Raw genomic sequence first — 144179 nt, 5'->3', positions numbered from 1 at the left:
TGTCCAAAATTACCCAACCTACAAATTCAGTTACCGACTTGATTCCCCAGGCACTGAGACAACCTCTACCAGCTACCCCAAGCCCGTTGGGCTTCAGTGCTGGTTGTTTTGGGTTTGTATGAACAGCAGGAACACTCTGGATGGGGTTGGAGATCACAGTCTTTACTGACATACTGTCTCAGGGCCCACACCATCAGTTTTCTGGTTATAAAAGCACACAGCTCACACTGGTGTGGTGGTGCAGGCCTAGAATAGCAGCACTCAGGCCATGGAGGAGAAGTTGTCCTGGGACAGGAAGATTTCAAATGCTATAGGCTAGCCTGGATTACACAGTGAGATCCTGTCCCAAGACAGCAAAAATGAACATCAAAACCCCTGGATGTGTTGGCTAGTTTTATATCAACTTGACACAAACTAGTCAACTGGGAAGAGAGAACCTCACTGGAAAAAAATGCCTCTGGGCCTAGACTGGCCTGTGGGCAAGCTTGTGGGACATTTTCTTGTTTGAGATTGATGTGAGGGGCCCCAGCCCACTGTGGGCAGTACCATCCTCTAGGCTGGTAGTCATGGGTTCTATAAGAAGGCAGGCTGAACAAACCATGAGGAGCAAGCCAGTAAGCAGCATTCTCCCACGGCCTCTGCATCAGCTCCTGCCTCCAGGATCCTGCCCTGATTCCACCCCCACCCCCACCCCACTGATGGACTGTGAGGTAGAACTATAAGTTTTCCCACCAAGTTGCTTTTGGTAATGGTATTTTATGACAGCAACAGAAACACCAGGACACCCACTCTGTACCAGTTCTCCAGAACTAGGTACCATCCGTTCAGACTGGTCTTCAGAGGGTGCCCTGAGGGCTACTCATGGGAAATCAGTTAGGACACTTCTTAGTCCCTGTCCCAGCCGAGCAGGGCTCACAGATATCCAGTTCTTGGATCCCCAAAGCTTGAGATTCCTCAAGGTGGGTATCGGTAGGTCTGATAACAGAGCCATTCATTAAACTCTAGTTGACACCCGTGGGTACCCAAAGGTGACTGCACAGACCGCTGAAACCCATTGGCTCCCAGCACCTTAAAGTTACGTTCCCACTCCTCTGCTATTCCAAGGGACTTCCTTCTGCATTTGTGCTGGCAATCCAGGCAAGCAGAGTGAGGGCTGCCCCTGACTTTGCCATTCTGAAACTGGGGCTTTCCATCCTGACCCTAGAATCCCAGTCTCAGCAAGATCCTGCCAGAGTGGCTCCCGTGCCAGCAGGAGGGAGCCGTCTCACCCAGCGGCCCTTACCTGCTGTCTGTTTTTATTCTGACTCACAGAGGACCCAAGCCTTGCCCCACCCCCAGGTCCTCACCCATCTATTCCCCTGTATGTATGACACCACCTATGTTTGACCATGTCTGAGTCCCCAGGCCTATGGGACATTGGTTAGAGCAAGGAAGACGGCGATGTCTCTAGTGTCTTCATTCAATATTTGAAGTGTAGATTTTGGAAAGAAAATGTCCCTGACTCCACTCACACTGAAATCCAGGCACTTCTTTCCTGCCCCAGGGTTGTTTTTGTTTTGTGGCTAAAGACTGACATCTGTGAGGCAGCCAGGACTACACTGGTCCTGTGTCACAGACACCTGTTGAAAGGATACATTCAGGATAGAAAATCTGGACACAGCCCATCAGGGACAGCTGGTATTTATCTGCTATCAGATTCAACCAACGAGAAAACAGGAAAAGGGTTGGCAGCCCAGGACCATGGGGGCTGGAACAGAAAAGGTAGCCTGCGAGGTTGCAAGTGCAGTTGGAGGACTGTAGAGAACCTACTTGTGCTCTACTGAGAGAGTATTGGCCACCACGGTGCCCATCCCCACTGGGCTGACTCTTCCCAAGCACTTCCATAATGACGATGTTAGACAATCTGCCAGTGCAGTGTGGGATCCTGAAAGAAAGGGCATGAGCTACTGTTTTATAATCAACATGTGGCAGGGAGGGAACTCAGAGCAGGCCTGGCTGCAGCCCATACCCACATCAGAGGCAACTTGCAGACCCTGCTGCGTCATGGCTGCTGCGTCACGGATTCCTACGTCCTGGGCCCATGAGCAGGCACCTGCCCCAGGACAGAAAGGATCCTGAGCCTTCGGTAATGTGAGTTTGGCCTGGATGCTGCTTCCAGAGGAGAGAGGGGAGGAGCCACATTGCCACACCGGAAGCCTGCCATGTCCCATTGAGACCACAGACCAGTCTGTAAAATGGAGTACTAAGAAAATCACCCAAAAGCTTTCCTAGGTGGGCTCGTAAGCAAGACCTCATTGTCTTATGTGACGTACTTTACAAATTGGTTGTTCCCAGCTCTCGAGATTGAGAATTCCAAGAGAAGTTTCCAGTGGACTCCGTGTGTGGCAAAAGCCACCCCTCCCTTGTAGATACTGTCTTCCTAGTGCTGGCTCCCCACAAGCGGGAAGGCAGAAAGGACTCCCAGGCCTCTTTCATTAGGACACTAATCCTATCTTGAGGACTCTGCCCTTCCAGTGTTATCCACCCCTGAAGCCTCAGCTGCTAACAGGAGCCTGGTTTAGGTTTCTCTATGAATTTGGAAGAACAGGAGCATTGGGACCACAGAGCTCGTGTCACACACGTAGCATGACATTCGGAAATGCTGAGAGCTCGGTGTCACTGTAGAAGACACTGTTCCACTAAGTTGATTTGACAGAAGCCAAGCCGGAGGCACCAGCATGCCAGCTGTTTGTGACCAGGGTGGCCCGGAGGGGCAAGGAAGGAGCAGGGTCAGCATTTCTGGAATCCAGAGGCACACCTAAGAACAGGCCTAGGCACTTCCAAGCTGAGTGAGCCTTGACAACCTCCCTGCACTCTGTCTTAGCTGTCTGTGGGTGTACCCGATGCTGGGTCAACCTAAAGGTGATAAGGCCTCAGTGTGGGAGAGTGTGCTCAGCCCCAGACCATCCTTGGAAATGAATCCCAACAAGACCTCCATACATGGACTCATTTGCATGTTATCAGACACCTATTGTGTGCCACATGGTAAAGCACAGTCCCTATGCAGAGGGCATACTTCAGGGCTTGCCAAACCCTGCTGCCTGGCCAGCCCAGGGAGGTTGTCCTTCTCTTCCTGAGAGCTGCGTCTCAAACCTTCATTTATTTACATGGCTCAGCTTTTTCAGAATAAATTATGAACATCATCAATCACAAGCCTAACTTAACTCCATCTCTTCCCTGATCACACACCGTCCTTACACCTAAGAGAGGCAACAACTCCTGCATTCCAACTGAAGCCTGGTCTCCCAAGCTTGAATAGAAAGGCATCTTTTAGCAGACCTGTTATGTCTGCAGGAGGACCATGCGTCCCATTTGGCTCTGTGTTCATTTGAATCTAACCTGTTCTCCATTCCTACTCACTGATTGCTTTAAGACACCAGTCAGTGCCATTTGCACCAGGGAGCCAGGCCTGCACACAGGCAGCTCCACAGCCTTCTGTGCACAGACCCTGCCAGAAGAGAGTTGGTCTCCCAGAAGCACAGACACAAGCTTACAGACCCACAGGAGGGACAAGCTCCAGCCAGAGACAGCAAGACCAACTGCCGCAGACCAATCTCAGCTGCTGGATAACCAGGATTCTTTGGTCCAGGAAGGCACAGGTCCAGCGGAAAATGACACACAGACACTGAAGTGGTTTTTGGATCTGAATGTGTTATTTTGGGTATCCCCTGGTCCAGTCAAGTTAACATCTCAAATTAAGCATCACATTCATCTGTCAAAGCTTCAGTTTTCTTGGGCAATAAAGGGTGTTTGCCCATCATCTGGTTGGCCAATTGGTGCATGTGGTTAAACTGCTTCTTCATCGTGGCCCCGCTGTCGCTAGCCCGGAAGTTGGGGAAGGACGGCTCCTGAGTCTAACCAACCAGGCGAAGATGGCGGCATTGCAGAACTTGGGAAGCTGCCTAGCCCTGGCTGTCCTCCCAAGAGCACCTCCGCCTAGTCTGCCTGCCACATTCTTCTCTGTGCCATGCCCAGGGCTGCCCTAGGCCCCCTGGCGATTTAGCTCCGGCTGCAGCCCCTAACCCCAGCCTGGTGAACCAACCCAGGAGCCTCTGTGTGTGAAAAGTATAAACTGTATCCTAAATCACACCTGGATAAATTAAGAATGTTGTTTTGGTCAAAGACTCCCTAGGTGGGGTCTGCAAGACAAAAGCAGTTCCTCACAAGCTTCCATTGAGGCAGCTCTGAGCTCTGCACCAACTCAAATGTAAATTCTTTCTAGCTTGCCCAACACTCACTTGTTCAGCAAGGGCATTGTATAAGGTTCTTCAGATGTAAGTATCTTCTAGTCTGGGCCTATTGTTTCAAATACACCTGTCCTGCAAGGGTGACTAAAAAACAAAAGGAACCTGTATTTTTAGAATTCCTGGAAAATTCTACTGTCTGCTATTAATGCTTTTTATACCATATTTGGAGCCATACTTCATATATATCCTGTTGAGAGGTAAATGTAATTACATAAACAATTAGAGCAAAGCGTTGCAGAATTGTTTGGCTACAAGATGGATTCTTTCACTTCCTAATTTACTTGGTTTTTCTAGGTCCCGGCTACTAGGAAGGAGGAGAGTTTTAGAAGTATAGTAAATTGCCAAGTGAGATTTTCGGCTTCTAAATAGAGAGAGGTGTTCTGCAAAGCCCCAAGAAACATTTCTTGCCTCAGTCTGTAAAATTTTGTTTTACAGATCTCACTGGGGCCACTGCAGCAACCAACTAACACTAGTGATAACCAGATGGTGAAAGGCAAGCACAAGAACCCTACCAACAGAAACCAAGGCTACTTGGCAACATCAGAACCCAGTTCTCCCACCACAGCAAGTCTCAGATATCCCCAACACACCGGAAAAGCAAGAGTTGGATTTAAAATCATATCTCATGATGCTGATAGAGGGCTTCAAGAAGGACTTAAATAACTCCCTTAAAGAAACACAGGAGAACATGGGTCAAATAGGTAAAAGCCCTTAAAAAGGAAACACAAAAATCCCTTAAAGAATTACAGGAAAACACAAACAAGGGAAGGAACTGAACAAAACCATCCAGGATCTAAAAATGGAAGTAGAAACAATGAAGAAACCACAAAGGGAGACAACTCTGGAGATAGAAAACCTTGGAAAGAAATCAGGACTCACAGATGCCTAGTCTCGTGCTGACTTGACACAAGCTAGAGTCTTCTTGGAAGAAGAAACTTCAACTGAGAACCTGATCCCACTAGACTGACTAATGGGCAAGCCTACGGTACATTTTCTTGATTCATGGTTGCTGTGGGAGGACCTAGACCACTGTGGGTGGTGCTACCCCCTACGTAGGAAGTCCGCATGACAAGAGAAAGCAGGCTGAGCGAACTGAGGAGCAAGCCGGTACACAGCAGCCCTCCGCGGCCTCCGCGTCAGCCCTGGCTCCAGGTTCCTGCTTTGAATTTATGTCTGACTTCCCGGGATGCCACATTACAAACAGTAAGTGGAAACTAACTCTTTCCTCCCCAAATTGCTTTGGTCATGGTGTTTCATCGCAGCAACAGAAACTGTTAAGATACTAGCTAGCCCAGACACTGAGCTCCAGGTTCAGCAGGAGGCTTTGTCTCTAAGGTAGAGAAACGATTGGGGAAGATACTTGACATCCACTTTGGTCCTCCACGTGCACACACCCAGATGAGCAGATAGATATGCATGTGGCACGCACACAGACAATAAATAAATAAATAAATAAATAAATAAATAAATAAATAAATAAATAAATAAATGCAATGGGAGAGAGACAATAGGAATCTGCCTTAGGCAGCTTGCTCAGAAGCCCATAGCAGACCTACTCAAACCAAGACCCACGCCGTCCACACGCTATGGGCTCCCTTGAGCCTGAGCACTGCGTTATTGAATTATTGTACAAGAGATAGGTTATGTTCCCAGAGATAAAGAAGGAGACCTAGACCTCAAGGCTAGGACCCACTCTTATTCCCTGCTCTGCACCCAAGTTCTGGGGTCTCCCCAGAAAAGCATTCTGTGGGCAGAGCATCAGGGCACCACCCCAAGCTCCTCGTGGGGTCTTACCCTGATTTCACGGAGTAGAGACCTGCAGTAATGGTCTCTCCCATGGGCAAAGGAGATCCTCACAGTGCCAGGATGCAAGTCCCAAGGAGAGCAAACTCACTGGTAGCTACAGACGGCTATGCTCACTTGAGCAGCCCTCAGGAAGCTGTCACTGAAGTGTCCCCCAGAGCCACATTCTAAGAGGTGCCGCCTCAGAGTTAATGGCAAAGATGGCCTCCTGCCCTCCCACACAAAAGCTGCAACATGCGACCATCACCATGCCTTCGAATAGTTCTGAAGAGCTCAAATTCCAACTGACCAGCAATTCAGAGAGGCTGCCCGGCTGCTACCCGCCCCAGCTGTGGCCTGCATGTCTTGGTGGACTAATTGTATACATCCCAGCATGCTTGCGAGGGAATGGCATTTGTAGAACCATTACCAAGAAGCAGAGACTTAGGGCTACCTGAGGTGTTCTGCAGGCTCTGCTCATCTGGCCCCCACTTTAAGGAAACCTTTCTTCCTGGTATCCATCAGATTGCCAGCCTACCTCCACTTCCGAGAGGCAGAGACCCTATTGGTAGAGACCCTTTAGGGTGGGGGAAACGTGTGTGAGTCAAGCCATAGGCACTGCAGACTGGTCCAGAAGTGGGGTTTGGCCCAGGCTCCTCCAATCACAGGAAGCTGATGTCAAGGTTGATGGGTGAAAAGGAGAGCCTGAAGCATGGCTAAAGACTCTCTTGTCTAGATTTAAGACAGAGAGCAGCAAAGCCTTTACGTCACCCTTGCGGGCGGCCGGGCAACAGTCCCATTGTCCTCAGGGCCCATTGCATGCTTGCCCTGGGTACTGGGAGTTTAACCACTACCTAGAGTCTTTGAGTAAATGAATGTATGCATGGGGTATATAGGTTCTTGGTGGAGCACTTGCAGCCAGATTTTCTGGAGTGATGCATGAAACCACCTGCATATTTTATGAGAGCTTCCTTTGACACGGAGTGGGTAGGGCGGGCTGGGAACATGTTGGCCTATGGGTTAAATGAGTTAGAAGCTGTTGTCTAGCTCACAAATTAAAACACAGCCACAGGACACCGAATTCAAGCTGAAAACAGCATCATTGGCCCAATCTGAGAAACATACCTGCATGTTCCCAAAGCTAAAAGGTCCCAGACTCTGTACTCAGAAGCCTGAAGCCCAGTGGCCGTCAGCAGCCTTAGGTCCAGCAGGGAACGGTGACACAGTGACCCACCCAAGTAAACCTTCAGCTTACATCTGTCTGCGGCCCAGCGGGATTTTCCAGCCAAGCATGTGCAGTCCTCCCTGTTCCTTCGTCCTCTGCCAACCCACACTGAGAGTGAGGGATTCCTAAGGTGTCTGCTGTATCAGCTCTTGGGGCTCGACCAGCTGCAGTTGGGGGGTGGCTGGCAAGGTGTCCACTGTGCTCTGTCCCTGCCCCCCCTCCCCGCCCCCAGTTTTCCTTTTTCCTAGCCCTGCATAGCCTCAGTCTAGCTTTGAACCTGGCTCTCCTCCCTGGCCCAGACTGGTGCCACCCTGTTACTTACATAAGGACATGTAAGGAGGAGAAACTAAAAACAGACGTGTGCAGTGGAAGCTTCAAGGCAGGCTTGTTGGAGTTGGGAGGGGTCTCAGAAACCTCTCCCATTTAAGCCCTACTGTTCCGTGGGGACCACCTCACTAGAGACGCAAAGGGGTAGCTGAAGGCCACCCACCTCTGGGGACTTCACTGGAACAGAATCCTCCTTGGTGGCTGGGCTGAGAGTTTAGCAGAAGAGGGACCATTCGGAATCTTTATCTCCAGAGGGCAAGAGCCATCCTGTTCCCTGTCACTAGAGCTGCGAGGAGGAGGCGGGGTTGAGAGGGAGGAACAGGACAGCCTCTCAAGAAGGCAGTGAGGCCCCTCCCCCTGCCTTTCTCTCCGCTCTCGGTGCTCTGCACAGTGAACTTTCCTGGAAGTTGGAGAAGTGCTGCCGCCTTGGGTGCGGAATCAATGCACAGTCTCCCAGACATCCTGCCCCGCTCTGCCCCCGCCTCACGTATTTTTCTCCGTATGTTAAGTGGGATGAGTGGCGAGGGTCCCCTCCTAGGCCGGGGACTCCACCTGAGTGTTTTTGGCCTTCAACCACGTCCAGGCTGTCGCTCTGGTCTGCAGCGCTCTAAGAGTAGTTTTGGGACCAGCAGCAGCCTCATCCTGGGACTCCAGGATCAGTCTCTTGGGCTTCTGATGGCCCCTGGTCACCCTCTGCTCTTCCCTTGCAGCTGTTTGAGAGTGTAAACTGGGCCCCTGAGGTAAACAGCAGGGCTTCCTGCTGATTACTGATTATTGACTGGTAAACCTGTTCCTACAGGCAGCGCCCGGCTTAATAGAAATGGTCTTTCTTGGACCCTGACTGCTAATGATACAGAAACTGAGCCAAATGTCCTCAAAGGAGCAGGTTAGATTACATCCTGAGCTGTTCACAGTGGAGAGGTAAAGTCACTGGCTCTGGTGGCCAGGCCGTCTGAGGGGTAGGACAGAGCTGGCCATGGCCTTCAGATGTCCCCCACAGGCCGAGTAAACACTTGGCCAATGTGTTGCTACTCATTGAAGATAGTCACTCCACAGGGGGAAGCTACTAGAAATGTTGATTTTAAGACAGGCAGTCTGTGACTTTTTCCTCCAGAATAGCCTGTGGTTTGTGTGCTGTGTGCTTGGCTTCGGTTTCATTAGCACATGGTTATCATACAGAGGAAGGGGATTTCGTCAGGACGTGGAGATACATAACATACCTTCATCACGCCCCCTCCCACCTTTCCCCTTCCCCCTGCCACACCCTAGACATTATATGTACATATAAATTAGGGAGCTGGGGCTCAGCAGTTAAATACACATGCTGCTTTGCGGGGTGGGGGTGTTGGTTCCAAGCACCCCACCGAGACTCACAACCCACTGTAACCCCAGTTGCAGGCACTCACACTCTCTTCTGGCCTCCAGACACAAGCATGTAGGCGGTGCACAAACATTCATGCACACCAGCTCACTGGTGTGATTATAAAAATCTTTTATAAATAATACTTTCTTGGCTTCTATCTTAGTTAGGGTTTCTATTACTGCAACAAAACACCATGGCCAACAGCAAGTCTGGGAGGAAAGGGCTTATTAGGGTTACACTTCCACACTGTCTTTAAACTATTGAAGAAAGTCAGGACAGGAACTCAAACAGGGCAGACCGGGAGGCAGGAGCTGATGCAGAGGCCATGGAGGGATGCTGCTTACTGGCTCGCTCCTCATGGCTTGCTCAGCCTAACTTCTTATAGAACCCAGGACCACCAGCCCTGGGATGGCTCCACCCACAATGGGCTGGGCCCTCCCTCACTGATCACTAATTGAGAAAATGCATTACAGCCCAGATCTCACAGGCATTTCCTCAAATGAGGATTTCTCCTCTCTGATGACTCTAGATTGTGTCAAATTGACACAAAACCAGTCAGTACAGCCTCTTTCCTTTCTTCCTTTCCCTCTCTCCCCTCATCTCTCTCTCTCTCTCTCTTTCTCTTTCTCTCTCTCTCTCTCTCTCTCTCTCTCTCTCTCTCTCTCAACTGGAGACAGACCAGGCTGGTTTAAGACTCCAGATTGGACCCCCTTCCTTGGCTTCTTAAGTACTGTGATCCTAAACTCCTACAACCACACCCAACTCAAAATATAAAATATTCTTTAAATAATAGTGTTTGCAGGAAAACTTTATTTTATGTATTTATGTATTTATTTAATATATTTGAGACAGGGTTTCTCTGTATAGACCTGGCTGTCTTGGAACTCACTCTGTAGACCAGACTGGCCTGGAACTCACAAGATCCACCTCTCTCTGCCTCCCAAGTACTGGGATTAAAGGCATGCACTCCCATACCTCCCACCAACAGGAAGACTTAATACATGTCTGTCTCTATAATGTGTACTCTACACCACTGATAACCTAGTAACAAAGACCCAGTGCCAACATTTAGCTTGGGTCCATGCTGTTCCTACCTTGGCTGTCTATTTTGTAGACCACAACCTTGGAGCCATGCTGTTCCTACCCCAGGTTCAGAGATGGTGGAGTTCAGATCAGACAGAGAAGACATCTGGGCCAGCTATCGCTCCTCGGTGTCTTTCCCCAGGACCTCCCACCTGCTTATGAGCCAAGGTAAGCAGGGGCTAGAGACTGGGGGGGAGGGGGGAGGCTTCCTGGCGTTGGGGGAGGGGACTGACTCATTGTGAGGAAGGGTATTGGGGGTATGTGAGGAAGAGTATGGGGGGGCGCAGTGTGGAGAGGGTGGGAGAGGGTTTAACAGAACAAGTGTTTGTGGCTATGGCTGTGTTGTCTGTTGAGACTTGCAAAAAACTTCATCTCTATCCAAACAGCTCCACCTAGGAGTGAGTCCTGGGGGAGAATCAGAAGGGCTGTCGTGAGCTGAGCAGAGGGCGGTCTGAAGCCATCACTCCCCATCCGGGTCTTGCTGCGCCTCCCAGACAGCATGCTTCTAACACACACAGACACTACAATCATAAGAGGGAACCGGACGCAGGGGTGGGGTGGGGTGGGGTGGGGGGAAGGCTGGGGAGACAGCTGGGGGGAGAGGGGCGGGGTCTGGAGAGGCTGCTCCCTCCCGAGCTAGGTGAGCTCCTGCTCTTCAGCCCCCAGCCCCCCGGCAGCTCACGACCATCTTTAACTCCAGTTCCAGGGGAGCCAGTGCCCTCGTTTGGCCTCTGCGATCGATCGATGGCCAGGCAGTACACAGACAGAAATGCAGGTAGAACAATAAGTAAATAAGTCTTTAAAATTTTTAAAGAGAAGTTACAATCTCAGAACTTCTGGAATGGGAGACTGGATGTGAACAGCAGCTGAAACATGGCCATGCGCAATGCCTGAGGTGCCCACGTGTGGAAAATCAATATCATCTGTCTGAGGAAGATGTGATTCCAAAAAATAGGAGTGGATCATGGAGCTGTGAGGAGCCGAGTTGGGGGCCACCTGAGACACAGGGCTGGGGCAACATCTGGAGTCCAAGCCAGCTCAAAACCAAAACCAAATAAATAAAGAAATCCCAAGATGTGTCTTCTGGTCCCTCCGCACTCTCCACCCACAGGCAGGGAATAAGAAAGTATGACTGAGGCACTTTGGGGCAGATGGAGTTCAACCTGGAGAAGCAGCACAAGGAAGGAACCTAGGAGACCAGTCCTGCCATCCAAACCCTGGGGCGGGCACAGAGATGGAGAGCTGATGGGGTAGCTTTCTTCACCCGAGAAACAGGCAGGCAGCATAGACTGGGAACACGGCTCAGCTGGTAGACCTGGCCCTACCGTGTGCTCAGTCCTCGGCCCACATAAAACTGAGCACAGGTCATCTCCGAACTCAGGAAGGGGAGAAGGCAGAAAGAAGCATGGGTTTGGGGTCAGGGGCTGGAGACCTGCTCAGGCAAGGTCAGATCCCCAGTGCCCACATTAAAAACAAACAAACAAAAAAACCTCAAAAACAGGCACACCCCCAGTGCACCTGTAATTCCACACCCAGGGACAGAATCGCTGCTGAGCGCCAGACTTAGGGAGAGACACTGATTCACAAACTAAGGTGGAAAGGGACAGGAGAAAATACTAAAGTCCATCTCTAGCCTACACACACATACATACACACACATACATACACACACATACACACATTACACACACACATACACACATACATACACATATATACATACATAAACATACATACATACTTACATATACATACATTCACATGCATACTTTCATACACACACACACACGCACACATACATATATACTCACATATATACATTCACACACTCATGACAACTCACATACAAACACACACAACAGACAGACAGACAGACGCACACACACACACACACAGAGGGAGAGAGACAGGGAGAGACAGAGGGAGATTAACTCAAGGTCATCTTCAGCTATATAGCAAGTTCCAAACCAGCCTGGTATACTGAGATCTATGAGACCTTTTTTCAAAGATATAAGATAAAATAAATAAAAATGAAGACTCATGAACAGGGCTGGAGAGATGGCTCAGTGGTTAAGACTGCTCTTCCAGTGGTCCTGAGTTCAATTCCCAGCAACCACAGGGTGGCTCACGACCATCTGTAATGGGATATGATGCCCTCTTCTGGTGTGTCTGTCTGAAGACAGTCACTGGGTACTCACATACATAAAATAAATAAATAAATCTTAACAAAAAAGATTCATGAGCAATTAATAAATCAAGGAGACAAATGCTCCCTGGTATAAAGTACTCAATAAATAAAGTCAAGTCGCCTAAGCAGGAAAGCACGGGGCTGCAGAGACTGGTCCGAAGGCCTGGGGCTTGTACTGAGCAGGCGGGAGATGGGGCAGGGAAGAGAAGGAACCGGCAGAAGACATTGCTTCTCAGGAGGAGGGGAGGAGGCTTTAGGCGGAGGTACAAATTAGTGAGGCATTCATTCATGGGAAATCAAAAAAGCTCTGGATCCAGGTTTGATGGCACATGCCTGTCATCCCAGTATGGACGGGCCTACACAGAGCAGGCCTGGCACATTATGGGATCTATAATGTGCCACCTGCTGCCTTTGCAGTCCCTTTGTCAACCTCAAGTACATGCAATACTGTCACCATTTTTTAAGAGATTTATCTATTTATTTATGTAAGTACACTGTAGCTGTCTTCAGACAGACCAGAAAAGGGTGTCTCATTACAGATGGTTGTGAGCCACCGTGTGGTTGCTGGGATTTGAACTCAGAACCTTCGGAAGAGCAGTTGGTGATCTTAACCACTGAGTCATCTCTCCAGCCCTACTGTCTCCATTTTACAAATGGAAGATCTGAGGCACGAGAGAGGCAGACTCAGGCTATAAGCTGCATCCACCCCAGGACTTACAGTTGCCATCCTCTGTCTTGAAGGCCTCAATCGAGGTCCATGCTGGAAGAGCGCCGAGCCAGCCTGGTTCCCAGGACCTCAGGGTCCTGTGCACAAGTGGAGTCGGAGAGTAGAGGAGACTGTGACAGGAAGAGGAGCAGATTCTTTGAGTTTGAGTGAAATGAGATTGTCACAGGCCATTCAGGAGAACCGGAAGCCTTGCATCTAAGGGGGTGTGGTTCATAGGGGTGGCCCTGCCCTGAGTGTGTTTATGTGTGAGTATATGTGTGTGAGTATATTGTGTATTGTGTGTGAAAGTGTGGATGCTATGTTTGTGTGTGTGCATATGTGTGTAAATGTGTATGTGCACGTAAGTGTATTGTGTGAGTGTCATGTGTGCAAGGGTGTATGAGAATGAGTGTGTAAATGTGCGTTTGTGTGTGAGTGTATTATGGGCATGTGTGTAAGTATAGATGTGTGTATATGTGTGTGTATGTGTGTGAGAGTGTATGTGAGAGAGAGTGTGTAGATGTGTGCGTGTGTGTGTGTGAGAGAGAGAGAGAGAGAGAGAGAGTGTGTGTGAGTATATGTGTGCATATATGTGAGAGAGAGAGAGAGAAAGAGAGCGAGAACTCTATGCTTAGGAGGACACAGCCTGGATGAGGTGCTAATCCTGAGTCTAGCTGCTGCAGTGTGAGCACAGTTGCTGTACCAGCCAGTGTGTGTCACCAAGAGGCAAGCACTCCTAAAACCCCCTTCTCCATTCCAGAGAGAGTGCCAGTGTCTGTACAGCCACCTGTGGCCTGAACAAAGCCAGTCCATCCGCCGTTCCTGAAAGCCTGCCTGCTCTCTGGAATCCAGGCATTTGGGTGCTGCATCTGCATCTGCTGCTCCTGTGTGCCTTTGCAAGTCTGCTGCACTTTTTAAACAATAGTAAACAAGGTGTCCAAGAATGCAAAAGAAATTCTGCAATAGCAGTGCTGGGATCAGACAGTGGGAGAACTCAAATCTGTAAGAGTAACTTGCACACCAGGCCGCCAATTAAAAGCTTAGAAACACAACTGGGCAGTGGTGGCACATGCCTTTAATCCCAGCACTCTGGGAGGCAGAAGCAGAGGGATCTCTGAGTTCGATGCCAGCCTGGTCTACAGAGAGAGTTCCAGGACAGCCAGGGCTACACAGAGAAACCCCGTTTCACTTTTCTCCTGCCACCACGGAGGCAGAGGCTCTGGCTCCAGGCTCAGGTGCGGTCAAGACTTGGCATCCATGGGCTCATCACAGTTGGATTCGAGCACACAGAGGTGGGCTTGGCGCTTGCTGTGGGCATCAAGCTCAGGGAGGCACTTTGTGCCGAGCACAGATCAACCTGATTAAGACTGATGACAACAAGAAGTCAGGGGGGTGGGTAGGCCTCTGCAAAACTGACTGAGAAGGGGAGCCTGGAAAAGTGGCTGTGTAGTGATTAAGGACTGTGACAAAGAACCTCAAGCCAAGGCGGCGGTCATCGAGGAGTACTTCGAATGCAAGAAATGAATAAATAAAATTTTGGCTCATTAAAAAAAAAAAAAAAGAAAAAGAAAAAGAAATCCTGTTTCAAAAAAAAAAGGAAAAAAGGAAAAAAGAAAAGGAAAAAGCAGAGAGAGAGAGAGAGAGAGAGAGAGAGAGAGAGAGAGCAGAAGAACCTTCAGGAGCTATAGTGCCTCCGCCCTCCAGGGATAACCCTGGGAATGAAACCCTCTCCTTCTTCCTTGACTTTTAACAGTCAACCACATGGTTATCCTATGCTAGGCCTGAGCGCTACCCATCTAAAGTTAGACATTAAAAGCAACACCCAAGAAAACGGACACAGGTATGAATGCCAGTCACAAAGCCAGAATAAAACAGGCTAATGGGCACATGGGAACCCATTGACCCCAATGAATAATTAAAGGACACTAAATAAAACAATAATGAGCTAGCATTCCGTGTATCAAATTGTCAAACCTTTCCCCCCTAGTGAAAGATGATTCTCGGGAATCTAGGGATCACAAAGGCGTTTTTTAGGCAGTTGGGGTTTTTTGTTTGTTTTAAGTGGAGGGCTTAGTTCTGAATACTATTTATGAGAATGAATGTCCACTGTTTTCAGGGGCCAGTCTGGCACACACTTTTGACAAGTCACAAAGACCAGAGCACAAGGAAAGGAGCAAAAGTTGTCATTGCTGCAGAAACAGAGCTGTCTGCCCCTAACGTCTGCTGTTAGATCAGTTCATGGGGCATGGTTGGCTCGACAGACCAGAACAGCAGTCACAGAGTAACATGTGGTTAGCAGACAGTATGCAAACACATGCTCGCACTCGAGCACAAGCTTGAAAGACTTATGCCAACTTTTAGCCATCCACACCTCCGACTACAACAAATACAGTTGCATTCTTATTTTTATTTCTGTTTTCTAGTACATTCCTACCAAAGACATATTTAGATTTGTCAAAAGGGATAAGTAATTTTTTAATTACATAATTTTTTTGGGGGGGACAAAGTTGAATAATTTTTTTTTCTGGGAGGGATGATCTACATATTGGAGTAATGAAACCAGATTACCCCTGACTAGATCTTCCACCTCATTTTTGACTAACGGATGGAATTTTCTTCATTTTCTTCATTTCATACTGCTGAGCTGAGAAGGGGTGGGTGTGGAGCTAGGGAAGAAGAAGGTCCAGAGGTCAAAGGAATGCTCCGACTCTGAAGTCTAGTTCCACTTAGCCAGTGACTTGGGACCACATCGCTACCACAGGCCTGTGTGCACTACTCTAAAGAGAGAGAGAGAGAGAGAGAGAGAGAGAGAGAGAGAGAGAGAGAGAGAGAGGAATCCTGGTACTGACCCCAGGGTGGCTGCGAGGTTTAATGAAAGACTGCCAAGGGGGGCAGACTGCAGTGTCTGAACAGCAATGGCTTCCATGGGCCCATCTGACCCAGCCTGGGAGGGAGGCTGGGGACAGAAGCTGACTCCAGAGCTGTGCCTCCTTCAGGGCCTTCCTGGACTCTCAGCTGATTGGAAGCCAGTTGATTGTGGCTTCTGACCCCCATGCCTTCTTCATCTCTCAACCCTTCTTCTGACAGAACTGCTTGTGGCCTGAGGCCCATCTCAAGGCAGCTCACTGCCCCCCTACACTGAGGTGGGCCTTATCACAGGGCAGCTCCTCTCACTGACACCCTAAACCCCATGTCTACCCCATGCCTCCATGGCTCTTGAAGAAGCCCAAGGGGAAACTGCTTACCAAGATGGCCCAGCTCTAGAATATAGAGAGAGACCTAGGGAACAGGGAATTCCCCCAAAGACAAAACCTTTCTTCCAAGAACCTCAATACAGAAGCCCTTAGACAAAATTGGGATGGAAAATGGCAAAAGTCAAATGTGGAAGTTGGAAGTGTTGGCCCTGTTGGGCTGCCTGGAGCTAGGATCTCCCGAGCCCGGCTCCCAGCTGCTGTCCCAGGCTACAGCACACCAGGTCCCTGCAATTCCCCAACTCCTTTCCCTGAACTAAGTAAGGGCGTGGCAGAACACATGGGCCAGCTTTGACTTTCAAATCTCCTGACTAAGGGGTAAATGACTGACTCCAGGAATCTCTTTTTTTATAATTAGTTAAGGTAGAGAAAAAAACACCCAGGAAGGTGTTAATGTCAACTAGAAAACAGGTGAAGTCCAGCAACTTCAGTGAGCACCCTTGTGTCAGCCAGGGATGACATGGGCTTTGCACGGGCCACCCTCAGCTAACCCAACAAAAGAGTTACATGCAGCTCAGCTAACTGTGAACAAATCAATAAAGGACACTGGTGTTCTTCTTCGAACAGGGGTGGGGCGGGGCAGGGCGGGGCAGGGCAGCAGCAACCCTGAAGGTTGTGTTGCCCACAGAGAGTTAGAATCGCTTGTACTTGGTGTGATTTGACAACTCTGTGGGCTGTGCACCTGCAGATGGGAAGCACATTTTACAAATGAAATTAACCAAGTGTGGACACTGGCAGAGCGGGGTGTCCGGTTCACACCCCAGGCCATTCTAGCAATCTGGCAACTAGATCAGGGCTTCTCCTCAGTCAGCTAATGAACTAACACCTGCCAGGTTGCAGGTCTTCCCCTCCAGCTGCTTGCCCTACACACACACACACACACACACACACACACACACATGCATGCACAGATACACACAGATGACATACACAGATACACACATGCACACACAGATACACACATGCACACACAGATACATATATATATATACACATAGATATACACAGATATGTATGTGTGTGTATCTGTTCTGAGCTATGCTTAGTGCTTAAGACAATTAGAATTTGTAGACAATAGAACTAAAGAGAGACCCCAGGGATGAAGAGATGGTTCAGCAATTAAGAGCACTTACTGCTCTTGCAGAAGACGTAAGTTCAACTCCCAGCACAAACACTGAGAAGCTCTCAAATGCCTGTAATTCCATCTCCTGGGTTATCAGAAGACTCAGGACTCCATGGGCTCTTGCAATCTATGCACATGCGTACATGCTCTCTGTCTCTGTCTCTGTCTCTGTCTCTGTCTCTCTCTCTCTCTGTCTCTGTCTCATACACACACACACACACACACACACACAAGAATAGATCGTATTTATCTGGACATTGAGCTTCTGCCTGCAACCATGGGCCCGGGGAATCCTGAGGCCAGTGCAGCCCGTGTATTATCTTAGTGGGAGCTACTGGCGGCTTTGATATCCTGTGTGGGCTCTGGGATTCGACCTGGTTCCACCTGCTTCTGTCTCCCGCCACAGCCTCCCTGTGCAATGTGCTCCCAGTGTGAGCAGGGCAGTGCCCAGGCAGGCAGGCTTCCAGTTCACCCCCAAGCTCACTCAAGGAGGTGCACCTCTGCCAGGCCAGCTGAACTGGTGTTCTTAGCTCCCCCACGCCCCTCAGTTCCCCTCAGCGGACTCCTTTTGTCCTTGCTAAATCCCATCCAATCTCCCTTCCAAGAGCTGGCGGATCCAAGTGGAATTCAACACCCAAGCACTCACACAAAGGCTAGGATTAACAGCCGGCTTTGTCTGGGCACAGATGTGCAGCAGCTTGGGAAGGAGCACAGGTCTCCTGTCACTTGAGCCAACAGGCCAGCTGGCTCCGCACTTAGGGGCAGGGATGACAGAGATTCGCCTTCAGGGTACCACGCCCCACTCCTCTGGTAGTTTGGAGGGTCACTTAGCTTGTGACGCTGAAGGTCTGTTCTGCTGAGAAGTCCCTTAGTCTACCTTCCTAGCACTTCCAACAGGTGTTCTGGACGCAACTCCAGGTCTTCCAAAGTCTGGACGGGAGACAGGCCGCAGCAATCCTCTAAGCTACCCAAGAGCCAGGCAAGCCCCTGGGTTCTTAGGACACCTGTGTTTTAGGTGGTGTAGGATGTTCCTAGAGAGGCGGGGCTAAGGCTGTCTGGGGAGGGCCCGGCTAGATTCAGAAAGAGTAGCCTCCTTCAGGGGAGTTCAGAGGGAGTCAAGTGGATTGAGAGGGCACTGGGGAGCCACTCTGGCTGAATCCCAGGGCAAGACTCAAGGAGCATGGGCTACACAAGAAGAAGGGCTTTGTGGTTGCCAAGGGAACCACAAGGTGTTGCAGAGCCAGTTCCTACCCTGCCCTCTCACCTCCTGAACCACCAATCCATGCTACCGTCCAGCCACGTGATCTTGGAGACTATGCATGTAGTCCTCAGGCTGCAGGACACAGAGATCACATCCCTTATTCAATGTGAGGCAAACCAGCTCCATTCCTAAGCAAAGAGCTGGTCAGAAATACGAGTCAGTTTTGGGGTGCTTGTAGGTATCTGTTCTTCGCTAGGGTGATGCAGATATCTGCTCTCTGAGAGGCTTGCTGGCCTGGACAAGATGTCTCTTGTCAGGGGCACACTCCTATGTGCCAGAGAAAAATAGGAACGAGAACAGGACACAAAGCAGGGATGGGAATCCTTCTGGTGAGGTGAAATACTCCAGTAGGGGTGTGGCGAGAGTGTCGGGAGTGCAGGGGTGAGGGGTGTAAGGAAGGGAGTGATATGCTTGTCAGAAACATCCCAGGGTCTGAGATGGTCACAGGGACCTTGTCCTTGAGGATGTTCTGCAGACTGTGGGAGAAGGGTTACTTGGCAGCTCCCTACTTGGAAGAAGGCGAACACAAAGAAAGAATGACCTGAGAGGACACACACTAGGATTTAGTCAATACCGCCCACAGCACAAGGACCCAGGTTCTCTTTCTCCTGCCCTCACACAGGACTGCTCATCAGCGCGGACACAGGGCGGACGACCCTTGCTTCCAGCCAAGAGATGCTTCCCTTGAGGCCTCTGGTGTTTGGAGACCATACCCTGAGGCTTTGGGGCCTTGGGTTTGGATAGCGGGGAATGAGGTGGACAGAAGTAGCGTTTGCGCTGAGGCCTGAAGGTGGGGAGGGGCGAAACATTGGGCGGATCCCTATACTCCTCATGGTCTGATATACACGAGCTCCTGATATACACGAGCAGTCATTTCTGGATCTGCGCTGGGAATCTTCACAGCTCTATGGTCAAATTCCCAGAGAAATAACATCTCTTGGTCGGGGAAGGTTCGGGACCATGATGGTGGGAAAGGCAGAGTGGAGGTGTGGCATGTGACAGAGGGTCCTCAGGTAACTCAGAAAAGCACTGAGCACGGAAGGGAGGAAGTGACACTGAGACACAGCTGCCAGAAGTCACCCCTAGCGGCCACAATGAGTTCCTGTCTCTCCAGCAAGCAAACAACAGTAACAGACAAGTTGAAGTTGCTTTCCTGCCTGCTTCAGTCCTTCTCTGTGCAGAAAAGCGGCCTTTTCTATCTCCTGGAATGACTATTGCCTAATTCTAAGGTTAGATTCAGTTCCTGAATCTAATTAAGCTCTTTAAAACTAGATTTTCACCGGGAGGTGGTGGCACACACCTTCAATCCCAGCACTCTGGGAGGCAGAGGCAGGCAGATTTCTGAGTTCAAGGCCAGCCTGGTCTACAGAGTGAGACAGCCAGGACAGCCAGGATGACACAGAGTAACCCTGTCTCGGGGGTGAGGGTGGAGGGTGGGGGGGGAGGGGGACTAGATTTTTCAGGCTGAGAAGGGGGCTCCGATGGCAAGTACTCGTGAAAGGATAGAAAATAATAAATACAGCCTAACTCTAATGACCCCAAGAAATCAGTAGTTTAAAATGCTATCTCGCTTTGTTAGAAACTAGGTAAAAGGTCACATTCCAGAGCCCGCCCTTTGTTTAGACCTAGCAGAAAGGCCTTGAATAGGTGATCCTGGCCCCATAGGGTAACTGGAAATGGGCTAAGCTTATCTTCTGTAAACTTACGCCATTACCCCTAAGCAGGAGTTCACGCAGCTGTAGACATTATAGGAAACTAATTTGTCCACTGAGCGCGGGCTCCGATAATTTAAACTGATTGGCCTACAAACTATGGAGTGGTACAAATCAATTGGCTCCCATTTCGCGGGTTCTCCATGCTAAGAAATGATTGGTTTGTGAGTCGCGGGCTCTGTCGTAAACTTATAAAAGCTGTCTCAATTCGGCACTCGGGGTCCATAGTCCTCTGACCCTGCATGGTGCACGGCTATGGAACCCAGAATTCTGGAATAAAGAAATCCTCATGCTATTGCATCGAGATCATTTCTCTTGAGTTATTTGGGTGTTGCCTTCTGGGGTGTGGGGTGCTGGGGCACCCTCGGTTTTTCGGGTCTTACACTCACTCGCCATGCAAGGGTAAGGAACTGAGTTTCATTCCCAGAACCTACAGAACAAAAGTCAGTATTTCAATCCTTTACCTGATGTCTTTGGGCCCCTTCCCTCTGGGTGGCTCTCCTCACACGGTTCTGCTTTCTCATCTCATTCCTCCCCCATCCCAGTCCTCATAGTGTGTCCCCAACCTAGGTTCCAGACCTGCCCTAGTCCCTTGCCCGTAGCATAGTGTCCAGACCTCTCAGGCTCCCACACTCCTCGAGAGAGATATAAGCGTCAACTAAGCTGTGGGAGCTGTTATGAGGACGTGACATGATTGTGAGGAGAAAAGGAGCTACCGAGCAGGCAGCCTTTGGCAGGTCCTGGGGTGAAGGACTGAGGCTACTCATGCTGTTGTTGAGCAGGAAGAACTGCAGGAGGGCGGCGAGTGGCGGCAAGGCCAGGCGAAGGATTGAACAAAGTCGCACGGTTCACAAAGGCCATGGCAAGAACTCGGGCCTGGGCTCCAGAGAAGCCAGCGGGATTTTTAGAGTACAGGACAATCACATTCTAACATTTGGTTTTCAGGCCCTGGGGCTGGACCAACATGGCCTAGTAAGTTTTCAGACAGATCCTCAACCACCCAAAGGAGGAGCTGCATTGACACGAATCCTTCTGGCCAACCCCCCTTCACTGCCCCTCCCCCCTCACTGCCCCCCTCACTGCCCCTCCTCCTTCACTGCCCCTCCCCCTTCACTGGCTCTTCCCCCATCTCCCCTCTTTTACTACCCCTCCCCCTTCACCACCCCCTCCCTTTCTCTCCCTTTCTTTGGGGCCTGGAGAAATCTCAAGCCCTTAGGCATGCTAGGCAAGCCTCTATCACTGGGCTACACCGCCACCCCCCAAACTTCACCTGTGCCCAAATAAGGGTTGGAACTAGGACTGCATCTGGGAGGTGGAACTCCTGCTGAGAGCTGACAGGTAAAGATGACCCAAGAGATATGGCTTTAAGGGAATAGCGGTGCCACCTCATACGACCTCCTACCCCTGGGAGCACACGGGACTGAGCTTAGGGTTAGCTGAATCATCATCATCATCATCATCATCAGCTAGGCATGAGTGACATACACCTGAAATCCTGGCTCTTGGTGGGCAGAGATTGGAGGACTGCGGTAAACTCCAGGCTAGCTCGAGATTCAGAGTAAGCTCCAGGTTAGGTTAGCCTGGGCTACCATGTGTCTCAAGAAAATAAAAAAGTATAGAAGGAAGAGAGAGATGGCTGCTTGCCTTAGTAGAGGACCTGGGTTGCACTGTTGCTCTTGCAGAGGACCTGGGTTCAGTTCCCAGAACCCATATGACAGCTCACAGCCGTCTGCAACTCTAGTTCTAGGGGATTCGGCGCTCCTCACATACGGCACACACGGCACACTTGCATACACATGAGCCAAACACTCACACGCATAACCTAAAGAAAGGTCCAAAACACAGCAACCAGCATGGCAACCCTAGCACTTGGAAGGCAGAAGTAGGCAAACTGTGTTTGGGAGATCTAGGCCAAATGTGACCCATCTGACAGAGAAGAGGGTCGGGTAGGAGGAAGAGACGAAGAGAAAGTACAAAGGAAGAAAAACAGGGGGGCAGAAGAAAGCCATTGAGGCACAGTGAGGCTGCAGTGGCCCAGACAGGGCTGAGCTCAGAGGCTGGGTCCTCCTGCCCCACCTCTTCTTCCCTGCGCCCGGCTGAGGCTGTCAGGCCAGGGGTGCAGACACCAGGGTGTGGAGGTTAGAACCTGTTGTCCTTTGCTTCCCTGTTGCTATGGGAAAGAAAAACAAAAACAAAAACAGACCAAGAGCAATTTTAGGGGGAAAGGATTTCTTGGGCTTATTACTTCCAGATCACGGTCCATCCCGGAAGGAAGCCGAGTCAGAGCTGAAGGCGGAAACGGAAGTGGCCGCCACCGGAGGACCTTGCTTCCCCTGGCCTGCTCGGTGGCCTTTCTTACCCAGCCCAGGCCCACCTACCCAAAGACAGGACAACCCACAGTGCTCTGGGCCCTCCCACATCAGTCAGCAATAAAAATAAAATGTCCCACAGACACGCTCCCAGGCCTGTCTGATGCAGGCAATTCCTCAAATGGACTCCCCTCTTCCTGGATATGTCGAGCTTTATGTCAAAAAGACTTCAGGCTGCAAAGGGCTTGGACAACCCCACTTCTCTGCCACCCCTGCCATACACGGCTTGGATAGCAGGCTCAGACTGGCTCCACTTGGCACCGGTAGCTATACTTGATGGTCATCCCCTGGTCCTTGGATCTCCCATATGCTGGGGTCTGCACTGCACCCGAGGCTACACATTTACTGGTCTCTCCTCAGGGACTCCAAGCATGCCACGTGAGGTCAAGCCTTGGCTTCCTTCCAGGGCCCCTTCAATCCTTGGGGATTCCATTATACCCAAGGCTACACCTTCTCCCACGGCTGCTTGCTCCTGGCTTCTCACAGCTGCCCGTTATAACCCCTTGAATCTGAAGCTTTATGCAGCCAGAACCAGTTAACACTTGGGGAATTCTTGCACACTACCAAGTGTGGCCGCCAGGTTGAGCCACGGCCCTGGCGTCCTCTGAAGCTTGGCTTCTGTGTGCTGCTGGCTCTGAGGAAATATTCCCAGATTGTTACACCTCAAATCGTGCTGGTCTCTCCTTAGTTGCAACTGATTCTTCCAGCCCAGCTTACCAGAAACTACAAATCCTGAGTTCAAATATATCATATTCTCCTGAGAGTCTTTAAGTGACTCTCAAACTTGCCTCAGAAACATCCCAAGCCAGACCCCCACTGTTTCACTCAGCATCCTTATCTTCCAAGCTCCTATAAAACATCCCATTAAATTCTGAGCATTCGATGATTTTTCCTGCCCAAAGTTCCAAATGCCACCACAATCTCCTCAAAACAGCAGGGGAAAAAATCTGTCAATGCAACATCTCACCCCTGGTACTCATTTCTGCCCTGCTTTGCTCTGTTGCTGAGATAAAATACTAACCAAAGCAGCCAGGGAGGAAAAGGCTTGTGCTTCCAGATCATGTCCCATGGTCTAGGGAAGCCAGTGGAAGAAGGCAAGGCAGGAACCTGGTGGCAGGAGCTGAGGCAGCGGCCACTGGGAAACCAGAAGGCCACTTACTGGGCTGCTTCCCCTGGTTTGCCCACAACCGGTGGGCTCTCCCACCTCGACCGAGCGAGCACTCAGGGAAATGTCCCACAGACGTGGCCACGGGCCAATTTGACAGAAACAATTCATCTACATTTGTGTCGAGATGACAAGCCAGCGCAGAGACTACTCCCTCTGTCTCTTCTGAGCCAGGCTGAAGCCAGCCAGGGATTTCTGCTTGGTCCACAGTACCGCCTTATGTGACCTGTGGACCCTGGAGTGTGTCCCCAAGTGAGAGAAAGGAGCCTCACAGCACACTCAGATGTCTGCTTCTGAGCCAGCTGCGCCACCTCACCTAAACCTTTCTGGACCTGGGGTTAAACCTCAGTAAGAGGGTGATCTGAGACTGAGGTAGCTTTGCCCACCCTTGTGGTTCTGCGTTTCTGGGTAGCCGCTGGGTTATCGGGGTGCCTCTTGGGGAGGCAGTTTTCAGAGGTCCTGGTCTGCATTTCTTCCTCACCACTGGGGTGCCCACTGCGGTGGCGGACTGGTGGGATGCCAAGGCGCTGCTCAGAGCAGACACACCCCCTGCCTCCCAGGGACGCTAGTCCCAGCTGCTGAGTGATCAGGGCCCCCACCCCCAATTTTTTTTCAAATCATGAGATGCTCACAAAACCTTCCCTCTCTGCTAGTGTCCTGGCCTCTACCCTCTTGCCAGCAGGTGCATCTCTACAGACCCCAGCACCTGTGTCTCAGAGCCTAGAGCGGAAGCCCAGGCGACCAGACCCCCAGACAAAGGCCTCATGATGCAGAGGACAGACAAGCCAGAGTCCGCGTTAACCAAACTCAACTTCAAGTGGACATGCGGGATGGAGGGGGCTGACTGAGAGAGCAAAGAGGTGAGAGAAAGATGGGAGGAGGAGGTTTCCCCTCCATCAGGACGAGTCTGGCAAGACCAAGGGTTTGCCTCACAGTGGCTGCTGACTGGCTGGCTACAACAGCTATCTCGTAGCTGGGACACATACCCTCAACCTCTCAAAGTCCCCGAAGCCTTCAGCAGGAGTGGGGGTGACTGAGAGGCTGAAGCACCCCCTAGTGCTGCAGGGCACACACGCGGCAAACCATTGTCACACTAACCTGACTGAAAAACACTTGGTGGGGGGAGGTTGTGTACACGTCAGACACTGTCCTCATCTCTGGGCCTTCTCCAGACCCAACAGGCACACTGCACAGGGAAGCACGGAGCGGGCTGACCTCCCTCAGCCTGCCAAAGTGCGGGCCACATGGTCTTCAGCCCCTCAGCTGAATCCTGAGGCAGCCTACTAGGCTAGGGTGCAGAAACTGGGCCACACACTTCCCACATCTGAAAGAGAAGCCTGAGGGGTGGAAGGAGGGAGGGGCCTGGCGCCCGAGGGTTGGGTTCCTCTCAGACGTCTCCCAGGAACACAGGCTTGTGCTAGGGGCACCGAGAGCTTCCTCAGCCTGCCACCCCTCCCCCACTTTGCCTCCAGCCTTTCTCCTGCCTGTACTCTGCAGCCATTTCTTGTCACTGCTGAACAATAGGCCTTGCTGGCAGCTGGCAGCTTGGCCCTGCCTGGGCGGTGGGGGAGTCTGTAACACTGGGGCTGAGACAGCCAGCCTGCTGCAGAAAGGGTTCCCAGCTCCAGGGACAGTGTCACCACGTGCTGTCTGATCCTGTCGCGCACAAGACAAGCCATCCCAGACGCCTTGAAGACTGGCACCTTAGGGCATTTAAGAGCTTTTGCAAACCCTTGTGGTCTGTAGTCCAAGGCCAGCCCTCCCAGGGTGATAAGAAAACAGGGAGAGGCTGAGCAGCCAGTGCCCTCTTGCCCCAAAGAAGTTGTGAACCTGAAGTCACACAGCCAAGGCAAGGGAGCCTGTGAACACCAGGAGAGTGTGGCCAAGAAAGTTCTCCCTACTGGCTAACTGCTGGTCCTACTGGCTGCTCCTCTGTCAACCTTAAGGTAGTGATGTAGGTATGTCAGGAGGGAGACACCCCCTGACCCCCATCCCAGATCTGGGGAAGAGTTTCCAGGTCTCCAGGCTAAAGTCAAAGTATGCTATTCTAGAAAGATTGGAGAGAAACTCAATCAATCTGCCTCAGCAACTCAGGTGGCCAAGACAGAAACACTTACATGCAGGTGTTTCAGTCCAGCTGGGATAACAACCCGTTTACACACACACACACACACACACACACACACACACACACACACACGAGCAGGTTTGGGCTTGGTGACAAAGGGTCTGCTAATGAACCAAGCTGAATGCCAAAGATCAAGCTCCTTAGAGCAGAAGAGCCACGCCCCTTACAGACCTTGAGCTTTCCGAAGATGTCCCCTCCCGTGTGGCTTGATGCTGTCCCCCTCCCCCCTCCTCCCCAGCACCCAGTGCACTGGGCTCCCTGGGCACCTGAGCTAATTCATCTTCCTAGGGGTACACACCCTTACCGAAAGCCTGCCCATCTTGTTTGCGCCAACACCATCTTAAGGCCAGTGTGGGTTGCAGTATCAGTTTGGCAATGTGTCTGTGAAGGGCCAAATGGCAACTCTTTTGAACTAAGAGAGTCAGTACAACAACTGTACCTGGCTCAGCTGTGCTCCGGACGCAGACATCAGCCCTAGGATGCACACCTACGAAAGCATGACGATGGTCTAGGGCCTACTCCTTATTAAAACTGGCCGTGTGTAGATGGTGGGAATGTGATGTGCCAACATCTGGAGAAGATGAACATCCCAGAGCTCCTGTTCCTCAGAACTGCAGTGTTGCAGAGAAAACCTGTGTGGAGCTCAGGCCAAGCCAGGGCAGGGTTTGTTTCGGGCAAAGTCTGGAGCCCTGCAAGGGTTGAGAACAGGATGGGCTCCTAGGAGGAGGATGCAGAGATGGATTCACGGACAGGTATTTGAAGTTGGCCTTGAAATGAGGCTGTTCTGCACCAGAGCGTGGGGGCGTGGGGGCGTGGGCAGAGGCAGGGTGCTGGCGTGTGCCAGAGACGGGTGATGAACAGGAGCCCTGGAGCAGGCAGAGCCGACGCCCGGTGCTGCCTTTCTCATTCTGCACTGTGTGTGAACTGCCAACCCTGCCTCGCAGACTTCCCTACCCTGCTTTTCTACTTTTAAAGATAGGGCCTCAGGTGTCCAAGGTACAGCTCAAACCTCTTGAACTCCCCACCATTCCCTGAAGCCTGCCACTTCTTGGTGAAGACATTGCTATGGTCCTGCCGATCCTGTCCTTGTAAACCTGGAGGCCGAAAGGCTTTTCAAAGTTCCAACACTAATCACTAGGCAAATGCTCATTGTGTTGGATTTGAGTGGGAGACCCTGGTTTGCAGCTGCCATGAGTGGTCCCCACTGGACCTCCTGATCATCTGCCCTGTGGCACTTTGCCAGGACTTCCATGGCAAAGGACCCAACTCGGGAAGCCTCAACCAGAGAAGCTAGAGATGCAAGGTCAGCACAGTAGCAGGTTGTTCCATTGAAGGCTTCAAAAGGCAGGCTTCCTTGCTTGTGTCACAGCTAGTGGCTTGCTGGCCATCTATGTCCGTTGTACCTTGACTTGTAGAAACACTGTCCTCACCTCTGCACCTGTCTCCACGTGGCATCTCCACGTCTGTACGGCTGATCTCACTCAGCTGCAGTGTAACTGAAGGAGCCACATGCTGGGCTCTAGAACCCTCCGCGTTAGTGGAGCACTTATTTCCACTCTCACAGGTATTACCCACCCGTTGCTTCACGGGCTAGCTGTCATGGAGCGCCTGGACATCCCCACCCCAATCAGTCCCAGAAGGTGGCAGGGTGGTCCAGACTGGCACTAACACATGGTACCGAAGCCTCGAGGGCAAGATCGGTGGCACACTGACACCTGCGGCAGCTGAGGACGAGAGGGTCTAAGTCAGAGATGTGGAGACAGGAAGGTGTCGGAGGATAAAGAGGCTGAACTGAGGGATGCGCTCACTGCGTGGCAGCTGAACTAAACCTAAGCGGGCCAGGTAGCCGACTGGAGGAAGCAGCCAGGTCCCAGGGAGAGCGCCCAGCGGAGAGGCACACCGCTATTGGACAACAAATTCTGGTAGTCACAGAGTTTCAGCTAAAGCCCAACAGAGGCAGGGGCTACCGCAGTTGTGTGCGGTGTCATCTCAGGTTCATTAGGGGTAAAAGCTCTGGGAAAATCCTGGTAAAAAACAAGGTCTGAAGAGAGCTGGGTCAGAGAAGGAAAAGGAAGCCAAGAAGGGGTGGAGGGGGCCTGGAGCAGCGAAGGGGAGGCTGGTTCAGAGACTGAGAAGGTTCTGGAGACCCAAGGACTAGCAGGGCAGAGCCCACCGCACCCACCTTAATGGACCAGTCATGACGCGAGCTGGCCGCGCTCTAGCTGGAAGAAAACTGAACAGGTTTCATCTTTTAACTGTTTATTGTATAATATAAAACTACAAAAGACTGCTCATTCCCATGTACATTGAATCTGTCCCATTGTTTAGAATACAGCCTGAATGAATCTACATTGAACACAGCCCTCTGGGTTCTGATGTGACGTCTGTAATATTGCATAGAAAAGGCACAGCTCTCGGGTCTGTGGGGAAAGGTCACACCTCCTTCCTCAAAATCCACGTGCCAACACGTCCCTGTGTACATTTGCAACACTTTAGCTGTATATATGGACTACTCTTCTCTTCCAAATTCCCCAAAGTTCACAATCTATCCTGGCTTTGTCTGCAAGAGCGTTTGATCCTGGCCAAGAGCCGTGTAGAGTCATCCTTGGAAGCACTGGAGACAGCCGCAGGAGGGCGGGCGGACGGACAGACGGACGGACGGACGGACACACACCCTGCTGGCACCCAGGTGCTGGCCAGCCGGGTGGCAACAAGAACCAACCACTTACAGATAGGACAAGTCAAATATGCTCTTTCTGCTATTTTCAGAAATGTAAAAAGGTTCAATTTGTAAGAGCAAGGTTTCACAATTAAGACAATTCACAGAGCAGAGGAGCGGGCACTGCACAGGCAGTCTTTGTGTCTCGTGTAAGAAGGCTGCCCTTGCAGTGCTCAGAATTCATTGTTTACTGCAAAGGTGGTAGGAAATTTAGGCTTTAAAAATGATCCGGAAGTTGATACTTTGGCTCTTTGGAGCTTACGTCGTTAAGAAATTTTCCTTGATTGGCCTCAGGATGGTTGGGCTATGGCGAGAGGAGGCTCGGTTGCTAAAGACACTGGAGCGGTATAGGAGGCTGTGGCCATTTCTCACCCTTTGCTATGAAGGTGGGTGCCTGTGTGTTGCCCTTCCGCAATCAAGAGAAAGTGCTACTAAGAAAACTTTAAAAAATTATCAATTCCTTTATGCTTGATTTTCTTAAAAATTTGGAGGTATTAAAACATTCCTCATCCACACCTTTTTGCATATTTTAAATAGACCCATATTGGAGATGAGAGTTAAAAATGAATGTGGACTGTGTATCTGATGAAGAGACAGGTGGGGGCTGGCTTGGCGCTCCCTTTTAATACACAGAGACCTACGTTCCTACAAGAAATACATTCCTACAGTACATTCTGCACCATACCACCAGGATGTTATTAGAGCGCCACGGTAAAATAAATATATTTACACAGGAAAAAAAAAGAAAGAATAAATAACTTACGGGGAAAACCATCCCTTTAACTCTCTCAGGATTCTGCTCGCACCTTGTCACGTCATTGCACGTCATTGTCACCAAGCTCTTCAGGCCCAGGCACCCGGGCTGAATGCCTGGCTCGCATGCCACAGGACTGCTTTAGTGAAGGTGAGCCACTGCTCCAGGAAACCTCTGGAAGCCACTCCGCCACTCAGCCTGGGGCTGGGAGACCTCGCTCTGGCTCCAAGTCTTCCCTGTCGGGACATCCTTACTATAAACAGGACACAAAGGCAGTCCTAACTCAGGGTGGGCTTGCTCTTCCTGAAACGGGCCGTTAGCTTCCCATGGCTGCTTCAGGACTTAGCATTTTGAGGACTTAGCACTTTGCCTGCTGGAGCTGGGGTGGGTGTTTTGATTTTGAAGCCCAGCCTTCAAATGCACTGGAGTTAAGAGAACCAAGTTTGGGCAATGCTTCTCTGTGCTTATTTGAACTGTCGCCCAACATATGGGATTGTTTAAACACACGATTTGCTAATCCAACAAAAGTACAGTTGTTCTAAGTTACTGTAAATCAGTTTTTGACAATGGCAATCAACTGCTTTGTGCCACTTTTGCTGGGAATAATCAACACTACTGTATATGCACATGTATGCGGATGTGTGTAGCATGTGGCCAGTTCACAGGACCCTCCAGTTCTAAAACACACAGAGCATGGGCAGACCTGCGCTCTACAAAAAAGAAAAGTTCTTAAAATGGACAGGCACACTGACCCTCGGAAGCGTGTACGACAACCCAACCGTCACCTTACATATGGTCCCTGGTCCTATATGAAAGGAAACAGGTCTATGGCGGTCGGTGGGAGGCCCGTGGAGGGTGCCTGTGGGAGCACAGCTGCATCAGCCTCTCACTGCTCCAGAGCTGACCTGTCAGACACACCTGGGTGACGGCAAGGTGACTCAAGAGTGGAAGAAGACAGGAATCCCACCATGCACAAATCTCCTGCTTGGATGAGCAGTTCCTTCACCACAAGCACATCTGCTTGCCACGTGCATTATAAAAATAAAACTATCTATGGCTTGTTTAAAGTGCCATTTATAAAATTTATCTTTTTAATTGGCCAGAAAGACCCATTTTATCCATGGCAAGAAGTGAGCAGAATTGGTTGGTGACTGTATATTGACAAATGACCAACAAAGACAACAAAAACAAAAACAAAAATCCCATAATTTAAGTTTTTTTAAATAAATATAAAAGTTATTTCTAAAGAAGCCATCTATCTGCATAACGATATAGGTTGTAACCTGCACTCAACAGCTCAAGTACCACTGCAAGAAAGAGCCGTGAAGCAGAAAGGCGGTTTCAGCAACAGGCATGATACACTAAAACAAACGATTGCATGTCACGGTGCACGCGTGTGTGGGATCGCTAAATAAAGAGCTGCTTAAGGGACCAGCACACAGGGGTGGGGTGGGGCAGAAACATGCATAGAAATTCCTGTCTATGTATTTGGGAATAACAGCTTTGTAAAGTGTAGTTAAATTAGCAGTTAATTAAGGAAAGCAACCAGATTGGACACCATGACATAAGGCAGTGGACTACGGCTCTAGTCACAGATGTCAGGAGGGCGCGTCCTGGCTGGGCTGGCAGAGGTGCGCAGAGCTAGCTCACTGTGCTGATCAGAAAGATGCCATTTGCAGCTCTTAGCAACAGAGGGAACAAAAGCCCCAGGGAAAGGACACTAGGAGAGGCAGCTCAGCATGATGGATGCCTTCTGGGAAGACTTTCTTCTTCATGAGCCCTAAGTACTCAAGTAGAGTTCACCTCCATCAAGAGGTCAGTTGCTTGTTGTAAAATTTTGTTGTGTAAAACTGTGGTCTCATCATAAAAGCTATGCCAAAGGGGAAAGACCGGGGTTTTTGTTTTAAAAAATTAAAATAAAAGCAATTAAAACAGCAACTTGGCATAAATGCAGTTTTGTTTGTTTGTTTTTGTTTTTAATCCCCCTGCTCTGCCCCCCACCCCCTTGAGACAGGGTTCTCACTGTATAGTTAGTTCTGGCTGGACTGGAACTCATAAAAAATCCACCTGCCCCTGCCTCCCAACTGCTGGAATTACAGGGGTGTGCCACCACACCCTGCTGAGTCCACTCTTAAATAAGATGATGCAGCCTCTGCTCAAGAGAGTCATATCAACCAACCCCCCTGCACCCCAACTGCTTAATGCAAGTTTGCTGAGCAGACAGGCTCTGGCTTTGGAAGTCACAGTGCTGGCGGGTGACCATGCCAGGAGCTGGTGCTTGTGAAATTTGGGTGTCAGATCACCTGGCCCTTTATTAAGCGCTGTGTGTATTTGCACTGGGGACATCAACTGCAGATTGACGTGATCCGATTCTCTCTTGCACCATACACATATAAAACATTACAAGTCCTATAAAAGTACAAGTGCAACTTGTACATCTCACGGTTGCAGGAACTATGTGAGCAAATCCTATCAAAATAGCTATTTCATATGTATAAACAGCATTTGTTTTTAGAAAAACAATATCATAAACTGCAGAATCTGTACAAAAATATAAAATAAATTTGGGCAGCAGTTTTCTAAACAGCCATGTAAATGCAACACTTACGAGTAGTTAATGCCTCTAAAAAGGCTGAATTGCCAAGTCAACTTACACAGGGCAAACGCCAGAAAAGGTACTGAGATTATCCAAATAATATAGATATATATTCTTTTTTTTACCTCTTGCAATAAAACTTATAGAAAAAATAGACAAATATGCACATGCAATTTACAGCTTTTCCAACTTAATCCTTGTGCTTCACTTGAACTGTTCATGTTCACCTTTCAACATTAGCAACACAGTCTTCAAATGTCTTCTCTCCTACGCCAGGGCAGCAGGGCTCTGAGGAACCCACTCAGAAGAGTGTGTTAAAAGTGGTCATACTTGAATGAAGGCACTCCAACTCTGCTTGAAGAAAATACTAGTGTGATCCTTTTGTAAAATTTTCTTTTTCTCTGAAAAAGGCAAGCAAGGGTCCATGCACAGTGCGGAGAAACTGTTGGGGCTGCAAAGGTGCAGGGCCTGGCTGGGCGCAGTCACAGGGCCCCAGCTGCAGAGCCTGGCCAGGTGCAGTCACAGGGCCCAGCTGCAGGGCCTGGCTGGGCACAGTCACAGGGCCCCAGCTGCAGGGCCTGGCCGGGCACAGTCACAGGGCCCAGGTCTCAGGAGCCAACAAGCACCTCCATGATGTGATCCAGCTCCGTGAGATCCATTTTGAAAGGCTGACTTGGGGCAACAGGTTGATTGCTGTACGGAGCCAGGGTCTTGAGGAGGTCATCAGCTGACACAGGGGCCATCTTTGAGGCTGTCCCCGATGCAGAAGTGCAGGGGTCAAAATCGTACATGGATGTATCAATGTCAGCAAACAAGATGTCATCCAGGGTCAAATCTGTCAGGAAACCCGTGGATGTTGTTATTTCAAAATTCCCAGGCAGAGAGTCCATGAGTCTTGAGTCATCTGTGCGGCCTTCCTGGGGCCCCTCAGATTTCTGGACACTGGACTCACTGGAGGTTCCTTTTGAGGCCTCAGGAGCTGCTGCATCGGCAGCCTCTGTGGAGGTAGATGTGGGACAGAGCTCCTCAATCTCCTCCAAGGCGGAGGAGAAGCTGTCCCTCTCTGCTGGGAGGGCTGGAGAAGGGAGTCTGGTGGGAGCTGCAGGGTGCACGGCTTGCAAAGTGCAAAAAGTGTCATCGTCGTCCTCGAGCAGGGAGGCAGGGGTGAGGCAGGCCTCCAAGGGTGTAGTGCTTCCTAGGTCACAGGGGTGAGCAGGAGGCGAGGCTAGGTGGGTGAAGGCAGGCGGGGCCTCCCGGTAGCTGTCGCTCAGTGAGTCGCTGGGCTGGGAAGAGGGGGTGAATGCAGGCCTCAGGCTGCCTTCCTGCTTGAGTTCCTCCTGGATCCGCCTCAACATGTTGTTAATTAAGACAGTCTTCTGCAAGCTGGGCTCTGTGAGAGGCCTGTGGTTATACAGTTTCATAAGGGAAATGTTGAAGATAGTCTGGCGCTGTAAGGTGTAAGACACCCTGGATGGACCGTCGGAGGGGGACACGATTTTGCCTTCCAGCCCATCTTCATGTTCATCAAACTTCCGTTTTCCTCCTTTACCCAACATATATCTACAAAGGAGAAAGACAGAAAGTAGCATCAATTACATGAAGGCGAATTCCACCATGAAGATGCTGACTTAGGTTAGGTCTCATCTGTGTAGTCAGTCTCCTGCCCAGAGGAGCAGATGGGGTTAGTCAGGAAGACCCTGTCCACAGAGAAGTAGGGTGTCCATGCTTGCATGCCTGTAGAGCAATTTTTAACACTAGGTAATCCTGGCCAATGTACTGTGTGAGTAATGTGTACGACACAACTTGGAGAAGTTAGGAGTTACCATGGAAACCATGATTTTTACTTTCTCAGCTCATGTGCTTGCGTTTGCATGCCTAACATTATCACACAGGTTCAATTTCCCTCCCCCAAATGGGTTTATTTTTAAAGCTTAAGAACACACAATGCATGACCTCAACAAACAGAGGTGTTATAAATTACAGCTTGAACACAACTCAAGTGGCGAGGGCATCAAGGTAGAGAAGAACACACAATTCTGCTAGGACCGTGTGTCTCAAATGTTTCTTCCTTCCTCTTGTGCACAAAGCCTTCCTGACAGTCAGCTGCCCTCAGAGACTGAGCTGCCACTGCCTTTCCCTCTAGGCCAAGTGGAAGGAGGCTGTTCCCGGCCTGGGGCTCTGATTGGCTTCATTTCCCAGCCTGGGCTGCGATTGGATAAACTGCTTCAGGATTAAAAGAACCTGCTCTGACTGTAAGCCCTGCGAATGGGGCACTGGACACATGTTATAACACACACCCACTGTGACCTTAGAGACACCTGGGTATTGAAAGATATAAGGGACTCTATTGCAGACCCTGAGAAATCTGATGAGGTCCCTTTGTGAGAACCGCTGTCTGTCTGGAGGTCTTCTCCAGAACGCAAGCCTTCCTAGTCTCCACAGTCACTGTCACCCTGTCTCAGACTTCTGCTATGAAAAGCTCCCAGGACCAGCCTTTGTCTCATGATTTCTTGTCTTTGTTTTTGTTATTTTTTACATTTCCAGGCAGGCTTTCAGTAGGAATCTTTGGGTTGAGTTTGTCAATAGAACCTGCCATTTGTAAACCTGGTTTCCAGCCACTCAGCACCACACCCAAGCAGGTTAGCCTGCTGCCTGACCACAGTCAGGAAAGCATCCCCACTGCCCTCCCCGCCTCCATGTGAGCCCTCTCCAAAGGCGCTGGGCAGCCTTGTTCCTCACAGCACCTCTGCAGCCCCTCACTAATGCTCACTCCACATCTACAGAGGCTCAGGTACTTTGCCAGAGCACATAAACTCCCTCCTGGGTCTCACAAGCCTTTTGAATTTCAAATCTGATCCTAAAGGCAGGCTAACACAACAAATACACCTCACAGAAGTTTTTTATCAATACCCTGTGTAAAGGAGGGCCTCGGTGTCCCCCCATAAAGCAGACATAGAGGAGGCCAGTGTGGCACACAATCCCATAAAGGATGTCTGACTTCTGGTGGGAGAGAGGAAGACAGCTGCAGCCTGTCCACGCCACGCCAGCATCAGTTTGAGAGCTGTTAATGCTTATAAAGAATGTGGAATTACTTGTATGAAACCATTTCCCTTCATTTCGTAAGCATCAACAAGATGGCTATCATTGTTAGGACCAAAGATCAGTCCCATAATCAATACAACTGTTGTGTGAGACATGGAGGGTCTAATGACAACGGGCTTCTCTTTCTCCTCTCAGAGTTCCTACTGCTTAGTGGGTCCGCTTTATGTCTACTTAGCACCGGACATTTCCTGTTTGCAGTACCTGTACTCCTTTAAACTTGACAAACCAGACAAGAGGTAGTTTTATTTCACTCTGCAAAACAATATATCACAAGCATTACCAGACAACTGGATTTTGAAGCAAGTAATTGTATTCACAATTTTATGTCTATTTGCTTACAATTTGAGCATTGAGCATTTATACTCTCAGGGAAAATTTTTACTTTGCCTGAAGAACTTATAAATGCATTTAATTTACATACAGTGTTATCTGATCTCTGTTATTTCATCTATGATCAGGCCACTTAAGTGTGTAATTACACGCATGCATACACGCATGCATACATGCACACCCTAGGCCAGCACGTGATCTGGTGCCTGTTCGGGTGAGACGAGCATTCTGTATTACTTAGGGAGCTTTATAGCAAAACTGCTAAGTGCCTGTCAGGTTGTCACAACCCCGTCGGGTCCACCCCTCCCTGTCTGAGCCCCGGCCTCCAACCCTGTCAGGTCTTCGATCTAACCCACAGCACCAGCCTTTACTGTCCTCCCACCCCGACCCCATTTTCCTTTTAGTTCATTTTCCAAATAATCATTTTACTGGAATTCACAAAGGACTGGGTAAGGAGGTGAGGATATCAAGAGGGCTCATCCACAGAATTTTGAGAAACACTGAAATACAGCTAAAATCAAACCAGAAACTTATTGTCACTTGGTATTTCTAGTGATTTTCTATAGTAAATTAACTTTGGCACCAGAGTGTAGACTTCCAATCATTAAAGACTCGTTACCAGAATAAAACAGTCCTTTCTGCACTTTCTGTTGCTCCCATCCATGTTTTTTTTTTTCCAAATGAGATCTCTGATGATGGACTGGTCCAAACTTCTGAGCAGTCCGCCCTTCCTCGACTCCTAAGGAGCTGTGTTACAGACATGTACTACCATAGGACTTTTTTCAATAATACACTTCTTTTGAAAATTCTTTTATTAACTTGTTAAGCTGGACAAAGTGGCACATGCCTTTGATCGCAGCACTCAGTGAGTCAGAAGGTGGCAGACACGCGTGTTCCAGGCCAAGCTGGGCTTCTTGGAGAGACCCTGAGCTGGCTTTGTGCGTGCATGTGCACATGTGCATACGGAGGCGGGGGTGGGGGTTGGGTGGGGACTTGAAGGCATTAGTTCTACCCTTCCACCGTGGGTCAGTGAGCCATTAAGGCTCTCCCAGCAAGCCCTCCTGAGCCATCTTGGTGGCCTAATAACGTATTTCTTTAGAAATAACTGCTACTTTCATAGCAGTCACACCTAGGGGCTGGAGAGATGACTCAAGATTCAGAGCACTTGCTATTGTTGAGACCCAGGGCTCAGTCCCTAGGACTTCCATGGTGACCCGCATGTATCTGGCATTCAGCAGAATTCCAAGAGCTGACGGCATCTGTGGAGAGAATTTCAGACTTCAACATGAGCAGCACCTAACTTCCATCAGAATGGTCTGGTCAGAGCTGCCTGCTCAACCGGTGTTTAGGAAAACCTGTGGAGACATCAGTACTGCTGCGTTGAACAGGAGGTAAAGGCCCCTGTGAGTAAGTTCTGTGAACAGGACAAGGACTAAGTTGAATACTGGGTGTTTTTCAAGTGTATAAATAAGGACCTCTAGTGGAGTATGTCTCAAAACAGGCTTACTTTCATTTTTTTCCTGTTTTGTATTGAAGCAAACAAAATTGGCTCCATGTATCCAATGAAATTGCAAAATGCACACAATCTAGCTAAATCATATAGAAAAATAAAAATGCAACAAAACTAAGGCAAAGAATGCCAAAGGTAGCAGCATTGCCCCCTGCCTGCTCAGAGGACCTTTAGCTCCACAGAGAGACGGTAGCACCTCTCACATAGAGGGAGGGCTCTGTATAACCTGAGCTCCATAAGCAAGACATAATGCAAAGACAAGGCATGCCTTCAAGAAGCCAACAGCAAACAGCCAAGCGTGTGTCCCATTCTGGCGGCTTTGAGCCTGTCTCAGGCCCGACTGGGTCAGGGTGGCCAGCTCCTCAGAAGCCGCTTTCCTTAGACACTCTGAAAAGATAACAATGCTCTTTAAGGGCTGTCAGAGGCACGTGACCTTTCCAACGGCCTCAAAGGACGGCAGACTGCAGAAGCAGTACCAGGAGCTCGTTAAGGATTCCTGGGAAGGCTACCCTTTGGAGTGGAAGGGCTCCAGAGTCAGGGCCCTCTAAATAAACACTGGATACTAGCTTGCTTCCTGGGATACCTGGACTTTCCTGTTCCCTTACACCCCTCCACAGCTTTCAAAGAACCAAATCTATCCGGACAAAAACCAAAAGATCTTCCCAGGGCTCAGGGCTGGGCTGGAGACACCACACACAAGGAAATCAGGTGGGCAACTCCTTTCTTTCCTCTCCTGGTACCCAAGCCTAAAAACTACTAACAACTGCTTTTCTACTGAACATCCACTGGCTCTTACTGAAAGGTCTGAGATCTAATATGGCCTCTTACAAATTGTCAGGAACAAAATCCTGACATTCTGGACAAATTGAGGCCTGGGTTCATATGCGCAGACACTGAGCTAGGATGCCTCAGCCTAGTCAGTACTCTGCGAAACTGATGCAGTCAATACCAACTGCAGCAAACTAAAATCTAAAAGAAAAGAACACAAAAATGAGCCCTGTATGTGCCAGACACGGCCTCCAGTTTGCAGCTTGTCATCAGGAAAGGATTCTATAGCCCCAAAGCTACACTGTTTAATCCCAGCACTAGGAAGGCAGAAGCAGGTGGCTCTAGACCACCGCTGCCGCTGCCGCCGCCGCTGCCGCCGCCACCACCGCCACCGCTACCGCCACACCACACCACCACTACACCACCATCACCACCACCACACCACCACTATAACAGAAAAAGGACTATACTTTGTTTAGGCTGATGCCCCAAAGTAACATGTGTCAGTACAACTTTCCTCAGACAAAGGTCTAGACTGCAAAGGGTCAGAAAACCTTTACCTGCTGCCAATGGTTCCGCCATTCCAGGTCCTGAGTAACTCACACCTCAGGAAATGTGAGAGGACCAGGGCTTGAGTGATCTGCAGAGACCAGGCTTGGCAGCCCCATTTGCATATCTGTCAACTACCTCCAGACTGGAAGGCCCCAAAGGCACAAAACTGTCTTGTTCACCTCAGTACTCTTCGTTTAGGGACCCTCCCCGACACCAAAATGGTCCTCAAAAAATGAACAGGAAGTGGAACAAATGAAGAGAGCCAGAGGGCCAGTATGGAAGTGTGAGGCAGAAGCAGACAGCTCTGTGCATGGATGTGGTGGGGACCGGAGGGCATGAGAGGGAGAGCGCTCTTTCCTGAAGACACCGCTGTGAGCCCTCACACTGACCACGCTCTCCCACTCAGCTGTGGGCCTGGTCGATCACAGATGCCCAGCTCTAGGAATCTGTCTTTCTGAAGTTTCCGGGGGATGCTGGACTGAGATCTCAGAATCATCATCTCCTCTGGGCCTTGTCAGGCCATCTTCCTCCGAGCCTGAGCACACTGCTACTCACTGTCCTGACAATGAAGGCACTCCTACTTTTTGTTTCTAAGCAAGGAGGGCAAAAAACAAACAAACAAACACCCAATGAGTAGCACTTTGACTACAATTCTACCACCTCGGCTGTCAAAATTAAACACCTATAATCTTCATGGGACAAACAGAAAAATATTCTTTTACAAACAACCATTTCTGTTATCCCACCACTACCAAAACCACTGCTTTTACTGCATGCTTAGCACAGCCCAGGAACTGCACGATGGACGTCTCCTGCCCATGAAGACTGGCTCTGTGCCCGGCAAGAAGAGATGTAAAGTCTGTTTTAACTCAATTCATCCCCCAAACAATGGTCATTATACCTGACAGAAAAAACACACTAAAATTCCTTTACTTCTTACTCGGATGGGGGTCAAAATTGACAGCTGAGCACCAATTTCAAGGAAAGGAGCCGATACCTTGTACAGGTATCCTCTTTGGACAAGAGGTAACAAATCTCATATCCAATTAAAGCATCAAAAAAGATATCTGAGAGTGAGCAGAGGTAATCAGACGGAGGAGGGCGGGCTGAGCGGAACAGATGTGTGTATGCTTAGCACTCAGGATGGGGTGCAGGCAGTCATCAGTCACCTCAGACACCTCAAGGCTTCACTGATGGGTGTCTGGTACACGTTTCCTCTTGGACTTAATAACTCAATTTGCATTTTCCAGGGGTATATCATAATTAAGTGACATGTTTTCTCTTCTTTTTCAAAAAGATTTAATTTTAATTTATGTGTATGGGTATTTTGCCCATATATATATATATATATATATATATATATATATATATATATATATATATATATATATATATGTCTGTGAACCACTTGCTTGCCTGGTGACACCAAAACCAGGTGTCAGATCTGGAATCGGAGAGTTAACCGACAGCTGTGAGCTGCATGTGGATGCACTAAGAACCAAAGCCAGGTCCCTTGGAAGAAAACGAGAACTTTTAACCATCTCTCCAGCCCCAATACATTTTTTTTCAAAAGTCAATTACAGTGCCAAACCAACCTATGAGATCTTCAGGTGGACCGAAGAAGTTATAGGAGGGGCGGGGCATGTCACTCTTGAGGGATAACCACGTACTATGACACACACCTTGCTTTCCTGTACAGGTCCAGTGTGGCAACTGGTGTGAGCACAGGCTTCTGAGAGACCACTGGCAATGCCGACCCCACCACCCCAGGCCTCCACACCAATTTACTGCTTTTTATTATTTTATAGATCTTTCGCCTGCATGTATGTCTGTGCACCATATGCCTGCCCGGTGCCCAGGGACACCCACAAGAGGACTTCAGATGCCTTGGCACTAAAATTATGGATGGCTGTAAGTCATCAGGTGGGTGCTGGGAACTGAACCCAGGGAGAGTAGCCAATGTTCTTAACCTCTGAGCCATCTCTCTAACCATGCCCATCCCAATTTACTACTTTTGAAGAAAAAAGGAGCCAAGAGGGAAGAGAAGGCTCCCAAGAGAACACCAGAGATTTCTCATCTGCATCTGGTGCCGCCAGAGTCTAGGCTCCTGACTGGAGCAGCTTCCCCAGAGTGAGTGTCAGGAAAGCATGCTCCTAACTAAACCAACTGCGTGGGAGAAGTCAGGAGCGGCAGGAAAAGCCCAATAAAGGAAAATTCCTTCTGGCAAAATAACCTCTAGCTGAAGAGAGACCTATTATCCCAGTGTGCCTAGCCAATCACCTGGTCCTGGGACTACCCCTAGGAAAGTCAGCTCACACCTTTAATCCTAGCACTGGGTGGGCAGATCTCTAGGAGTTCAAGGCCAGCCTGGTCTACATAGGGAGCTCCTAGCTGGCCAGGGCTAACTACATGGTGAGATCCTGTCTCAAACAAACAGCCAAAAAAAAGATAGGTAGAATACTGTTTTTCCTTTTAATGAGATACTGTATTTTTCTTTGTCACTCTTGCCCTCAGCCTAGTCCGTCCTGGCCACCGTGAGGTCACTGGGTCTGTCACCATTTCTGAGGCCCAAGTCACAGTCACAAAGGCACTCTTACTCTCTTCTCTTCTCTCCTCTGCCCCCTCCCATCTCTCTTCCTTCTCTCTCTCTCTCTCTCTCTCTCTCTCTCTCTCTCTCTCTCTCTCTCTGATGCTGGTCATTCTTTCTAAAGCCCCTGTCCCTGCTCACGGCTCCTTCCTCTCAGTGTGTCTGACCTCTGTGAGGCTTCGGCCCATTTGCCTTCTCTCCTTGTGGGTAGCTGCCCATGTTTACAGCTTTCCCACCCTGGGGGCTTTCTTTTAAACTCTAGCTGAACTCATTCTCACATTCTTTTATTAATGAGAATGAGACCCCTCCCAGGGGCACCCCCAGTTCCACTTGATCAACAGTGGCTAAAGTGGGGCTGGCAAGAAATTGTGCAGAAGCAATTTCTGAAATGTACTTTTCTCAATTCCTTATCTTCACTCACCTGTGGTCTCTCTCCTGCTTTTGAGGTGAGTTTCTGTCCTCGACAGAACACTCCTTTCTCAGCTTGCAGTATGGCAGTGGGGTGAGGAAAAACCCCATCCGGCGTCAATGGGAAACCATGCTGGCTTAGATAGCTTTCCACACTTAACATACCACACCCAGAACAACACATCACACTAAGAAACCTGCTTAGAGCTAACTTATAACGCCCAGCTTCCCCTCAAGGCACAAGAAAGAGCCAGACCAGAAAGAGTGCACTGCTAGGGAAGTGGTGGTCAGGGATGCTGGCACAATCATCAGGGAAGCTACAAGAAACTGCAGCCTTTCTGTCCTGGGCTGCGGCCAGGAGGGTACATGATGGGGGGGCGGGGGGGGGGGGGTGGCATCAGGCAATCTTCAGACAACAGTGGCAGCTCCTGGCCTGGGGGGAGCAACAGTCCAACAGGGTGAGAGGCTCTGCTACTTACAGACAGGGAAAGACAACAGCACTCCACCCCTTTCCACCCATGCTAGTGACAAAATGTGAAGCCGTCAGGATCGGAAGGTCTTATTTTTAAACTAAAGCCTACCCAGGGTTTCAGAGGTCTCTGCAGTAACATCCATGCTAATTGGTAAGTAAGACAAAGCCTCCCTAACAAATCAGCACAGTAATTATAAAGCCACTCGCTAGACCAGGCAGTCCCCGGTGCTCACTCAGGCTGCTGTAACCTGACACCCACCGTGGCTCTGCTCAGCCAGGCCCGGTCCCGCAGGCCAACCCTGCCCACCCAGCCAGCTGCAAACTCCCAGGCCTCCAGAGGGCCACCATAGGCCAGTTGAAGTGGCCAGGATATCAGGCTCCATGCAAATTTACAGAACTTTACCAAGTGGGGTTGTTTTCTAATGTCTACATTTTAACAAATTTTTATCATTCCTCAGGATTTTCACTATCAGCTAAATTGGATACAATTTCTAATGCCGGCTTATCAAACATCGTTTCACGTGAAAATACATGGGATTTTAACAGGTGACAGACCAATTACACTGAGTAAACAAGAGTCAAATTTTAGAAGTGAATGTTTAAAATAATGAAAAGCGAGATAGGGAAGAATAAAGTATGATTTTATGGTAAAAATCTGAAAAGCAAAAAAGAGCTTTTAAAACATGTCAGCAGTGGGATGTGCTTCTAATACCATCTCGCTGGTTTTCTGTCCCCGGGACACTTTAGGTCGCAATGCCAACCCTAATGAATTGAGGATACCAGCCATCTTGTAAGTCTGACGATGGAACTGCTAACAAGTCCTCTATTTCACCCCAGAATTCTGGCTAAAGGCAATGTCTGAACTTAACAGTTTCACAGATACATGATTTGAGGCCTCAGTTTGGCTAGAAAATACAGAATGGTCAAGTAGATGAAACAAAACCAACAGACGCTGGGCTGGTGCCTTCACAGCTGGGTAATGAGCACTGCACTCTGACATCTGAGTCTGTCGGGAATTTTCCATAAAAGTTAATCAATACATCACTATATATTTAAAAAAACAAAAATAAAACTCTACAAGTCAAAAAAAAACAAACAAGAGCACAGCACATTTCTTACATGAGAATTATACTAACGTTATAAGCATGTTTACACATGTCAACAAGCATGCCCAATGCAAATTGGAATCCTAGAACCTTGAAGCCAGCACCACATCTACCACAAGGGGGCGCCACAGAGCAGCAAGGTATCTTCCAACTTCATGTCAGTTCCTACCTAGAGATTTCTCAAAGCATTTATATTTCCAAACTCCATCTCCTATTCAGGGGTTCATATGGCAATGCTGAATGCTAGACGCCTTACCAAGTCGACTAAACTATATTATGTCATGAAACAACCTTTTATTGCTGGTATGTTAGTAACACCATGGTTAGGATCCCTGGAAGATTATTCAAGAGAAAACACACACAAAACCAAGCTCGAATCCAAGTCATGAGATGTGGACTCAGAGGAGGCAACGGTTCAGATCTCCAGTGGGGTTCTGAGATTGACTTCTAACAACACAGCCAACCTTCCACATTCACAACTAAGAATTCTACTAGGATAGTCACTTTCAATAATCCTATTACATCTTAATAACAGTAAATTACTACCACACTAAACAATGCTTCCGGCAGTTATTGGAGAAAATCCTTCATCAGGAACATGGAGAAGAAGCCATTTAATTGTAAAATGTAATGCAGTTTTAACCTCAGGGATACATTGAAGCAAGTTACTTTCTAACAGTTGAGATTCTCTCAGGTCAGATTATTAGCTCAGGTTATATGATGTCTGTTCAGTAATAATGCTTCTAACACATGAACTAGTTGCCTTTTCTCCGTTTGAAAACCAGTAATTAGAAGCATATATATTATAGTTCTTTGCATTACAATACTGCTTTATAATCATTTGGTGTCTGTCCAGGGTCCATCTTCAGCATCCTGAGTTTTAAGTCTCATTAGCACTAAGGACGGCTCTCCAGGGGAATCCACGCCAGGGAAGCTCACCCAACTTTGCACCTCCCCATTCCCAGGCACAATGAAAATATGTTTTCTCCTGTATTTATAATTGCTTAGATGGGATTCTAGTTTCAATCCTCTTGTAGCATCTTTTCCCCAAAGATACCTTGTTTTTCCCTCACATAAGTGATCCTTAATAAACAATGTCAAGGGAAAATAAAAGACTTCAGTAGAAACCAAATGATTTTCCAAAAAGCATGTGAGAGTTTTCTTTTTGCTTAAAAAAGTGATCAGGTATATAAAACAGTCACACCAACACTTTAAGGTCAACTTAGTGAAAATTAAAACTCCATTTTAGTTCAAACATTTAGTTAAAGGTTGCTTTATCCATGTCAGTTAACTAGTTTATCACTAAATAAAACTGAAGAATAGAACCTAAGGATGCAACTTCAGGAGATATTTTTATGGATGGTAAATCTGAGGCCCATGTAAGTAACTTATATATAATCAGAATATTTATTGTAATTGCCTTTATAAACAGGTAGATGGGGGGCTAGAGAGATGGCTCCGTGGTTAAGAACACTGGTTGCTTTTCCAAAGGACCTGGGTTTATTCTCAGCACCCACATAGTGGCTCACAACAATCTATAACTCCAGTTTCAGGGGATCTAACATCATCTTCTGGCCTCTTTGGGTACCAGGTACACAAGTGGTGTGCATGAACAGAGCTCAAATACCCATACACATAAAATAACAAAATCACTTAAAAATCAAAGAACTAGGCTGGTAAGGTTTTACAAAGTCACTTTAAATTTTGTATCATGTACTTGAATAGTTCACTCATTCAAAAAAGGTAATGAAAATACAAAATAAGCTGGGTGGTAGTGTACACCTTTAATCCCAGCACTCTGGAGGGAGGCAGGAGGATCTCTGTGAGTTTGAGGCCAGCCTGGTCTACAAAAGGAGACAGCCAGGATTATTCAACACAGAGAGACCCTGTCTTAAAAAATAAAGGGCAGGGGTTGGGGGTGGGGAAGAAAATATAAACTAAAGGGTAGTGACTACTTTGTAAATGTAGTAGGCATTTTTCTAGGCTGTTTTGAGATTTTTAAATTTCCCCCAAGGACCTTGGATATTCATAACTTATTGAATTTTAAGGAAAACCATTTAGCTAAACACAATAAAAATAATTAATTTTAAAGAAATTATTTTATTAATAAATAAATACTTAAAAGCTCTCCTTTCGCTTTGAAGGACCCCGTGGAGAGCTTTCCTCAAGCCCGGCCAGCCATCCCTAACCTATTGTCCCTCCTGCCTCTGGGAAATCTCATTTTGGATTTGTAAATCAACTACTGCCACATAGCTAAGAATCACTCCCAGGCGAAATACACTTCATGTTATATTTCTGATCATAGTAATATAATTTTTTAAATCAGTATTTCAAAATTTGTTTTGTGCTTACCTAGCTTATGCAAGACCCGGGCTTCATCTCCAGTATCACAAAAATCACAGAAGGATTTGTCCTGGGCTGAGCGGGAGAGCATCCCAGCACTGAGGAAGAGGGCCACACACAACTTCAAAAAAGCTTACCTCACCAGAAGAGAGAGCAAACAAATCTGCTGAAGCCACAGTACCCAAATTTTGCTAGATAGATTTCTAGGAAAGCAAAGACCTAAAGATAAAAGGCATGCGTGAGCACAAGATGCTGAGAATGTTGCCTTCAAAGAGAAGAGAAATCCGAAGGGCTGGTGTCAAACAGCCATCACCTCAGCGTGTTGCTCCTGTGGCTACAACTGTATGTAAAACCTGTTCTGGTACAGAGATGACCTTGGGACTTTCGGATTCTCAGAGTGTATCTTGGGCAATGCTTCTCAGCACAGGGTGGGGTGCTCCAGCGGTCTACTCCAAGCTCAGGAGCGGCCTGGGCTGGAATGATAAGCAGTTAGGCAGTGGAGAGCAAAGGGCTGGAAGGTGGCTCTGCAGTGAGGGCCTTTCATGTGGCCACCATGTTTACAGAGCCCACTGTAATCACACGACTATGTCCTAGAGTCAGAAGCCCTTCCCCTTCACTATTCAAAGTAAAACTCCTTAGAAGAAAAAAAAAAGTATGATTTAGTGGCTTCTCTTCAGTGAGTTAATGAAGGGTTTTAAAGGTAAGAGAGAAAAGCTTAGATCAGTTAGGAGACCTGCAGAGAGACAATGGTAGTACTGCAGATGTGGATGAGTTTAAGAACTTAAGTTTGCTGCTACTTAGAGTCACTGGAGAAACAAAGCTGCCTTTGGGCACCTTAAACTAGTCAGACTGGCTCTAGCAGTTGTACCGCCTGCTGCTGCTCTGTCCTCACGCTCTCCCTCCAGCCCCCACCCCCACGTACCCACAGCTTAGTCCACAAGACTGCCTTGGGTGTGAGAGGCCAGGCAGCTCCACTCTCAACTGAAAATTGCAGTGGGGCAAATGCAGCGTAGGTGACTTAGCGTTCTACAACAGATCTATAAAGCCACGGTGCTTCCTTGAATAATAACAAGTATTTTCAGTTGAGTTCAGACAGAGAACAGCCCTATCAGAAATCATGTATTTTAAAAGATATTATGCTGTTTTTATCTTGAAATGTAATTTATACATTTTCCAAAGAAAATTTTTAGACAGCCAAACATGTTTTTGTCTCATGATCTTTGGGGGCGGGGCAGTACCAACAACAAAGAGTCTATTTACTACCCAGAATAGGAATGCCGTCTTCTTAGGCTGACATATGCCATTCACAGAGTCATACAAAGAATGAACTGCTAGGCAGTGCTAATGGAGAAAGACACAGCCCCACACAATGACTGATGGACACTCTGGGACTGCTCTGTTCATAAGGGTTTCCCAGTTATTTGTACAGAAGTTTGCCTTTAATACTAACTACACTGGTACTTAAGACAACATTTTTTTTTCTTTAAAAAAACAGTCTAACTTTGGTCAGCTGTTTCTTTCTAAAATATTAAAGTAAAATTAAATAATCAGAAACTTTTTAAACAGAAGTCACGGTCTATAAATTTCTACCAAATGTTTAATTAGTACTTGTTAGTGGAGGTAGAAAATGTGTTACTGTGCACACACAATGGCCACAGCACCTGCAAACTTTCATGTGTGTTTCCAGTCAGAAAGGGGCCTGAGAGAGCTCAGCCGGCAACAGTGCTTGCTACTCAAGCATGGAGAACCAAGTTAAATCTCCAGAACCCATAGAAAAGCTGGAAGGAAAACTGATTCCACAAAGTCGTCTTCTGATGCCACATGAATCCCTCCCCCTGAAATATAATAAACTTTAAAAGAAGAATCTATAAAAGGAAGGTGTATGAAGGCTGCACTGCTCTCAGTACCAAGCCAGTCTCACTCAAACTGGAGCTGGGCCTCTGGTATCTTCACAGGTCTGACCTTTGGACTCAACAATCAGAATCCCCCCACCCCCCACTAGTGCTTTCACTCTGCATAATGTGCAAAGACAATAAATAAAAACACCCACAGCAGCTGAGCAGTGGGGGCACGCCTGTAACCCTAGCACTCTGGGAGGCAAAGGCAGGCGGATTTCTGAGTTCGAGGCCAGCCTGGTCTACAGAGTGTGTTCCAGGACAGCCAGGGCTACACAGAGAAACCCTGTCTCAAAAAAACCAAATCCAAAAAGCCAAAAAAACAAAAATAAAATAACACACACACACACACAACACCCACAGCTGCTAAGTGTAGGCCACACTCTCAGTACACTCAAGCTCACCCTTCTGAGTACCAGGCTTATCTATATTTTGTAAATATTTTGGCTAAGTCGTCTTCATTTTGAAAACATGAATAAAATTAAAACTCATACTTTGGCTGGACAATGGTGGTACACATGGGTGGCAGAAGCAGGCCAATCTCTGAGTTTGAGGCCAGCTTGGTCTAGAGTGAGTTATAGGACAGGCAGAGCTACACAGAGAAACCCTGTCTCAAAAAATCCAAACAAACCCCCTCACACTTTTACTATTGTTCTTTAATAAGAAACCACAGCAAAAGAAACCTGTAAAAATGTTGTGGCTTTTACAGTTTTTAGTTTCTAGACTGTAATATATTTTAAGTAAGGACACTCTTGAACTATGTAACTTTTACTTTTACCATGGCACACTGTTTAAAATGCCCCCCACCTCACCCCACCCCCACCCTACTTAAGGGCCAGCTATCACAGGTAAGCTTAAGTGACTTAAAAAACGGGAAAAAACAAACCTCTGCTTGTCCACTGTTAATGACTAAGTTGCAGTAACTGGGGTAAACTTCTATTTCTGCTCCTTAAGTCAATGTAAAAAGCTGTCTGTAGGGTAACTCAACAATGGGAGCAGAAAGTTTCTAGATCTGAGCCCAACTCTTTCTCAGTTCTTTTATCAGAAGCCTGTCTGAGCAGCTGTTACCTACCAGTCTGTGACACTTGCATGACAATAAAACTATTCCTAGGACACCTCCTGCCACACAGTGGGTTGTAATAAAATGTAAGTCCCATCCCTACCGGTAGAAATAAAGTAAGGAAAGACCTGGGTGGGGAGGGAGGGAGGGAGGGGAGGAGGAGAGGGAGGGTAAGCTACCAAGTTCATGAACACACATGACAGTTGAATGTGTTTGAACTAGGAGAGAAAAGATATTATTTTAAGCAGACCTAGCCTGACATAATCACTGGATGGCCCTGAACTCACTGTGTCGACTCGCTGTAGTTTTGAACTTTTACAGATCCACTACTGCTAGGATTGTAGTGTATGCCAGCACAACCCAAGATAGCCCTGTGTATTTTTAAATAAAAAAAATAAAATATATGTGTGTGTGTGTGTGTGTGTATGTATACACACACACACACACACATAATTATCAGGAAAGTAAAGATGCACAATTACTGTTGCTCATGCCAGAGTTGGGGTCTTAGTATTGTCAGCCTCAAATCAGATACAATGATATTAAAGGGCTGGGGTGAAGCTGCCACTGGGTGAGGTAACAACTCACCCAGCAGCAGAACCCAGGGCTCTCTGGTGTGGAGCCTTCCAGGGGTTAAGTGGAGTCCCAGCCCACCTCATTCCTGTCAGTAACAAAAATTACAAAAAGCAATTTTGAACAGTTAGGGCCTGGGCAATCCCACTGGTGACTACAACCTCCAGGCCCTTTTCCACGGGCTCTGAACACTTCTTAACAAATATTAGGAAGTCAAAAGCACGTTTCAAGAACAAAGCTTGAAAACACCCACTGTCCCTGAAAGCCAGCTAGGGTTTGACCGATTCTACTCAAGGAAAAACTGCTGTTTCTGAGTCTATTCCTGTTCACTGCCTTTCTCCATTCAGTGCCTGCAAAACCAACTTTCTACTCCTGAAACTACCTAGATGCAAGCAAAAAGTTAATTCTAGAACAGTCTCATCGCTATGCGAAACTTAAAATTCAATTTTCAACTCTATTGATTTGCTACTATCCCCGCTAAAGCTAAGACAATTTATAGTTAAGAAAAAATATGAACAATTCAGTACTTTCTCTCGACGCAACAGTCCTCTGAAGGGTGCCCAGTGTCAATGGTACAAAGTCTACGCGTCGGGACAGCTGGCTCCCCTCAGCGCCGCCCCCCCCCGCCCCGTCATAGGCGGTTACCACCAAGATGACTTGTAGATTTCTAATTTAAAAACCAGGAAGGCGTTAAGTTTAATATACATTTGGGTCCAAAATCAATTCGCTTGGGCACGTAAGAAAAGAGGGTGAGGAGAACTGTTTTAACGCAAAACCACCGGGAAACTCTCGAAACACAATATAGCCAAGTTGGATGCAAACCCAGACACGGAACTCAAAAGTGAAGCAGCCTCCCTGCCAGCAACCCGAATCTTAAAAAAAAAAAAAAAAGAAAAGAAAAGAAAAGAAAAGAAAAGAAAGAAAAGAAAGAAAGTCTCGCACGTTCTCAGCGCCACAACCACTACAGCAAGCACACACACCCCAGCTGTGACGGCAACAGCTCCCGTCCCCCGCCGCCCGGCTCCCGCCCCAGGTCGTGACAGTCGGGGTCTCCAGGCGGCCGGCTGGTGCTCCCCAACCTGCACGGCCCGGCCTCCGCTGCCTTGGGCTCCCGCCTGGCCCAGCCCAGCACCGCCCCCCGCCCTCCGGAGCCCAACCCCGGGGAGCCTCCAGCTCGGCCGGGAACTCACCAAAGGCAGGTCCGCCCGGAGCTAACGCATCGGAGGGGTTTCCGCCCACCCCTCAAGCTATGCCCGCTCCATGGGGCGCCCCCGCCGCGGGGCCGACGGTAGCAGGGAGCTCGGCGAGGCCGGAGCTACGACTCCGGCGTCCTCCGCTTGCGCGTCGAGAACATTATACAATGGTGGAGGAGGCGGCGGGCAGCCGTGAGGAAGCAGAAGGCGGGCGGAGGGTACGCCCCGGCCGAGAGAGGTACGGCTCGTGCTCCAGCACTCGCCGTGCGGGAGTGACGTCCGCCTGCGAGCCTCCGGCGAGCTCTAGCCAGGCCCCGTAGGCCCCACCCCCTGCCTGGCAGGGCCCCGCCCTGACGGCCCCGCCCCGGCAGTATAGGCCCCGCCCTGACGGCCCCGCCCCGGCAGTATAGGCCCCACCCTGCCCCTCCCACCCCAACCGCAGGCCCCGCCTACCCCTGCTCCTCAGGTCCAGGTCCCCACAGGCCCCGCCCCAAGCCGGTCCGGACCCGCCTCAGCTTCGCAGGGCCCGCCCTGGACCCGCCCAGGTGCCATAAATGCAGATTCCCTCAGGGTGAACGCTCAAGAAGCTGCGGGCTGGCACCAAGCTTCTGCGGCCTCTACTGTGGACTGAAGGCTAAATAGGAGAGGTAGAAATGGGGGCGCCCAAGCTGTACGGTCACTACCACCACTACTAACCCCCACACACTGAAAAACAGGCAGAGGACAGAGCGGGTGATGACAAAGGCGGCAGCGCAGGCACAGTCCGCGGAGGAGCGCGACCACAAATATGACAGGCATCCGAGCTATTTGGCCACTTGGGCCGGTTGGTGGGAGGGTAGGGTCCACCAATGGCCCTGGGAGATATCGGAATGGGGGGAGGGGTCAAGGACTCCATCTGGAGCTTGTGACAGAAGTTGAAATGGGTCACCAAGTAATACCTTTGGAGCCGGACATACCAGAGCTGCAGCCTACTGTATGGAGACCTAGCAGCCAAACCAGAGGGAGACCAGGCTTGGAGAACACTGGGAACCAGTGGCCCGCTGCCCACAAGTTTCAAGATAGCCTTATCTTTCCCATTAAAAAAAACCAACAGCAACAACAAAAACCCTAATATTTTTAAACTACTCAAACTTAGCAGGGGGCTTTATATTGTCCTTAGTTATTGCACAAATGCATGTATCTAAGTGGTTCGAATTTAAGAGAACTAAAGGCAAAGGACAGCTCAACTGATATGTTTATGACGACTTTTAAAATGACATGTACATTCTACATAAAGATATTACAAAAGAAATTCAGGCACCTTAAATTTTTGGCTGCCACTCCAATCAATAATTTCTCTTCAGACCACTTTGCTGTTTAATGGTCCATGACACTAGTTGTATTTAAGGGTAATAAAGCTTTAGGACGTAACATAAAGGTCTTAAATATCAAGACATTTAGTCCAACTCTGTTCTGTAATGATTTGTTATCAATCGAGTTGATGATGTTCCTATCAAAATTAAACATGAGCCAGCACCAGTTGTAGGACCCCCCTACACTAGGTAGGCAGAGACAGGCAGATCTCTCAGTTCAAGGTCAGCCTGGTCTACATAGGCAGTTGTAGGCCAGCTAGGACTAAATAGTGAGAATGTGTCTCTAATAAATATAATTATTATTATATATGTGCTAAATGGTAAGAGTCAATGTCAAGTTTTATTAATTAGGGAAGTAAAAAGGGTTGGTCTGGTTTTTTTTTTCTGTTTTTAGCAAATCCTTGACATTATCAAAATCTCATACAGATGTTTCATGAGGTATAACCAATATCAACTAATTGTATATCTCGTTGGCAAGTTATTATAATAGCATTTAAATGGCATCGCATACTACACTTATGGCCCTATGAGGTCTTGCTCAGTAGTATAAACTTTCAAACATTTTGCTGGTGAGCCATGGCATTTTTCATCGCTAGAGTTCTGCATTTGGAGACAACACTGAGTCCTCCTGGCTCTAACTACCCACCCACTCACTTAGACTTTGAGTGTGCACTTTAAGAAACCGCCATTGAAATAGAAGCTGCAATAATCTTCCTGTGATGTCTTTGTGGGAGACCAGAGGCATTTAGCTCTGTTGAATTTAAAATGAATCAAAACTGTTATTCATGAACTGAAGTTAGCAAAAAGACACGGAATTTTATGACACTTGGATATTTCTTAACAAATGGCTTCCCAAATACAGTGTTCCTGCACAAAAAGAAAAGCCAAAATGAAAGGGACATCTTAGTGTGTCCAGAGAATGAACACATGTTCTCTCAAATCTGTGTTCTGTGTGTGCTTACCTAAAAGTCTGAGCAGCCCAAGGGTGAGATGGCATGTACAGTTTTATTTTTGAAGGCTTGGTAGTTTATCAGTGCAGGAGTTACAATCTCACCTAACCAACTTCTAGAATCTGGTATATCTGCCCAATCAATCGAAGTGTGAAGTGGCAGTTTCAACAGCTGCCAGTGTGGTTCAACATCAGGTACTTTTGTTCCCCTGGTCCTTCTCGCCAGGCTGGGTTCAGTATAGGTCAGCACAGCAATCTAGCTAATCCTGCCTAATCTGAGCTGGTTAAAGATAAAGGAAGATCTCCCTGTACTTAAAAACAAAACCAAAAGAACTTACAAGTAAGGGTGTATCTGTGAACCACGTGCATTCTCTGGTTCTACGGAGGCCAGAAAAGGGTCCTAGATCCTCTGAAACAGGAGTTACAGAATTTGTGAGCGGCTCTGGTGGTGGGAACCAATCTGGGGTCCTCGACAAGAGCAACAGGTATTCTTAACTTACCATCTCTTCAAGCCACTTTCCCTGAACTTTTGAAGTATACTCAATGGCCAAAGGCTTTTTTTGACTTTGAGACAGGTTCTCTTTACATAGCTTCATCTGTCCTGGAACTATGTAGACCAGGTTGGCCTCAACCTCAAAGAGATCTGCCTGCCCCTGCCCCTGCCCCTGCTGGGAGTAAAGGTATATATAACCATGCTGGGCCTGAATTTTTTTTTCTTTATAGAGAAAAATATTAGTTACTTTTACAGAATGATCAAGAAATATTAAATGAACCTATATAGTTGTTTTATACATTTTAAACATCCATTTAAAATAATCTTAATCTTAGGGCTTTATCAAGAATTCAGAACTTCTCCATCACAAGTTACTAGGTTTCATTTAACCATCAGGAACACATCAGTTTAGGGAGAGGAGAAGCATTCCTTTTCTTCTGCAAAGAACTGTGACAGAAAATTCTGAAAATTCTGAAATCATGAGCTTATCCAGAGAGGTCTCCTCACATGGCTGAGTCCTGGGTACCAGTTTACAGTCCCCGTTTCTCCTTTGAAATACTATGCATGACCTTATGTCCTAGTATAGTAATGCACTAACTGAAGGGTGCTTTTAGCATTTAATTAACATGGCCAGAGAGAAACACAAGTCAAATATATGAACCATGAAACAAAGATTACTTATTTATTTGTATCTATATCTGATGTTTTGTGTGTAGAGAGGATGGGACCCAGGGGGTGGGGCTCAACAACTGAGCTAGACCCACAGTCTGAAAGCAAAGACAGGCTTCAAAAACTTCAATTTGTCTTTTCAATTAATTCTAGTCTAGATTCGAAGCTAAAATACTAACAATCATCTATCTATCAACATTCTTAGTCTTGGTTTTTAAAGTTAAAAAAGGACAAATGTTTCAGTTATGAAGCCACTGGACAGAAAAACCTGGGTTAGATAGTATTTTCATGGGAAACACGAGATAGCAGCTGTAGACTTACCATAATACCAGAAAACTTGAGATAGATTTTTTTTAAATCAAATTCTGGAATTCACACCCCTTCTGGGACCAGCAGTGATTCCTACAGATGTGAAGGCCAGCAGACAGCTAACACAGTACTAGAGATGAAAGTCTTCCTTGTGCCCAATGACCAAATAACCTAATGTACTCCTGCAGACTGTGTTCTGCCGTCTACACTGCCAGGCCATTCTCCTCCTCTCTCCTTCAAGTCTCAATTCACCCAAGCAGAGCTGTAGCCCTAAGGCAGAGAGGGAACGTTGGCTGAGAGGCACCACACTGTTATAAACTGAGGTGTAATGCCTACCAGTTATGTTTCACAAGCACTTCTTTGTATTATTATTAGATATTAGGCCTTTGCCTTTTGTAAAATCTGACAGCGTATAAATCTTAGCACAGAACACAATCTTTAAAACAACATTTAAGTTTAAAAAAAACCCCAAGCTTTCCCATTTCTCAATATAGCACTACCTGCCAGTTTCCACACACTAGTTCTACGTCACAGGGAGGAGTCTAAAAAAACCACCTAATTCTTAGCAGGAACACTTTTCTCACACACTCAGAACATCTGGATGCCACGGACTGCCAACTAATGTCAGAAGGGGGCCAGCCTCCAGGACTTCTTGTCCTAGCAACCAATTAAGTGAGATGAAGGTTCTTTACAAAGAATTCAAAGATTTACAACTCTATTACTGAGCTTTGATTAATTCATGACTTAAAAGTTCTCTCTGTGTGTGTGTGTGTGTGTGTGTGTGTGGTGTGTGTGTGTGTCATGGCCCACATGTGGAGGTCAGAGAATAACTTCTAGCAATCTGTTTTCTTCTTTCATTATGGGATCCAGGGATCAAACTGAGATATCCCAGGCTTACCCAACAAATACACCTATCCTCTAAGCCATCTGGCTAGCCCAATCTGTGATTTTTGAGTCTTAATCTGCTGTTTCACAGATCTCAGATCAGCACGGGTTCTACTGAAACAAGCACTGGGTTATTCTGTCAGATGGCTCTGAGCCTGGCTCCTCAGCCCCAAGCACTGGGAGGCAGTATTAGACCCTTGGTATGACTGAGCCTCCTCTGTACCTGGCAGAAACAGTACTTTGGACGCTGGTTTCTGGAGTCCTTTCTAGGAGTCTAGGAGTCTCTGAAAGGGGACTTTCAGGCTCGTTATGCTTGTGGAGAAATTTTAGGACTGAAAATAAGACACAAAAGCTTTGTAAGTTGCTCAGCTCATCTAGAAGAATATAAAACAAGTCCACCTTCACACAATTCTAAATGAAGTAGAAACTGAAATGGTAATGATGTGTTTGTTCCCTTTGATAAGGCAAGCTCCTCAGATCTTTCCATGTCCAGATAATCACTCAAGCCATGGTCTGGTTTCAAAGTCTAGAGAAAAGCAGGGCATTTCTCAAGGCTCCTCACATGGGTCCTCTTGCCTGACTCCACAGTGCACTGCTGGGCCACACACAGGGCAGGGGCAGTTCTCCATGTCTCCACAAGAAGGAAAAGACCCCAGGAGGGCCTGATACCAAACACTTCAACAAGCTGACACCCAGGGACAAAGATGGACTCACAACTGCATGGCCTACCCTTCACTGAAGATCTCTGGAAGCCAGAAGACACCTTGAGAAAAGGTGTTTTTTCCTCAGGAAGAAGGAAAGCCAGAGTTAGGGTGTGGGGATAGACAGGAGAACGATGTGTGCCAGAACTGGGTGTCACCGAGACCCAAACATATAGATTAGGATATATCTTTCTTTTACCAAAACCTCTAACCCTGTCTTTCTGTCTGTCACCCTACCACTGGCCTCTAGGACAGCATGTGATATAGGAAGTCATCATTAAGTGTGTACTTCATGAGTACTGGAGCAAGGAGTGGAGAAATCACAGGGTTAATCCTTTACAAATATGTTTATTAACAAATAAGTTGTAATATTTAACACAGCTTAATTTCAAACTTATGGACTCATGTATTCCTGTTACCTCTGCCTCCCAAATAAGAAACTACAGACCATTTCTTATTATATTATGTTCCCACTGTGTGTGTGAATATGTATGTGTGTGTGCGCATGTGGATGTATTTGTATGTGCATGCATGTGTGTGTGTGTATAAGCTTAAATAGTCAAGCAGTGTTTCTAAACTATCATAACTACAGATCACTATTGTAATATTGTATTTATGACTACTTTTTAGCATCTCCGTATTATATAATTCAAATTGAACCTTGTTAAAAAAAACTAACTGGCAGCCCAGAACTGGCCCTGTGCCACAGCTCTCCATACCCAAATATAGCCAGGTGAGACCTGGTCTCCCAGAAGTGCCGACATGCCTATAATCACAGGTAGGACCACCACTGCTGGCCCAAATTTCTGACCCAAGAGGGACCTGCACACAGTCATCAGGCACAGGAACCAAGGAACAGCAGGGGAAAGGATCCTTCCTATTTTCATCTGACCCTGTGCCACAGCTCTCTATACACAAATCCCTCCTAGAGAGAACAGGTCTCCCAGGAGTACTGACACACAGGCTTGCAGGAGGGATAAGCCAGAGTCACAGCAAGACCAGCTAACACCAGAAATAACCAGATGGCAAGAAGCAAGGGCAAGAACCTAAGCAACAGAAACCAAGGCTACTTGACATCATCAGAACCCAGTTCTCCCACCATAGCAGGCCCTGGATACCTCAACACACCAGAAAAGCAAGACTCTGATTTAAAATCATATTTCATGATGATGATAGGACTTTAAGAAGGATATAAATAACTCCCTTAAAAAAATACAGGAGAACACAGGTAAACAGGTAGAAGCCCTTAAAGAGGAAACACAAAATCCCTTAAAGAATTACAGGAAAATACAACCAAACAGGTGAAGGAATTGAACAAAATCATCCAGGATCTAAAAATGGAAATAGAAACAATAAAGAAACCACAAAATGAGACAACCGTGGATCTAGAAAACCTATGAAAGAGATCAGGAGTCATAGATCACCAACAGAATATAAGAGATAGAAGAGAGAATCTCAGGTGTAGAAGATACCATAGAAAACATTGCCACTACAGTCAAAGAAAATGCAAAATGGAAAAATCTAATCCAAAACATCCAGGAAATGCAGGACACAATCAGAAGACCAAACCTAAGGATAATAGGTATAGAAGAGAGTGAAGAATCCCAACTTAAAGGGCCAGTAAATATCTTCAACAAAATTGTAGAAGAAAACTTCCCTAACCTAAAGAAAGAGATGCCCACGAACATATAAGAAGTCTATAGAACTCCAAACAGATTGGACCAGAAAAGAAATTCCTCCTGTCATATAATAGTCAAAACACCAAATGCACAAAGCAAAGAAAGAATATTAAAAGCAGTAAGGGGAAAAGGTCAAGTAACATATAAAGGCAGACCTATCACAGAGACTAAGAAAGCTAGAGAATCCTGGGCAGATGTCTTACAGACCCTAAAAGAACACAAATACCAGCCCAGGCTACTACACCCAGCAAAACTCTCAATTACCATAGACAGAGAAACCAAGATATTACACACACACACGCACACAAACAAATTTATATAGTATCTCTCCACAAATCCAGCGCTACAAAGGATAATAGATGGAAAATTCCAACACAAGGAGGGAAACTACACCCTAGAAAAAGCAAGAACTTCCAACAAACCCAAAAGAAGATAACAAACATACTTCTACCTCTAACAACAAAAATAACAGGAAGCAACAATCACTATTTCTTAATATCTCTTAGCATCAATTGACTTAATTCCCCAATAAAAAAGACATAGAATAACAGATTGGATATTCCAGAAAACCAAATAACACTATCAAAAAATGGGGAACAGAGCTATAGAGAGTATTCTCAACTGAGGAAACTTGAATGGCAGAGAAGCACCTAAAGAAATGTTCAACATCCTTAGTTATCTGGGAAATGCAAATTAAAATGACCCTGAGATTCCACCTCACACCAGTCAGAATGGCTAAGATCAAAAACTCAGGTGACAGCAGATGCTGGTGAGGCTGGTGAGGATGTGAAGAAAGAAGAACACTCCTCCATTGCTGGTGGGATTGCAAGCTGGTATAACCACTCTGGAAATCAGTCTGGAGGTTCCTCAGAAAATTGGACATATAGCTGAGGACCCAGCTATATCACTCCTGGGCATATACCCAGAAGATGTCCCAACATGCAATAAGGACATATGCTCTACTATGTTCATAGCAGCCATATTTATAATAGCCAGAATCTAGGGACAACCCAGATGTCCAGCAACAGAGGAATAGATACAGAAAATGTGGTACATTTACTACTCAGCTATTAAAAACAATGACCATGAAATTCACAGGCAAATGAATAGATGTAGAAAATATCATTGTAAGTGAGGTAACTCAGTCACAAAAGAACACGCATGGTATATACTCACTGATAAATGGATATTAGGCAAAGAGCATGGAACACCCATGACACAATTCACAGACTACATGAAGTTCAAGAGGAAGGAAGACCAAAGAGTGGATGCTTTAGTCCTACTTAGAAGGGGGAGCAATATAATCAACAGAAGTAGAGGGTAAGAGGGACTTGGGAGAAATGGAGGGGGAAGGGAAAAAGAGGGACAGAATCAGGTATGAGAGGAGATGAAGAGATGTTCAAAGGGTCAGAAAATTGAAGAGGTGTATAGCAATGAGGGCTGGGGAACTGGGGGTAGCAACCAGAAAGTCCCAGATGCCAGAAAGCTGAGCACAGGGACACCAAATGGAGTTAGGGGAAGAACTGAAAAAGCTGAAGGAGCGTTATCTGGCATCAATGAGAGGAGAGACCCTTAGTCCTGGAGAAAGCTTGATACTGCAGTGTAGAAGAATGCTAGGGATGTGAGGTGGGAGTGGGTGGGTTGGTGGGGGAGCACCCTCATAGAAGCAGAGTAAGGGGGGATGGGATAGGGGGTTTGCAGAGGGGAAACTGGGAAAGGGGATAACATTTGAAATGTAAACAAATAAAATATCCTATCTAAAAAAAAAAAAAAAACAAAAGAGGAAAACTCAAAACTGAGTCAAAAGGGATGATACAGTCAGTCATGGGAGGAGTTAGAAAAGGATGAATAAATATGTTCAAAATATGAAATTATGAAAGAATTTATAAAGTTTGTTTTTGGGAAAAAAAGAACTGGCACTTATAAAGTATAAAGTATACTTTGCAAGTTAATGCACAGCCGGCCGGTGGTGGCACATGCCTTTAATCCCAGCACTTGGGAGGCAGAAGCAGGTGGATTTCTGAGTTTGAGGCCAGCCTGGTCTACAGAGTGAGTTCCAGGACAGCCAGGGCTACACAGAGAAACCCTGTCTCAAAAAAACAAAAAAGAAAAGAAAGAAAGGAAGGAAGGAAGGAAGGAAGGAAGGAAGGAAGGAAGGAAGGAAGGAAGGAAGGAAGGAAGGAAGGAGGGAAGGAAGGAGGGAGGGAGGGAGGGAGGGAGGAAGGAAAGAAAGAAAGAAAGAAAGAAAGGAAAGAAAGAAAGAAAGAAAGGAAAGAAAGAAAGAAAGAAAGGAAGGAAGGAAGGAAGGAAGGAAGGAAGAGAAAGAAAGAAAGAAAGAAAGAAAGAAAGAAAGAAAGAAAGAAAGAAAGAAAGAAAGAAAGAAAGAAAGAAAGAAAGAAAGAAAGAAAGAAAGAAAGAAAGAAAGAAAGAAAGAAAGAAAGAAAGTTACTGCATGTAGACTTCCTACTTGGGGAACAACCTTACCAGTAAATGCTAATCTATCACTTATGAAGATTTTTCTGTTCTGCTTACTCCATAAAGTGCCAGTTAAGTCACAAATACAAACACAGCATTCAGGGGCTGGAGAGATGGCTCAGTGGTTAATAACGCTGGCCGCTCTTCAGGAACCTGGGTTCAATTCTTAGATCCACATAGTAGTTCACAATCATTAGTAACCTCAGTTCCAGGGATCCCATGCTGTCTTTTGACCTCAGGAGAATACCAGGCATGCACATGGTGCACAGACATGTGCAGACAAAACACTCATCCACATAAAATGAAAATAAACCTCAAAAAATTAAATGCCAGTAATCAAACATGCTATAAAAATTAGCGCTCACTATAGCCTGACCTACATAGTGAGTTCCAAGGTAGCGAGAGCTACGAGACACTCAACAACAACAACAACAACAACAAAACTAGCAATCAATTTTGACTGCCTAAAGAAAACTTGCCTAAATGGTAGAAAAATATTTTTGTCAAAGTATTACTCTAATGCCAGATGTCTCTTGTGTTCCAAAATCAAAATCAAAATCAAAATCAAGATTAGCTAAATGATATTTTCTATCATATTTTTATATCCACTGTAGTAACTGTCCAGAGTCATCTTCTAAGCAGCTGTGAAAGCTGGCTGTGGGAGGGCACACCTACGGTCTCGGCCACAAGGAAGCATAAAGTGTCCTTACACTTTAGCCCAGGGCTGTAAGGCTGCCTGGGCAACACAGAAAGAGCCTGCATCTTACAAATACATGGAAAATTTGTCTCTTGTGAATAAAGAGTCCCACCCTTTGACCAAGAACAGGATGATGCTTATAAAATGATATATTCAAATAATTTTTTAAACCATGGCTATAACATTTCTACTTTGAGAAGTTGAAAATTCAAAACTTTAATGGGCATGTCTGTGGAACCTGTGAGACAGGCCCTCTCTCATTGCTATGCCTTGCTGAGAATGGGGCCCAGGGCCTCACACGTCCTGACTAGGTATGCTGCCAGCCACGAAGCCACAGCCCCAGCTCAGTGTCGCCTTCGCTTAGTACTAGATGTAGAATTGTTTAAAAACTGGAAAAGTGGGGATGGGGATGGTGGCACGGGCCTTCAGCCAACACACACACACACACACACACACACACACACACACACCTCAGCATTCTTTGTCCCAGCACTTGGAAGAAGGGGCAGTAGGAGCTTCTCCCATGAGTTTGAGACAGGTCTAAACATTTAGGCTGGTCTAAGCTACATAGAGACCTTAATAACCACCCCTGAAAAACAAAACGGTCTATTGCCAGAGGTCACTTTCCGTGACTTCAAGGCCAGCCTGGTCTACAAATCAAATCCAGAACAGCCAGGGCTGGTCACACTGAAAAACCCTGTCTCAAAACAACAAAAACCAAAGGACAAAAAAATCTATTGCCAGAATGAAGGAAACTGTTTCAAAATTATCCAGTATCTGCCCTTGGCAGCACACACCTATCATCCTAGCACTCCAGAGGCAGAAACAGGATGAGGAGTTAAGGCATCTTAAGCTATGAATTCAAGCAACATGAGACCCTGTCTCAAAATAAAATAAAATAGAATAGAATAGAATAGAATAGAATAAAATAAAATAAGATAAGATAAAGTGTAATCCTACGTCTTTGCTAGACATTGAAAGCCTTTAATTTATAGTTTTTATATACATTTGGATTTTCCATAACCGCAGCTGCTTCTGTGTAGCCTTCCATCAGGCTGTCAATTCCTACTGTGTTTTCTGGAGGCTTTACCCAAGCAACATCATTTCCTCCCCACTTCTACTTTAGATATTCGGTCAGTAGCTGCTTCCTGTTATCACTGGCGGTCCACACCCCAACTGTCCCTCCATTAATGTCTCCTTAGATGAATCATTTATGTACAACTCCAAAAAATGATACTCAAAGCACAAACTACAGGTTAAACAATAACTTTGGTCACACTGAAAGCTAAGTATCTGTTAAACAAAATAACTCTTAAGTTAAAGGCAAGGTAAGGATTATCAAATAATATATGAGGTCCACACACTGGACAAAAGTTCTTAGAATCCATAAGGAATTCTTGAATTAGCTTTCTCTTTTGTTTGTCTGTTTGCCAGTTTTGTTTTATTTGTGACAGGGTCTCTCTACACAGCCCTAGCTGTCCTGGGATGCCCTCAGTAGACAAGGCTGGCCTTGAACTCACGAAATCTACTTGCCTCTGCTGCTTGAGTGCCAGCATTGCAGGCTCAGAGGTTCAGTACATCATCATCAAGGCAGGAATATGGCAGCATCCAGGCAGGCATGGTGCAGGCAGAGCTGAGAGTTCTACATCTTCAACTAAAGGCTGCTAGCAGAACTGGCTTCCAGACAGCTAGGATGGGGGTCTTAAAGCCCACACCCACAGTGACACACTTACTCCAACAGGGCCACACCTTGTAATAGTGCCACTCCCTGGGCCGAGCACATACAAAAAAATCACACCCCCACACTATAGAAAAATGAATAAGACAGGAAATTAAATGCCTAGTAAGCAGGTTAAAGTCCAGTAAAATGAAAAAGCAAATTATAAAGTTATATGCCATTGCTTTAAAATTGGTAAAAAACAAAACAAACAAACTCCAAAGCAAAAAGCATATTCTGATAAAAGATTACAACAGAAAAAGAAACTTGGATCTGAGAAGCCAGCTCAAAGGGTAAAGCCCAGCCTTGTGTTCAGATCCCCCAGAAGGCTTGGGTCTGTCTGTGCACAGCTCCAGCCCTGGGAACCTCTAGACTGTGGGTCCCTAGATCTCTGGTCAGCTAGTCTAGACAGAACTGAGCTTCAGGTTCAGAGTGGGAATTTAATCTCACAAAGGGGGGGGGGGTACAGGAATGGTGATACACTCCCTTAATGCTAGCACTCAGAAGGCAGAGGCAGGAGGATCTTCTGTGAGTTTGAGGTTAGCATGGTCTACAGAGTGAATCCCAGGACAACCAGGGCTATGCAGAAAAACTCTGTCTCCAAAGAAAAAGAAAAGTATACGGTGGAAGGACAGGCGGGTGACTTGGATTAGAACCTGGTCCTCCGAACCCAGAGAAAGTCTGAGCAGACTTTGATAGATAGATAGATAGATAGATAGATAGATAGATAGATAGATAGCCACCTAAAATCTCAGCACTTGATGGCAAAGACGGGGAAATGCAAGGCAAGCTGGCTAGACTAGAAAGCTCTGAGTTGGGGGAGAGGCCGTGTCTCAATGTACAAATTAGAAAGTGACCAAGGAAGACAGGGAACATCAACTTCAGGTCTCCACATGTGCCCACACATGCACCCACACACATGAAACATAAAGATGCATACCACACATACACATGCAGACAAATGACTGAGGTGGAGGTATCAGAGGACAATGCACGGTCAACACATTGGACAGACAGACACACACATACATTTTAAGGACTCTCAGAAATCCTTAATAAGTCTGTAAGTAAGTGGGCATGGTCATTTTGGAAACAATTTGCAATGACTCAGTCATAAGCTGAAGGAAACACTCACCTTCACACACTCGAGCCTTTCTTAACTAGTGTTCAGGGAAAGTAAGTCCTATAGAAAATGATTTAGAAAGCATACCCTCAGGTCTCCAGAGGATGGTCTAAGCCAGCGATGCTCTGGCAAATATTTAACTATAGGACAAGACCATAATGATTCCTTATGGTACTGGGGATTGATTCTCTTGAAGAATTCTTGATAGAAGGTCAACATCCAGAGTCTGGAGAAACTTGTTTTTATCAAGACAAGGACAAGTCAATGCACCTGAAAACTACCATGCTTTCAAAGAACTAACATCACATATTCTCAAATAATAGCTCAAGACAATAAAGCAGGTTACAAAACACAACAATGTAACACCACTTGTATAGAATACTAGAGAGGTAGCAAGACTGGTCTAGAGAGGTAGCAAGACTGGTGGCACACGCCTTTAGCACTCCCTAGCACTGGGGAAGTGGAGGCAGGTTGGTCTCTGAGTTCAAGGCCAGCCTGGTTCACATAGTGACTTCCAGGCCAGCCAGGGCTACAGTGAGACCCTGCCTCATATATAACAAAGCATGTTATACAAGTTTACTGTTTTACAGGTACATACATGGGAACCACAAGTGCTACATGAGAGATAATAAAGTCCAGCGAAGGAACAGCTAAGGAGAGGAGGAGGAGAGAGTTGAGGAAAGACACAGAGGCTAGAGAGAGTGATTTCTTTTAAAAAGATCAAAACCAAATAAATGTGTTACAATTTAAAAATTCTAAATTTATTGTTTCAGAATTAATAGGTAAAAAAAAAAATACATTTTCTTCTCTTTTTTCTTTATGAATCCCATGATGCAGAACTTACAGGATTTTTGTCTACATTCTCCAGTGTCTGGTAAAAATAAAACCTGGACACGGGGCCAAGAGAACCCCTGGGGTAAGAGCGCTTGTCATGGAGGGCCAGGTTCAGTCCCCAGCATCCACATGACGGCTCACGATTATCTCTTAACTCCAGTTATAGGGGATCTAGCATACTCTTCTGACCTCCAAAGGTACCAGGCACATATGTGTGCACAGACATACATGCACGCAAACACTCATCACATAAAAATAAAAAATGAATACTGGACATACGTATAGTACAGCCATCTCCCATGATTTTGTAGTAATTTATCCCTCTCATTAATTTTGAGGTATTACCCTATACTAAAAGTATAATTATATTCTTAATAAAGGGCTGAGCAGGAAGCATGGTGTCACATGTCCGTAATCTGAGTGCCTGATTAGAGACATAAAGGTGCCAAGTTCAAGGTCTGGGTCACCTAGTGAGACCCTGCTCCAAACTGAATAAATGCCAAGCTCAAGGGTAAAGAACCTGCAGTCTTAGGAGAAGGGGGTCTCAGGACTTACAACTGTGCTGGGGTATAGTTCTTGATTGCATGCCAGAAAGATCAGAAGTTTTCTTTCGAAATATGAAGGCCATTTGGCTATCTTCTCAAAACTCCAAAGAATTTATTTAGCACATACATTTATCCTTCTATCTCCTTATTTATTTTATTTTGTTGCTCTGGAGTTGGACCAGGGGCCATACAAAAGTAGGCAAGCACTTTACTGCTGGGCTATGTCTCTGTCGTCTACTATCATTTATATTTTAGTATGGAGACAGTCTTGCTAAGTTGTCCAGGCTGGCCTAAAACTTGCTATCCTCCTGCCTCGGGCTCTAGAGTGGCTGAGATTACAGATACCTGCCACTTGATCCAATGTGTTGTTAAATGGAAGCTGGCTCCCTCACCCGACACCCACACCTAGGGTCTTTCCCAGAGATATTCAGGTAGCCACTAACCGCACTAACAGCCTGGTTCCACCTTTGTGCATGCTGACACCCGATCTTGATGTCTGCACACATCATGTTGTCGGAGTGTGTGTAGTGTGACTCATTTTCAAAGAGACTATCTTGAAACAAGCCTCTGTTTTAAGTACACACTTCTCTGCAAGCTAGCAGGCATTCTGAAGCTAGGTGGTTCTAAATAAAGAACTCTAGTCAACAACAGGAAATAACTCCCACAGAATACAAACTCTCACCAGCTTTGCACACGGTTCACAACAGCCTTTTGTTCGCCCATAGCACGCCTGAGGTCTCTCCTCAGAGCGTGCTGAGGCCTCCCAGAGCCACCAACCATTTCTCATTCTCTTGCTTGTGTCCTTGCTTTTTCCCCTCTGAGGAAGTGAACTTAAAAATTTTCTGTGAATCAGAAGGACCAGAAAGAAAACAAGGCAACATTCTATTGTAATGTTTCACTGTCTCAAACGCTTCTCAATTTTTTTTCCTTTTTGCTTAAAAATTTGCTTCTCAGCAGGCATGATGTTACACTGTTTGTGCTGGCTAATTTTATCTCAACTTGACACAAGCTAGAGTCATCTGAGAGGAGGAAACGGCAATTGAGAAATTGTCTAAGATCAGGCTGCACACATGCTGGTAGGGTGTTAATTAGTGACTGATGGGGGAGGGCCCAGCCCACTGTGGGCAGTGCCATCCCTGGGTTAGTGGTCCCGGTTCTATAAAAAAAAAAAGAAGCCACAGGAGTGAGCCAGTAAGCAGTACCTGTCCATGGCTTCTGCATGAGCTCCTGCCTCTAGGTTCCTGTCCTGGCTTCCTCCAATGACGGACTGTGATGTGGAAGTGGAAGTCATATAAACCTTTCCTCCCCAACCTGCTTTTTGGTCACAATGCCTCACTACAGTAATTGAAACAAGACAGGCTTGTGATCCTAGTGCCTGGGAAGCTGAGGCAGGAGGATCATGAGTTCAGGACCAGCTAGGCCTATACAGAGAAAGAAAGTATCTCAAAACCAACAAACAATAAAACACATTTCCTACTCAATGTATATGACACCACACACACACACACACACACACACACACACACAGACATATTCATTTACACACATACATGTTAAAGGAATGTGCTCACCTAAAGTGTTTGTCTCTTAATATAGATGCACTGTTTATCAGTCCATAAAAATCTAGTTAGATGGCTTATCAACATTTTATCTTTGACATTTCAACAAAGCAACACAACCAGAAGACACATTAATATTCTTTTCAAGATGTCCATCTTGAGTCTTAAAGAGAATGAAAGAGGAAAAACTTCAGACTTCAAGCCAACCAAACATAATGATACCTAGCTGGTGCTTTTCTTTTTCCTTTTCTACTGGAATCAACTATGACACTCGACAATACAGGCCCTTCCCCTCCGGACAGGAAGCTGACTGCAGGCTGGCATTTCTTAAATCCAGTGTCACCCTCTTCTAGCAGTCAACAAACCCCAGACTCAGCGGGCTCTACCCTAAGACAGGAGGAATCCTCTCCCACATGCTGGCTGACCATGGTGGCCACACGCAGCTCTTTCTGTCTTCACCCTCCACAGCTTCAGTCCGTCTCCTGCCCCAAGACAACTGCACTGGTCAACCCAGAGCAGGGTCCGGGCCACTGCCCACCTCCTGCCAACTCTTCTGTTGGGTCGGTCTCCCTGCTCTCCCCGCTCTGCCCTCCAATACTTTGCTGTTTCCTCCCCTCTGGCCTTGTCAGAGGCCTGCAGCTCTAGACGTTTCCCTCCAGGCTGTAGCTCAAACCCACACTGTACATAACAAGTGGTCTACCGTGAGCTATCTACAGCACCTAGAAGGAAAGCAAAACAAAAGCACCTTCTAATAACCTCTGGCTACGTCTGAGGTCAGAGGGAGGTATGTACTGCGCATGCGGGTACAATAAGGATGCCCACATGCAAGGAAAACTCTCTAGGCAACTGCGCTCACTCAGGACGCCTATATACTAATGACTTATCTCCCACCTCAGGCTTTTTTCCCCTCTTTTTCTTTTTTAATGTAGGCAGACCATAATACATACATCCTAGTCCAAATCAAGGCCATTCTTGGAATATGTTTGTTAACCTGCCATAATTATTAATAGCAACCTGTTTCAGTCTCCAAAGAGTGCTCCTTGGAACAGTAAGTGTATACTTTGCCCGTTTATCTGCCCTTTCGTATCGGATCTCTCCATTGGTTATCTACAGACACGTCCAGCTCACAGCACATCTAAGACTGGCAGGGAGACAGTGAGATGACTTGGTAGGTAAAGAGGGATTAACCACCAAGCCTGATGACCTCAGTTCAAACGTTGTCCTCTGACCTCCACACACACACACCATGTGTGCACCTGCTTTGTCCTCTTTTCCAAATAAAGGAATGTTAAATAAATTAAACCGGCCTAGTCAGCTCCCCTTTAAATTTGTGCCTCTTCTGAAGTTCCCCGAAGGGCTGTGCCACCCATACCCTTGGTGTCTGGTTTGGAGACTGGGGTTTCAGAGGACCTTCCCCCCCCCACACCCTCACCCAAGCATGCTTCAGCTGGATCCAAGCACACCCCCTCTCTTCTGCCACAGCCCTAGGCAAGCCCCTAATTTGTCTTTCACCTCAGTCACGAGACCATCTATTTTCAAATTCCTAGTCTTTAGTTCCTCTGATCCATTCATATCACAAGCTAACGGATGGTAATATGGCGATACTAAGTGGAGGGAAGGCCTGAGGGATAGCAGTAGGCAAACTCCTGCCTGGCGTGCCTGAGGCCTGGGTTTAACTCCCACCACCACCACCACCACCACCACCACCAAAAAAAAAAAAAAAAAAAAAAAAAAAAAAAAAGGACAACAAAACACACAAGAGATGCTTCTCCAGAGCTTTCAGGAAAGACTAACCCACGGTGACACAGGAGGTCACATGGTAAGGCCACAAAGCCAGGACAGTGAGGAAGTAGGCACTAAGGTACTCATCAATTGTAGGGCCGCCAGCCAAGGACATTAATCAAGGTCACTATAGACATGGAGCAGCCTGACAAAGACAGGGAGGTGAAAAAACTAAACGACAAAAAACCCCACAGGATACTGGCATTCACGTGAGGTTAAATTCCAGGAGGGAATGGCCACGCAAAAAAATCAAAGAGATCCACAGAAGGCTAGGGCAAGTCAGGAAGAGATTTTCCATGGAAGAATGGCAAGAGGACATTAGATCTAACCTGACACAGAATGAATGATCTTAGACTTTATTTAGAACCAACAGAGGCTATGTATTCCTCATCATCCTCAGCCATGGAACTGTGGCTGACCTGGAATTTACTGTGTACACTCTGTTGATGTTGAAATCTAGCCTTTTTTTTTTTTTTTTTGGTGGTGGTGGTGGTGGTGGTGGTGGTGGTGGTGAGTTAAACCCAGTCCTTAGGCACACCAGGCAAGAGGTTGCCCACTGCCTGTGCCTCTGGAGTGCTGGGACTAACATTTGTTTCAAAAATAATTTTAAATGATTTTTTTTTTAGATTTAATTATTTTTATTTCCTGTGTATGAGTTTTTGGCCTGCATGTATGTCTGTGTATCCCGTGTTTGTGCCTGATGCCCACAGAGGTCAAAAGAAAGCATCAGATTCCCTAGAACTGGAGTTACTAGTGGTCATGAGCCACCATGAGGATATTGGGAATAGAACCCAAGACCTCTGCAAGAGTAACAAGTACTCTTAACTACTGAGCCATCTCTTTAGCCTCTTAAAAATATTTTTTTGAAAAGGAGTCCAAATCTTATTTTAAAACTATAATAATTAAGAATTGAGTTCTGTGTTAAATAAACAAGAATCTTTATCAAATACTTGAAGCAGCCCTACTAACTAACTACAAAGGCTTAGTATTTTCAAGAAGGCGTTACTAACAGCATTGTACCATGGGCACTGGAGGAAACTGAACACAGCCTTTTATACAAGCAACATGCCACAGATTAAATAACATTAAAAATCATAAACATAAAGTTGACAGACACTATAGATGGACAGCTGACTTCTAAACAAAATAAGATCTTTCCAAATAAGCCAGAGAGAAAAGATAAAATGATGCTAAAAACAAACAAACATTTTATTAAAAATGGCAAAGAAATTGAAAAAAATATAAACTAGGTGTAATATTTGCAACACAGACAACAAAGACCATTTGGATTCTACAAATTAGTTAGGAAAACATCAGCACTAAATTAGAAAGACATTGAAATCAGGTTGCCATTAAAAGAATGGGCAAAAGGCAGAAGCTAATAAATACCATAAAAATACAAATTCACCCAATAAAAGACATAGAATGTCCATGAACCAAGCTGGCTGGGGATGTTTATACCTGGTGAGTATCAAGTGGACAGGACTGTCTCAGAGCTACTGACAGGATATGAATCTGGCCTCAGGCAGAGGAGGATTTGGTCATGTGTATCCCAACCCTTTTTGAATGTTTGTATCTGTAATGCAAGCATCTCATTTCTAGCAATTTGTCCTACTAAATTAATCAGATCTCTGCATACATTCAACAAACATGTATTTAATATCTACTGTATGTCCTAGATCATAAAAGAGAAAAACAGAATAAAGCTAAAGAGAAGCATCTGAGTCAGGACCTGCAGCAGGAAGTAGGGGTGCAGGTGGGGCCACTCGCAGGCAGAAGGGTTGGAGGGAGAAGAGCCAAGGTGAGAAGGCCTTGTGGACAGGAGCATATGAAGCGGAGGTGAGGACACGTTGGGTTTGGGTAATATGAGAGGAGCAGGGTAGGTTGTGGACGACCTTATGAGTCAATATAATGACTGCCTTTACTCCGTGTCAGATGTGAAGCAATTCTTGCAATCATAACCTGTCACCTACCTATGTGTTCTCAATTTAGAGTCTTGTGATCCTATGGCACAGACTTACTCTTTAGTATGGGAGGCCAGAAGTCTACAATCAAGGTGTTAAGAGGCTGAGTTTCTTCTGAGTCCCTCCTTTTTCTCTCTATGTTTCAGGGGTGCCAGCATTCCTGGGCCCTGTGCACTTCTGCAACTTCAAAGCACTCCATCCCAACCACCATCTGTCTGTCCATCCCATTTCCTCTGCCTGCCCCTTATGAAGTTATCTCTCCAACCCTCACACCAGACAATCATCGGACCATTGACTCTTAGGTCTAAGACACCGTTTGTTGGGTTTCTTTACCATGTGGGTAGAGGCAACATAGTAAACTACATACTGGTCATAACAGCTCAGCTCGGTGACTCGAGAGAGATGGCCAATAGAAAAATGAGCAGGAATGTCCGGGGAAGTGATGATCTTTTCCAAAAATATATCTTCCTGTGTTCCGCCCAGACACATGGAATTAGGATGTTAAGGTGTGGGTGCCATGCACATATGGTGAGCAAACCTCCCTAGGAGAGCTGCAACCTAAGATTCAACTATGCCTTAGGTTTCTAACCTAAAGAATTTAGTAACAAATGTCCCACTAATCTCTCAGGATCATGAGAAATCAAGGTAGGTAACATATGTGGAATCCTGTTACAAAGGTCGTGTATGTATCACTGCTGATCATTAAAGGAAACTGAGGCAGACAGAAATGGTAGTGGTAGACAAACCAGTTCATTCTGAGACTCCAGTTTTTCCAGAATGTACAAAGCAAGAACAACTGTACTTGACAGAGCCGAGCATCACAAGGCCTGAGTGTTACCATATCACTAGTACCATTCCCGGCCCTGCATTCCTGCCTTTCTTTTCTTTTTTTTTCCTTTTCTTCCTTCCTTTCTTTCTTTCTCCATCCCCCACCCCCTTTCTGGACAGGGTTTCTCTGTGTAGCCCTGAGTGTCCTGGAACTCACTTTGTACACCAGGCTGGCCTTGAACTCAGAGATCCACATGCTTCTGCCTTCCAAGTGCTGGGATCAAAGGTCTGTACCTCTACCACCCTGCTTTTAATTTTCAATATATTTGACTCCCCCACCCCCACCTCTCCCCCCATTCCTTGCTTAAACCAAAGACTGTAAATGGAACTTTAAAATGGAATATGAAATAGTCAAGAAAGAATGAATAAAAACATATCTATCTATCTATCTATCTATCTATCTATCTATCTATCTATCTAGGTTTTTAGGCAGGTTTTCTCTGTGTAGCCATGGCTATCCTGGAACTCACTCTATAGCCCAGGCTGGCCTTGAACTCAGAGACATGCCATCCTCCACCTCTCATGTGCTGTGACTAAAGGTGTGTGCCACTATCACCCTGACAACAGTGACCTTATATGTTCTGATTTGGAACTATTTAAAGCTCTTACTTCAACAGGAACCTTAACATTCTAATGGTTCCCAATCATTAGAAAAGGGAATACCAGTGCTGACACGGCGGGGGAGCGGGGCAATAACAAAAGGCAATGAATGTATAAAGTGAGATTTTCATAGAACATGCTTGTGTTAAGCAAGTCTGACACACCTACAGATACATTTAAGTTCTACATAAAATTCAGGAGTATAGAATGCTAGGATGCTATATAAGTGAAGTTCCTATATGAACTTCCCATGGTTGCAAATATATACACACTTGGCTGATTCTAAAGAAACTTCCTAACACCCTAAGTACTTGATAAATCTGTGCTGTTCAGGAAACCACTGTGACACTGTCATCTCTTTGGATGCAGAGAGTGACAGTGCATCTGATGTTGTGGAGCACATGACAGCAATGCCACACCTTTAAAACCGTTACTCCCTTTAAGCTGTACAGCAAGCACAGATGACAGAGCACAATCTTCCAGAGTCAGCTATCACTGTTGTTCACTATTGCACATTTACAGTATTGCTTTAGTTAAATGTCAAATGCATTTGCCAAAGCACATTTCTAAAAACAAACTCAGATGAAATTCTGTGTGGTGATCTGTCTGTCTACCTACCTATCTAGCACCATGAATCAGAAAAACTTTTAACATATCACTTTTTAAATATAGCCTGACTTTTTCTTTTTGGTATGCCCACACACTAGCTAGTTTCTATAAACAGCTTTAGCTTACAGTGATTTTTACAACTGAATCTTAGATACTTAAATAGAAAGTTGAAGTTGGTTTTAGCTGCTGGAAGCATTAGCTGTAGACAGAAAGCCCCGCACGCAGCCCTGACACGCGCACTTGTGCGCGCTCTGTGGAAAGGAACAGATAGTCCACTGTTTATTTCACTGGTATTTGTATTTCCAAAGGAAAGCTACCATGCTTTCACACTGCTCCAGCCCGTGTATGCTGACGACACGCGCAGAGCCTTGAAGACCAGTGTGAGCCAGCGGGTGGGCCTTGACTGCTCTGCTCACACTGCTCACACGCCTTGGCCCTCTGCATGCAGTGGGTGCTGCACGTGACTCCACAAGCAGCCACCCAATCCACCTTCCCACCTCAGGCGTCATGCAATTAAAGGCCTTGAGACACTCATCATCCTGATTCCATGATTCTGTCAACAGAATGTGACTGTCAACTGTTCACTGAGTTTGGCTGCTGTTATGCTGTTATAGTCTAGTTCTTTTGTAGGGAAATCACAGAGCATTTTGAGATTATTTATAATGAGGTGCACTTTAGAGCAAGGCATGGTCAATATATTTGACATTTCTAAGAAAACTGACTTGGAAGTCAAATATTCCTGGGATCCATGGGGTTTCAAGTTCCATCTTGACCCTGTACTACCTTCATGGTCCTCATCAACAGGTAAGTGGCTGGTGATGGTGGCGCACTCAGAGGCTGAGCATCATGAGCTCAAAGACAACCAAGGCCACGTGCCAAGACCATGCTTCAAAAAAGAGGCAGAAGGCAGCAGCCACAGCCAGAGCCTGGTCCTGCTTTGAGGATCATGAGATTGGTTATGTGAGGAAAGGATGTGCCTGAGAATGGCCAACAATGGCGGCAGCTACAACATAGTGTCCACAGAGCTCCCCACCACTCTGGGGTATTGGAGAACCCTGCCCATCCCTAGCATGCCTAGTCAACTGTGCTGTGAAAACGCTATAGCACCTTAGAGAGGAGATACAGCTCCATCCTGGTATTATGTCAGGCTGGAGGACTGAAAAAGGCACTTTTACTGAATAAATTTTCTCAGCTGACTAGCATTCAAAATGCCCTCTGCTAGTACAATTCCATATTAAAGCAATCCCACTATTTTTGTTTAACACTACCTAAATGTATTAATATATAATGTATATAATATACATGATGTAATATAATTATGAGGTTCTAGGTAAAGTTTAAGCAAGATTGTCTCACAAATCACCAAGAGAGAAGGCTAAGTCTCCCAACTGGTCTGCTGTCATTGTTTGATTTAGTTTGCAGGAGGTTCTGTTTTCAGATAAGGTCTCACAGTCCATTTCACTACCTGTGTTATGACTTTGAATTCCTGACCCACTTTCCTGCATCCTCTACATGCTGGGATTACAGGCATGCACTGCCATGTCTAGTTAAATTTGAATTGCTTGTTAACAATCTTGTTCCTTTGCTTTAATTATACTCCAAAAGAAAAACACAACAAAGACTTGGAAGGATCAGCTACTTTCTTCAATAACTTCCAAAATGCAAGAGCCAGGCAGTAGTGGTACACACTTGAATCCCAGCACTGGCCAGGCAGAAGCAGGCGGATCTGAGTTTGAGTCCAGCCTGGTTTATACAGTCAGTTCCAGGACAGCCATGACTAAACAGAGAAATCTTGTCTTGAGAAACAATCACTCAAACAAAAAAGCAGCCAACCAACCAAAATGCAAGCAACGGGAGCCTGGCAAGGGGGCCTGAGAATCAGAACACACACAGAAAATACAAAGAGCCTTAAGGCCTGCTTGGAGTGGATATAAGCATCTTTCTTTCTTCTTTTCTTTTCTTTTCTTTTCTTTTCTTTCTTTCTTTCTTTCTTTCTCTCTCTCTCTCTCTCTCTTTCTTTCTCTCTCTCTCTCTTCCTTCCTTCCTTCTTTTCTTTCTCTCTTTCCTTTCTTTCTTTGTTTTCATTTGTTTTGTTTTTTTTGTTTTGTTTGTTTTGTTTTTTGTTTTGTTTTGTTTTGTTTTTCGAGACAGGGTTTCTCTGTGTAGCCCTAGCTGTCCTGGAACTCACTCTGTAGATCAGGCTGGCCTCGAACTCAGAAATCTGCCTGCCTCTGCCTCCCAAGTGCTGGGATCAAAGACGTGCATCACCACCGCCCGGCTCACATCTTTCTTTATGCCACAGACATGCATATGCCTATGAGCCAGAGTGGAGAGGCTGATGGGCTTCAGTGGTACACTGACAATCATCAGTTTAAATGACCACTCAGTTCCCTGATTCACATTATAAGGCTACAGACTGGAAGACAGATAAAGGTACACCCTCCTGTTCTTACTGCCCTCAAAAGGCTGCCACCCATTAGGTATTTCATTCATATTCTAGGGAAGAAAAAAGGTAGATATGCTGCCTTTTATGAGATTTTGTGCTTTTAATTTTTACAATATATATTTTTATATATTATATTAATGTATATGCTTATGTATTTATATTGTTATAAAGATTATAATTTTATTTCTGTTATATTTAAATATGTAATCTGTATTATTTATACATACACACACACATATATATGTATACACACATACACGTACACACACACACACTCTCCTTAGGGACTCCTACTCATTATTTCTCAGGCCTGAATAGCATGGATGTAGATAGCTCAGCTATGCAAAACTAAGGCATCAATAGGTTTTTACTTTAGCACAATAATATCCAAATAAAACCAGGGTTCCCTTTAAATGCAGGGAAGACTTTGATAGAGGTTAGTGGTCGAGCACAGGCTTAACATGCACGGGGTTCTAGGTTCAATCCCCTGCACCATAAAACAAAAAACAAACAAAAACACACAGGGAGAATTAGGGAAAGAGACTGCATACAGGTGACAGAATTTAACAAAACTGGTTGCTTAAATTTATGGTCTTACTGAGGAGGAAAATGAATTAAAGTTTCAGAGGGAAATGGTCTTTGCAGGTTGGTAATTAACAGTAAGGACCACAGAGACTCTGGGCATACTCATGGATACTGTTCTCTATTGCGTTATGTGTATTGTTCTTAGGACAAGAGATGCTAAATTTCCTGAGGATTTCTGCATAAGGGAAAGACATCTGGAACCCAGAAATACCGAATGAGCCCCTGCTGAGCGCTACATAGGATATGCGCAGTCGTCCCCCACCCTGGTCCCCTCCAGGAGGAGGCTCTGTGAGGGACAGCTTTGCCTCTTCCTGGGCAGGGACAACTGGGAGGCGAAGGAATCCTGTGCTGTTCTCAGCAGAGAAGGGTCAGAGCACACACAGGTTAAAGTGGAAGTAAGTGGGTGAATACGAACGCCCAAGCCCTGAGCCAGGTTGGCCAGGCCTTTGGGGAGAAAGGCCATCGCATCTGATCCCAGGGTAGCCACAGTGAAGTGTACAGCCCAACGCTTCCATGAGAGCAATCCCTCTCCCCAGCAAGTCTACATACACAGCCTTGTTGAATAGCACACGCAGGCACATACAGGAGAACAAAAAGGTCTCAGTGGTTAGGGCATCTAATAATGCAGACAGTGCTAGACTCCCAGAGGAAGGGAGGGGAGCTGAGAGGAAGAAGTCGGGGGGGGGGGGGGTGCAGGGTACTGATCACTATAAAGTCACTCCCTAAGATCAGATAAAATAAAACCACATCACCTAAGCTAGCATTCATTTTATTTGCTTTCATGTGTGTGAATTTCCCTGTTGCACTATGCATGCGCCTGGCTCCCTGAGAGGTCAGAAGGCGGCAGATTCCCTAGAACTGGGGTTACAGATGATTGTGAACTGCCATGTGGGTGCTGGGAATCTAACCTGGGTCCTCTGGAAAAGCGTACAGGGGTCCTGACTGTTGGGTCACATCTCCACTCCTAATAGTATCCCTTTTAATTCAGATATAAATCCATAAATGAGAGCTTCACCCTGGGAAAAACTCCAGGGAATAACACAGTCAGACCCAGAATGCATCCAGACTGAGGAGGGGGCCATATAGCCATTAGGCAACATAGTTTAATCTTGGGCATACAGGCTTTCTAACTCACAGTTTATTCTCAAATCTTTAACCACTTTTAGTCTAAAAAATAATAATTATTACTAAGTTAAAATACTAAAAAACAAATTGAAGTACAATAGAAGCCATTCTTCTCCAAGAATAAATCTTGCTGTTAAAAGAGTTAAGTAATCATAGATCTGTAGAAAAATACCCCGTAATGTCTCAGAGCCATGATGCACAAGGCATTCCTAAGACGAAAAGAAAAGATGGGGCTGCTACGAGATCAGGTCTCAGACACGTACATGTCTAACCAATTAGCAGTTCTGTGTCACTTTCAATGAACCAAATTAGCCTATACAAAAATGGCCGCATCACTGACACATGAGGTCACTTCTCAGAACAGCAAAGGCAGTTTAACAAGTTTTAAAAATACACTAAATAAAGGCTCCATTCTTCAGATAACGAAACACACGCACAGCAGTCAAGCTTAGTGCCTGAGTTGTCACGATTACTTACAACCCGACAAGTAGTTAGAGCAAGAACCCTTTAGTGGAACTTTTGAAGTTCACAATTATGTAGCTGGGAACATGGTTTTCAATACTAACTACGCAGATCACATGGTCTCAAAAATACATCAGCTTTCTCTCTCTTTGCACAGAGACTTCTGTTTTCTGTTGTTTGTTTATAGAGAGTGTCTGTGACCATGGGACAGGGTCGGAGACTACTTGAAGGCTGAAAGAGGCCTGGCGAGGTCACCTGAGACCCTCACTTAAAGTGGCCACTGGTCCCATTTATCGATGAATATCTGCCTGGCTGTGATAACACGTTTCCTTTAGGAAGGATGTGTGTGTTAGGGAGTTTGGCATGTCTTTATTTTAAAATGCAAACTACCCATATGGGTTTAGAGGACTTTTTTGTGGTGGTTGTTTTAAAACTGACAAACCAAAAAAGGAAAAAAAGTAAAAGTTTCTTCCCCAAGTGGACAAAGACTTGGGCCTCTAATGCAATGCTTTTTATAACCTGGAAACTGATTGGGCGACACTCAATCTCCGAGTGAGATTAAAATCACTTAGTGAATATTGTATTGCCCCACTGCTCTCACTTGTCCTCTTGGCAAGTGGGGCCCCGCGCTGCTGCCTCTGCTGGCACACTTACCAGCTAATGAAACCCGGCCTCGGAGCAGCTGCCTGCATCTATGGCAAGCTGCATCTGCGGTCCATCTATCCTCCCCCCATCGAATTCACCTCTGAAATCACACAATGCCGCGAGGGCCGCTCCCCAGGCTACACGACACACTGGTCTTTGTTTCATCAAGACCGAGAAGCAATTTTAGACTCATGTTTTGTTATTTTATTTTAAATTTATTACATATTTTAGCACGGTGGCTTTTGAAAGGAATAGTGGAAGGCTGTTTTTAACACAGACACAACCGAGACCTAAAAACACTCTGTAAACACTCCCCCCCCCCCCCAGCAGCGAGCGGAGCGGCCCGGCTCTGGCTGCAGCAGAATGTTGCAGGCTTGCCAGTAGACACAATGCTGCCAGCGGATCCCAGACAAGGCGGCGAGGCTGCTTACAATTCTTGAGTTGTCACGGTTGTTAAATGCGCTGCACCACAAACCCCCCAGTTCTCAAGGCTTCTCCTATCAGTTCTGTGGCATTAGCAGAAATGCTGTTCCAGCAAGAAAATTATCGATGTGTGCTGGAGACACTATTTTCAAGAACCATTATTTGAGAGAATAGTGCTTGCTCCTTAGTGTACACACACACACACACACACACACACACACACACACACATACACACACACTAGTTTAAATGTTACACTCTTGTGAGCACGATAACAATGGACCACTGAAGAAGTAGAGGCATGATTCTCTCAAGTTCAATACGAGTCTGCGCCACACAGCGAGAGGAACTGTGTGAGAAGCAGAGGCGAACTCTTCCAAACACTTCAGTCGGCTCATTTTATAACTGCCTCTCTCCTGGTCTTCTGATGATGCGACCCGTTACTTTCTTTGTGATGACTACAACTTGAACTATAAAGGAGTATAAGACGCATGTACCAAAGAGGTTCCAAGGACGCTCTCCAGTCACAGATGACACCTAAAAAAAGACCCAGGTCGGAAATAATGGAACCAGGTATTTTTTGCTTATTTATGGACTTTAATTTTAAGACAGGCACACACACGGGAAGATATGCTGTCAGTTTCCTTACACTTTTTAAATATGTACTGGGGACTAAACCCAGGTCCTTGCAGCATGCTAATCAAATGCTCTACTGCTGAGCTATTCCCCCAGCCCAGCCCTACAGTTTCAAAAAGCCCTGTGGTAACTGTGTGTACTATTTCAGGTTTTTTGTCAGTATATAATTCAGTAACAGAAACCTTTCATACACTAGTGTACAACTAATGTTACATTATCCATTTTTGAAACTTTTATGAACTCACACAGACAATCTGTACTGACTGAATGAACGATTATTCTCCCTCCTCTGGGCCCAGACCCTGGGAGCCTGCATTACTGTACTGCCGCTATGGGCTTGGTTATTCAGACACTTCACATGCAAACATACAGCATGTGTCCTTTTATTATGTCTGCATTCTCTCACCTGGTATGTTTTCCAGATTCATAAATGTAGTGACATTAATTTTTTTCTGTTTGTGTTTTGACATAGGGTTTCATTCTGTAACCCAATCTGACCTCAAACCCCTGGTGATTCTCCTGCCTCAGTCTTCCAAAAGCTAGGATTATGAGTATACAATACCACATCAAGAAATTTCTTTCCCTCACCTAATTTTGCATTGCAGAGATATCCCACATTTTTGTTTACCTACTCAATTCTGAATGAACATTTTGAATTTTTACCTTCTGATTAGTGTGAATGATGTTGCTACAAATTATTGTCCCACACATACCTGTGTGACTCCTGCTCTTTCCACTGGGGAAAGAATATCTGTAAATGGAATGAAACTGTTGGGTTATAGATGCTTAACTTTCTCAGGTCCAAATAATGGCTTTTGACAAACAAATCTTTTGAAGCTTCATTTTGTCCTTGTAATGCTCACAAGTTCGGGTCATGAGTCAGGGACTCGCTCTGAGTTGTGTGGAGGCCACCAGATGCCTTCCTTTGCTAACTCAGGGACCAGATCTTAGGGCTCACCTACCTGAGCTGACCCACACACTCAACACTCCCTCCTTCAAGAACACGCTAAGCACATGACTTCCAGGACAGCACACACCTCGTTTTCTTCCCTTCTGCTGGTCCACACTTGTCTCCCAGAGGCCTCTGGCCTTTCCCTGGCTTCTAAAATTCTACAGTATCCTGGTGGCACCATCCTTGGGTAGCTTCAGCATCTTAATGCAACTTTCACGTGTGCATCTCCAGCCTGTATTCTTCCCTGAGCTCCAGATGTGAGTCTCCGATTGGAAATGTGGACATGAGACTCCAACATCCTTCCTCCATTTACCCAAAGAGCTGGATTGTGGCTTATTTCTTCTTAGCGCCTGGCAGCACTTTTCCAAGTCCCCAGCTCCAAACGCATTGGAGCCACCACCATCTTCCTCACCCAGTGCTGCTCTTGCTCTCACCCCCACCCTGCACCTTATTCCATCCACCCATCCAATCACCCATCCACCCACCTACCCATCCACCCACCCGCTCATATAGCCATCCATCCATCCTTCTGTCTTTCCATCCGGGGCTGAGATGTAGATGAGGGGTAGAGGCTTATTTAGCACGTACAAGGCCCAGGCTCCAGCCTACAACTATACACACAAAACAACAACCTGAATGTGGACAAACATGGATTGAGCACAACTGCAATACCATCAGCCCTCTTGGAGTCATGGCTTACACTGGAGCACTGGCTTGGCTTCTGGAGATTGTACTTCTCTTTGTTCCCCAAGATTCACTTCACTTTTAACTATAAAAGTGTCAGTGTGTGGAGGTATGCACGGGAATGCAGATGCCCACAGATGCCAGAGAGAGTTCAAATCCCCCAAGGTTGGAATTACAGGTGGTTGTAAACCACCCATTGTGGGTACTGGGAGTCAAACTCAGGCCCTCTGCAAGACCAGTTTTCAGTCTTAACTGCAGAGCCATCTCTCCAGCCTAGGTTACACTTTCTTCCTCTTTCTTACTGCAAACCTTTTTATTTTTTCTTTTTAGATTTTATGTACATGAGTGTTTTGCTTTCATGAAGGTATTTGTAACACACGTACGCGTCACTGTTGGATTTGGAGTAGAAGGATGGTAGATCCAACCTACATTTTTTTTTTTTTTGATTTGGTTTTTTCGAGACAGGGTTTCTCTGTGTAGCCCTGGCTGTCCTGGAACTCACTCTGTAGACCAGGCTGGCCTCCAACTCAGCAATCCGCCTGCCTCTGCCTCCCAGAGTGCTGGGATTAAAGGTGTGCGCCACCACAGCCCGGCTCCAACCTACATTTTTGGAACAATTCTGGGGGCTGGAGAGATGGCTCAGCATTTAAGAGCACTGACTTCTCTAGCAGATGACTGGGATTCAGTTCCCAGCATAACACAATGGTTCACATCTACCCCTAACTTCAGTTTCAAGGGATCAGATACCCTCCTTTGACCTCCAAGGGCAGCAAGTGTGTGTGTGTGTGTGTGTGTGTGTATGTGTGTGTGTGTGTTAGATTTATTGGAACAACATACGGCTACAGTCCAGCTAATCCAACAATAGCTGGCCATGAATGAAATTCCAAGATTTGAGAAGTTGTTCAGTCTACAAGGCTGGATGTCTCTGCTAGTCTGCAGTATAAGCTGGAATCCAGAAGACACAGGCTCCAATGCCTGTGAAGGAATGGACTTGCTAGTAAGGGGAGAGCAAGTGGGCAAAGAGCAAAGCTTCCTTTATTGTTGTTATGTTGTTGTTGTTGTTGTTTTTCTTTGTTTGTTTGTTTTTTAAGACAGGACTTTTCTGTGTAGTCCTGGACTGGGGCTCATTCTTTGGCTAGGCTGGCCTCAAACTCACAAATATCTCTGTGCCTCTGCCTCCCAAGTGCTAGGATTAGAGGCGTGGCCACCAGTAAAAGCTTCCTTCCTCTGAGTCCTTACACAGGCTTCCAGCAGGAGTGGCCCAGGTTAAAGGTGGGTCTTCCTGCCTCAAGATTCAGACCAAAGGTGTGTGTCTTCCTGCTTCAAAGGTCCAGACTAGAAGTAGACTCACCCTCTTCAAACCAAGCAAAAATAATCTCTCACAGCTGTGCTCCTCAGTTCTTCCAGATGTAGCCAAGTTGACAACCCAAAACAGTCATCACAAGTCCACCCCTTGTCAAGCTGACACACAATCATGTATCTCCCATGTCATGATTAATTTCCAAATGAAAACAACAACAGGTCATAATAACACCAAAACATAACTACCCCACATACAATCACAAAACATTATATATTTAACCAGGTCATTATTACACCTAATGATATAACTGTCCCTCCTACAACTGCAAATGCATTAGAAATTTAGAATAGGTGGCAACGTCCCTCAGGGGATATTCCTTTAGTATCTCAAACTTAAATATTCTCAGAAGTGACTGTCAAATGACAATGACTCTCACTCACTTCAGGACTCCGTGCCAATGCTACTGCTGTGTGCAAAGCCTAATCCTCTGTCATTATGTATCCTTTAAACAAGACCACATCCCTTGTCTGACACGCAAACATGTATAACAGAAGTAACCAAGAAGGACATACCTGAATTCTTCTTTTAACACTTATTTTTATTATTTTTATTTACATGTATGTATCTCTGTGTGTGCCACGCATGTGTCTCCTGAGACTAGAAGAGGGTGTTGGATCTCCCAGAACTAAAGTTGCAGATGGTTGTGAGGCCCCATGGGGGTTCTGGGAACCAATCTCAGGTCCTCTGGAAGAACAGCCAGTCTTCTTAACCACTGAGCTGTCTTTCCAGCCCCAAACTTGGATTCTTGATTCACAGAAACTGAGATAACAAATGGTTATTGTTTTAAGTTAATTTGTTACATAGCAAAAAATACTAACACAAATATTACAAAAATAAGTATCAGTGGTAAAAGATTATTATTTTAGAAAGGAATATATACATTTCATTTAATGATTTTTTTTAAAAAATGCTGGAAACTTAGAAGTAATGTGTCTCTGTGTAAAAATAAAAGGACTATACAGCTCAGGAGTCTGAGGCAGGCAGGTTAGAAGTTCAAGGCCATCTGAACTACTTAGTGAGATCCTGCCTCTGAAGAATTATACATTATCCAGAGTGTGATAACAGCTTTGTGCACAGTTTGCTGGTTTAGAAAAGTCATTTTGCTGTGATGCAGTATGAACTCTGAACGCTGCAGTACTGAGCTGCCAGGCCAGACGGGCCCACTGGTGCTACAGTGGCCTGCAGCTAGGAGGATAAGCAACTGCTCTCTCTGACTGGATCTGAGGCCTGCTTCACAGGAGGGAACTCATGCCCAGTGTCGTAAACCTGGTCCAATGCCATGGTTCCAGAGGTCCCAGGCCCTAGGAGGGACCCTGCTCCTACGCTTTACTAGATAAGACATGTTGTCTAAGTATGCTGAACACCTCAGCCTTGGCTAGAAGAGCAGCTTCTGCAGTGAGCAGCAGGCAATGCAGAGACTCACAACTGGTCAAAGTACTGAGAATAAATGACTGTCAAATGCCCAGCTCTAAATAGAACATCTGTATCAACATCTGTATGCAAGGCGCAGGGGCATCCTGAAAGCGGAGGAGAAAGAACAGAGGAAGGAGCTGGAGATGGAAGGAGTGATGCAAAGTGCTGCCTTCTGGCCGTGCCGCCGCCGCCGTGACTTGCACAAGGCGCACAGAAGGGCGCCAGCAAGAGTAGCCACACTACCCAGCAGGCTGCATTAACTGGACTCCGCGGTCCACCTCGCCCCACCCCACCCCCACCCCAGAAGAACAAGAACAAGCATGAAAGGGAGAAGGTGACACGCTGGGAGGTGTGTAGGGAAGTGAGGTAGCTATGACCATATATCCATGAGACTATATATCCATGATCTTGCTTTATACCTACAGTTTATATATTAGCAACTGGTCTTTGAAAGTTGCTCAAATAATTAATTTTAATCTTTTGAACCAAGGATTTCATTTAAAATAATGGCCTATATTATACAATCATATAGATTTCATACTCTTTTCAATCAAAACAATGTTAATGTATTTTGATTGAGAAGAGTATGAAATCTGTGCGATTTACAAAATGCTATAAAATTCTCGAGCAGTATAACCAACAGCCACAGTCTCCTTGCAATTCCCATCTCCAGACTCTTATAAACAGTGACCAGTGCTTGCTCGCTCGCTCGCATGCGTGCATGCTCTCTGTCTCTTTTATAGCTCAAATAATCAGAGAAGCATTTTTAAAGTTTCATTGAGAAAGAATTTGTATACTGTACAATCCATCCATGACTCATCCAACTCACGGGTTTTCACATTGGCAGGGTTGAAAATCTCTGCACTTGGTGTTTAGACAGGATGTGATAGGAAGAAGCCAAAGTGGGGGCAGTGTGTGTGTGTGTGTGTGTGTGTGTGTGTGTGTGTGTGTGTGTGTGTGACAGAAATGCCTACCCTTTTTAGAGCTAAAAAAAAAAATCGGTACCTTCCAATATTAACCTGCAGAGTTTCTTTCCAAATGATTCCCTTCAGCTCTGCCCCTCAGTCCTCGGGCTTTGGAAAGGAGGACCTCTAAAGCAGACTTGCATGAAGCCTCTGTGCCATGCGCAGTGCTGGACGGGAAACAGGCTGCTGAGACGGTGGCCATCAGGGCCCCCAGCAGTGGAAACTTTTGCCAGGGCCTATTCCGGGCTCCTGCTTTGGAATTTCCTGTCACCACACTGAGGAAGTTGTGAGACCCTGTTGTGGTTTAGCTGATCCAGTGGACAAATGTTTGTTGATACCAGCCATGTTTCAATCATTCTGCTCAATGCAGAAAGCAGAACAGTAACTTACAGAGCACTGCAATCAGTTCCACGGTATAGGCAGGACACTGGCAATGCAAACACATGGGCCTGGCTTGAGAAGCCCTCAGAAGAGACAGGGGACACAAGCTGTCTCTAGGTAAGGAACAGCTTTGTCATGTAAGGGACAATTCCTACCAAGCTCGCCCCCACATTCCAACACCAGCACAGGCCGAGCTTCCCTACTTCCTCTTAGGCAATGTGACCCAGTAAGAGTAAACCTTAGTCTGTCTCCACAGAATTACTAAACTACAACAAAATCATGCTCTTCCTTATTTAGCTGTAGGATAGACAGTCACTCTCTGTGGACTCCAATAACATGAATTCCTTAGTTCTACATTAAATGCTAAAATTAATTTCACTATTTATGGCTCAGGATGATGTAAAGGTATTTTACTAAAAATTTTTACAGATTTCACAAAATTAATTTGGAAGACAACATCTGACAAATAAGCCTTGATTAAAAAAAATGAAGCCCCCACCCCCACATACACAGAAGGTTAGTACTTTGAGGAAAAATTCAAGACTAATGTAGCAAGGCAGAGGTGGCAGGGGTGAGCAGGGGTGAGCAGGGTGAGAAGGCTGAGACACATATGAAGAGTGACCTGAGAAATGTAAAAACTCACAGTACAAAACCAAGAAGCCCTGAACTTCCACCAGTACGAATGGCTCCATAGGGAACAACCAAATCGGAAGTTACAGTACCTTTTTAAAAAGATTTGTTTTTCTCATTTTTAATTATGTGTATCTGTACACAAGTGTGTGCTGTGCCCAAGGTAGCCAGAGGCACCTGACCCCCCTGGGCTCCTCCAGAGCTGGAGTTACAGCAACATGGGTGCTGGCACCAAACTCCCCTGCAACAGCTCTAAGTGCTCTTAGCCACTGACCCAGGAGCTGTAACTCCTCTTCATCAGATACAAAGTCCAATCCATAATCAAGGAAAGAATTCTACTTCTTAAGGAAAGTGTAATCTGAGAATGTAGTCTTTATTACTACTGCTGCTGCTGCTACTACTGCTGCTACTACTATCCTCTCATATATTACATCCCCAACCGCAGTTTTCCTCCTCTCCTCCCATCATCCCCAGCCCCACCTCAAGCCACCCAGAGAAATTAATTGAACATGACTTAGCAAGTTGCAACGAGACTAGGTATCTCCCCTCATAGTAAGGCTGGACAAGGCAACCCAGTGGGAGGAAAAGGCTCCCAAAAAGCAGGCAAAAACCTCACAACCAACTCACTGTTACGAGTCCCACAAGAAGACCCAAGCTACACAACCATAGCATGTATGCAGAGCGCGTGTATGTACATGGCCTGTGTGTATATATGGGTATCCAGAGGTCAGAAGAGGGCGCTGGACCCCTCAGGGGCTGGAGTTATAGAAATTGTAACGCATTTGATACCAATGCTGGGAGCTGCCCCAGGGCCCCTGTAAGAGCAGGAGACACGCACTCCATGGTGGGGTGACCTCTCACTTCACACTGAGGACATGCCTCCCAGTGCTACTGTTCCTTGCATACATCTAAGTTTCCACCTGGGCTCTTTCTTCAACTTGAAAATTTCCATCATGCCTCTTCACATGCAGGTCTGTATGCCGGCCATGAGCTCCTTCAGCCTTTTGTTTTGAAATGGTCTTGGTTTATCTTCATTTTTGAGGAGTTTTACCTGATACATGGTTTCACATTAATTCTTTCTCCTTCCGCATCTTGAACATGTAATTCTGCAGTCTCCTGCTTCATGGTTCCTGATACAGGAGTATGTGGGTCTGTTTTTTTTTTTTTCTTTAAAGATTTATTTATTTTATGTATGTGAGTGCACTGTAGCTGTCTTCAGACACCAGAAGAGGGCAGATCCCATTATAGATGGTTGTGAGCCACCATGTGGTTGCTGGGAATTGAACTCAGGACCTCTGGAATAGTAGTCAGTGTTCTTAATTGCTGAGCCATCTCTCCAGCCCAAGTATGTAGGTCTTACATGATGCTTTTATTCTTATTTTGAAAGCAAATGTAGTTATGATGTAGTTTTGTGTTTTCTTCATTAGGTTGACAGAGCTTCTGGTTTTCATCTAATTTGGGGACTTTGGATCTTATTTTATTCCACTTGGTTTTGCCCTTGACCCTGAGAATGTATACTGGGTCGCTAGCAAGGCCTTCCCTCTCACTAAGATGCTCTGACCATTTCTCTTACAGTCACGTTTCCTTGTGCACACTGGCAAGTTCACTGATGCTTTACAAATTCCCATCTACTGTGACACCTGTGCCACAACCATGTGCTGCCTGTGAAACACCCGTGTGAAGGCCATGTGATGCCCGTTAGAGGTCCACATGACACCCACGTGATGCCCCTGTGGTGATGCTTTCATTTCAGATGTTGTATTTTCAGCTCTAGAAATTCAGGTATAAATGAATCTTTCATTTTAGTACTTAATATGTTCATGTCTTATCTTACTAAATCCTTGATCATACTGAAAAGTGGTCTGCTAGTTAATCTTAAGCCATTTCTAGTCCCCTTGACCCCTACCCTACTTCTTCACATACTCAGTAGCTTTTAATTGGACGTTTGACATTATAAATGATGAGTTGTTAAGTGTCTATAGACTTCCTTTAAAATATCTGGTTTTGAGCCTGGGGTATCCATATCTAGTACTGGAATCCTTTTCAAACACTCATGGCAGGAGAGGCCGGAGGCCTAAAGAGGACACAATTCTGTTGCTCAAACAAATACACACACACCACCCAGCAAGTTTCGTGAGAGCATGAATGTGTGTACACATGTGTGTGTATATTTATATCCATAGACAATTATGATTCTCAACCTTAATCAGAAGACTCTTTCTAATCCAAAACAAAGCATTTATTACATCCCCACCAAAGCTCAGGGAAAACTGAAGGTAGAAAGACTGTGAGAGCTGGGAGGTAGATAGAGGGCTGCAGAATGTTGTCTTCTGGAAATACAGCTATCCCCTAAAAGCTCAGCACCTAGAGCAATGTGTCTATAGAATAACGGGCCCATTAACAGACCGCTAAGAATGGTGGAGCACAAGGAGTAGCAACACAGGCTCCAATCCCAGCACTCAAGGCAAAGGTAAGTAGGTCTCTGCAAGTTTGAGGTCAGTCACTGATCTATAGAACAAGTTCCAGACCAGCCAAGTAAGACTGTATCTACAACCAAAGAAACCCCCAAAATAAAATAAATAAATGGAATGAAGGAGGAACTCAAGGGCCCTCCTACTCCTCACTGCTGAGCTTTCTAATCAGTAGATCCAGGAATGGGGAGTCGCTGCCTTTAGTTGTACCCAAAGGGAGCCTCACAGGGCTCTAAAGGGTAGTCCCAATCCAATTATTATGCTGATGGTCCTGGTTATGGGTCCTAAAACAAAGCCAAAAGTCACAAATCTTAGAATGGGATATATCCAGACACCAGGACTAAGAGGGAAAGAGCTTAGGAGGAAAGAGTAACCTTATATATATAAATGCCTTAGACACATATGAAAGTTGACTAGCATTGCTGGGTCATCTGCAAATTAATTTGCTCTTTTCCAGATTTGTTCTTAAATCTGTTCAGAGTCTAGATGAGGGTTTCTCAGCGTTGGCTCTCCTGACATCTGAGGCCACACTGTTCATAGGGGCTACTCTGTGGAATGCAGCTGTTTTGCAGCATTCCTGGATTCTGTCCCACACGTCAGCAGCAACTCTTAGTTGTGACAATACAGAATGTCTCCAAAAATTGCCAAATGTCCTCTGGACATTCTCCTAGTTCTCTGCCCAGTATATGGAATAGAATTAACACAGCAGGATTGCCCCTAATAAAAACCCAAACTAGCGCCCAGGCTCTGGGAAGCTTTTCTAGTGGACAGCATCCTATACATACATGTTGTCACACTCGTTACTAAGGCAGTCAAGTGTCTCTGTATCCTGCGTGACATCACTGTGAGGGGTCTCTTACAACCCTGTGCTCCTGACTCCTCCCCACAGGCCTTTTCTCTTTGCTGAGTTTCTGCTCTGTACTCACCCACTGCAATGCATGTTAGCCTTGAGGGTGACTGTATCTAGGTCCTGTGCGTTCTCTCAGCATGCAACCAAACCCTGGGCAGTGTGGACCCACCAGCACACTGCCACACAAGCTAACTCAAGTCTGCCCAGTTCAGTGTTCTCCTAACTCAAGGGACCCCATGCAGATGTGGGGGGCTCCTTTTCTGCATGCTTCCTTCCTCTCTGCTCGCACAAATGCCACATTAATTTGATATTTTCCAGACTTGTTCTTAAATTCTATTAGAGTCTAGACCTCTAGCTCTTTCCTTAGTGCAGGTACATTACAGATGCACAAAAACCAGTGATGGCCTCCAGACATCCTCGGTCAGACATTAGGGTCCATGCTGCTTGCTCTCCGGCATAGCAAACAGTTCCTTCATATATTTCTGCCTGTCTTTCTAGTTATCTAAGTTATTTACTCTATAGCAATTGAAAAAAAATCATTGTAAGACATTTTGGGGCCAGTGAAAATGTTTTAGCAGGTAAAGGCACTTGCCACCTACACCTGATGACTTGATTCCTGGAGCCCATGTAAGGGGAGAGACAGAGAGAGAGAGAGAGAGAGAGAGAGAGAGAGAGAGAGAGAGAGAGAGAGAGAGAGAGAGAGAGAAAGAGATGACTCTACAACGGTGTCCTCCATGAACATACCAAGACATGTTAGCATGTGTGTGATAATAAAATTTTAAATATTTGTAAACATGTATGTTTAATTATGTGTCTGTGTGTACAGATATGTGCTGGTACCCAAGGCAGTCAGGTATCCTGAAGCTGGGCTCCCCAGTGGTTGTAAGCTGCCTGCTGTGGGTGCTGGGACTTACGCGTGGATCTTCTGTAAAAGTGTTTTTGTCTAACTCCTAAAATATAATTTTAATTTCAGTATTAAACTAATCTCAGCAGCGTTCCAATTCAAGAAACACCTGCAAAGGACCAGCCACCACCCTTGTCTATTGACAAGGATTATCCTGGTGTTGTAGTTAGAGTGTTTCTTCTTATTCTATTTCTTTTTTTTGAATTTGGTTTTTTCAAGACAGGGTTTGTCTGTGTAGCCCTGGCTGTCCTGGAACTCACTCTGTAGACCAGGCTGGCCTCGAACTGAGAAATCTGCCTGCCTCTGCCTCCCAGCTTATTCTATTTCTTGATGACGTGGGTGTTTTGACTTTTTGTTGTTTATCTTTTTTTGTTGTTGTTGTCATTGTTGTTGTTGTCGTCATTGTTGTTCTGCGACAGTGTTTCACCAAGTATCCCTAGCTGGCTTGCAACTTGCTTTGTAGACCAGTATGATTGTGAACTCACAGAGATCCACCTGTCTCAGCCTCAAGAGTGTTAAAGGGCGTGCACATTCCTGGCTTGACCATTTACTTCTTACCCACATCTTTTCAGTTAGATTCCGTCCCACAAGTCAGCACTCTCTCAGGCCTCTCTCCCTGCATTTCATTTACTCTAACACGGTTCATAAGCACGCAGTAGAAGGTAGCCTGGTAGCGTGGTGGTTAAGTGCCGAGATCAATCTCAGTTCCTCTTTTCACTGGCTCTGGGACCAGAGAGAAGGTGCGTAGCTTCTCCGTGCCTTGGTCTCCTGTCAATTGATAGACACAATCGTCCTTCAATCATAGAAGCACCGTGAGGGTCTCTGAGGGCAGCGCCACTAATCAAGTTCTTGGTGCTGTATCTGGTACAGAAAGACCTCTAGAGTGCTCCCTACAACACAGGCATACATGCAGGAGGACCTCTAGCGTGCTCCCTACAACACAGGCATACATGCAGGAGGACCTCTAACGTGCTCCCTACAATACTGGCATACAGGAAGCCCTCTAAGAACACCTACCAAAATACTAAGAAAGTACCAAACCCCGCCACAGATATGCACAAGAATGAATATGACATTTTAAAGTAAGACTCAAAGAGTTTCTGACTCAATAAGAGGCACACAGCAAGAATTTATTTCTTAAGGATTAAGAACAAATAAATCATTATATGATAACACTTATGGAGCACTAAATACCCTTACCGCTTACTTAATCTTTGTAGTGATATCCTCTGGAATCAGAGAACGTTACTGTGTTCATTTTACAAATATAAAAACTGAGTCCTTTTTTTTTTAGGATTTATTTATTTCATGTATGTGAGTATGCTGGCATTTTCTTCAGACACACACTAGAAGAGGGCACCAGACCTCATTACAGATGGCTGTGAGCCACCATGTGGTTGCTGGAAATTGAACTCGGGACTTCTAGAAGAGCAGTCAGTGCTCTTAACAAAGGAAACCTAGATGATTGTGCCTAGTGAGGCCAAGGAAGAAATAACGTTGAGACTGTATCAACCTCACAGGGCAGGAGCAGGGAGAGGCAGAGGAGCGACCTCTGAGACCAGGATGAGATGGCCAGGCATGTTTAGACTTTCTGATGCAAGTGGAACGGTAAGTGCGCTTGGGAGGCAGTACTGACGCAGCCCTTTGAGGATGCTTGCAGACTGGAAGTTCCAAACTTCTCCACACCATGGCACAAGAAGAAAATGGAACCACACAGTAGATTTAGTAGACAAATGGCTGGGTAAGACAGCTGAGGACTAGAGGGGCCAGGACCTACCTGCCTGCACCCCAAGAGTTCAGGGGACTGGATATGAAGAGAGGGGGAGGAGAAGGAGGGAGGCTAAAGTAGGTCCAATTAGATGACCTCAGGTAATGTGGGGAGGAGAGAGAGGCAGGACCAAGGGGAGAGAGGAGTGGGCTGGGCCAGGCTGAGTCATGGCCTGCCACACCTTCCCAAGACTATTTGGCAACACACTCCCTGCTGGAGGTCTGGAGGAGGACCTACCAGCTAACTGACTCATCAACCAAAATCCTTGTTTTCCTACCTCAATTAATCCTTACCTTTAGAGCTGTTTGCAAGCCCTGGTAACTTTCTGGTAACTGCATTAACTTTCAAACACTCAGTCTTAAAATTTATGAAAATGGTGGATAGTTTAGAGAAATGGTTTGGTTTGAGGAAAACTCAGAAGGGTCAGAAGTAAGAATGATACTTATTAGCCGGGCGGTGGTGGCACGTGCCTGTAATCCCAGCACTTGGGAGGCAGAGGCAGGCGGATTTCTGAGTTCGAGGCCAGCCTGGTCTACAGAGTGAGTTCCAGGACAGCCAAGGACTACACAGAGAAACCCTGTGTGTGTGTGGGGGGGGGGGGGGGACCCAAATCCAAAAAACAAAACAAAACAAACAAACAAAAAAGAATATTTATCAAATTTTTAGAAAAGGTGACAAGAAATGCTTCCAGTGCACCCTTCCAGGAGCACACCTTGGAGCAGCTCTGACGGGGGAGTGACAGGGGGACCGGAGCAGGTGCTGGCGAACACTGAGGTTGACTGGTCCTCAGGAAGGTCGGTTGCACCTATGTCACACTCAATCTACCAGACCACCAGAGTCAGGTGGCTAAATGTATATAATACTTCCCATCGCCTAGAATGGGCGAAAAGTCCCTTTTCCTATGCACTAAAACAAAACTTCCATTCATACTGACTTTCACTTCTCTTGTTACTAATTCTGTATGTGACCAATGACAAGGTACAAGAGGAGAGAAATGGTGACACCCTGAAAGGCAGGAACATCAGAGAACACTTTCAGTGAATATAAGAGCTTGATGGGTTAATATACCACATTCGATGAAGTTTCACAAGTGGACACTGAGTATCCTGTAATGATCCTGTATGGCCAAGGAGGTTACAGTGTTGAACATTCTAGAAGGGTGAGCGATACTTGCTAACAAGTACCATAAAAGGAAGAGATGACTAAGAACAGAGAGTGGATGACTAAAAAGTCCCTCCATGTTTTTTTTTTTAACTCCCTGAATAACTAGGCTTGCCAAATGTGGTCTGTCATAAAATTATTCACTGTTAAACTCTGTACTTAGACAACAAATATATATTGGCCCAAGGGATAAAGCCTTTGTATAAATCATTCAATTGCAAAGTGCCAAAATGATAGGAGAGAAAGTGCCAATCAACCCTTGCAGGCTGCTTGGGAAAGGGTTAATTCTAGGGGATTCCTGCAGTTCAGAAGGCAGAGACTAGGGACCTAGGCACTCAGAGCCATTGGCAGTTTCTGACACACACACAAAAGACATCTTCACAGTATCTTCAAGGAACCTCAGACACTGGGAAAACCCTGGCCAGCCGACCACAGCCTACCTCTGGTCAGTCAGCCTTTTCTCCCCGATAAGCTTCGACCACAGCCATCCCCACAGCTGCAGCTATCAAAAGAAACTGAGATGTGGGGCCACAGCTCTGTGCAAAGCTCTTGCCTTATTACCAACCAAAGCTCAGGGTTAGATCCTGGTTCTTATAACTAAACAAATAAATAAACACACACGCCCTAATCCAAGTTTGGCAAGGAACTGGCTGCTCAGCTTGCTTTTTGTTGCTGTTTGTTGTTTAAATGTAACTGTCTATGAATATGCTACACTGCACAAAGGCCATTTGAACTATTCCCTCCCAAAGAATAGTTACATTGTTATGTAAATATTCACCCTTAAACTCTCAGGTAGTAGTCACAGCATTTTCCCACAGGGAGACACACTAATATCCAGATTGTTTTCTCCAAGTTTCTCTGATTGTTACAGGACACTACTGACATTCAAGGGAGAAAAGATGTGGGGCGAGTGGTGGCTGAGACAGGGGAATGGCTTCCAGTGCCTGCGGGACTAGCTCCAGCATAGACATGATTGACATGGTCTTCTTTTGTTTTGTTTTGAGTGTTGTATTTTTGGTGTGGCTGGTAAATGTTACTATCTAGACCTCTAACCAGGCCTGTATCAGATATCACACATATACAGGATTTTAGTAAGATAGACATCTTTGCCATATATGAATCTTGAATATTAAGAATCCATGTTCCCTGTGTAAATAAAAGACAACTTACTTTCATTTATTATAGCCCAGGCTGGGCTCAAACCGCTGATCCTCTGACTTTGCATCTTCAGCATATCCTACTGGTGTTGGCCACTACAACTGGCTCATTTATTATAATTGATCACAGAGAGTGAGATAATGCTTATTGGCATTTTATTGACTGATTGGTTGATATTGATTTTTTTTTTTTTTAAGATAGGCTTTCCTGTAGTCTTATTTAGTATCCTTCCTCCTAGTGACTGGTGTCTAGTAAGAAAAAGACAGATTTAATGGACACATTTTAATTTTCTGAATCAATCATGGTTATAAAGTAGCACTGTGCATAGTGGAGTACAGAATCAATACTGCAAACATCAAAGCACTCCACAGAGAACAGCCAACCGCTCTAGCTGCCCCTGATCCCTTTCTCCAGGAAGAGTTCTCCACTGTCAAAGTCCTGGCCCTCTTTTTAATCCAACTGATTCCATTCTCAACACCAGGGAGGGCCACATGACCCTAGCCTGACCAATCAAAGCATTTCATGCCTGTGCCATAGTGACTGGATCCCTGATGCTCCCATGGCCCCAAATCAGCCAAGAGACTCAACACCGAGGTGTGTGTGTGGAGACCCATTAGCTACATGGAGTGTTAAGAGGATGAAGCTTGGTTCTGGCGGGTTGGCTACCACAGCAGAAAGGTACCACAGGGCACACACTGAGGAAATGTGAGGCCACACGTTGACCTCAGCTACTATTTGAGCAGCAGCAGATTCAGGGCCTGTGCCTGCTTAGTCCTCCTTTGGTGCAGGCCCACAGTTTCCTGGATTCTTCATTTCCAGCCTCCTTAGCAATGCTGGAGAGTCTGACACCAATTCTGACTTAAGTAGGCCACTGTCAGTTTCTAGTTTTGCAATCAAAAAGCCTGGTTAGTCCAAGGGATACAAACTGTCTTACGACAGAGAAAGACAGACATGACTATGTAAACAACCAATAAAGAATAATAAAATGAAAATGATGAATATGCAATTCATAAGGCTACTAGTCAATAAATACATAAAGGGTACAGTCCTTAATAAAAAATAAATGAAGCTTTTAAATTTTGTTTTTAATTTATTTTACTTTATGTGTTTGAGGATTTTGTTTGTTTGTATGTCTGTGTACGTGGGCCTAGTGATCTTGGAGACCAGAAGAGGGCATCAAATTCCCTGGAGCTGGAGTTACAGATGTTTGTGTGCTGCCATGTGCATGCTGGGAATTGAACTTCAACCCTCTACAAAGACAGCTACTATGTTTAACTGCTGAACCATCTGTGCAGTCTCTATTTTGCTTCCTATGTGTGTTGGGGGACAGGAGGTATACATGCCACAGTATGTGTGGGGCCAGGGGTATACATGCCACGATGTGTGTTGGGGGCCAGGTGTACATGCCATGGCGTGTGTTGGGAGCAGGGTAACATGCCACAGCATGTGTTGGGGGGCAGGGTGTACATGTCATGGTGTGTGGAGGGAGGGGTGAGGACAAGTCTCACAAGTATGGGTTCTCTTTTTGCTCTTTGGGTCCTAGAAGTTGAACTTAGGTTGTCAGCCTTGATTGTAAGCACCTTTCCCTGCTGAGTTATCTCATCTTACAAGATTTAACAGTAAGCAAACAAATGTAGAATGACTGTAGCTTTTCAAAATAAATCCTGGCAAGGTTAAAACAAACAAAAAAGAAGGAAAGAAAGAAGAAAAGGAAAGAAAAAAGAAAAGAAAGAAAGAAAGAAAATGGAAGGGAAGAAGGAAGGGAAGAAGGGAAGAAGGGAAGGGAAGGGAAGGGAAGGGAAGGGAAGGGAAGGGAAGGGAAGGGATATCTGAATTGTTTGTCATTGAGCCTCCATCGTCCAGCACAGAGGATTCAGAAAGTTACTAAAATAATGAGTTAGTCAAGTCAGGAAAGGTGACACTGATAGCTGAGACAGAGCAGACCATCTCATGCATTGTTAATAGAAGTATGTGCCAGGACAGCTCCTGGAGCAAACAGACATTAGAAAACATTCTAACATACATTTTGCTAGAGTTATGAAGCCCACACCTACAAATTTATCCTGTGGAGAAAAATGGAAACACATGTAAAGACAGAAGTGTGTGTGCTCTGTCCAGAATTGTTGCTTATAACGAATGAAAGAGAAACAGCTCAAATACCTGCCCATATGGCTTGCTGAATAAAATATAGCCAATGGTCTAAAACCATTCTGCAATGGAAAAAGATGGTCTGTGGCATCAGAAAAAGGCCCTGATGACAGGAAGAGTTAGCAAAGCCAGGATCAGTCTCGACAGACGGAAGCACTGACTGAGCTCAGTCAGAATTTCTTTCTGTGTATATCCTAGGGGAGAAGGGAGTTTTGAAGCTGGTTAGGTTAGCTGTTGTTTAAATCAACATTTTGCTAGTAGGTCTGTAGGGATACACTTTAATGGCTTGGCTTTCGTGTGTAAGCATGTGAATAACAAAATACACACATGCACAGGCACACACAGAGAATCAGTGCACTTTCCAAAGGCGTAAAATTTAATATGGAGTTGGCTAAAACAGGTTTAATTATTCACATGATAGTAAAGGCATAAACACGAGAAGCAGAACCCAGACTTTACACCTTTGCAATTCTCACACAGATCCAAGAGGACCATGATTTCTACCCTGCAGAGCCTGTGTCCAAATGCTAAGATAACATAAAGTCTCCTGTTCGCTTTAGAGGCTAGGCCTAGATTATCTCCCACAGCAGCTAGAAGCAGCCTGCCTTATCTTGCTCTCAACTGTGCACAGCAAGCTAAGGCAGCTGAGCACTCCGAAGGAAGGCGCTTGCTAGCAGGCAAAGCTCAGAGGGCCGCCCGCCTCCCTTCCTGCCTTCTGCTCAGGGCATGTGCAGCCGGGCTTGGTCAGTGTCTGCTCACAGCACCAAGGCATCTATCTGTTTAGCTGGATACTCACCTCAGCAGTATGATAAAGAGGAAGCACCTAGGACTGAAAATGTTCCCACTGCTGATCCACTGGTTTCCCTCTATCAGAAGCAACTACTTTTTTTCCCCCTTCAACAGGGACACACCTGTAAATAGACCCTCTCCTGCCTGCCTGGCCCCACACCTAAGACCTAGGAAGTCATCATTCACATCACCAAGAAAAGTCTGCCTTTAACACACAGAACACCATCTTTTGGGGTTGAAACAATCCATGGAGTAAGAATCTACTACTTTAATTACTTATCATTTGCCTTGATCTGAGATGGATTTGTGCCCTGATAAGTGTGTTGTTTGTTCTGAGTTTTAGGGGTGATCACTCTTAGACGCATTCAATCTTTTTAAAGTCACAGCTCCACCCCCGCCCTTTCAGCACAAGCATCTAGTCTTGGCCAGCACCCTTCCTACAGTGCTTGCCTGGAAAGGCCACAAGCCACTGTAATAAAACTCTGGCCCCGCAGTCTGACACCACACTCTGCTCACCAGGCAGCACAGACCATCACTACAACGAGAGCCGTGTCCAGAGCTGTACACTGAGGCACTACATATTACCTTCATTCTGACTTATAGGATGGACAAACAGAGGAACAGACAGTGCTTAACACAAGCCAACAGAGCGGCACTCATGCTGGCCCCACAGTGTCGTGTCTAGTATTAGCTATTTCTCATTGCAGTAACAAGAGGGGAAGAACTTAGCTTGGCTCTGGGTTTAAGAGGGAAGCCATGGTGAGAGGATGGGCCAGATGAAGACATTATGGAGAGAGACTCATTCTCTTTTCACTCAGTGGAGGTCCCCAGCCCACGGGAGTTCCACCCACCCCGTCAGGACAGATCTCTGTCAGGGAAGCTCTCCAGACACATTCAGAGTATGCCTCAATAAGGTGCTAAGCATTTCTCAATACAATCAGATTGACTGATAATCAAAATTAACAGAGACAGCTCAGCTGACATGCAAACCAGTATATATGTATACCCTAGGCTGGACTTAAACTTGGTGCATGCTCCTGCCTCAGCCTGACAAATGCTCAAGTTAGAGGTATGCTCTGTTATGTTTCAAAGACTGGGCTCTTAATGACTACACTTCAATAAGCTTGTGCAAACAAAACATACCAACAACCCCAGATGTTATGGCACATGCCTATTCCAGTAGTCATGAGGCAGAGGCACAAAGAACAGAAACTCAAAGTTATCTTTGGGTATATAGCAAGGTAGAAGCTAACCTGGGCTACATGACAGATCTGTCAAAATATACACACTATATATCGCAGGTGTGTGCGCACACACATACACACATATGCACATACCAAAAATACAAATACAGTGAATGCTGCACTATCATGGTTTTAACTCCCAAATTCAATTATATATGCTCAAATTACAAAAGAAAGCTGGAAATTACCATTTAGGTAGCACTGTCAAGAAGAAACTGATTCCAGTACTCAGTACTCTCCCTCAGTGTCTGGAGTATTTGTCAAGATTGACAATGTTTAATTAAGCTGAGGAAGGCTTTTTAGTATAGAATCACATTTTCCCCACTGATGTGACCACACAAAAACCAACTGCTTTGCCTCGCTGCTGCCAAGATGCTGTGAGTCCCACCACTCGCCTCCCGAAGAGATTTGAAGAGCAATTTTGACCAAATGCCGCTCTTGCCTCCTATGATAACTCGAAAACCTGTATACCTGCTTTAGGGACCACCCCACTGCATGTGTGAGCACTGTATGTTACCTCACAGCAGAGCAGTAAAACCAGATAACTACACAATGCTATGGCTGACAGCAAGTCGCTGTGAGGAGACTGGAGAGCGCCTGGCGCCAACTGTCCCCTTTACTTTCACAAGCCCGTCTGTGCCCCGTGCCCCGCCTCTGCTGCTACAAACTCCAGTGAGCCAGTCCTACTGACTGACTGAAACTGTGCTCTCCCAAACAGCTCTCCAGGCTGTGCCTGTCCCTCCTCCTCCAGTACTACAAATGTGAAGCTCACAGTGTGAGGGACCCCGGGGCTGGCCGCTCTCAGGGTCCAGTGTCACAGCTATTGAAGGGGAGTGTGGCATGTGCTGCAGGTGGTTCTGATGCACAGCCAGGGTCGGCAGCATCAGCTTCCGGGGAACTCATCCCTCTCCTGTGAACCTCGCCTCTTGGTTGCTGTGACTTCATCCTTACTGGGTATTTCTCTTCGACAACCTCACTTGGCCAGCTGAGGCTGCCAGGTGCTCATCTTCTCCTGAGCAGCTAATCCGAGGCCTCGAGCGACCCTAAGTCTCCACCTAATCTTGAGCTCAAGCCTCGGCATCAGAACTTTGGCTCATGTCAATGTTGCTCTCTGGAGTTGAAACCCCGTGTCTACAAATAATGCTGCTAGGATAGGACGCGCGCTAAGTCTTCCACCTTCCCCAGATCCTGTCCCTTATTTACAATAGAAGTCCTTTCTTCTGGGGCAAGCAAGATAACTTATCAAATAAAGCACCTGCCACCTGAGCCTGATGACCTGAGTTGGATCCCTAAAATCCACATAAAGTTGCAGGAAAACCGACTCCACAAACTGTCCTCCGAAAGCCATGGACACACATTATTCAGTGTGTCCAAGGCAGAATACACTCCTTCCCTTGCCCATCCCCCGAATAATTTTAATTCTTTTTCTCTGATTCAACAAAGAAAATAGAAGCCATCACACTCTTAACTCCCAACCTGACCAAGAAACCGACATACTCACTTCCTGCACACCCTGCCCAGATAAGGCTCCTGCTTTACCCTTCAAGAACCCTGGGGCCTGTCTCCCTCACCTCTTTTGTGAGAGAAGGATTTCCTTGGGTGTTTTGTTAGTTTTGGTCTTAGCTTTTTATGGGCAGGGGTCGCTGGGTGGTAGGATGATGCTTGCTTTTGAAACAGGGAAGCTCTCTAATGCCCAGACTGGGCCCAGTCTTTCAATCCTGAATCATGGGATTTTAATGCATGAACTTACTGTACCTAGCCAAACTTCTTAAATTGACCACCATAAGGTTCTCTGCTTCTCAGCCTCTTGGAGGTATTACTCCTGTTCCTTGGGATGACTTCTGTACTGTGTCACCTAAAAGACTCTTAAAATACTCTTCCTATGTAACTCCCAAAACACCAACAGTGGACTTGGTACTGATGGCTTGTACGTATATCTCCACCTAGACCTTTAATGACCTCGAGAATTACAAACCCTACTGGGCAGTGGTGGCACACGCCTTTAATCCCAGCACTTGGGAGGCAGAGGCAGGTGAATTTCTGAGGTCAAAGCCAGCTTGGTCTACAGAGTGAGTTCCAGGTCAGCCAAGGCTACACAGAGAAACCCTGTCTCGAAAAAAACCAAATAAAAAAAATAAATATTAAAAAAAGGGGGAGAATTACAAATCCTAATGCCTAACTCTATGTCTCCTTTGAGACATTATTAATATTTTAAGTTCAGTGTGTCCAAGGCAGAATACACTCTCCTTTTCATTGACCTAGCCAAGAAACCCACACTGGAAGAAAACTAACTCCACAATTGTTCTCTGCCCACATCGATGCTATGCCACACTTATACCTACACATCTGTCACACACACACACACAACACACACACATACATGCACACATTCACAAACACCTTTTTAAAGAATTCCACTGCTACTTTTACTGGACTTGCATTAATCTATAGACCATTTATTATGTGTACAGGGTTCCATTTAAAAAACATTTTTTCTATATATTACCCCTTTAGCAAAAGTTTTTTTTTTTTGATGCATCCCACAGGATTATTGCTAAGATGCCCTTCTAAGGTAATTTAAATTTTAATTGACTAGGACTTTTAAAATCATGTTTTCGAAGTGATCCTTAATAATTTACAGGAAACTACCCAACTGTGAGCTTAGGCCGCATCCGACCACTCTGCTGTGTTCTGCCTGTGCTAACAGCTAGTACTCTAGGAGACAGAAGGATCAGGTTCCACAGGAAATAAAAAAAAAAAAAAAAAAAAAAAAAAAAAAAAAGAAAGAAAGAAAGAAAGCCAAGCAGCCAAAGCAGGTTTGAACATAGCACAATGAGGTCCATTTAAGAGAATCTGGGCTTAAAGTGACAAACCACACTTCTTAAAGATGTCTTCAAAGTACACAGAAATTCAGAACTCCAGCCCCCAGGGGAGAGAGGTCGGGGCTGGACAAGATGGCAAAATTATATGTATCAGGTAAGAGTTGAAAATGATCTTTATGGGCAAAGCTGGTGCCAGGATTAATGGGGAAAAAAGTTTCCTCCTCCAACATCTGCTGTACAAAAACAGAAAGACAAGTTTAAACTGCCTGGTGGTGTCATGTTACAGTTACAGGACCCAGACCCCTTAAATGTATGTACTTTTCCAAAAAGAATTTCAGGAGACCAGGGTGGGCTCTCCGGACTGCAGCTCTGGCTACCACATAACTGCCCTGGGATTCAAGTGGAAAAAAAATCCCAATGATCAAGAGTGAGGCAGGAAACGGGTGGAGGGAAGAGGGGATGCTGAACTCCAAGGTCGTGGTCAGGAAGCCAATTTGGCAAGGCATATGGAAAAGCAAGGCATCAGAATCAAGTGCCACATGCAGCGATGCACAGCCCAAAGCCAGCTTTGTTTTCAGTAGCAGTCCTCGAACGACAGGGTGACAGCCAGCGCCTGACATCACAGAGGAGACCACCTCGGACCCTCCCACACCCAGATTTGTTTCTTCCAGTTATTCTTTTGCCTGATACAGAATCCAAAATGAAGTTTGGGTAAAAGGCTGTGTAGGTCCTAAGGAATGTGTTACAATAAACAGTAGTGGTGACCGTCAGCTCAGTACATACTGTCTACCTCCATTCTCCTTCTTAAACCAATCAAGAATATTTGTAATCCTTACAGTGGAGTAACACTGAGATGAAGTATGTATGGTTGGTGTCTAACTTTGTGAATGTGCTTACTACATAAACACAAGAAGCACATTTATCAAGATGTTGAAAGTGACTATCACCAAGTAGCAAAATAAAGCCTAGTTTTTATTCTTTTTAACAAATTCTTCTGCATTTTTAACTTCCTGTAATGTTTTAGTTGTCTTGCAGCTGTGAAGAGACAACATGACCAAGGTAATTTACTTACTAAAGAATTCATATAGCTGGGGACTTGCTTACAGTTTTAAGGGTTTGTCCACAGTCATCGTGGGAAGGAAGCCAACAGGCATAGTGCTGGAGCAGTAGCTCAGAGTCCAAAGGCAGAGACACAGAGAGACTCTGGGCCCAGCATGGGCTTCTGAAACTTCAAAGCCCACCTCTGGTGCTACACCTCCTCCAACAAGGCCACACCTCCTCCAACAAGGCCACACCTCCTCCAACAAGGCCACACCTCCTAATCCTTCCCAAATAGTTCTGCTAACTGGGGACCAAGCATTCAAACATAAGAGCCTACAGAGGACATTCTCACTCAAACCACTACATGTAATGAGCATATAATGAAGTGCTAGTAAAGAAGTACTGTAAGAAACAACACTCAAAATGTTAATATCAAACCAAAACAATTATCACTATAACACAAGATTTCAGGTTACTCAGGAAGAATAATTCTGATTAAATATCTCAATTTTAAGATTGTGAGTTACACAGGATGGCTGCAGACCTATTTTTTTCCCCTTTGAAGAATACTAAGTGAACTTACAGGAAATGGGTGTAAAAATCCAGAGAAGTCAGTGTAGTAAGACAAAAGGAGAAGATGAGGGTATTCTCTCTCTCTCTCTCTCTCTCTCTCTCTCTCTCTCTCTGTCTGTCTCTGTCTCTCTCTCTCTCTCTCTCCCCACACACCTGCCAAGGAAGCAGGTGCTGGAGAAGATGGGGGCTTGAAACCAGCATCAGTCTCTCACGAGATGATGCCCCCAGCCTCGGGGTTCCTTGACAGCCCAGCCACACAGTACGGGCAACAGGGATAAAGGCCAGCTCTTCCTCAGCCTGGCCTCTTCCCGTCAGAGCTCCTTAGATATCTCGTACCTCCAGAGTCCTTACCAAGTCCCATATCTCCTCAAAAACAAAGACTTCTCTGTAAGACAAGGCTCTTGAAGGCAGCTAAGAGGGCAAAACAAAGACCTGCCAAATGAGGCTGGAGATGGTCTGCCAGAGGAGAGCTGCTCACTGAGGTAAGGCCGCAGATTACTCCCGTCCAGATGTCAGAGGTGGCCAGGTCCGTTATGCTCAGCCAAGCACTATTTGCTGGACATCTTAGAGGCAGGAAGTACTTGTTAGGTGCTGTAGGGAATATGAAGAGTTGTCCACAGTCCTAAATGTGCTAACAAGGTAGATAATGATGGATCCATCTAGTCAATAACAACATGGTACAATGCCATAATGAGAAACCACACAGTAGGCAGCTAACAGTGGAATAACAAGTCACACAGTAGGCAAGTGAAAGAGGGCTCTGCAGTCTGAAGACTGAGCCCCAGATCCCCACCCTTTAGCTGTGTGACCTTGACAAGTCACTTAACTTCCCTGTGTCTTAGGTTTTTTCCCTCTGGGAAATACTATCAGTGGTACAGTTCACAGGACAGATGGGCTGTGGCGTTAAACACAATACATACTAAATAAACATTTGCTGTAATTTTGTACTGTTATATAGCAATGCGCTGACATTCTAGGTCTTATATTATTAATAAGGTAGCCCTATTATCATGCCTATTTGTAGATCAAGGCTAAAGAATCCAGCAACTTGGAGATGGTCTTGAATGAGGAGGCGACTCCAGCTTCCGCCTGCCAGAGCACGAAGCCCGCAACACTGTGATTACTCCACCTCACTAACACTGCCTTCCACCTACCCTGAGCCAGGACTGCTGCAGGTACAACTGCACCTCCTGGGCAGAAGCCCACCCACCAAGAGGCCTCCGCAAGCTGAAGGCACTTAGCTGTGGTGCAGAGCCTCTCTAGGGCTGCAGCTCACCGCCCTCACTAGTGGGCTTCAACTGGCTAGCTTTAAAAGAGGGTGAGGTGCTAACCAGGTAAATCAGGGTGAGGCAGAAGCTCACAGCACATCTTGTGCTGGTTTCAGGACTGCAAAGACATGTTCCACTGGTGTTCTAGACACCAAAGAGGAAAGTGTATACCCAACCCATGCAGAACGCAAGAGGCAGGAAGGCAGGCCATCAGGGAGTGTGTTGTGTGGGAAAGAAAACCTGGGCGTGAGGGACAGTCAGGCTGGAGGAGACAGAAAGCCAGGGAGCTACGCTAAGCCATGCAGCTCATTCCAGGCTCTCCGCGTTATACACTGAACATGCGGAAAACAAATCCTTGGGAAAAGATCCACCTAAAATAGCTTGCAGCTTACAGACAAAACTGCACTTGCATGTTTCAGGTCGACAATGACAGCTAAACTAAAACCGGGCTGCTTCGTCCTTCCGTCCACCCTTCTGTCTGTCCATCCTTCCCCTCCTTTTTCTCTTTCCTAGGAGCAAGCTCTCACTCTGTACCCAGCCTGACCTTGAATTTGTGGCAGTTCTTCTGCCTCGACCTCCCAGCTGCGGCAATTGTAAGCATAAGCTACCACATCCAATTATGGATTTCCAAACATGCTAAATATGTAAGTATGACTGAGCCAACATATCACATATTGTGAAGAAAAGAAAACTTGCAATTTTACACAGACTTAGAGCTTTAAAAATAGTGATATAAACCTAGAAATGTTGAAGAACAAAGAGGAAAATATATATACAGTTTTATAAACATCATAATGTTAACCATCATTTGTAATCTTACTTTGTTACAAATTAATGAACTGATTTTTAATTTAAATTATGAATGTAGCCGGGCCAGTGGTGGCGCACGCCTGTAATCCCAGTACTTGGGAGGCAGAGGCAGGTGGATTTCTGAGTTCGAGACCAGCCTGGTCTATAGAGTAAGTTCCAGGACAACCAGGGCTATACAGAGAAACCCTGTCTCAAAAAAAAAAAAAATCAAATCCAAAACAACAACAACAACAACAACATTATGAATGTGGATACACTTTTGAAGATGCTAAATTTAAGGACTATGGCTATAGGTTAGTAATAGAGGCCACAGGTTCATTCCCTAGTCATGAAAAAAAAAGAAGCTAAATCAAGGTCATAATACTTTGTCAATTAAGATTTTAAAAATAAATCATAATTTTAGCAAAATAAGAAAACTTCATAGTTTCTAGGTAGATAGCCATTAAGTGTTGAGCTTAATGTGTTTATCCAAGAGTGTGTATCTACATAAAAAAAAAAGACACCTGTATGGAGAAGGCGAACAGCAAACACTCGGTGGTTAAGGGGCCGGCAGCCTCGTCAGTGTCCTCACAGCCTTCACCGTCACCATATGGACTTTTCAATCTCCCGGGGAAAGCCACCTTCCCACCCTGATCTCGTCCGTCACAGACTCTACTGTCGGGTTCTGTCTAATTGGTGTCACGTGCAGGGCAGCACTACCGGCTCTTCTTGTCCTTAGCCTTACGCTGACTGGGAGTCGCGTCAATCACTGTGCCTTCCCACCGCTGGAGCCAGGGCCAGCCAGGCAACGCACACCCACACGCCTCTCACCTGTGGTGCCCCGGCCACTGCATGCATGGGCTCATGACAAAAATTCTTCCAACTTACACATAAAGCATGCTCTGTGCTCCTAAACAGAACTGTTCACACTCTCCCAAAGGGTTCTTTTCATCTGGGCTATCACAAAAAGAACGTCTGACAATGGGAAGATAGATGTAAAAGAAAAATTCAGACTGGGAGGAATCAGGAGTTACAAGTGACTGCAATGGCAGCACCTATCTTAACACTTTTTCTTTTTGCATCTATCTCTCTCCCTCTCCCCCCCCCCCCCCACACACACACTCCAAATGGATAGAATCTGGCCAGCATAAACCTTGCACAGTAGCATAGTGACATGAAGCGTAGGGAGATGGGAGAATGAGCTCTCCGTCCTATGGCACAACACCTACTCTCACCCCGCAATCCACACATCACCCCAATGCCACTGCCCGAGGCTCACCACCCCACGTCACCCTCAGTGAACTGTTCACAGCCCCCGCCGCACACACTGTCTGAGGTCCACACGTTGTGGCCCCCACACTCCACCCCACCCTACTCTCACATGGCCTCTTCTCTTCAGGGAAAGGATGTACACAGAAGCCTGCTACCTGCAGAAATCCTCTGCAGAAAGGCACTTCCTCTGACTCCCTCACCATCATCCTCTTCTACATCTGCACTGACTTGTCAAATTCCTTAGCACAAGCCTCAAGGCTTCCTGTACCTGGCGCACCTGTTCTGGTTAACCCCTTTAAATGTAGACTCTCTCTACTCAACAGCACCTAGAACCAATTGCTTGTATTGTGTTCCATTGTGAAGGCTTTCTCTACCACGTCCCCTCCTCGCCCTTCTCATCTCTGCAGCCTTAGACGCCATCTGAGGCAGGGTCTCACTAGGTAGTCCCAGCTAGTCTTGAACTCACTATGTAGGCCAAGCTGGTCATGAACTCACGGAGATTCACTTGTCTCTGCCTCCAGAATGCAGACATTAAGGGCATTATGTACCATTGCTGGGTCCTCTGTTTTGCTTTGCTGTTTCAAGACAAGATATATAGCCCAGGCTGACCTTAGGCTTTCCAGGGCTGAAACTGTAGGTATACTGCACTAAAGAAATCCAGTTCAATGGAGATGTGCTTCAAAAGATCTTCCCTGCTGGCATAACTACATGTTCTGTACTGGCATTCTTTAAAATGTCTAGTTGGCCTGCTTGGCACCTTGGATATCTTACAGCCACTTGTGATTAAATATCTTTACTTTAAAAGCTTTAACAATAGCATCTCTCCTGTATTCCTCAAAGTTATTGGGAAGGTAAACCACATACATGAGGAATGGGGACGGCAGTGGGAGTGGAGTTCTCTATGTGTTGAAATCAGAACAGGCAAAGTCTCTGCTGACCTTCACAACAGGCCTCCTCCAGCCCACACAGATTTCGGAAGGTTCCCAGCCCTGACTGTTCAATAATATCACTGCTGCTGGACCTCACCAATAGAAATTCACTTGGGAAACAAATGAATCAAGTTAAAGGCCTGTTGGCTACTCATTGAGTTCAAGGCGTGTCTGCTCTGTGGGGTCCTATCATGGAGGAAGAGGACAACGCCTAGGAGGAGAGAATTAGGTGGGTCCAAACATGGCGATTTGTTTTAAGTTTAATTTCTCTGGTTGATTAAATGTGCAGCCAGTGTGCACACACGGAGCTCATTAGTAGTTCTGGTCCCAGCCACACGAGCATAGGACTCATCGCAGGCAAACCATCTACCCCCCACCCTTACAATGCCCTGCCCTCATTTCCCAGTTCTGTGTGACACTCTAGATCTCCTGTGCTCCCCACCTCCACCTGCCCTTCCCCCAGCACCTTCGGCCTAACGCATGCCAGGTGCTCCAGGGAACAGACTTGATGGATTCTTGAAACAAAGTACTGTCGAAGAATGAGCTACACTGCACAGATCAGTAATTCACTGTCTCTTGGTTTGCAATATCCTAAGAGCTCTCATCTACATAGTGGCTGTTCTCTTCATCCTCAGCATAGGATGATATAAACTGAACAGTAATTCTGAGAGGTAGGTACAACAATTCCTATTTGTAGTTGTAAACAAGACTTAATTTGGAAGTTAAAGCAACCTGAAGGTCACAGAGCTAGAAAGTGATATGTAAATCCCCACCTCTGTCTCGTGTTCGATGATATAACCTCTTTGCTGTGAGTTAAAGCCTTGTGTTAGGCTGCACACTGTAGTGTATATGCTTATAATTTCAGCACCTAGAAAGCTGAGGCCAAAGGTCTTGTTTGGAGTTAGAGGCCAACCTAGGCAGCACAGCAGGACCTTGCCTCAAAAATAAAAACAAAACCCAACAACAACAAAAAAAGCAAAGCTTTATTGCTCCAAACTTGTCACTCAATTCAGTTATGCATGTCAATTAGCATGTGATGTCACTCAGTTCCGTTATGTGGGTCAGTTAACATGTGACATTACTCAGTTCAGTTATGGGTGTCAGTTAGCGTGTGACATCAGTTCAGTTATGGGTGTCAGTTAACATGTGACATTACTCAGTTCAGTTATGGGTGTCAGTTAGTGTGTGACATCACTAAGTTCAGTTATGGGTGTCAGTTAGCGTGTGACATCACTCAGTTCAGTTATGGGTGTCAGTTAGCGTGTGATGTCACTAAGTTCAGTTATGGGTGTCAGTTAGCGTGTGACATCACTCAGTTCAGTTATGCATGTCAATTGGCATGTGACATCACTCAATTCCATTATGTGGGTCAGTTAGCATGTGATGTCACTCAGTTCAGTTATGTGGATCAGTTAGCATGTGACATCACTCAGTTCAGTTATGGGTGTCAGTTGGCATGTGATGTCACTCTGTTCAGTTATGCGTGTCAGTTGGCATGTGATGTCACTAAGTTCAGTTATGGGTGTCAGTTGGCATGTGATGTCACTCTGTTCAGTTATGCATGTCAGTTGGCATGTGATGTCACTCTGTTCAGTTATGCGTGTCAGTTGGCATGTGATGTCACTCTGTTCAGTTATGCGTGTCAGTTGGCATGTGATGTCACTCTGTTCAGTTATGCGTGTCAGTCGGCATATGATGTCACTCTGTTCAGTTATGCGTGTCAGTTGGCATGTGATGTCACTCTGTTCAGTTATGCGTGTCAGTCGGCATATGATGTCACTCTGTTCAGTTATGCGTGTCAGTCGGCATGTGATGTCACTCTGTTCAGTTATGCGTGTCAGTTGGCATGTGATGTCACTGTTCAGTTATGCATGTCAGTTGGCATGTGATGTCACTGTTCAGTTATGCGTGTCAGTCAGCATGTGATGTCACTCTGTTCAGTTATGTGTCAGTCGGCATGTGATGTCACTCTGTTCAGTTATGCGTGTCAGTGAGCATGTGATGTCACTCTGTTCAGTTATGCGTGTCAGTCAGCATGTGATGTCACTCTGTTCAGTTATGTGTCAGTCGGCATGTGATGTCACTCTGTTCAGTTATGCGTGTCAGTGAGCATGTGATGTCACTCTGTTCAGTTATGCGTGTCAGTCAGCATGTGATGTCACTCTGTTCAGTTATGTGTCAGTCGGCATGTGATGTCACTCTGTTCAGTTATGCGTGTCAGTGAGCATGTGATGTCACTCTGTTCAGTTATGCGTGTCAGTCAGCATGTGACAAGGACGGAACACAGACAACACTCTAGCACCGAGCAAGAGGGCAGGACTGCACTGTGTTAGAACACAGTCCTCTCCTGAGTCCACTCCCCAGTAACTATTTCACCAAAGCTGCCTCCCTTCCCCCACACCCGCTCTGATTCCCTGTGAGCACCACAGTGGCCTCTGCAGCTGCAGCCCAGGGCCTGGCCGGAAGGGGAACTGGGGGTGAGAGCCAGGCCATTTGCAAGAAGGGGCCGCGTATAATTAGAGGCTGTCCTATGGAAAGGCATTAGGACAAGCAGACTCAGTTACATTTCCGTCGTATTTAACTTGTCTAACACTCAAACTAAGATCCTATCCTGACAAAGAAGATCATGGCTGGGGTTGATAAGGAGAGCACTGACCGAAAGCCATCTTGACGCTGGGTGTGGAATACAGGGCCTGTAGCAGCCTCAAATGCTACCTACCCATGGGCGCTTCCAGCCGCCTGCATGGCTGTGGAGGCCAGAGCTGGTGTCAGGCACTCTGACCAAGTCAAGCACCCCGGGGCCTTCTGCTTCCACGGGACCTGGAGTCCCCCACTAAATCTGGAACTCAGTTTGGCTACAATGGTTAGATACTAAGTCCAGGGATCCACCCACCTGTGTCTGCCTTCCCGGGGCTAAAATTTCAAATACTCCAAATAGTCCCCGCTAGGCCAGGCTGGGGATCTGAACTTGGGTCCTCATGGCTTACACGTTTCCCATGCAGCCAGCTTTCCAACCCCTAACAAAAGCAATTCTTAATTTTAAAACAAAACAAAAATGAGTGTAGTGCCTTATATCTGTAATACTAGTACTTTGAAGGCTAAGGCAGGAGGATTGTCGTGAATTCAAGGTCACCCTGTGCTATATAATAAAGAGGGACTACACTGATTTTGAAGCTGCTGACCGGGCCTTCAGCACACACCAAGGTATGAGGACAAAGGCTTTCCGTCTCTCCATTGTTGAGTTGATCTGAGAGGAAAGCTGTGAACTTCACCTGCTCCTGAGCTCCCAACCATATCCTCTCAGTACTGAGGAGGCAGAGGTAAGGGGATCTCTGTGAGTTCAAGGCCAGCCTGGTCTACAAAGTGAGTTCTAGGGTAGCTGAGGCTACAAAGAGAAACCCTGCCTTGAAAAAAAGAAAAGAAAGAAAAAAGAGAGAGAGAAAGAGAAAAAAAGACGAGTGTCCTGTCCTCCTTTGTGGCAGCTCACAGTTTGGGTGCAAGAGCACATGTATTCAAGAATTATCCCAGCGTAGCTGCAAGCTAGGCAAGGCGCTGGGCGGGGAGCCACGCGTGTGAGGAGCCACGCGTGTCCTAGAGCTCACTGTTTAGTTTGTGTGGGTAGTCTTCACCAAAGAACACAGCGAGAAAATTTTTAAAAATGAATAAAATTCTTTTATAGTTTGCCTATTCTAAATCATGTTTCTTCCATGAAAATAACCACAGAGTATCACCAGGACCCTAAGATGTGCCCTCCAGCAGGTATGCAATCCTGCATGCCCCCCACCCTAGTCTGCTGGGACCCCAGGCACAGCAGCTGTGCAGGTTCTTGGGCAGTAGTTCTCAAAGCAGCGCCCTGGGGGTGAGGCCGACCCTGGTGGCTCCTGGTCTCTTTCAAGGGGGACACGGTCAAGACTGTGATCATAATTCTGACGTATTACTCTTTCTATGTTGGAAATTTGAGTAGGTGAAAGGGCTGGGGCGTCACACCAGCAAAGGCCAAAGAACCACACTAGCACATCGATCGGTACGTCCATGCCAGTGCCTGCCAACTGCCCAGGTAAGGACAAGGGTTATGTATTAGTCCTCCCTTCAAGCACAAATCCTGACTGTTCTGTGTGGTAATCAGGAGCGCACACAGCAAGCAGCGGAGTCGGGCAAGGCCCACAGGCCTGAAAATCTCCCACACATGGCCTTCGGCAAGCATGGGCCATTTCTGCTCGCCAGACAACAGCCATACACACGGCGGTTAGTTGGGCGTGGAAAGAAGGCAGATAATTTGAGTGACAGCGATTCAATTCAGGCCTGCAAGTGCAAGTGAGAATTTGGGGCAATTAGTATTTGCCACCCTGAGCAGAGCATGACACCTCAGTGGGGAAGTCAACATTGTGACTTTTTAATGCTGTGTAATGAAAAAAAATGTCAGCTGTGGGAAACCTTGCATAACTCAGGAAATCAGTATTCCCCAAATAATCAATGAATGGATGATATCCCCTAGTTATTCATAAGTAAAACCCTATTCAATATTCAAGAGAAGCCACACCTAATATAATAAATAATTAAGACTTCAGGGACTGGTTTCAGGTCTTAAGCTACACCAACCTTTCAAGTTTTAACTGAGTATAAAAGAACGCCCATAATTACCTGAAAAGGTTATTTAAATATTCCTCCTCCTTTTCCAACTCCGTACCCGTGTATATCCATTTTCATCTTGTAGTTCAACCCAAAGAACTGCCTGAATAGAAAAGTGGGTGTGATTATCTAGGTGTGCTCTATGAAGGACATGTTAAACAAGTCTGCCATAGAAAAACAGCATTGATTCTCACAGCAATGGTGGGTGGCACACACTTAAGTACAGCACGCAGAGGCAAAGGCAGGTGAATCTCTGAGTTCCAGGCTAGCCAAGGCTACCTGGATAGTAAGATCCTATCATGAGGCAGCGTGGGGAATGGGGGAGGTGGAGGGAAGATATGATTGCTTTCCTATCCATTACTATTTCTGCCTTGGTGAAGTTCAGTTATTTCCTATAAAAAACAACACTACAAAAGCCCGTGTCATTTGGGACGTGGCTCTGTGGCAGTGCGCCTGACGTGCTCAACGCCCCCTCCCCGGGCTGGACACACCAAGCCAGGCCAACACTGCTTGCATCAACACCTTGTTTTCTTGGTGATGGTATTTTAGTTGGTTTTTCCATAACAGGCATGGAATCCATGCTGAACAAGCCTTTCTGCAAGCTACATCCTTAGACTCACAATTTTTTAATGGAAAAATATTTAACTTTTTATTTGTTAAGACGGTAGGTAGCAGATCGAATTCACGTCTAAGTTCTTCGAGGCCCTGAGTAACAGATCTTAAGTATGAAACAAGAGGGCGAGAGAGGCTGAACACAGGGTCACCCAGCAGAACATGTCGGCCTTCTCCACATGTGGAAAGGACACACCCACCTGCAGTTCTTTACATATTCTGAACTGCAAGCTGCTTATTATATGGGTACTAAATACTATCCCCAATCTGTTTTTCAATGAATAAAACTTAATTAATACTGGTCACATTTATCAATCTTTCCTGTTCTGAGCAATTACTTGCTGTGTTTTGCTCGGAAAACCTTTCCCTCCTCCTGACTGTATTATCCAGACAGTCTAAATGCTTCAGTTAGATCCATGGACTCAGACTGAGCAGCAAGAGACTACCTCTCCTCCTGCACTCTCCCCATCCTCCCTTCCCCGTCCGCCTCCCCCCTCCCTGCATCCTCCGTTCCTACGGTCACGACTGCCAAGCTTGCACTTCAGTCTGTCAGTGCAGCTAAAGAGCTAGATGGAAGGCTGTGGCTCCAAATGCTTCCACAGAAGATAAGCTGCAGACCCAGTCATCTTCCCGCAGCACAGCTGTGCTCAGACAGGGTGGCTATCATTCTTACTGCCATTTCAAGAAAGCTGTGCAGTAACAGAGAGCAGGCGTGCGTGCGCGCGTGTGCGTGTGCGTGTGCGTGTGCGTGTGTGTGTGTGTGTGTGTGTGTGTGTGTGTGTGACCTCTGCTTCTCAGTAAGTGGGAGGGGAGCAGGACACTTGTTGTGGGGGGAAGGATGGAGAGAATACTTGCTGCTCTTACACAGGACTGGGACTCGGCTCCCAGCACCCACATGGTGACTCACAAGTGTCTGTAACCCCAGTTCCAGGGAGCTAGACGGCCTCTTCTGGCCTCCTCTATGGGTGCCAAGTATAGACATGGTGCATACACATACATGCAGACAAAATGCCCATAAACGTAAAAATGAAATCTAAAACAAAAAAGCTTAAAGGGTAACTTCATAATATTCCTCAGTAGGAAAGGGGCTGTCACATCCACTATAGAAACTCAGAAGGACAACTGTGTCACACACCACGCTCTGACAAGCTAGCATCTCTTCAGAACAGTCATTTCTTCAACTCAGAAATGCCCGCAAGATACCAGCTGAACATGAACTAATTTCTACTCTTAATGTCTAGCCCAGAATTTTTCAAAGTACAGACCCCAATGCAAAATGTACGATTTACTATAGTCTCTGTTTAGACATCTGAAAGGCAGCAGGGCCTACCAAGCTGTTCTAATATACATGGAGGGAGACTTCCTTCCAGCCCCCACTTCTTATCGAGGGGATCACCCCTCACTTAATAGACAAATGGTTGCAAACACATATTGCCATGGTTCAACAAAACTCTGACATCTCCGCAGCCCAGTGGTCTCAGCCTTCCTACTGCTGAGACCCTTTAATAAGCTTCTGTGTGGTGACATCATAATGGTAATGCTGTTGTTATGAATGATAATGTAAATATCTCACATGCAGGATATCTGATCTGCAACTCGCCAAGGGGTCACGACCCACAGGCTGGGCACCACTGCCCTAGCCCTTGGCGAATGACTAACAAGGAATGGGCATTCGCCCACATTGCTCTCAGGTCCCTTGCCCATCATTTTTCAACTTGGCACATGGGACGTCTGAGTGACAGAGCTACAGGGCAGGCTGCTGGTGGCCATGTCTCCACACACAGAAGGAACTGGTCTGCTGTAAGGAATGAGGCGAACATGTGGAAAGAGGCAAAGATGAACTTCAGGAAGCACCGGCCATACTGACGTGCCTATGTTATTACCCACAGTTCTAGTCACTGTCCTAATGCTGTGAAGACACAGCATGACCAAGGCAACTTGTATACTAATTGCTTACAGCTTTAAGAGGGTCAGTCCATCATCCTCATCTTCACCATCATCATAGTGGGGAGCATGGCAGCACACAGGCAAACAGTAGCTCAGAGCTACATCCTGATCTGTAGGCAGAGAGAGACTAGGCCTGGCAAGGGCTTTCTGAAACCTCAGAGCCCACCTCCAGTGACACTGCCTATGACAAGGCCACACCTACTAATCCTTCTAATCCTTTCAAACAGTTCTAATCCCTGGTGACTACGCACTCAAGAATAAGCCTGTGGGAGCATTCTTATTCACTCTACTCTGGTATGGGGTAGAAGTTTGATTCCCAGTACCCCACCTGGTACCTCACAATTGTCTAACTTGTTCTAGGGGATCTCACACTCTCTTCTGGTCTCTGCTGGCACTGCATGCTTGTGGTGCCCAGACAGATATGCAGGCAAAACAGCTATACACATAAAAATAAATCTTTAAAAATATTGTATTGAAATGTGTGGTGGTTTGAATAAAATGGCCCCCATAGGCTCACAGGGAGTGGTGCTATTACGCAGTCTGGCCTTGTTGGAGTAGGTATGGCCTTGTTAGAGGAAGCATGTCATTGAGGGTGGGCTTTGAGGTCTTAAAAGCTCTAGTCTGGCCAGTGTGTCTACTCTTCCTTCTGCTTCCTGCCAATCCAGTTGTAGAACTCTCAGCTCCTTCTTATACACCCTGCCTGCTGCACACTGCTGTGCTTCCCGCCATGATGATCGTGGACTAAACCTCTGAAACTGTAAGCCAGCCCCAATTAAATGTTTTTCTTTATGAGGTGCCTTCGTCATAGTGTCTCTTCACAGCAGTAGAAACCCAAACCAAATTCTATTTTGGTCTTCACTAATAAAATGAAATAAAAGACATCTGAGGGTAAATTTGGTAATTGAAGGCAGGAACTTTAAAGTCTCTTCATTAAAGTTCATGTATGTATACACCATTTATAATAGTCTTTTTCTGTCTGTATACTGCCTAGAATCATGAGATACAGGGTAGCAGAGGGGTAATACCGAGACAATTGTCAAGGAATAGCTGAGGTTTTGATTTTTAAGCAAACTCAGAACACTCTGCCCAGTTCTTCAACCCTGCAGACCTTGGTGAGGGCAGGCTCCCTGGACAATACCTAGATGCTGCTGAGGTGTTTGCAGTTCAAGGCAGTGGAGGCCAAGGTGGGAAAGACTGAAACCTGTACATTCACAGCAGAAACCAAGACACAGTTGAGCATACTCTAAGCCAGGCGAGGAAACAGAGCACTGGTTTCTAAACTAAAGAGAAATCCTTTTCCTCTAAGCATATAACAAGCTTCCTCAGTGTGTCCTATAGGATGCTAGGATGAGGCTTGTAATACACCCGTTTTTTTGTGTGTATCCAATGTGTCACACAGTGTAATGCACTGACTGACCTTTTACACAATGTTGTTGGTTTCTCTCTGGAAGAATCTACCAGGAAACACAGGGTGGGATTATGTGGTATTCCGTGAGGATATTGTCACAATGGACAATGGAACTTGTTCTTCACAATCTATCAAGTCGGTGCACCTTGGAGACCACCCAAACAATCAGCCGCACCTCTAGAGAGGCTCACCAGAGTTCACTGTTCACCTGACACATTAGTTCTTTAAAAACTTATTCCCAGGAGTTAAAGGCTAGTATCAGAACTTTGATAACAAAGCATGAGAAGCATGAATTTCTCACTTAAAATACTGAAAGCTGGGAATGGTGGCACTTGCCTGGGAGCGCAGTGCCCAGGAGGTAGAGGAAAGGTCAGTGGTTCAAGGCCAGACTCAGCTGCAGGGTCAACTCCAGGAGTTGCTAGCCTAAAACTCACTAGGTGACCCAAACTGACCTCAAACTCAAGACCCTCCCGCCTCAGCTTCCCGGGTGCCAGAATTAGAGCACCACACTTGGCAAGAGGGGCTGTCTGTCTCCGGTGTGTCCTCTGAGGCTGCAAATGGCAGAAGGTTTAGCACTAGGGCCATTCCCACAATACCTAAACTCAACACAGCAGGGCACTACCGTTTCATAGAGATGCCTGTGGAAAGTTCATGTGAAATTAGCTTCCCAGACCAAGAACTGCAGCCTCCACGAAAGGACCCTTTTATAAGAAAGGACGTGTACCCTGGTCTAAGGCAGTGGGCTGAAGAGGTAGCTCAACGCTTTGATCCCAACAACCACAGGGTGACTCACAACTGTTCATAACTCTAGTTCCAGGGGATCCTACAATCTCTTCTGGCTTTTTTAAGTACTAGGCATGTATGTGGTGCACAAACAAAACACTTACACACATAAAAATAAATGTTAAAAAAAAATACTTTTTTTCAGCCAAGGGTAGTTGTGAATGAGGATCAACAGTAGAACACTTGCCTAACAGGCCTTAGGTTTCATGTCTACCACTAAAAGTAAACATAAAAACTCTTTTTTTTAGCTGGGCAGTGGTGGTGCACTCCTGTAATCCCAGCACTCTGGGAGGCAGAGGCAGGCAGATTTCTGAGTTAGAGGCCAGCCTGGTCTATAGAGTGAGTTCCAGGACAGTCAGGGCTACACAGAGAAACCCTGTCTCAGAAAAAAAAAACCAAATCCAAAAAACAAAACAAAACAAAACAAAAAACTCTTTTTTTTTTTTCCTTTTCCTTCAATTTTTCAAGACTATTTCTCTGAGTAGCCCTGGCTGTCCTGGAAATCACTCTGTAGACCACGACAGCCTCCTCCAAGAAGTGACATGGGCACTCTTCTTATTCTATGGTTAAGGTCAAAGTTTAACCAAGACGCTGCCACTTGACAGGCCTGTACTTTCTGTGAGCAACCTGGAACGGCCACTGAGGTGGACTGTGGCTTTCTGTGAATGGAGAGGAAGCCGGGGAGGTCAGGTTCTCTTAGACCAGCAGAGGCTGTGGAGTAGCGTGGCTCCACGCAAGCTATAAACCTAGAACCACAGGTAGGATCTCATTTCTAAACAGGACGGCAATACTTACAAAGCTGTTGCTGCTGAAGTAGTGTACAGGAGAAACTCACGAAGGCACTTAGGAACTGTGATGCAGAGGTGGGGCCTGGGCCGTGGCTCAGTGGACAAGCACAACTGTTCGTGGGAGCATGGCAGCCTCAGTCCCCAGACCCACCAAAAAACAGACTGACCTCCTGAAAGCCATGCACTCGGGCGCACACGCCGTGGCACTCATACATGCCATGGGAAAAAGAATGCAAAATCATACAAATCTCATTATATTACTTGTAATATTTTTCTCAAAAATAGTATTTTCAACAGTTTTATGGGGTTTTTTTTGTTTTTTGTTTTTTGTTTTTTTTTGGTTTTTTTGGATTTGGTTTGTTGGAGACAGGGTTTCTCTGTATAGCCCTGGCTGTCCTGGAACTCACTCTGTAGACCAGGCTGGCCTCAAACTCAGAAATCTGCCTGCTTCTGCCTCCCAAGTGCTGGGATTACAGGGGTGCGCCACCACTGCCCGGCTTTACGATATCTTATGAATTAAAATTAACATTTTCTGTGTTCTACTGTGGATCAGACGGTAGGATCGTTTGATTTACGCATTACAGCGGAAGCACCATTTGGCTCTTGACTGCAGTTATCTAACTTGGCCTCTACCCAGAACTATTTGTTTACAATTATAATAACTGCATGCAGAGCTGCAAATGTCCACTGCTATAAAAGGATAAACTAGGACACTTTAGGAATCTTGGGGTTTTTTTTCCTTTGTCTTAAAGAAAAAACCTAAAGCCGGCTGGAATGGATCCTGGCTGCGGGTCCTGTGAGCACGAGTGTGGCTTCTCCCACCCGCAAGGTGGGATCGGGCACTTTTCACACCGCGCCAGGCTGCTCCTAGCGGTGTGGCCACGCCCTGTGTAGCAGCTCAGGCCCCGCCCCACCCCGCCCACAGCAGCCGCAGTTCCGCGGTCTCCGCAGGATGAGTCTTCAGCGGGCAGCTGTTATTTGCCCCTTTTCTTTGTCATTCAGAGAAAGAAGTGGAAGATGGTGAGCAGTGCCTGGTGTTCTTTGTCTGGGCGGGTTTGTGTTCTCACATCTACGCTTTCAGCCCGCTACTGCTTTAAAAACTGGTGGTATCATCTTTCAGAGCACAACTCCCCCCGCCCCCTCGTTAAATGAATTAAAATGCAGAATAAAAAATCCTTTTGATTCTGGTAAAGTTATTCAGTAAGATATGTTTCTTTTACTCCAAAATGAGTTTGGATACTGTTAATTATACAGATTCTAGTTGAGATTGCTAATAAATTATGAGCATGATAGCTTTATTTAAATGTACTTTTTACTGTGTGTCAAAGCTAACTTTTGGGAGTACTGTATACATTAATAATTTTGGCATTGTTTTCCTTTGTGAGAAAGGGTCTCTGCCATGGTTGGTTACACACGTTGAACTTCTAATCCTCCTGCCTCCAGCTCCCTGGTGCTGTGACTGCGAGGATGTGTTACCAGACCCTGTTTTATGTAGAAATAAGGATGGGGCCCAGGGCTTTGTGTAAGTTAGAAAAACACTTTTTAACAACAGAGCCCTATATTTGTATTTTTAATGGATAGGATTTTAAAGCATTGTTAAGAATAAGTGAAAAATCAACATTAATTGATATTCCCTAAACATATACCTCAAAAAAATAAGCCAAGGTCCTGGTTTTCTTGTTCCGAGCTACACAGCTTACTGTGATTAGCCAACACCTTTCAAAAGGCTTCTTTGGTTTACCCTTTCTGTTTACTCTGTGTTTGTTTTTGGTTTTGTTTTTCTGAGCCAGGGTCTCTCCCTGGCCTGGAGGTCATCAGGAGACTGGCTGGAGGTCTGTGAGCTCCAGGGATCCTCCTGGCATTGAGACTGCCATGAGGGCTCTGCGGTGTGGAGAGGTGGCTCAATGGTTAGAGCCATTACTGCTCTTCCACAGAGTTCAGTCCCAAGCACCCACACCCAGCAGCTCACACGTGTCTATAAATCCAGTTCTAAGGATTCAAACACCTTCTGACCCTGGGGGTCCCTACCTGCACACGGTGCACAGAAACTCACGTAGGCACACAAACACACACAAAAAGTCATTTTAAAAAAGAAAGAAAATGAAACGTGGTTCTTGGGATCTGAACCTGGGTCCCCTTGTTTGCCAGTGAGCACTTTACTGACTGTACTGTCACCCCAGTCCCAACAAGTCCCATCTTTACCACTGTCCTTCAGCTTCCTCACCGAGAGTGACACGCTGACTTCTAAATCTTAGTTTTGTCTTCACCAATTAACAAGAAATTAAGTTCACCTCTCAGTTTTCCATAGCTTTCAGAGGCCAAGTGAGCGATAGGTTGTTGTGTTAATAAATCTTTCTAACTACCTGGTGGGTATAGACTTACTCTCCGCTTCAGAAGACTCAGTAGCAAAGAGCAGGCTAGCTCTGTGTCTACAGGTTCCTTGCTGACTTTAATACACAGAAGTCTTGACAGGGGAACAGGGCACGGGAGATGGTGGGGAGGAGCCTTATAAGTCATCTTCCCTCCGTCTAAATGGGAAAGGAAGCAGCACCAAACAATTAATAGTTACTGTTCTACAGAAGTTTTTCCGCTGGTCAGTGGTGGTGCACGCCTTTAATCCCAGCGCTTGGGAGGCAGAGGCAGGTGGATTTCTGAGTTCAAGGCCAGCCTGGTCTATAGAGTGGGTTCCAGGACAGCCAGGGCTACACAGAGAAACCCTGTCTTGAAAAAACAAAACCAAAAAAAAAACCCCAAATAAAACAAAAAGAAGAAGTTTTTCAATAAGCAAAAATTGAGAGACCCAAAGTGGTGATAGCAGTTTCCTGTAATTCCAACATTAGAGGGGTGAGGCAGGGGGATCAGGAGTCTGAGGCCAGCCTGGACCTCAAACAGAGACGATGACTGTGGTGGTGGTGGTCGTGGTGGTGGTGGTGGTGGTGGTGGTGGTGGTAGTGTGCGACTTTAATCCCAGCGTCTCTGAGTCTGAGGCCAGCCTGGTCTACAGAGTGAGTTCCAGGACAGTTAGGGCTACATAGAGAAACTACAAAAGAAATTTTAAAATTAAAAATAAATAAATAAATAAAATAACAAAAGTAGGGAAACACCAAGGGTCTAAGGCTGAGTCTCTGCCGTTGGCACACTCCTAAAATAAAAATAACCACAAATATCCAGCTTGCCAGGCCGGCTTGTTGTTTGGACTAAGCACGAAAATCCAAGGACAAGCACTGTACCTTTAAGACCTTTAAAGGGCTACTGCAATATTTCTGACATTATCCAGCTGCTCGGCACTACATCTGTTTAAGTGCATCAGAAGCGAGCCAGAGCCAGGCCCTCCACAGGTCTGAGGTGGGTCCTATCACATCGGGGTGACGCCAGGCTGCTGCTTACAGGAGGGAGGCTGCCAATTTCCACCAAGCCCATGATGCCAATGGCCAGTCTCCATGGACTCCGTGTGTGGCAAAGCGCATGCATACTGAGTCATATTCGGGGACACTAAAACAATACACGCTCTTGGTGTGTGTGCACCACTTAACTTCTTATGTGTCACTAAGATTAAGCAAACTGATCAAAACACAACTTTCACTTTGTTACTCAGAAGCAGAGAGAACTGTCACACAAACTTCATCCTTTATTTACTCTTGGGGAAACGTCTTAAAGCAGGCATTCTGGTCTTTACAGAACCGTCCTCCAAGTTCTGCAAATATTCACTAACAAGAATTATGGACAAACTTCAAAGCACGGATATATTTTGGTCTAGTGATCACGTTTTATAACAACTTCGTTTGAACAGTCGCTAGGGCTACGATTATACATGACTCAGGAAGCAATCACTCACGTACTACCACAGTCTGAGCCCACTGAGGGAGGATTTTGTTATATTTCTTACTCTAAAGGAAAAATATGGCTTACAAACATTCAGCTATTCATGAAGTACCCTGACAGAAAGCAACCTGTGCTTCCAGTTAGACGAGCAAAAGGAAAACTGGCCATGTCCATAGCTTCCTTCAAGCCCCACCCACTTCTGGGGCAGCACTCCTCCGATCAAGTCCATGAGCAGAGGATGCTCACAAGCCAGGGTGAGCCTGCTTCGGAAGCTAGCCTGAATCCTGACACGGCACGCTTTGGAGGCATGGGATGCTCTCGGTGCTCGGAACACACTTTCTGGTCCTCTAGGGACATCTAAACAGAGGAGAAAGCATGGCTCAGCATCACAGGGAGCCAGGGAGTCCCACGTTTCTGTTCTGGCTCTGGCTGGCTGGAGCAAAACCCTGGCCAAACGCTTAACTGAGAGGGGCTTTATTTTCAGTGTCTGAGAAATGGGAGTGGAAAAAGCGAATGCTATTTTACAGTTTACAGAAGAGTACAATAAAGAAGCTAACAGGTAGATGTTTTATACAGCATTACACAACAGGAATTACAAACAGAAGAGGCTGGGGTGCTGCCTGATACTGGCCAACTCCTCTGAATGCCAGGGAGGAAAATCTGCAAAATAAGTAGGCAGTGTTCTCAGCACTTCCTTCCTTTTACAGTTAGACACAACAACAGTAGCACAGAACACATGGCAGCACGTCAGGTGTGCCAGGGCCGCTCCCAACAAGTGACACCAGGCGCTATTCTAAAACGTTCTTCCTGAAGATGAACCCCAGGGACTGAGGCCAAGCCTTCACAGGAATACACAGACATGGTCTTAAAAGTAGCCAGTTTCACAGCTTCACAGAGTAATGGACACTTGGTCATACAAGTCATCAATGACACAGATGACAGCATGGTGTCAGGAGCATTGGTAACGCCGTGAAAGAAGCAATGGCTGCAGAGGAGAGACATCTCCAGAAGCAAGGCCGAGTCCATGAATTTAGTTGGAGTTACCTATTTAGACAGGAAAACCACTTTTCTTTTAACAAGCTATTGACCCCAGGGCATACAGCACGCTAGGCAAGCACTCCTTTACGAGCTGTGTGCCAGCCACCCAAAGATTCTGTTTAAAGGAAACAGCTTTATATAAGGCAAAGAGTCACCGTGCCATTGACAGCAACAGGCATGATGAATAGTAACACAACACAAACCAAACTAATGGAGACCCCCACCCATTCTTTTATCGCTACTATTATTATTATTTATTTATTTGCTTTGCATCCCAATTGCATCACATTCATTCTCAATAGTTCCCTTCCCTAACTTAAAAGTGTTTTAAGGAGGGGACTTGGTACCGTGCTCACATGGGCATGCACACCCGTGTGTGATCCCCAGCAGTCACATAAAAAGCCAGTGCAGTGGCACATGCCTGAAATCCTAGGACAGAAGGACGGACAGACGGACAGCCTGGCCGATGCATAAGCTCCAGGTCACTGAGAGACTCTGTCACAAAACAATGAAGAGGAGAAAGACCATTATGAAAGACACCTAGAATCATGCTCTGGCCTCCACATGTATGCACACATGCATGCACACATGCATGCACACACATGCACATACACAACTTCTAAAACTGGCTAGCTGACCTTTTGTTTCCTTTATGTTGATCGACATGACATTCTCATTATAAAGCAATTAGAAATTTACACAAAAAGAGTTAGGACATCTGAAGCATGGAAATTATAATCAGACTGGCCGGCGATATAGCTTCTGCTCACCACCCACGGCCCAGTTACTTCAGCGTGCCAGGCCATCACTGCCATCTCTAAGCACACTGCTTAGGAAGTCACAACACACAACAGTCCATGCCCGCCACCACCGGCGGAGCAGGAGGGATTCAGAGCAAGCTGCACTAGCGCCCATAAGTGACTGCAGCCCTGAATCATTCCAACTTCAAAGACACAGCTAATAAAAGACTCCGTTCCAGCTCAGTGGCTGACTGAAGAGAGAATTCCTTACTCAAGCCTTCTTCCTCGTCATATTCAACAAATACTCAAAGTGCATCTTATTTTGTACCTGAAGAGGTGAGGTGCTGCCAGCTGGAATGCCGACAAGTTCCAGCGGAAAACAATTTGAAAGGTTTGAAAGAGCAATGCTTCCAACAGTGATGGTGATCACTGCAGAGGTGACCCACACAAGACGGAACACATTCAAATGCAGTACCGCAGGCCCTAAGCCCCAGCACTGCGTGAGATGAGTCGGGAGAACCGCCTGACCCAATGGGGCTGCACGGTAAGACCCTGCCGTGGAAAACAAAACATCTTACTGAGGACACAGCTCAGCCCGTGCTTCCCGAGCATGCAGGAAGCCCCAGGTCCAACCCCCGGCACTCTAATAGACTAAGGACAATGGTACACACCTGTAATCCCACCCCAGGGAGGTAGAGGCAAGGGATAAGTTCAGGGACATCCTCAGCTACATGGCAACCTCAGGTACATCTGAGACGCTGTCTTTTAAAAACTCTCTGCACCCAGCACTTGGGAGGCAGAGGCAGGTGGATTTCTGAGTTCGAGGCCAGCCTGGTCTACAGAGTGAGTTCCAGGACAGCCAGGACTATACAGAGAAACCCTGTCTCAAAAAAAACAAAAAAAAAAAAAAAACAAACAAAAAAAAACAAAAAAAACAAACAAAAAAAAAAAAAAACAAAAAAACAAAACAAAACAAAACAAAAAAAAGGTTGGTGTGCAGGGAAACAGTGTTGGAGACAGCACCGCAGAGGTGTCCGTACATTCACATTTCCTAGGGACTTCCAAAAGCACCAGGACCAGGGTCTCACTGCAGGGGTGTGTCCTGTGAAGGGTAATTCTGCATGTGTTCTGTTAACACGGCAGAAAGTGCTTGAGTTGCTAAGCCACAGCTCATCAACACTCTGACAGGCCAAATGCCTCAGTCAAAGTTCTGATTATTTTTTGTTGACTTTTTAAAAATTCATTTGTATCATCTCTTTCTTTTTTGAGATTTATTCATTTATATATATACATGTATATGTATATACATATACATGTACACTGTAGCTGTAGCTGTCTTCAGACACCCCAGAAAAGGGCGTCAGATTTCATTACGGATGGTTGTGAGCCGCCATGTGGTTGCTGGGAGTTGAACTCAGGACCTTCAGAAGAGCAGTCAGTGCTCTTAACTGCTGAGCCATCTCTCCTGCCTCCTCTTGACTCTTTTTAATTCAATGAGACGTTAACCATCTTTTCAAACTCAATGTAAGCATTAAATGCAACAATAAAGAAATGTAGCCAGAACTCACACTGATAACGCAAGAACTACTGCGCGAGCTGCATCAGGTATCGAGGCGTTCCCTAGCAAGCTTGATGAGGCCGGCAGTGCTCCACACTTGCTCAGCTGTGGGTGACCCCTGGCTCTATACTTGTACCACAAACAAACAGCAAACAAACAAACAAACAACAAAAAGCAACCTTGGAGTAGAAGAACGGGATGGACTTACTTCTCCTTTAGACAAACCTAGAGAGTCTAGAGCCCAACATGCACAATTCGATTTAGGGAAGTGAAAAGGGGAGGGACTATATTTAAGAGACAGTAACCTATTTATCCCATCTATAAAAAAGAATAGGGGCTTTGGTGGCGGCTACATGGACAAAGTCTGGCTGTGTAAGCTGACTTGAATTCAGATCCCCAGCGCCCACAAAAGGCAGGCCCAGGCTGTGACCTCTGCAACCCCAGTGTTGGGAGCTATAGTGGTGGACAGGGAGATCTGGAGGGAGGGGGCTAACCAGACCATCTAGCATAGAGAGCAGCTCAGTGAGAGAACCTGTCTCAGAGAGAGAGAGAGAGAGAGAGAGAGAGAGAGAGAGAGAGAGAGAGAGAGAGAAAGAGAGAGAGGAGGGGGAGGGAGAGAGAGAGGGAGAGGGAGAGGGAGAAAGGACACCCAGTGACCCAGTGTAGAACTCTGGTCTCCACACAAGAATACATGGGCATGTGTATCCATGCACACAAAGGCATAAACCAAACACCCCCATTTCCCCCAACACATACTTTTTTAAAAAGGCAATTTTACCTTACATTTATAAATGTTTTGCCTGAATGTAAGAATGTACATCACATGCATGTCTGGTGCCCACAGAAATCAGAAGCAGGCATCAGATCTTTTAGAACTGGTGTTACAGACAGTTGTGAGTCTCCATACGGATTCTGGGAACCCTGGTCCTCTGGAATAGTAACCAGTGCCCTCAACTGCTGAACCATCTCTCCAGCCTCCCACAGAATTTTTAGTATAAAAATAAAAAGAACAGAGAAGCCTTACTAAAATTACATTCTTATCTCCGTGTCAAAGATGAATCATGATCAGCAAACCTGTAAAGAAAGGATCCCTGGAAGAACACATAACTTCCAGTCTCCAAATTCAAATTTGTGCAGGTTATTTAAAGATGCTCCAGTGAGTCTTCTATATGAAGAAAGGCCCTCCAAGGTCTGTCCAATACAGGAATTTGAAACAATCATTCCTCTGTGCCTCCTCAGTTCCATTTGCCTTTCTTGTTTAAAATGTGTTTGTGTGATAAGATATGAAGCATACATGACTAAAAGTTACATAAGACAGAAGTGATTAAGTCACAAACTCAAAACATGCTTCACAGACAGGTGTGGTTGTCCACCGTCGTTACCCAGCACTCAGGAAGTTAACGAAGGAGGATACCTAGAACGCAAGGCCAGCCTGGGCTACATATTGAGTCCCAGGCCAGCCTAGGCTATAGATTAAGACCCTATCTTCTCACTTGATCTTAGCCAAAAGAGTGAGAAGCAATGAGATCCTGTTGGGGAAAGAAAGAAACAAAACAAAAATTCTGATAATATAGATTTTCATAACAATGTACCTTACAACCTAGGTGGTTTTAATAAAAAGTTTTATTGATTATACATTAAGAACGTGCTTTTAAAATACTGAATTTGGAAACATTTGTTTATTTTGATATAGGCTGTCTGCTGTCTTTCCTAGGTTTCTTTTTTTTTTTACTCAATCCTCCCTCCCTTCCTCTCTCTCCCTCCCTTCCTCACCCCCCCCCAGTCTCTTTAGAGATGGGTGGTACCAGGGATCCAACCCAGAGTTTCACACATACACATGCTAAGCAAATGTCCTACTCCTGCCCTCCACAGCAGCTTGTTGGTTTTTGTATTGAGATAGCTGTTTCCTATGGTCCAGGCTGGTCTCAAACTCACTATGTAACCGAGGATGACTCTGAACTCCTGATTCTTCTGCCTTCACTTCCTAAGTGCTGGGATTACAGATGTCATACAACATCATGTTAGGCTACAATCTGGTACACTGTGTGTACGCACACATGCACACGAACACACACCCACCCACATATTATCCTTGAATTCATTTACAACAGATAATGCGCATAACTATGCTAGATAGGGGTTTCAATCAGAAATAAGAGAGACAATAAACTCTGCAGGAAAAGAAACTCTTTATCAGTTGTTTTAAGTCTCTACGAAAGCATCTAAATACTTTCATTAACAGATAAACTGTGAGATTTGAGATTTTGTACATTTAACCCCAAATTTAAATCTAAGAGACAGGAAAGCATTATATTATCCTATTTCAGACATAATTCTAAATAAAGAAACATATGTGATCTAAAAATAAAGACTGTTAGCATTTCAAAATACTCAGAACAACAAAATCAACAAAACCACAGTCACACAGTATTGTGTTTGAATTTAAATCCTCAGCTAGAGCTCTGCTGGGTGGAAGTGCTTGCCTGGCGCTCACAAGGCCTTAGGCCCAGTTTCCAGCAATAAATAGCAGAGAAAAAATAAAACAGTAGCAGGCCTGTCTGCTAAATTTCAAAGCAAAATAATTTAGAAAGATTATTTATAAATTATAGCAATATACTCAGACTTAAGTTAGCCAAATTAGGCATAGGTCTTCCCACCTGGCAGACAGGGCTATCCTAGGTAAAACTGGGGAGAAGGTATCTTAAGTAGCTTCCAAAAGGGCTGCCTGCTCATCCTTCCTCAAGAGGACTCCCCTTGTCCTCGGCACCTTCACTGATGCTTCAGGGGTTCCCAGTCGTGGGCCTTTTATATAGTTACTTTTGACTCAGGAACCTAAAACACATCCAAACTGTGTCTGAAAACTGTTCACAGGTGCAATTTCTGCTTCCCTTGGGGACAATGAGGATGCTCCATTTTTCACTGCTTCTCTACTGGGGGTCTGTGCAGCTGCTGCAGAAGAGACCAGTCTTTGTCCAAGACACAAAAGCCTTCTAACCAATGTTCCTTACGCTTGAAGGATGGATTCCCAAAAAGGCCGCCAGGACTTCCAGAGGGCCGGTCCATTTGACCTGGAACTCGAGTTCCTGCTGCAGCACACACCAACCAGACTCTGCATTGCTGCATTATACATGGCCCAACATAAAGGACTAATTTCTTTGCAAGGATCTTGTCTCTAGTGGACTGTAGGCATCACTGGGAAGAGGTTGTGTCTTACTATACTCCCAAGAACCCAGGACATATATTAAATATTCATAAACATGAAACAATAATTCACGATTATCACTACATGTAATGCCACTTTGTAAAACATAGGTATATTCACTTTGTTATTCGAGATGGAACTGACACTAATAGCTTCATTTGTGCAGGAAATTACAAAACTGCGGTCACTGAGACAAATCCTTAGCTCCCCCTGTAAGCAGGCAAAGCAAACTCAAGGTTCTCCAGTTAATTGTTCTGTATAGCTGAGACAACTACATGGCTACATTCCCATTGCGAAACATTCATTGTTACCATTTTTTTTTTCAGGCTTGGTCACAAAGGAAACAAGGAGACAGGAGAAAACAACTTAAAAAGCCCAATTAAAAAATCTAGGAAACACTCCAGACCATGGTCATCATGTTTTCCAGGGTTAATAAATAAGGAAGATTCATGATTTCTGGGAGAAAATGACATTGTTATGTTTTGATGTCTCAACTCAAATTCAAATATAAATTGTTTACTCAAATGGATTTTGTGGTCAGAATCGGGATTCCCTTTATACAAAATCAAAGGACATAAAATCCACATTAGGATTCTTTCCTGTTATCATTTCATCACTGTGCACTGGTTAATGTGGCTGCTCCCAAGCTCTGACTTTGCCAACACCTCTGGAGCCTGGTTTTCAGAGTGGGAAGATGTATGCCCTTCTTTCCCGCTGCAACCACACACTGTCTAGCTGGCCCACATCAGGGACTCCAGAATACCGTGGGTCTCATTTTATTTGAATTAAATAAAATGTACGGCAGGGACTGGAGAGATGGCTCAGCAATTACGAGCAGTGGCTGCTCTTCCAGAGGACCTGTGTCCAGTCCCCAGCACTGACAGGGTGGCTCACAACCATCTGTAACTCCAACTCAAAAGCAGCTGATGCTTTCTTCTGGCTTCCACAGGCACCAGACATACAAACTGTGTAAAGATGGTCATGCAGACAAAATACCTATACACATGAAATTAAATTAAATTAAAAATAAATTAAATTAAATTTTAAAAATAACAAAAGATTGTTTTCTAAATCAGAGGGAAGAGCCAGGCAGCCTTGCGGGTGGACATCTATGACCCTGCATTCACTGAAAGGGCTGACACAGCAGGGCTGGGAGTCCTAGCAAGCTCAAGGCCAGCCTGGGTAACATAATCTGTTTGAGACCCTGTCTCAAAAGGAAGACCTATTCCTTTTACTTAATGGGACTTAAGGACTTCTGACTTGTGATGTCTAAATAATGTCAGGCGCCGGGCGGTAGTGGCGCATGCCTATAATCCCAGCACTCTGGGAGGCAGAGGCAGGCAGATTTCTGAGTTCGAGGCCAGCCTGGTCTACGGAGTGAGTTCCAGGACAGCCAGGGCTATACAGAGAAACCCTGTCTCAAAAAACCAAATCCAAAAAGAAAAAAAAATAATAATAATGTCAGGAAGTTTGAGAAATCAGTAAATATTCCTACCACATCAAAGACTGCGGTCCTTGGGAATTTCTTTTTTATTTCTTCTTCTTCTTCTTTTTTCTTTTTTCCTTTTTTTTTTAAACTCACAAGATTTTTATGGACATATTACTTTGAAAGACATATTCAGGTCTGGAGGTACAGCTAGCTTGGTGGTAGGGCATCTGCTGTGTATGCTTATGGGCTGATTTTCAGTGTCACAAAGAAAGAACAAAGCATTCATTTTTATGCTCTGATTTTACTAGGTAAAAGAACCCTTAAAATCCAAACAACAGTTAACCCAAAGGGGGCATTTCATTTGAATTAAAGCCAACGAAGACAGTAACGCTGATGTGACTTCAGCAGGGACATTAATCATGCAACAATGTGAGTCTGGAAAACCTCACAGTGGCTGAGGTCTGATATCCCGACATGATTTCAAGAGTTTAAAAACAAAACAAAAGGAGCTGCTGCTCCCCTGGCCTGTGACTCTCTCAGGAAAGTCACCCTGAGTGTTGTTGGGGCAGTCACCACATACAAAAGAAAGCGTCTTAAAAATTCACCAATCACTTGGCATGGAGCAAAACAAATCCATGTCTGAGACACTTTACAGCAATAGGGGGGAAAGGCTGTAGCACCCCCCCCAGAAAAGATTAATAGAAAAATCAGTAAATAATAAAGATGTTAACATTTTTTCAGTGCCACCACTCTTGAGTACTTTGATGCATGTCTTAGGTTTACAATGTAGCCTTTAAACCTATGCAGGTAAGATGACCCATGCTTATCTTGCCATAAAATGAAGAAAATATTTCTATAGAAAAGGCTTTTCCATTGGTCCAATATAGCAGCCTAAAATAAATGAAAGATTCATCTCTATGTGTTCTACATTAGCAAATTCACAGAGAGCTGAAGGAAAAATTAATATGGTCAAGAAAAAGAACTCAGAAAGATGTCACAAGCACAGTCGTGTGCACATACACATGTATGCACACACATGCAAACTCATTGCAAATAGTAAGAAAACTGAAAACAACTTTTCAACAAAGACTTGTGGAATACTTAAAAGGTGGGACATTTTGATTATTTGATATATTAAAAGTAAACATTCGGTGTTAAAGGCTTATTCACACCATCACACAAATCATCCTAAAACTATGGACTTTAAATTCAAAAGCAGGGAATGAATCAAGTTGCTGTTTCAGTCCTGTGGCTACTGAACAAATAGGTAAGTCACTGAGTGTTTTGTTTTGTTTTTTAAGTTGATTCCTGGGAGCAGGCTGGAGAGATGGCTCAGCAGTTAATAACAAATTAAGTTCCCAGCACCATGTCAGGAGGTTTTTCTAACTGCCTGAAACTCCAGCTCCAGGCGACCCAAGGCTTCTAGCCTCACGTGCACGCACCTAAAGTAACACATGTGGTAATTAAAAATAAACTGTAAAACAAAAAGAATTGCTTCTTCTGTTGGGGATGGGGCTGTAGCTCGGCAGCAGGCAGAGCCTGTGCTGAGCATGCACAGGGTACACAGTTCAGTCCCAGCAGCCAGAAAAACGTTTCTGCTTTAAAGAAACTCACGTGTGGGAGATTAGCACTCAGTATCCTCAATACTGATTAGACCCAATAACATTTCTGTGTAGGACTCGCTTGTTTAAATAGGTCCTATTTTGAGTTCACTAACATTTCATGTTCACACTGAAAGTTGAACAATATCATAAGGCTGTGATAACTGCTAATATTTAGAGAAAAAAGTAAGTCTGAATTCTGATAAATTTATATAACAGGTAAACTCTAAGCCTATTTTTTGGGACAGAATCTCCTGAGGCCAGACTGACCTTGAACACACTGATACTCCTGATCCTCCCTCTGCCACTCACCAAGTGCCACCAAACAGAGCTACCTTCCAATGTTTATATTTTATATATGTTTGTTTCTTTGTTTGACCTGTGTAGCCCTGGCAGTCCTGGAACTTTCTCTGTAGACCAGCCTAGCCTCAAACTCAGAGATCCACTTGCCTCTGCCTCCCAAGTGCCTGGTTTTACCTTCTATTGTTAAAGGCTCTTAAATCCTATACTCCTGCAATCCCAACACTTGGAAGGAGGTGGCAGGAGGATCAAGAGTTCAAGGCCAAGCTGGACCACATGAGACCCAGTCTTAAAATAAAACAAAATGAAAACCTACAACCAAGACAATAGTGAAGGCTCACTGTTCACTTTTAGAGGCCGTGCAGGGCGGTCTTTACTGTGCAGCCTTTCGGTGCACGCCCTTGTCCGTCTCCCTAAATAAAGGGAATGAAAGGGGATAAAGTCAACCCTTCAAGCCACTCTACTGAAGTGAGCATATTCCACTGCACTCACACAGTACAATATGGACGACGACAAAAGACACCCCAAAGCCAAGGGCTCCCTTCGGAAGGACATAATGTATGAATTTTTCCTTGACTTTCTTTTCTCTGCTTTTGTTTGTCTTGACAAGGCTTGCCTGGCTCGCTCGCTCACTCGCTCTCCCTCTCTCCCTCCCCCTTCTCACTCCCTCTGTGTGTGTGTGTGTGTGTATGTGTGTGTGTAGAAATTTATTTTTATTATATGTTCATTAATGTTTTTTCCTGAATGTTTGTCTGTATGAGAGTGTCAGCTGCCCTGGAACTAGAGTTATAGCCAGGCGTGAGCTGCCACGTGGGTGCTGAGAACTGAACCCCACTCCTCCGGAAGAGCAGTCAGCAAGCACTCTTAACTGCTTCGCCGTCTCTCCCCTCCAAGCCTGGGTCTATAGTTACAGTTTGTTTGTTTTTCTTTTTTGGGTAAGGAGTGATATTAGGGATTGGACTGGGCTCAATACTTTTTTTCTTTAAAAAAGGATTTATTTATTATTATATGTGAGTACACTGTAGCTATGATCAGATGCACCAGAAGAGGGCATCAGGTCTTTTTATGGATGGTTGTGAGCCACCATGTGGTCGCTGGGATTTGAACTCAGGACCTTTAGAAGAGCAGTCAGTGCTCTTACCTGCTGAGCCATCTCTCCAGCCCCTCAATACATTTCTTTAAGATTTATTTTGTATTTTATGTGGCTGTTTTGACTGTGTGCTTGCACGAACAAAGGTTAGAAGATGACTATGGATCCCTGAGAGCTGGAGATATGGATGGTTGTGAGCCATCTTGTCTGTCAGTGCTGAGAATGGAACGAAGAGCAACCAGTGTTCTTGATCACTGAGCCAGCTCTCCAAACCTTAAAAACATATTTTAAGGGAGGCAGGGTGCCACACACCTTTAATCTCAGCACTTGAGAGGCAGAGGCAGATGGATCTCTGAGTTTGATGCCAGCCTGGTCTACAGAAGAAAAAAAAATCTCGAAAAGAAACAAACCATGTTTCAAAGTCAGGCATAGCTGCCGAGCTTGCAGTCAGCGCATTTTAAAGGATAAGACAAGAAGAACCACCATTAGCTCAAGACAGGTGTGGTCTACTGTGAGTACCAGGCCCCCAAGGCTGCACAAACTAGTAAAGGAAAAGTACATAAATAGCAAGATGGGGCTTGGGGGACACGGGTCTCAGTGCTGCCTGGCCTGCACATGAGACCTGGTTCTGTCTTTAAAAGAAGGATATTTTTCTAATATTTGATTATTTTAGCCAATGAAGATGCAATACGGTCAACTAAACCATGTAGCATTATTTGATTAAACAAAGGGTTGTATACACAGACTTACCTGGTTACAGGAGATACCTCATGAGTTTATACCTCAAGAAGGTTTTACAATGTTATAAAACTCAATCATACTCCCGATTTTGTAAATGAAGATCCTTCTTTTAATTCGTGCATTTTATAACTTCAGCGGGCTCAGTAACCAAGCTACATTGTATTGACAAGTAAAATAACAAGGTTCTGTACGTGATGCAGGCAGTGGCCAGTCCAACCAAAAGTAACAGGTTTCCCAATTGTGTAACACCTATGAAAATGTGGGAAAGTCTGAAAATCGTTTCATTTACTGAGTCCATCACATACCTTCCACACATTTACTGTAGCTGCTTCAGCAGCAAATTATTATTATGGCTGTTCAAGAGAAAGAGTTTTATTCTGAATGGAAACAGAAGCAAAGCTTCAGTCCTTGAGTCCATGTAAGACTCACACATTCTCTTTACTAATTCTGAAGCAGAGAATTATATCCGATCACCATTTGAGACATTCAAAATCTAATTTGTACGGTTCACATTAATGAGGACTAGCAGTCAACTTAGTGACAGAAAGCTTACAAGTCAGAAAAGGCTATGATTAAGACCTGGACATGGCAAACAGAGGAAGACATCAGATGTGCCTTTTCAGAGTACTTTAGTCTTCAAAATAAAAGCCATTAATAAAAAATAAATTATACATTTTATTTACTCTCTAAGCACTAAAATAAAGTAAAAAAAAAAAACAAAAAAAAACCAAAAAAAAAAAAAAAACAAAACCCTCCCCCCAAGTGCTGGGATTAAAGGTGTGAGCCAATCATACTGGACAAATAAAATAAAAATTCAATTCAAAAAGTAACAGTATTTTCTACAGTATCAGACTAAAATGTACATTCAACTATTCATAAACAATTTTAAGACCCTGCTTAATTACTTGCACTTGGTTATTCACACCTCTATGCCAGGTGCTTTGCCAGGCACCAGGCAATGGGCGCAGGAATGAAATGCTACTGTTACCTTTACAAATCTTTCTGTTTAGTGAAGGAGGAAACCATGTGATTTCTATAACAATTTTGTAATTGAGACAGGCACAGGATACAATGCAAATTTAAATGAAAGAAAGCCAAAAATGGTGCCTCATACTTGAAATCCTAGCACTCAGGAAGCCAAGCACATTTGAAGCTTGGACCAGAGTGAGAGCTTATCTCAAAGGACAAAACGTGACAGAGGGTAGACAGCTGGACCCATCCAATAAACTAAAGCCTTTTCTCAAAAACAGTGTTGCGCTATGCAGTCCCAGGTAGCCCTTAAGTTCTGATCACTTGGCCTCAGCTTCCTGAGTGCCAAGGTCACAGGTATATACAGTATGTCTTGCCCAATAACTGAGTGTCCTTCCTTCCGTCCCGTGTATATGGGTGCATGTTCCTGTGTGCAGGTGAGCATGAACGTGTGTGTAAATACACGCAGCAGTCAGAGACAACCTCAAGTGTCACTGCTTAGGCACTATCTACATTGTTTTTGAGCCAATGCCTCTCTCTGGGCTGGAACTTGCCAGGTAGGCTGGGCTGGCCGAGAACAGCCAACTGTGGCTGCTTCTGCAATACTAGGCTACAAGCATACTCACCAGAACCAGCTTTTTAATGTGGCTCTGGAGTTGAAGAGATGGTTCAGTGGTTAGGAGCACTGACTGTTCTTCCAAAAGGTCCTGAGTTCAATTCCCAACAACCTCATGGTGGCTCATAACCATCTGTAATGGGATCCCATGCCTTCTTCCGGTGTGCCTTAAGACAGCTACAGTGTACTCATATACATAAAATAAGTAAATATTAATGTGGGGTCTGGGAATCAAATTCAGGTCCTCATGCTTATAAGTGATTTAACAACTGAGCTTTATCTAGCCTTTTTGAAGGGATTTTGAGATAAGGTCTTGTTATGAAGTCCTGGCTAACATAGAACCTTATATGTAGACCAAGATGGCCTTAAACTTGCAGGAATCCTCCTGTTTCTACCTCTGGATTACTGACTTACAGGTGTGCGCCACCATATCTGGCTTCTAATAATGGAATTTCTTTGAAGTTTCATATAAACTCTATTTCAAGCATCAGGAATATTTATAAAAAGTCTTCTTTTATTAACAGCAACGATTATTGCCTTCATTAAGAAATGTACGACTGAAGCTAAGAATACAGATCAGTGGTGGAGCGCTCACTTCGACACAGGCGAGGCCCCAGGTTTGGTTCCCTAGTGCACTAAGGACAACAGAACAAGCACACTGCTTTTTAAAGTCACCCATATACAAGAAACAAAAAATGAGCTAAACTTGGGAAGACAACCCAAGCACTTCAGAACCTCTGCACATATTAGCTTATCTGCACTCATCATAACAACATGGAGTAGGTGCTGTTACTGTCCTCATTTTATAGATGAAATAACTAACAGTAACTTGGTCAAGGGCACACAAATAGCAAAGGAAGACTGAGACTTGAACCTTCAGGACCTAATTTGAGAACCTTCCCTTAGCATTTTGTTTTGATTTTAGTTTGGTTGGTTGGTTGGTTGGTTGGTTTTTGAAAAAAAAAAAAAAAGATGTCCCACCACGGTGTACATCTCCTGGGCTCAGGTCATCCTCCTGCCTCAGCCTCCCTGGTAGATGGGCTCCTGATGAGCACTAGCAGCCTGGTTCTGGAGCTGTATTCTTTTCCCTGTGTATGGTGTGTGAGTGTTTATGAGTATTCCTGCATCTTCGCAGGTGCATGTGCACGTACAGAGGTCAGAGGTTGATATCCACTATCTGCTGCATTCTTTCTTTCTCCATCTTTTATTGAGATAGGGTCTCTTGCTTAAACCCAGCACTAGCCAATTTGGCTAGTCTAACCAGCTAGTTTGCCCCAACACTCCTTGTCTCCACAGCCTCACCACTCCCCCCCACCTCCCCCACCCCGACTCCCAGTGCTGGGATTACAGGAAGGCTGCCACACTGTTGTGGGTACTGAGAATCTGAATTCAGAAAATGGACAACCAATTGAGCAATCTTTTCAGCCCCTGACCCTTCACTCTTAAATTCCACACAGACATCTGTCTTCCAGGATGATACTGTCTATGGGAAGCATTCTATCAATCCTTGGGGGAGGGGAGGTCTTTTAAAGAAGAATCTTTCTGGAGAAATAACTGGAGAAAACCACTACAGTCCAGATTTTTTTAAAAAATTTGTCCAAGGTCACAGAGCCAGTGAGAGAGAGATACTGGCAACATTGAGATTCAGACAACAGGATGCCCTGTACTATGAGACTTCAGCCTTATGAAAAAAGTCCCATGGTGAATGTATTAAACAATTCAGAAAGGCTCTGCGTAAGTCTCCCTGAAACACACTGAAGGGTCTTGAGGCCGGTGACAAGCACTTCTTTAAAGCAGCATTTACATGTAAGTCACTTTTAAACTTCATCACTTTGGACTGATCATAACCACATTTCTGCTCTTTAAAAAGAAATCTTTCTGTAGCAACTTGGCAGATTTCGGTACAGGAACAGTCTATTCTTTAAAATTAAATTTAGTAACAACTTATTCTGGTTAGTCTGAAAGAGAAGTAGAAAATGAACTACTAAGAGGTCTTTGCTGTGCTTTAATATTTCAAAATATGTTTGGTTTGGCCTAATTTAAATCTTGTGGACAACTAGTGCAGAACTAGGTTTCAAGAGGGTAATATCAACTTAAAACTACCGAATTCTAAACAGCCACCTCAGAAGTCAAATCAGAGCAACCATTTCTGATCATTCTTTCACCTCAAAATAAATATTACAGATCCATACAGTAGGACTCTTGTGAAGCAGGTAGGGGGTGGGTATTTGTAGTTTGGAGGCATTTAAGATGGAGAAACCAAATTAAAAACTGAAGAAATTTTGTAGAATAATGTTGCTTAAAGAGTAGTCAAGAACACAAAAATGTATACCCAAAGAAACAACCTCTAAACTGCTCCTCTATACATAAAACTCTACACAGTATCCAGTGACAGAGAAAAACAAAATTCTACATTGCAATGCTCCCTAGAGCAAAGGAAAACCGACGTGGACATATCCTGCTGGATTGCCATCTTACCTGCTCTCTTCCAACAGGTTTAGACCTCATAATCTTTAATACTGAATTCACATATTTCAGAAGAAAACCCATAAAACGGCTTCAAAATAAAAGTGTTAAGTAAAGCCACTGGGCAAGCAGTGTTCTCCTCTATCACCATACATTCAAATCACAAACACCTTTTGCCTTGCCTTTATTGAATGAAAGTTAACTTCGATTTAGAGGGAAATGTGCCCCCATTAGGCATTTTACACTTTCCGCAGGGCACTCAGTCTATCAGATCACATCGCAGACTATTACTGCTCACTTAGGCATTCAAAAGACAGAGAGCATGCCAGCACCAATTATTTTACAGGCGGCATAATGCCCCGCTGGTGGAAGTCTGGCAATACCTACATGTACAGCAAGACAGGAGGAGGAGGGTGTCAAGGGCGGGGGATGGACGGGGGGAGGAGGGAGTCGCCTCCACATCCACATCCACGCCGGACCGGGAACCTCCTGCCACAACCTGATCCCTGCCCTTCCCAAAAGTGGCCTGGCCACCACATTTTTCTTTTTCAGATCACCCCACCCAAAACCCCGCTCCGTACTCACCTTCCGCGAAGAAGTGGGCGCCGGGTCCAGTCCCCGGGCGGGTCGTACGGCCGCGGGGAGAGGACGTCGGTCGGCGCGTCCCTCGGTGCGGGACGGGGATCCCGACGAGTAGGAGCGCAGAGGAGCGGGAGGAGGAGCGGGGTGGGGGCTCCCGCTCCTACGGAGCCCGCTGGTCCTCCACCGCTGCCCCGCGGAGGAAAGCCGACCGAGAGATGGACTGACTGTCGGGGAAACGGCGGGGACGGGCGAGACGGGCTAAAGGGGCGAGACCGCGCGCGGACTGGACGGGAGACGGCAAGAAGCGGCTCGGGGTCTAGCCCATGCCGTGGCGGCCTGGGGGCAGAGGCTAGCTGAGGGGAAGTTGCCGAGGCTGGTGAGATGCGGGAGGAGGGCGCACCGGGAGGAGTACAGCCAGCCAGCCATGGATAGCGGGGCGCCGAGAGCAGGGGCGGCCGGCGGCGGGGAGCACCGCCCGCTCGGCTCGCTCAAGACATTTAATTGGATTGATAGGTTGTGCAGTGACTCACAGACTTTAAAGAGTCCTAGGGCAGTCCCCGCCCAGCTGGACCGGGAAGGAGCGGCGGGGCGGGCGGGGTAGGGGGCCGGGGAGAGCCGCGAGGGAGGAGGCGGTGGGGCGGGAGCGCAGCGAGGATGACCAATGGCAGAGCGTGTGGCTGTGACGGGCGTGGCTGTAGACCAATGGCGGTGGGGCTCGCTAGGCGGCTGGCTGCGCCCCTGGCCCAATGAGTCTTCTAAGGACACTGTCGAGCACCGGGCGGGGGAAGTGATGGGGGTGGGGAGAGGTGGGTGGACGTTGAGCAGGGGGAGGAGAAAAGGAGCCGCGGGAGACCCGCGGAGTCACTCTGCCTCCTCGTTCTAGAAGTGCGCTTTCCGCCAATCCGAGCGCCACCTGGGGGTGATGGACGCCGGCCCGTGGCCAATGAAGAGGAGAGGCTGGCGTTGAGGAGCGGGCGGGCCCGCGCTCTGGCTCCCTCCTCCTGCACGGTCCTCCAGCCCGCCCGGCCCGGGTCAGTCACGCAAGTGACCGTGTGAGAGCGGGGCTGCGCCGGGCGGGGTGGGGTGGGGCGGGGCGGGGCGGGGCACCGCAGCTGGCGGCGTAACCCCGGAGCAGCCGGAGGGGCGCGCGGGCGGGCGGGCCCCTCGCGAAACCTGCCCGCCGACCTGCCCGCCAAGCCCACTCTCAGGGCGGTCCGATTCGGAGTGGATCCGATCCAAACTTGATCCGTGTCCATAGCGTCCACTCCTAAAACAGCCCTGGTGGGCACGTGCTCTGGGATTTCAGGAGCCAAAGATGCAAGGCGTGGCAATCACTTTGGCCCAGGATTTGCCCGTTTTGTAGGGAAGTCGCCTAGGGTGTGGACAGGTTGAGACAGCTCCTCAGAACACATGTTCTTTTATTGGGTTTCTGGAAAAGGCACTTCTTAAACTGGTGTGGACGACTCTGGACGGGCTTTCCAGTAGAGTGTGTATCTTGGCTTTCTCCAAACGTCCCTCTGCACTCTCTCCCACTCCGTCACCTTGAACCCTAAGGCAGTGCCTGCGTGCACCTACTCAGTACTCATTCCCAGGAGCTATGGAGTGTCTCAATCTCTTGGATGTTGTCCAGTAATCACAGACTTTAACCCATTGTATGCATTAATACTTGAAAGAAATTCCCCAAGATGAAAACACGCTGGCAAAACCCATCTTCTTATCCTACAAAATGCATTGTTTGTTTCGGGTGTTGTTAAGACAGAGTCTGTATACCTGACCTTGGCTGACATAGTATTCCTGTTTCATCCATACGGCCTTGGCTTCTTCGGTTTCCTGGATTTCTGAAAACAGTTGCATTCCTATTCAAATCTACTGGAATACCCAACACCCACTTTTGGAATAAGTACCCGTGAGACAATGTTGCTTTACGGTCTTGAAGTGAGAGTCCCCAACCGCGCCCCCCCCCCCCCCCCCACACACACACACACACACGCCCAGCCCAAGATAACCAAAATCCACAGTGCTCTGGAAATGGGGAAAACATAAAAATGAAGACAAATGTTTCCTCTGGTCCTTTTTGGGGCTTTCCTTAACTGTGCTCACTTTAGGACACAGACCTTTCTTGAGCTTAGTTGTGACATAACTTGACTCCATGATTACTTTCTGGAGTCCAGAATCTGCTAATGAAAATTAACTCTGCCAGCAACTTCTTGCCACAAGCAGCTCATATATGCATTCTCTCTTCATGTGTTGAAACCACACGGGAGCTATGCAGGGCAGGGGACCCAATGTTCTCACCTTCAGCCCAGTGATTGGTACAGGGTAAACAATGTTAGCCAGATCTCCTTATGAGAAGCTAAACCAACCAGATCCCTCACTGTGGCAAAAAAAAAAAAAAAAAAAAAAAAAAAAAAAAAAAAAAAGCAAAACGCCCCACTATTTCTATATTTCTAATCTGGGTTACTGTACTACATTATATTTTATGCATATGAGTGTTTGCTTGTATTTATGTGTGCTGTGTTAGTGCCCGGTACCTGTAAAGGCCAAAAGAAGGCATTGATCCCCTGGAGTCTGAGAAAGCTGTTTTCACAGCTGGGTGGGTGCTGGGAACCAAACCCAGATCCTCTGCAAGAGCGGCAAAGTGCTCTTAACTGCTGAGCCATCTCTCCAGGAGATACATATGTATTTTTTTCTTCTATGATAGGTGAATTAATGAATTATTGTCTATACAATAATGGTATTAAGAACAGATTTTGACTATGGGAAAGATCTCCAAATGAGGGTTAGCAATCTCATGGTGGAAAAGCTGTGACTTGCCCTCAATCATTTCATTACCATGTGTCACTTTAGAATTCTGTGCCCTCCTTATTCTAATGTTTCCTTTTGGTTTTTTCGAGACAGGGTTCCTCTGTATAGCCCTAGCTGTCCTGGAACTCACTCTGTAGACCAAGCTGGCCTCAAACTCAGAAATCTGCCTGCCTCTGCCTCCCAAATGCTGGGATTACAGGCGTGCACCACCACCACCACCTAGCATTCTAATGTTTCCTAAAGTGTGGACAGCCTGCCAGATTCCTGGGTCTCCCCTCAGGTCTATCGATTATTTGCTGCCTAAGCAATGGCTCAAGTGATTTGAATATTGACATACTAACTACTTCATTAGAAACCTCTGTTTCTTCCTGTCTTTACTCTTTTGTGCCTCTCACATCTATGTCTCTCACAGCTTCTATTTTATGATCTTTTTGTGATCACTTGCATATTTGCTGTGAGCAGAGTGTGTTGTGTGCTGCTGTTGTTGGGGAGACAGGAACAAATGTCTGATTACTCAGGGCAAAGCTAAGGATGACAGAAGTCCAACTTAGTAAAGCAGTGAATTTCTTAGGGTTACTTACAGAACATGGATTACTCATTGGCAGTCATGTCACAGAAAGCCCACCCCAGCACGGGTGACAACTCACCAAAGCTGAAATATTGGAGCCTTTTCCGTGATTTGCTTGCAGCTGCTTAAATCAAAGGATTTTTCTCTCTCTCCCCAGTCTTTACTGCTTTCATAACCTCGGGGAGGGAGAAGTCTTGTGAATCTGGTGTGTTTCAGGAATCTCTGAGATTTATGAGTTGTTTACTTCCTGTCTTGTTTTCTTGAGACAGACAGTGTAGCCCTGGCTGTCCTGAAACTCACTCTGTAGACCAGGCTGACTTTGAACTCAGAGATCTACTTGCCTCTCTGAGTGTTGGAGTAAAAGGCATGCGTCACCGCTGCCTGGTTGTTTACTTCCTGTCTTAATAAGCCTCCCTGTAGAACTCCCGGAACTATTAGCTTTGTAAAGGTCCATAACCTGCCAGTGGGTGCTGCTTATAGAAGCTTAGTTGGGGCAACCTTAGTGATGCTATTGAGATTCATCTCTAGTTCAAACGAGCTAGCAGCTAGCTCTGTGTGTGTGTGTGTGTGGTATGTCGTGTGTGTCTATATCCACCACAGTTTCTGCTGCCGTGGACCCCCTCCATCTCCAAGAGTTCCCTTTCTAAGTTTGAAGACTGGGCGCAGCTAAGCGGCTGCTCTAACTTGGCCTCATCTGCCCACTCCTGTTTCCAAGTTAGGAACAGTCAAGCATTCCAGGATTTTAAAAAGCTTTATTTCAAGACTAGCCCAAATATGTTTACTTACGTGTTTGTGTGCGCCTGGTAGAGAGCCGTCGGTGCTGATCATAACCACAGTGAGAAGCAACAGCTGTACTCGTGATATCTGTCACAAGTCAGGAAGCAAGCAGTAGATGCAAGGCCTCTTCAAACTTGGCCCGAAGGAAAGAGAATTAGCTGTGGGAGTCAGGTTAGACGCTGCTCCCTTGTGATGTTGGGACTGACTGACAAGCAGAGCATCACCAGTGCTTTGGGGATAGATTCAGGGTGCTGCTTAGCAAAGGCAGGGTAGTGAAGAAAAGGCGGCTTAAGTTTTCCCGTCACTGTTAGGTTATGATAACCCCGCTGGCTATGGATCCGCCTGCTGAATCCATCCTAAAAGGCTCGTTCCTGGCATACTGAACTCTGACCTTAAGTAATGGTTACAGCTTCGTGGCCTCAGGAAGTCCTATGCAGGAGCAGGCCTAAGCCCAAACTGGGAGTTTGGCAGGAAGGAACATGGTGTGAGGGAGCCCAGCTGCCTGCACCCCTTTCTGGTAGACTGAGAAAGTTCAGGCAACCTAACCTGCAGGTTTCCCAAATCTGAAGGCTAGCGTGTCAAAGAGGTGAAGTTTTCAAAAGCAAATTCCTCAGGCTTCCGTCTTATAGTACTGCTCATCGCCACTTTCCAATACTGGGACCCTCACATTCATAAACATGTCCTAACAGGACCAGAATCTGCACTCTGTGGTCCCAGGAGCTTATAATGTAGCATTCTCTGACTACTTAAGCATTACCTAATCTGCACCAGGACCCGAGGGTGCCTTCCATGTCCCTGAGCCTGACCTGAGGAAGGCCTTGGCATCTCACGGTCTGAGACCTCCTTGATTCAGCTGTGTTCATATTAATGACAGGCATCCACTCAGAACTTCGTCTGCTGCCCCCTCTGAGAGGTGTGAAAATAAAGTCAGGCTAGAACTTGAACCAACTGTGTACACTTCCTGTAATCTGTTGCAAATTTGGGGGTAAGGGGAAGTCACAAAGAAAAAAATTACCTATAACTCTATTTTCCAGAAATAGATATTAAATATTTGGCCTATAATGTAGTTTTAAATGTATTTAAATTAAACATGTCATAAATATATCTCATTCTACTGAATATGACTTTAGAAGAAAAGTTGTTTTGTTCCTGAGATAGAATCCTGTAGCCCAGGCTGGCCTCTATCTCACTTAGCTGAGAACACACCCACCCATCTTACTTAGCTTCTAGAAAGTGATTCCTAGTTCCCTTTGCATTTCGTTCTTAGGGCTGAAACCATGACCATGCTAGCCAAATACTCACCCCCTAAGCTACATCATTGACTCTGGAATTTGGTTTGTTACTGTTGTTATTGCTTGGTTTTTGCTTTTGGTTTTTGTTCATTTGTTTCTGAGACAGGGATTCTCTTGTAGCCCTGGCTATGTGTAGCCTTGGTTATACTGGAACTCCATCTGTAGACCAGGCTGGCCTTGAAATCAGAGACTTTCTGGCCTCTGCCTCCCATGATGAGTTTAAAGGCTTATGCCACCACCACCAGTTTTTGACCTCAGTTTTCTAAGGTGACTATTTAGCAGGGGTGTGAACAAACAATTCTGGGGAGAAAAGTCTGCCAACAATGACTTCCCAGGAGAAAGATACAGGAACCCATAAAAGAGCTGGCTAGATGTCTATGGTGGGGAGAGAAAGTAGTGAGTTGGTCAGGGTTATCTCAGAGAGGGGGGGGGGGAGAGAGGGAGGGAGAGAGAGAGAGAGAGAGAGAGAGAGAGAGAGAGAGAGAGAGAGAGAGAGAGAGAATTTTAAATGAGAAAAAGCAAAATTCTACTTGCAGTTTAAACACATGCAAGATTGGACAGCATATTTTCAGAAAGCATTCGAGCAATCAAATTAGGTGTCTTCCCTACCTACTATGGAAGACTTACCTGGGAGGATCACAAGTTCAAGGCCAGCCTAAGCAGCATAGGGAAACAATGTAAAAACTAATATTAAAAAAGAAGAGGGCAGGTGGTTGTGTGGCTCAGGATGTAAAGATCCTGCCACCAAGCCTGATCCCTAGGACCCACTTGGTAGAAGAAAACCAACTGCTTGCTACAAGTGTCCTGTAACCTCCACATGTGTGCCCTGGTACCTGCAAGCCTTTGCCTGTGCACATACACATAAAATAAATACATAGATAGATAGGTGGGTAGATGGATGGATGGATGGATGGATGGATGGATGGATGGATGGACAGACAGACAGGTAGATAACTTTTTTTAAGTAAGCAGATAGCAGAAAAGAAGATAGCTCAGTTACAACAGTGCTGGTTTCTAAAGTGCTTGCATTGCAAGCTCAGGGACCTGAAATTAACCCCCAGTTTAAGAAAAACAAAGGAAAAAAGAAAACAAAGTGGGCAGAGGGGCACTTACTTATGAAACCCAGTGCTGGTGCGCTGGGGAAAGTAGATCCCTAGGGATTCCTGGCTAGCCAGCTTAGCCTGAGTGGTGACCTCTAGGCTGGTGAGGAAAGGAAAGAGGAAAGGAAAGGAAAGGAAAGGAAAGGAAAGGAAAGGAAAGGAAAGGAAAGGAAAGGAAAGGAAAGGAAAGGAAAGGAAAGAAAAGGAAGAAAAAGAAAAGAAAGAAAAAGGAAAGAAAGTTGCTCCATAACTGAGGTGGCCCTCTGGCCTCTGTGCTCGTGTGCACCTATATGAATGCACATGCACCTATATGTTCATGTGCACCTATATGAATGCACATGCACCTATATGTTCATGTGCACCTATATGAATGCACATGCACCTATATGTTCATGTGCACCTATATGAATGCACATGCGCCTATACGTTCATGTGCACCTATATGAATGTACATGCGCCTATATGTTCATGTACACCTATATGAATGCACATGCGCCTATATGTTCATGTGCACCTATATGAATGTACATGCGCCTATATGTTCATGTGCACCTATATGAATGCACATGTGCCTATATGTTCATGTGCACCTATATGAATGCACATGCGCCTATATGTTCATGTGCACCTATATGAATGCACATGCGCCTATATGTTCATGTGCACCTATATGAATGCACATGCGCCTATATGTTCATGTGCACCTATATGAATGTACATGCACATACAGAAAAGACACAGACAACTAAGAGAACAAATGAAAAGAAGCAACTGATAGAGGCCTTATCTGCAATGAAGAAGGCCTGGATTCCATCCCTATTTAAAAAAAAGAATAAAACAATAAAAGCAATCAGAAAAATGAAATCCTGGGCATAGACCCAAGAGAGGCATCTTTATAAAGGTTATTACAGGGGTTTCATGGGGCTGGCAGTGCTCTGTGTGTTAAAATGGGTGGTAGACACATGAGCATCATGTTACAATGTTAAAATACATACCTTGTTGTGCACAGGGAGACACAGGCTTATATATGTTAGGGAAGCTGTAAAATAAGGCTTCCTCAGCCCCTGTATCCTGAGGTTTTGCATATAAGCTATAATAGTGGTTCTTCTTCAGAAAACACTCAAATTCACCATTCATAAAACTTAATCTTGTTGCTTTTAAGTAGCTGGTGAGAGAGTCTATCTATCCTTAACATGGTTTCTCTGAGACAGGTAGCAAGTCAGGAAGCACTGAATGTGCGTGCACACAAGAAAGTGCAGCAGGACTAACCATGCACTATAGAGCTGTGGAGAGTATCTGGCAGGGGTAATAAGTAGCCCAGGGAGCCCAGCCTGCTTTCCTAGCTCCTGGGGCCGTTTCCTCCAGGCCAGGATGCTGAAGAGAAAAAGCAGAGCCAAGCATCTCTGAGTCTCAAGTAGTTTAAGTTATGAGCGAGGCTGCTCACTGCCATTTCTGCTTTCCCCAAACCACAAGATCTGCGTGCATTGGTCTTTGGGAAAATGGATAAAGCAGTAGGTAGCTTTGACCAATGGACTCAAACAACTGAAGAGTGAAGAGACTGTTTTAAGCCTTTCCAGTTTCCAGCAATAATTCCAATAATAATTTTGAACTGTTTTTTTTTTCCTCAGCAGACTCTGGGAAATGCTATATGCAAATTGCTCATGTACAGTGGACCCAAAACATTTGTTTGTCCTTAGATATGTGTCAACATC

At 45.9% G+C, this 144179-nt stretch overlaps 1 protein-coding gene and 1 long non-coding RNA gene across 5 annotated transcripts in view; one reads left to right on the top strand and one right to left on the bottom strand.

Annotated features, from left to right (window-relative positions):
• Nucleotides 1–10606, top strand: part of LOC127696199 (uncharacterized) — a 12102-nt gene extending 1496 nt beyond the window's left edge. Inside the window, exons 2-4 of the long non-coding RNA XR_007980201.1 lie at nt 4722–5489; nt 10098–10234; nt 10453–10606. This is a non-coding gene — a long non-coding RNA (uncharacterized LOC127696199). The remainder of the gene's footprint in view (nt 1–4721; nt 5490–10097; nt 10235–10452) is intronic.
• Nucleotides 10607–28211: 17605 nt separating this feature from the next.
• Sertad2 (SERTA domain containing 2) lies at nt 28212–136437 on the bottom strand. Of its 4 annotated transcripts, none has more exons than XM_052198332.1 (2): nt 135929–136437; nt 28212–33598 (listed from the first exon to the last, which is right to left on the bottom strand). In XM_052198332.1, the coding sequence occupies exon 2, from the start codon at nt 33592–33594 to the stop codon at nt 32647–32649; it is 948 nt and encodes a 315-aa protein (XP_052054292.1). In that variant the 5' UTR covers nt 33595–33598; nt 135929–136437; the 3' UTR covers nt 28212–32646. The 4 variants fall into 4 exon arrangements, with proteins under 4 accessions (XP_052054292.1, XP_052054291.1, XP_052054294.1 ...); XM_052198331.1 differs by lacking the exon at nt 135929–136437 and adding an exon at nt 49935–50242; XM_052198334.1 differs by lacking the exon at nt 135929–136437 and adding an exon at nt 49272–49295.
• Nucleotides 136438–144179: the final 7742 nt, after the last annotated feature.

Source organism: Apodemus sylvaticus, chromosome 11 (assembly GCF_947179515.1).
Source record: "Apodemus sylvaticus chromosome 11, mApoSyl1.1, whole genome shotgun sequence".
In the NCBI taxonomy this organism is placed as follows: domain Eukaryota; kingdom Metazoa; phylum Chordata; class Mammalia; order Rodentia; family Muridae; genus Apodemus; species Apodemus sylvaticus.
Note: the sequence above shows the minus strand (reverse complement) of the source record. Positions and strands in the feature narration are given on the sequence as shown.

Bases quoted from the DNA above. Each gene is read 5' to 3' on its own strand.
- Sertad2 (XM_052198332.1), bottom strand. From the start codon at position 33,594: ATGTTGGGTAAAGGAGGAAAACGGAAGTTTGATGAACATGAAGATGGG.